The sequence below is a fragment of the Sturnus vulgaris genome, chromosome 5 (genome assembly GCF_052056855.1).
Source record: "Sturnus vulgaris isolate bStuVul1 chromosome 5, bStuVul1.hap1, whole genome shotgun sequence".
NCBI classification, from domain to species: Eukaryota; Metazoa; Chordata; class Aves; order Passeriformes; family Sturnidae; genus Sturnus; species Sturnus vulgaris.
The window spans coordinates 17,635,438-17,779,616 of NC_142247.1; the positions used below are offsets into that span (position 1 = coordinate 17,635,438).

The 144,179-nt window shown below is 39.8% G+C and overlaps 3 protein-coding genes across 4 annotated transcripts in view; 1 reads left to right on the forward strand and 2 right to left on the reverse strand.

Annotated features, from left to right (window-relative positions):
* The first annotated feature begins 500 nt into the window (after positions 1-500).
* On the forward strand, positions 501-66,139 carry ZDHHC17 (zDHHC palmitoyltransferase 17). The gene is made up of 17 exons (XM_014891947.2): positions 501-610; positions 16,678-16,781; positions 25,315-25,437; positions 28,689-28,766; positions 30,109-30,253; positions 36,439-36,503; positions 37,739-37,901; positions 42,453-42,578; positions 43,813-43,955; positions 46,244-46,344; positions 52,868-52,992; positions 54,920-54,982; positions 56,063-56,156; positions 59,462-59,545; positions 59,938-60,095; positions 60,884-60,978; positions 62,992-66,139. Exons 1-17 carry the CDS (start codon positions 548-550, stop codon positions 63,128-63,130), a joined length of 1,869 nt encoding a protein of 622 aa, XP_014747433.1. The 5' UTR covers positions 501-547; the 3' UTR covers positions 63,131-66,139.
* A 1,863-nt stretch (positions 66,140-68,002) lies between these two features.
* Positions 68,003-76,598, reverse strand: CSRP2 (cysteine and glycine rich protein 2). 2 transcript variants are annotated; one of them, XM_014891948.2, is made up of 6 exons: positions 76,529-76,598; positions 72,853-72,971; positions 70,774-70,942; positions 69,661-69,793; positions 68,912-69,005; positions 68,003-68,315 (listed from the first exon to the last, which is right to left on the reverse strand). In XM_014891948.2, the coding sequence occupies exons 2-6, from the start codon at positions 72,962-72,964 to the stop codon at positions 68,239-68,241; spliced, it is 585 nt and encodes a 194-aa protein (XP_014747434.1). In that variant the 5' UTR covers positions 72,965-72,971; positions 76,529-76,598; the 3' UTR covers positions 68,003-68,238. The 2 variants fall into 2 exon arrangements, with proteins under 2 accessions (XP_014747434.1, XP_088021098.1); XM_088164972.1 differs by lacking the exon at positions 76,529-76,598 and adding an exon at positions 75,918-76,006.
* Positions 76,599-127,756: 51,158 nt separating this feature from the next.
* The window catches only part of E2F7 (E2F transcription factor 7), a 19,045-nt gene continuing 2,622 nt past the window's right edge, over positions 127,757-144,179 (reverse strand). Inside the window, exons 3-12 of the mRNA XM_014891954.2 lie at positions 142,411-142,579; positions 139,761-140,042; positions 138,955-139,113; positions 137,778-137,915; positions 136,760-136,954; positions 136,029-136,113; positions 134,886-135,405; positions 133,768-134,038; positions 132,110-132,534; positions 127,757-130,874 (exon numbers count right to left, since the gene is read on the reverse strand). Of these exons, the coding sequence (XP_014747440.2) occupies positions 130,698-130,874; positions 132,110-132,534; positions 133,768-134,038; positions 134,886-135,405; positions 136,029-136,113; positions 136,760-136,954; positions 137,778-137,915; positions 138,955-139,113; positions 139,761-140,042; positions 142,411-142,579 (2,421 nt within the window). The 3' untranslated portion in view covers positions 127,757-130,697. The remainder of the gene's footprint in view (positions 130,875-132,109; positions 132,535-133,767; positions 134,039-134,885; positions 135,406-136,028; positions 136,114-136,759; positions 136,955-137,777; positions 137,916-138,954; positions 139,114-139,760; positions 140,043-142,410; positions 142,580-144,179) is intronic.

A 144,179-nucleotide genomic window follows, 5' to 3' on the forward strand; every position in this document is an offset into this window, starting at 1 on the left:
TGGCTGGAAGGAATTGCTTCCTCGGGAAGTGCTCGGGACTGCTGGGGGGTTTCAAACATTCCTGCAGCTGGTAGCAAAAACCTAATGAAAACCTTATTGCTTTCTTCCTATGCTCTCTTTGCTACCCTAGAAGGCACGAAGATAAATGCAAACGAAAAATGGACAGACATTGCTTACTGTGGAACCAAATGTACATTACAGGTAGAATGTGAAGGGGTCTCTTTTCGCTCACATTCCAACCCGTAATGAACCTTACTCCTTATCAGGAGCATCTCCGCAAACCTCTGCTGTACTGAGTATTGGTTCCAGGAGAACTGATGCTGGTATCTCCGAAAGCATGGGAGGTGTATATATATACATATACGTACCCTGTATAAGATACGGGGTGTGTGTGTGTGTCTATATACGTGTCTATATGCACACATACAAACAATTTACAGCCACACGTCCCTCCCGTGCGCGGGCCCTCACAGGCAGCGGCGGCGCGCAGGGCCGCCGCGGGCACGCGCACTACCCGGCATGCAGCGGGCGCGGGGCTCGCAGGAAGATGGCGGCGCCGCTGGAGGAGTACGAGAAGGAGGCGGGCTGCGTCCCCATCCTTCACCCGGAGGTGCGAGCGGCCCGCCCGCAGGGAGCGAGGCGCGGGAGCGGGGCTCGGAGCGCGGCCGGGACGGCGTCCCTCCGTGGGGCGGTGGGGAGCGGGGCTCGGCGGGCGGGCGGGGTGCACGAAGGGCGGGAGGTGCGCCGCCGCCCCCCGCCGCCGGCCTGGGTGTGCGCGGCGGCGACGGCGGGCCGGGGTGGGCAGGGCCGGGCCGGGGCGGGGAGGCGGGTGCGGGTGGCGGAGACCGGTACAAAGTCCATTGGCGGCCCTCCGTGCGCCCTCGCCGGCGGTCCCGCCCGCCCCCGGGGCGGGGGGCGAAGCGGCGGCGGGGGCAAAGGCGCCCCGGGTGGTGCCGCGTTACCGGCCCCCGAGCGGCAGCGCTCGGCCCCTGCCCCGGCCCGGCTGCCCGGGGGAAAGCGGCTCGGAGGAATAAGTGTTTCCCCTTGGGTTTGGATGGCACTGGTGTGCAGCTCACGCAGGTCGGGGCTGGCCCCATCCAGCCCAGCGTTCCCCTGTGGCGTGAGCAAGCGGTCTGTTTTTTCCAGTGTGTTGACGATAGGAGAAATGCTTACAGGTAACATGTAGAGGTCATTTCGTACCATTTTTTTTACCCTTCTATTGGGCCGCCTACCTTCAGCAGCATGTATGTATTCTTGAGGACTAGTATGATTATTTTGAAGCGTATTTTAACTTGCTTAGAAAAGCTTTTACATATGGACCTGTCACCTGATACGTTAAGGACTGTAAGAATTGATTTTTCAGCCTACAAAACAGATAAGTGCATATGTCAGGCTCCAGTTCTTGCTAAATAGATGGTATCTTTTCCTTAAACAGTATCTTAAAAGACTGTTAGTTTAATTGATGACTGACTGAAAAGGGTCTGTAGGCCTCTATATGCTAGGTCGTGTACCTTACTTACTCTACCTCTCTAAACTGTGCTCAAGACTTAAGAATAGACCAGTCTTTTCTGAAAGGTAATTAGCTAGCAATAAACCCCAAGTAAGTTTCTCGATATTTTTGGGGGGGGGGCGAGTTTGTTTATTTTTATGGGTTTTGGTATTTGTTTGTTTGTTTCTGTTTGGTGTTTTGGGGATATTTTAAGGAATGTGTGTAGGCTGTTGCTGCACGTTTTTTCAGCCTCACTAGAGTAAGACTGAATGCAGTACCCTCAGTGGCAGCGTCTGATGATTTTCAGAGGTGACACAAGTTTTCAGTAGTGATCCAGACTGTAGGATGTTGATGTTCTTTGAAAGAAAGTGTTCTTAACTTGTGGAAACTTTGGATAGGCAATCTAAGACTAGAAAATGGAGCAAAAAGCATTTACAGCTTGTCAGAAATCCATTGTGTTTTAAAGACTGAAGACTAGTGTTTGTTAACTTTGAGTAATTGCTGTATAGCAAACTGAAATCTCTCCATTTAAATTGATAGTCTAGCTAGTTAATCTGATCGAATTTTATACTGCTACTTTGCACAAAGTTAAATGTGTGCATAAAATACGGGAAAGGAATTTAATATATGTTGTGTGCTGTAGCATCAACTGGAATCTTTTAATATGCAGTAAATATCACTGGTTTGGAGAGAGTTTTATTAGATTTTTCCAGAAATGCTGAGTGTCTGACTAGATCTTACTCACAAGATAGTGTCTACATGGATTTCAGTGAGTGTTTCCTTATTCCCTAAAGTCTTTGTACTGATAAGCTTTAAAAGAAAAGGATGTTTTTCATGTTGGTGGTGAGACAGACTGGCTGTTAACAGACACTCCAGACTCTCTTAAAAGCTTAAGGATTATGTGCCATAGCAGGGCTGTATTGTGACAGACCTGCCCGCTGAACAATGCAGTGCATCAGAGCTCAGTTTTTTTTGAGGGTCAGGGACCTTCATACATGGTGATTTCAATTTTTAAGAAAATAGCACCATGTCCTTATGTAAGTACTGATGTTGGAGCATATAATCAGTTTCAACATTTGTGTACATTTAAAACTGATGCTTTTTATAGGGCTGTCAAAATGTTAAGACTTTTTTTGTTTCATGGTGCTGTTGTTTGTTTCGGGTATCCTTTTCAGGTATTTTTCTGTATGCGTTTTTTATGAGACTTTTGCTTCTTACTCTCTTTTTATATTGACTAACTTGGATTACTTTCAAATTACTTGAAGTTTTTGTGGCTTTTTTTTGTTGCTTATTTGTTGTTTTATTTTTAAGGGATGTGTTTGTTTTTATCTGGTCTCTAAGGCTTTGCATTTTGCCATTAAATACTATGAATACTGTAGGAAAGAGGTTCTAAGGAATAGTGAAAAATTACTTAAATACATGTCATGAAAGACTCAGTCTATAGTGATTCAGTAATTTCAGTAAGAAGAGGTGGAAACTGATGGAAATATAAATACTTTAGGAAACTTAAGGAGGGAGTGCTTTTTGTGTGGGATTTGTGTGGTACCTTCCTGACTGAGTTCTTGGGCCTTCCTTGGTCCCTCCCTTATGAATGCAAGCTGAACTTAAGTGATAGACTCTTCTTTCCAAGGATATTTATTCTGCCTTATGACAAGTTCAGTTTACTATGACATTACAGATCCCGCTTTTCTAGCTGTAAGATTGCTAGTGGAGCAACAAAACTTCTGAAGATAATTTTAGTGGTGAAGTACAACAAATAATATTAATTGCATGTGTGATACTTGTAGAGTGATCTTATAGTATGTGATAAATGTTTGGAGAACTGCTGGCTAGCTGACACATCTGACACAGATTATTTCTGAATTTCATTGTTCCTAAAAGTCTTGGAGGATTTAGTCTACTAGACTCGGATTTTTTCTTTAATGATTTGGACATAATATCACAATTGTCAATAATAAAACTTGCAGACAAACAAGATGTATGGGTGCTAAGCAGGGAGGATGGAACTGTCAAAACCATCTAGAATTCATGTGAAGTTGTGCTGGTAAAGCAAGGCACATCTTAATGCAGCTGTATTCAAAGTAGTGCACTGAAGGTAAGGAGCATATGCATGGGATTGTATCCCAAAAGTTATTGACTGACAGCATACAAATATGAGCAAGCAGTTCAGCAGAAGTTCTTAGTATAATGCTTTATTTAAAAATACATAAGAACAAGGAGATGGTTTTTTGCCTGAACATGTGGTAATGCTAATGATGAAGTTTTGTCTTTTTAAAGTTATTTTTAAATAGTGTATGGGAAAGAATTTAAAATTATTTTAATGCTGCCTTATGGTAAAAGGCCTGCAAAAACCTTTTTCACATTATCTGAAAGTGAGAGGTATCTTTATTTTTTCTGCTATGTGAATATTTTCTCACTGAAATTCAATGCTTTATTCAGTTTGTGCTTAACAAGATCCAGTGACTGGAAAGTGAAGTTGAATGGGATCAAGTTGAAAAGCACAAGTGGTAAATGCTGTGGATGAGTAATCATTGTAATGAAGGAAGGAGGGCAGTGGTGGATTATCCAGCTGTTGATGTTTTCAGCTGGAGTTCAGCAATTTTTCTATAGACCAAATGCAAGTTTTTTAATTCCACAAATGGATAACAGAGCGATGTGTCAAATATGTGAATGTAGAGAAGTGTAGACTGTGTTGGAGTGACTGTGATTCATGTACACGAATTCTTCAGCAGGATTGGGAAGTGCATGGTCGACCAAAGGGAGCCCCGTGGGTGTAGGTCTCAGACTTGCAGTGTGATATGGTGGCTCCATGATGAGGGATGCAGAGCACCCTGTGATGGCAGAGTAACACTGGGCTAAGTGGTCCCTGCTGGTTTGTTTCCTTCTCACAGTGTTCAGGTTTCTGAGCGTGACAGAATAGCAAGTTCTGCTTCCTTTTATACAGTGTAGCCCTGGTATAGGAATGTTGCTCATGCTGATGATGTTTGTTATCCTCTGATTAAATTATTTTAATAGGCCAACAGACCTTCTGACTTTAAATTCCTTGGATCTTCTAAATAAGAGTGAATTCCTGGCTCTTCTGTGGTAGGTGATGATAGGTTTGGATGTTTATTCTGAAATTCAAGGGGCGAGGAGGCAGAAGAATTGTAGAAAATAGATTTTGCTTGTAATGCTCCTTTGTATTTGAAAAATATTCTAGATGTGTGCCTAGTATGGCCCTAACTGCCAAAGGTATTGCAGCTGTTGAGAGCTGCATCTCTTCTTAAATGGTAAGAGCTATTACTGGGGAGGAAGATCTGGATTGTTACTTCAGTGTAGTGCATTTAACAGTGTCAGGTGGTGTGGGATATATTTGAGAAAGATGGAAGCTACTGTTTATTACAGATATCTCTTGGCATTTAAAAAATCCTGTCCAAGAACAATCTTCCTGCAAAATTGTAAAGCAATTTTAACAGTTATGGGCTCTGTTTGACAGGAATTTTTCCGGATGGAAGCCATCATTCTTATCTTTGTTTCTCTCCTTGTGGTTCAATTTGTAACTATCTAGGAAGTTAGAAGCATATATTTTGTATTCCTTGTGGGTGATTTGAAGAAAACAAGTAAAGCTACTGTAAATAGCTTTGCTCTAGTTTTTTTCTGTTCAAAATTTCAGTGAAAGGCCTGACTTTACCATCCAGTTCTATTCATGGAGTTCTGTAGATATTGTTGGGATTGTACTGGAGTGCAGATTGCTCTTAATTGTCCTGTACGATACAGGACTTACTGTGTTGTTTAGTCAGGATCATTCTAGAGACTAGTCTTGCATTTGTGATCTCATTCAAAGATCAGGTATCACTTATTATACTGCTTAGAAAGGACAACAGAACCGTGAAGTCTCAGACAAATTAGCATACTTGATATTGAAAGTTGAACCTTGCTTTGTGTATCTTGGGTAGCTTAGAGGTTGAGGATAGAGAGGACTGCAGATCTAATCCAACCTTATATCACAGGCTGAAGTTTTTTAAACTAATTCTTTTTATTGCCAAAGTACTAATTATAAAGTAAAAAAGAAAATAAAATCCTACAGTAATAGGTCATATTGCATAACTGGAAAAGTTGCCCTCAAATTTAATTAGTCTGTTTAAGACTTAAACATGTTTCTAGTCTGAATTTAATTTATTTCTGTTCATTACATCTTGTGAGATATCTATCCAAATATAGGTCTCTCTGTATCTATTTAATATGCTGATGATTATCAGATCCCTGCACTGCTGTTATGGTCTGCAGTCCTCCTGACCCTTTTGAGTCTCTTCTGTTCATTCATTCTTTCTGTTTTGATGGCTTTGCTCTCAGTGCAGTCGCTGTGGTAGGAACTTGGGAGCAGAGCAGTCACAAAGCTGTGGCAGTAAACACCCTCTGGATGACCCGTCCCTGGGAGTCTTCAAGGCCAGGCTGGAAAGGGCTCTGAACTCTTGTGACAGGTGTCCTTGCCCACAGCAGAGGGGTTGGAACTAGATGTGCTTCAAGGTCCCTTCCAACCAAGGCCATCCTATGATTCCTGGTCATCATTCCCCATACGTATACTTGTAGTGGTCTTACTGGGAATGCATCACACTTGTACTCAGATAATGACCATCCCTTCGAGGTAGTTTCTAGGATAGGTCTTTATTTTATATAGGACTTTGCTTTTGTTGATATTTAAAAACCCCTAATTCTGTCCTGTCCCAATATTCCCCAAGTTGTATCAGAGAGTATTAGTTATTCCCCTTTTTCTCTTTCCACACACTCCCTGCCCTCCCTTCCCAGTACGAATTCTCTCTGTTGTTTACTTCTAGGTTGCACACAGTGGTGAAAGAGAGTGAGTCAAAATATAGCCTCTGAAGGATGCTTAGTGTTGTCATATTGGCACTTCTCTGGGGGTTTCAAATGGGAGCTACTGAAAAAATCAAGACAGGGTTTTTTTGGAGCATATTCCTTAACTAGGAGAGTATGTATAATAGTCACAAAGGAAATAATGAGAATAAAGCTTGTTCACCTGTAGTTTCTAATACATGCAAGATAGACCACATTAACTTTCATTCAATTCTAATTTCTTAATCAAAATATCAGACATTACTAACCCAAACACTTTGGACATTAACTGTGTTTGACCATTGCTACTAATTTATCAAATGGAAGTGACAGGTTTAATTTCCTGTGAAGCCATGGTACTAGTCTTCGTTAGTCTGCTATGTTATTAGTATTTGCTTTTTTGTCAGTCTTATATCAAAACCTAGAAAAGCCATCAATAACTTAAAATGGTAACCGTTTATAACCCATATCATCTTGTATCCAGACTGCAGGAGTTTCTTCTGGCTTAATGAATAGCAATTTTCACCCCTTTTGGACTATATGGTTGACCCAAACAACCTGTATTTTACAGTTGTTCTGTAAACTTTTACAGAAGTTTAATAGTAGTTGTTTAATACATTTTATTGGGGCAATTTAAATTTTCTGGCCAGACTTCATTCTGCACTTACCAAATATTTTCAAATTTTGTGAGTTTGTGTTTTTATTGGCAGTTCTATCATTCTTTGTAATCTTGACAACTTGTGTTAATTTCTTTTATTGCTAGGATGGTGCTTGCCCTTCTAGGGATAGGGAGGTATTGTATGCTTTTACTAGCATTTTATTTTTCTAATTTTTCATGATCATTGCCAGTGCTTTACTTGCCATTCTTACAAGATATTTTTTAGTAGTTGTTTTGTTACAATTGCCTTTGAAACAGTGCAGTTTTTCACCATCTGGTCTTTTTCTCAATAGTAAAATTGTGGTTTCTTGGGCATCTGGTAAAAAACTAGTTTTCAACTATTTACAATTTTTGTTCTACATATCTCCTTCTGATTTGGGCAGTAATTGATTTTAAAGCTAAAAATTTGTTTTGAGACATCTCTTAATTTATTAATTTGTCTTTTAATGCATAAGAGATAAATGTCTGGTTTTACCCAAATTTGTGTTGATTCAGTTTGCCGTTACTTATTAAGCAGAGGCCTTATTTCGCTCAGATTTCACAGAAGATTAGTCTTTCAACAGCATGTTTCACTGCTTAGGAAAGTAATGAGACTTTATGAATGTGGAAGAAAATTTACAGAATTAAAGAGGAAAATGTTTGTTTGTTGTTTGCTTGAAAACTGAAAAACATTGCCATTGGTACTGACATGTTTAGATAGGAGCAGTCTCAGTATTTGGTATTTCAGCATGCACACTGTCCTCTGGCTTTTGCAAAGACAGTATGAGATAAAGATTTGACTTTCATGGTATCCTTGTAGCTGAGAGAAACACTGGGGTATACAACAAATGAGACTGTGGAGCAAAATAGAAATATTTTTCTGAAGTCAAAGGGAGTCTGGCTGAGTTGAAGCCTTGGGCCTGTCCCGCCCAATACTTGGTGTAACATTAGACTACAATTTGTCTTGTGCTATTTTGAAATCTAGTAATTTCTTTCTACACTTGTAGGTTGCCCTGAGGTATGTAGAAGTGTTTCCTTGATTATCTCTATAAGGGAGGCGGTACCAAAAGTAGTGGGTAGTAGGCATGCTGTGGTCAGAGCATGGAAAGCTGCTTAAGACCAGGAGAAGATGCTTCAAGGAGGAGGGAGTGCAGTAGCAAGAGAGGGAGGACATCAGAGCGTGCTCTGAGAATATTTGCATTGCTGGCTCTGAAGGATGTAATTTTTACAGTTGAGTTTAAGCTGGTCTCAAGCCATGGTGGAACCCAGACACAGCTCCTCACCCTTCTTGGAGTGAGCTCTTGCAATTGTGTGGCCGGTGGGTGACTTGGGGTGGTATTTGCTTGGTGAGTCTGTGACCTAACCTGACACCTTTACTGTGCTATTGTGAGAATGGCTAAGAGGTAATGGAGAAGGTGCAGCCAGGACCTGGAGTGTGATCACCTGTCTGATTGCAGGTGACTTTTAGCTTGTCTTAAGCTGATTGTGATTTAGGTGCTTCCAGCTACACTCCTATGCCAGTGATGCTTGTCTGCTCCCAGGATGAGCCAGTTCAGGGAAGTAAATCAGTAGAAAATGCATCCAGTAAAAAAACCACTGTGAATAACCTTCTACCAGTTCACTCAGCCTACTCATGGAAAGGTCAAGTGCACTAAAGCACTGACAGAAGGCAGATGGTGAGCTGGCAGTCCTGGTTTGAAAAGTGAGGAGTTGGAGAGAATGGGACCCTTCTCAGTGTTAAACCATGGATTCACTGAGCTGTCTAATTTGCTGCAGAAGATTGTTTTGTTAGCATGACTGGAAACACCTTTCATGCACTTTCTAATTGTGGTGGGTTAACCAGCCTGTGTTTATTAAAAGTGGGAATGGGAGCTTGCTCTGTTGGCTGTTGATGTGAGGCTCCATTGGCTACTAAAAAGTTGAGATGGGAATGGTGAATTGAATTTTTTTTTAAGGATTGAACACAAGTTGTACTAACTTTTTTCTCTGTATCAGCCAAGGAGAAAAGAGCATCTGTAGCTAGGCTGACTCTGTCGTGTGCACTTGCTGGTGATCTAATTCTTGATGGATGGAAAAAACATTTACCTTTGAAAAAGACTTTTAAGAATATCCTTTTCTGTGAATTTTAAAAAGAGGACTTTTTTTCTCCAAGTAGCTAAGTATCAGTATTGTGCTAGACACATATTTGAGTGAATTTTGAAGTTTAGCACTTTAAAAGAGTGGAATATGTAAATAGTTTTACATTAATCTCATGACTGACTCTCTTAATGCTAGGTCTTTCAGGGATTTGTTGTTTAGGCTGATGGCTCTGTAAGCTTGTGAGACCCAGACCTGTGTAAATCACTCAGAAAAAGAATAGTTTTGCTTTTGCCAAAGTCCTCGGAATTTTGGCTGAGAATATAATGCAACACTACTTGAAAAGGAAGCCAAAAAGATAAATGTACATGTTAATGTAAGTTGCTGACTAAACAAAAGCTTTATAGTGAGCTTTACACCATAGCATTTTAAATTTTTAATTTTTTTAACCTTTACAAATGCTAGTAAATATAGCACTTTTAAATAGCACTTGCTTTTGATGCTGTGTTCAAATACAAAGCCTGTTGAAAAGCCTATTTGTGAAGCTATGGCTTCCTAAAGTATTACTGTTCAATTTAGGAGCATCTTCAAGGAAATTACTCGAAAACAGTTGACTGGTTGTGGGTGCTTATTTTGAAGAAACAAAGCTTATTATCAGCTGTGCTTTAAATCACATGACCTCTGACCTCTGCATAGAATGGTTGGATTAAGGGCTCTAGTTGAGCATCTCTAACGTGTTATGTAAAAAATTAGATCTGTGTTGGAGAGTGTGCAGGATTATGCTCTCTGTGCGATGCCTGACTTGCATGTGGGTGGAAATCTGTAGCAGCAAAAGGACTGATTTATGGTGTTTGAGGTGAGGCTTTTCTCAATCTTATTTCACCACTTTTTAAAGAAAACGTTGTTAATTTAAACTATAGATTGATTAAAAAAAGATCGAGTATTAGGCACAGATTTATTTCCATTGTTTATGTATTCTATAATTAGCTTCTGTAGGGATTTTCATAAATGCGTCTTTTCTTCTAGTGTGTCAAGAAACTGTGCAATTAGACCAAACTTGTAGGAGGCAAACTGAACAGACTTCACAAAATGCAGTAAAATATAAAAAGTAATGGAAAACAGTAACAGAAATACCATTGAATGGAAGTTGATTTTATCATGTCATACTCATTTTGTGTCATTTAGTGCTATAATTTTTTTAAATGCATAATTTGATCAGTTAATAAAATAGGTGGTATGGCATGCTTTTTTTTTTTTTGCACAGAGAATGTAGTCTGGTTTTGGTGGAAATTTTCTAGCATGGATTAGCTAAACTGAAGGTGTATATGAATCATCCTGGTCCAGACCATCTAACAGCTCATAGCTGCTGAACACTCTGGCTCCTCAAAGTTATGAACCTATGTAGCCCTAGAGAATTCTTAACTTTCTGGGCTAGGTGTTTGTGTGAGTATGAGAAGTTTCAGACTGTTCCCACTTGATGACAGTCAACAGTTGGATTAACTGTTGCAGGGGTAGATGTTGGGAGAAACTAGTTTCTAGGGAAGAAAAATCTACTCTTACGCCTGTAAAACTAACAAATTTTAGCCTCTGTTTCTGTGACTTTGTGAATTGCAAAGTTAGCTAAAGAGGTAGGGGAAGGAAAGTTACCATAAACTTTAGAAGAGGATCTTTAATTAAAAAAACTAAAATACCAGCAGTATCTCTTCGTCATTGTTGTTTGTGTTTGATCAATTTGCTTGTGTTTATTTTGGGAGCGTTCTGTTAGTTAGCATTAATGTTAGTTCATAAGTGACTAGTCTTTGTGTATATAAATGAATGTGGGTGTTTATAATATGCAAATAACTATATATAAATTTGTTATAGATTCTTGCACCTTTTTAAAAGTAGGAGGAAAACTGGGAGAGCAAACTATAAAGCACTATATTATAGTAAATGAAGAACAGGGAAATTGAACACCCAAATATGGGGGAAGGAGTTCTTTTATACTAACCTCTAGTAGTCCCTGCTAAATGTAATACACATCCATGAGGATTATTATTACTTAGCTTCCCTGAAACAGTTGCAGTCATTTCCAATTTTATGATGATTCTCTGACTGCAGCCAGATATGGAAATAGTGTAGTCATCCATTTAAAAAGAAATTATTTTGTTTCTATTAAGAAACAGGTGCAACAGTATGGAATATTTTATGGAGAGTAATACTTTTATTTCTAAGTTTTTATTTTAAAATCTGTTAGTATTTTCTCTTTAAGTCTCAATGACTTAATGGTGGTCACCATTCAGAATTTGAGTGTCTGATTTTGATCATGGTATCGCTTCCTTGCAGCAACATTGCATAATGTTGAGGGGAGAGCAGACCTAGCCATCTGTTAATGCCTACCAGAGCCATGTGTGGCAGCTGTAAGCAGCAGTTCTTTCCTCCCTTCCTTATGTCCAAGCAGGCGTATTGACCTATTCATATCCTCCTGCTATGTATAATTGTGAATTATGAAATTGCTATCTCAGAATAATTCAGTCTCGGTCATCTTATTCTTTCATGCGTGACTGCTAATTTTTTTCTGTAGAAGCTATTCTAAGAATCCTTCTTAAGCTTGTTTCATTTAGGCTTTTTTATTGGAAAAGATTAAAAGCTTTGAGTACTGAGGGGAAATGAGCATCACTTTATTATGCATTTGGTTGTGAGGAGGACTGATTGGAAATGCCGATATTAGCAGAGATTCCAAGAATAAACACTTTTCTCCTCTCCTCTCTGTTGTGCTTCATGCTTTTTCCTTTGGAGTTACATTTCGTTATTTTGCATTATCTTCTCTCTCCCCATTTTACTGGTCCAGTTTTCCAGAGGAGGTTTGCTTTTTTCTGTGTTGTTTCTTTTACCAAACCATGGGGTTTTTTGTTGCTTTTAAAGCATTATTCTCTTTTGTGTATTTTTTTTTTTTCTACACCGCATTACTTGTGCATCTGTGCAAGCAGTCTGCACATTTTCTGACTAATGAGTAATGACAAAATAGTCGCAGATGCATATGAGTGATTAGGGCCTTGTCAAAGGGTAGTCACTGAAGTGGGAAGCTCATCTAGAAGAAGTGATCCTTGGTAGGAATGGGGGAACCAAGTAACACACAGATGAGCAAAATTTGCTTTTCTTACAACCTTCCATACCAGCCAACTCTAGCAATTTCTGAGCAGAATAATTTTCTTCGACCTATCAGCTCAACTTCTTGGTTATTTAAAAGCTGAAGTGTGTTCTCCATGATTACTTAGTCAAATTAACAATTAGCAGGTGCATAAATGTTCCTGCTACCTTCTGCTGGCTTGCTTTCCCTCTGTCAGCAGCTCTGGTGCCTGTGTTTTCACTGGAGAAACAGATTCAGCTTGCTGTCCTACTAAAAAATTGAGTTTTATCTGTTTCTTGTTGATCCCCCGTCCCCTGTCCTGTAGTGAGAGGAGTGGGTGTGGTGTGACCGCAGCTCCAATTACCAAAGCTGGCTTGGGTTAGGCGGCAGGAGCATGGAACCAGGAGCAGAGGGGAGGAGTGACATTTGTGTTTTAGCAAAGGTAACAATGTTGCCTCAAGTCCTGCTTGAAAATGGCTCCTTGAAACAGGATGAAACACTAGAAATCTAGTGTTTGCAAATTGCCTATTTTAAATCAGTGACATCAGGCCTCTGCCCTACTACCTTCTTACTAGTTTTCCTGACTCAGCTGGGGAAGAGCCATTGTCACTAAAAAATGCACTTGGGTTTCAATTAGCTTTTCATCTTTTAATTGGCTGTTAAGGTTTATAAACAGTGGATCATCATTGAAAAATTAAATTTTTCTGGAGTAAATATTGTCATCAAAAAGGGAAAACATTCTAACACTTGGGAAATGTCGTTGAAGCCATTTGTGAATGCAGTTTATACTCCAGGCTCAAAATGTTATGTTGCTACTTTATTATCAATCTGTCATATCATATGTTTAAAAAGTCATAGTAGTTTCAAGAATTTGAAGTATATTCCTAAAATTTGTGTGAGAGTGTATGAATTTAGGGGAGGTTCACTCTTTTAAGTGGGAACTTAAAAGCTTATACTCACCATTTTCCACTTTTTATGCTTATTTCTGTGCCTTTAATAGTGGAAGGCAGGTAATCTAGATCATTGTAGAACTTAAAAGCTGAGCTTTCTCTTCTGTCCAGCAAGTTGGAGGAAGTAATCTCTATTTTATGTGTTACTATTTTTTGTTAACTCTGAAGAGAAATACTGTGTAAATGTCCTAGGTGTGATTTCTTTCTAGTTCAGCTGCTGATGCAAAATGACCCACACAGGCCAATTCTCCCAGGTGTAGCACCACTGCAGTTGGTCCTGCTGGGGCTGAGCAGGCTGTGTGATGCCTGGGCAGAGGGAGCTTTGTTCAGGCAGCCTGCTGTCCCGTTAGAGAGGTGCCTGGGTGTGTTACAGCAGTATCTGATGGTTGTGCCTGCTGAAAACATTGCCTGTGGTAGCAATGTGTATAGAAAGAGGTTGTGTTTAATATCGACAGGTTTTTAAATGGCAGGCTTTTAAATTGCTATGCTGAAAGTTTAGAAATGGGAAATATGCCTCCTTGAGCAGATACCTGGTTTGTATTCACTCATTGCAAGTCTTCTAAGGGTCTTCTGCTTCAGCCTGTCACTTATTATTGGAAACTTGCCCACTTAGTGACATAAACCTGCGTTGCATTGTCTTAGTATTAGTCTTTGGTTATTTCTTTCTAAATTATTCTTTCTAGAGTAATTAGGAAAAATGATTCTTCTGCATTTATATTCGGGTGCCCTAGCCCTGCATGGGGATTTCAGAACCCTGAAACAATTATTTTCACTTCCTAGTTGCTACCTTGCTTCTTTCATTTTTGCCTTGTCAGCCAAGCGTAGTGTGTAACACCATTATTTGTACTGACTTGGTCCAAATCACGTATCACCAGGTGAATCCAGCATGACTGTGATTCTCAAAATCTAGGTTGTCTTTTCTTGTGATTCCTGATAGCTTTTTGGCTTAGGAGCCCAGCAGTTTCTCTGCAGATTACAGCCATAAACCAGGCACTCATAATGCCAGGTAAGAGTTTCCTCCATAGAATGGCACTTGAAGTAGCCAGCATGCAGCTGTCAAGTTGCATAGATAATAACGAGTAAAAATTTTGAGTCTGAGATTGGGAATCTTTGTCCAGGCTGCAGAGAGTTTACTATATTGGCTGAGAATTCAGATTTCATATGCTTTGCTGTGATTTACTATTAAAAATGTACTTCCAAAATGAGCAGTGTCTGCATATTCTTCTCAGGCACATCTAAAGTCATCTTTTTTTCCACAGTTTACACTGTGGTATAGAGGACTCCATGGTATCATTTTGGGGGCTGTGATGTTCGTAAAACTTTGGGGGATTTTTAGGAATTGTTTCAATTATTTCTAAGTATAAAATATGAACTCAACTCTCTCTATAAATGATCTATCTCTGGCTTATCTAGTAAAAGGGGAAAAAAAAGGTTTGGTTAAGCTGTTGCCTTTTTCAGATACAAAGCAAAGCTATGTTTCTGACTTGTAAGAGGATTGGTTGTAACATACCATTTGGATGACAGCAGATGCCCTGTTACATTTTTAGATTGTCTCTCCTGTAGAGATGGAACAGAGCAGTCTTCCTGTTGGGCTGGCAGTGCTTAATTGGTTCATCTAGGTAATTTTTCAGGCTAGGGAAGGAAAATTAAATGCTGCAGAATAACTTTGTGGTAAAAAAAGAGCTATAATCTGCTGATCACTTAGGTACTGTGTGAAATGGAAAAACTTGGTTTTTTGAAGAAAATGCATGCATAAGTTTGTTTTAAAAATGAAGACTTGCTGCACTAGTCATAAGTGTTAACTGTTCTGGTTTTAAAGCTCTAAGTGCTTCAGTTTCTTGAAAATTTTATTCAGTGTATAAATTTTCATAGTTTTTCTAACTATATAAATTATTATATTAATTTAGTTCAACAAAGTGTACTTAATGCATTAGAAATTCTTACTTGAATTTGTTTTCCTCCTATCTGAAATAGGTATATTGTATGTAATGAATACAAACATGCTCAACTAAGTTACTTAGTTTTTAAGTAAATATTGAGTTTTCAGATTTACTAGAACTAGACTAATTTCTTGATGGTTTACTCTAAAGTTACAAAGAGACAATATATGTAATAATATTCGAGTAATATTTTAAAATAGCAGCCAAGATGAGTAACATCTAAGGGTTAGAGGACAGTTCACTTAAACTCCCATCTGCTCAATGGAGACATTAATGCCCCAGGAAGCAAGAAAAACACTTTGGCTCACTGGCCACAGCTGAGCACAGTAAGAGGTTATTTCTCATTGTGCCCAATATCTGCTTTTGCAGAAATTACTGCCCAGCTGAGAGAACTTGAGAAATAGGAAGGCCTGCTCCTGCTGGCAATTGGAGCTCTCCCTAGCTGTAATACATCTCTTAGTCAGTTGAGCTAACAGGGCAACATACACCTTTAGAGAGAGAGATAGTTGTGGAGATTTGTGGCTATGAATCCTTGTTAACATTAGGTGCACTAGATGATCATTATCTTGACTCATTTATCTTAGAAAAAAATTAAAAATATGTAAAGTATAGTTATGAGCTAGTTGATTTCTCATTTCAGTAACTAAGTGGAAGTTGGAATTGTTTTAATTAAACACCTTTCATGAGGTGTTTAAAAGTTTTTTCAGGTTTAGATTAAAGGTAATAATTCTTCCCATGGCAGTATATGTTGGGGAAAACAGAAAGTAAACAATACATTTTAATGAAATCAACTGAAATGCATTTTCAGAACTTGCAGAGAGCTTGCTCTTTTTTTTCTTTGCTTTTTAATCTATGTTGCAGTTTTCATGCTTTATGTAGCTATGCTGAATTGCATGGCTGGTGCTCAGAGGCAATCAGCTATAGCATTTGTAACACATAGAAAATTGTCCAGAAGATGTATAAAATTAATTGTTCAATTTCAGCTTGCTGAGCTTTCATGTGTTTGTAAATAAAAAATGGTATGTTGCTGCCCTAGTGATGTGTTAATATAGCGTTTGAATATAGATTCCACCAAGAGAAACACTGAGCCTGGAAGTGTTTCCCTTCATCAACAGACATAAGTCAGGGAGCTGTATCTGCCAAAGAACACATCATGGTCATGCCATTTACTTTTGACACCCATAGCTTAAACATCCACAGATAACCTCTGCTATATGAAATGCAGCATTTAATTGTAGTAACAGAGAGAAACTTCGTCAGTTTATGGCAAATAGCTTTTCTACCTATGTTATGTTGCCTTCATAAAAGCAAAGTAAAGCAAACCAAAAAATAAAAACTCAAACCCAATACCACATAAAGAAATTTGTTCTTATTTTTTGTTAACCTTCTGTAAAAATGCAAGTAGGAAAAAAGTGTAGGATTTGTCAGAACCCTGTGATTGCAAGTCATGTTTTCTGTAAAGTGTATGAGAAGTATACTGGGAACTATTGTGGCCTGCTTTCCGAAATGTAGAAATGTATCACTCTTATATTTAGGTGGCTTTACAGTACATTGACCTGTGTAGTGGTATTAGTTTTCCTTATAATTTTTTTTTTTTCAGAAACTTGCTGATTTGGGTGTTCTAAAAGTGGGTTTATCTTTTTTAGGAAATAAAACCTCAAAGCCATTACAACCATGGATACAGTGAATCTCTTGGACGGAAAAGCCACATTGATGATTACAGCACTTGGGACATTGTCAAAGCCACACAGTAAGTTTATTTTTGAATGATAGATTTGCCTGCGTTTGTATCAGTTAGAAACAGTAAAACAAGTTGTGTAAAGTGAAAGACAAACTGTATTTTTCAATCCAATAGTGGAAGATTTCAGAAATAACCTCTACAAAATTACTATTATGACAAATTTATGGTCATGGTATAAAAAATATGGGAGGAATTGTGGTAAGTTGTAAATATAGGTGGTTGCTGGACAGACTGTTGGAAAAGAGAGTGGTACTGTTTGTTTTCCGTGGGGGATGGTAGGTAAACTTACATGCAAACATGAGTTTGATAGAAAGAATGTGTCTCTAACTTCCATTATCTCAGATTCGGCAGTCTCAGTCCTGCTATGAAACTGAGTTTTGTACCGAAGGAGGACTGCTGGAGTAAACTGAGTACAGATTTAATTGCTCTTCTTTATGCAGATGTATTATAAAAATTTGTTTGTTCCACAGTCCTGTAGCAGAGACTAATTTACAAGAGTTTTGAGGAAGTTGTGATGACTCTATTTTTTAGTTTGCTACTGTTTGCCATTCAGAAACCATCACCACCATCACTTTATTTCAATGAGCTGGGATAGTTCTGTGAATTTTTTTAAAAATTATTGTATTGTTAACTTGAATGCTTATACCATTATGTATCTTGCAGAGCTACTTGACTTTTTCTTCTTAAGAGAAGACTTTTCTTCCATTTTTTCCTTGCAAAAAAAAAGCCTGCCTAAACTGAAAGCAGCTTTTCAGCTCTGCATGTGACACAGGCCCAGTTTAGGCATAGGAAGTATGTACTTTCCTTCACTTTTTGTTTTGATCTGTAAGGAGTTTAGCTACCTGAAACAGATATCTGACTCTGCTATTGTTGCTCTAGATACTTAATAATAGCACTGCAACATATAATATTCACATTAGGGTATTTTTAGAAATTAAAATATTGGCATGATATCAAATTAGCCGCTTCTTATAAAAGCATGGAAGCGTGTTTTGCAACAATAGTGGTTTTACAAATTACCTATTTCTATTCTTGTATGCTCATTGCGTGTTTGAAAACCTAAAATATCTTTGTCCCTCTTAACCCTCAGATTCCGGCTGATCTGTGCTTTCAGCTGAGCTGTTACACTTCTTTTCTGGTCTCCTCATACAAGAACCAACCGCTCTGAGTTGACATCTCGCCACAAGGACTGCAGTTTCATATTGTAGCCCTAATGGTTACTATTGCAGGGAAGGGGGACTGTCAACATGACAGGCAGCACTTCCCTGACTAGAAGGACCAATCACAGAATCACAGAATAAAATATGTTGTAAAAGACCTTTGATATCATCAGCTCCAAGCTGTGACCCAACATTACCTTATGAGCTAAACCATGGGACTGAGTGCCTCATCAAGTCTTTTTTAAACACCTCCAGGGATGGTGACTCAACCACCTCCCTATGGAGCCCGTTCTAATGCTGAAGCACTCTTTCTGTAAAGAATTTTTTTCCAATATGTAGCCTAAACTTCCCCTGGCCCAACTTGAGGCTTGTCCTCACACACACACCTTTATTTAAGCATTCACTAGGTCTTGAAGGCCATATTATAAAAAATGTCTGCCACAAAGGGAAAGATCGCTGAACTTTAAGGTAGAAAATAAACCCACCAAATATCATAAGACTTGCAGTAAAATAAATAATGCCGCTGCTGTATTAATTCAGTGTTCTTGTAAAGATACTTTTTCTACTAAAATGATGTAGCTACTTGCATTTATAAAAGCATAACCTATCACATCCATGTAGAAAAATAGGTGATCTTATTGTTTACCTTTTGTTCTCAAATATTAATATTCACTAAGATTAGAGAATCTGCCAATTTTCCCTTACTTTGTAGTTCAGTGCTAGTGTAAGAATGTTGTCACAAATTTTTTTTTTAAAAAGGGCCACTCATCAGTCTCCTAGAAATCTTCCCCCAGGCAGATCAGTAAGTTGAAGCAAGATGTAGCAAAATATAGTAGGAATTCTTTTCAGTCTCTTGGTTTGGGTGGTTTTTTTCCCAAGTCTAGTTTCTTTTTGGAAAAAAATAATTAGTTATGTTATTGTTCCAACATACATGAAAATTGAGAGCATGGTTTCTTAAACCTTAACGATGATGGTGAGAAAAATGTGATGAAAACATTTAAAACTCATCTATATTTCATATATGCTGTTTGAGTTTAGAATTCTATTTTGACATGTTTTTATTGACACTGGCTTGCACAGAAATAAAATAATGTTAGTAAATTACTGTGCTCAATTTTGGTTTTCAGCAAGGAGAGATAAGAGCTTGCAAACTCCTCACATGCTTGCATACATATTTGTATGTTGCTTCATATCTTACGGAACTTTTTCAGTGCTTTATCTTCTTAATCTGTAGATTAGACACAAATTAACATAATCATATGGTACAATCTACAAATATAATAACTTCTTATAATCACATTAAGATTTCGTGTAGAAAACTGGTTTGGCTCATTGAAAAGTATTTATTGGTATTTGTATTTTTTTGTCTCTTATGCTCCTTGTAAGTTCTCAAAAAGACCTAGGGCCCTAGGCATATTTTGTATCAAAAATAGTCAGTCTCTGGTTTTTATTTTGCAGAAACTTCTTCTGGAGTCTTATAGTGTTTGGTTTTAGTACCTATTCATACAAAGAACACTTTTCACTGACTTTGTTGCAAACATGTCCAAGAGCATCTAGATAGCTTTAAAAGTTGTACTGTTTAGGCCCTTCATGTTGCAGATGTTAGAATGTGTGTGTAATTTTTTGCCGTCTTATATTTGGTTATAGCAAAATTGTTTGATTCATAGGAAGTCTCCACTGTGTTTCTGAACGCAGAAGCAGGCCACTCATTTGTATTTGAAAAACTATTTTCAGAGGAATAGTAAAAAAAATTATCCATGCTTACCTTTGGTTTTGTTCCTCTGTGATATTTAGTTCTCACTGAGCTCCAGGGAGAGAATGCAGTGTTGTTTAAAAAAAACCCCACACAACAAAACCATCACAAGTGATTTAAAAATGAAATTTAATGATGGTACGTTGGGTGCATCTATTTGTATTGCCTGGCAGCAGTGGCCCACTGTTATCCAAGGCAGGAGTCTTAACTTTTGATATGATATCTTGGGAAGCATCTGGTGTTAACCTGACAAAGTTACTGACTTTGTTTTGCTTTAAATCTTTTAAGCTGAGAAACTGAGAAGTAGGTGAAGTTGTCAGGTAGAGAAGCATGTGATGAGCTGTCACTGGGATAACAAAATTTGAGACACATTAATGCTCGCATTGTGCTCTTCTGTTGAGAAGTGAATAGACACTTTTGGCTTGTACGAGTTTGATCAAATTCCAGCTTTGTTGAAAGTAAGTTAAATGACCATTATGAAAGCGGGTATTAAACATTAATGGTATTAATAAGTGCCTTTGTGACTCTGGAAGATTGATTCCTTGTGCTCAAGTGTTATGATTTCATTATTACAAGATTAACTTTCCTGTTAAGTTTTATTCAATGAGATAATTCAAAATGAAGTTGTGCACATTGTGAAATAGTGCAGCATAAAATTTGGAATTTATGTTGAATCTCACCAAGGAAAAAAATTGTTGGATACATGTTTTTTTCTCATCAGTCATAGGATAACTGATAAAAAAGGTATGTATGGAATAAATCAAATTGGTGAGGGTTGGCCAAAGGAGCAGTTACTCCTGGCTCTTTTCAGCTACTCACAGAAGAGAGTGGACAGACTGTGACACAGGTACACATCCATTATTCCTGATAATTTGTGCCCATGGGGTTGATTATATTGCTGAAAGTGAAATGTACCTGAACCACATTAGTAATATGGCCACAACTGTCTAGAGAATTTAGGGCTTTGGAACAACATTTAAGAGCTGAATTTCTTTTAACACTGCTGTTAATAGTCTGTTAAGCAGTCTTGAGTTAAACCTTTTCTGTTGGAAACAAAACTGTCTTACTGTTAATACAAAAACCTTGAGAATGTGTAAAAGGCCTTCTTAGCATTTACTACCATTATTCATTGGAATGAGATTTCCAAAGAGAAAAAAAGATCGTTTTTCTGTTAATTGCATTTCCAGTTCAAACAGCTTACAATGATTGCAAGATGAGGGAGTGAGCTCCTGATTTACCTACTCTTTGTTGGCATGGTGATGTGCTCACTGTAGAGAGATTCCTTCCTGTTATTGTGGCCAAATTTAATGTTAATCGTGCTGCAAAGCTGGCAGTGTCTATTTTCAAGAGTCTGTATGTTTGTAGACAGAAGAATAGGAAATGGATTACATATTTATAATGCAGAAGGAAGTAGGGTACTGTTTTTGAAAGTATTAAGGTCAGAATATCTTTAACCTGCGATGACAAATGAAATGTTGCTGGTTAGTTACTGAAATGGCTTAGAGACTGTGGTAGCAAAATGAGCTTGCACAATGGTGGTTTTGTCCTGGACTAATCCCATTTCTTTCAGAACAAGACAGGCTCAATAATATGCTTTAATTATGCTCCATATTGATGTTTACAGCATCACCCTCTAGAGTTCACTCAGATGCTGAATATTTGTTAGATTAATATATCAGTCTCCTGTGAGGATTTCAATCTTACTCTCCATTACTCTTCAAGGGCATAGAGCCCTTTATAACAGCATTACAAGTGTGATTATGCTGAGTGTCTGAAATAGGTGACTTTGTCATTTTCTAACCTAACAGTGCGTCGTGAACCTTTGGAAAGCGCAAGGTGAAGTCAGCTGCAGCACATTGATGGAACAAAACTGTAGGTTGTATGTGAGAGAAGAATGCTGCACTTGTGGGACAGAGCTGAAGAAAGCATAGCTGCAGCAGATTCAGTGTTTTATTTAATTGTAGAGAGCCTGCTGTTTCCTGGAAGAGGAGCAAATTGTTGTAAATTTCTAATGTTTTTGCCAGGCAGATTTTGTCTGTCAAGATCCTTAAGACCTCTTCTGACAATCTAATAAATTGAAGATTCAGAAAATTGTACCTTGTGTGCTGCATCTTTAGTAAATAGTTATGACTGAGTTCGAAATACCAAATTTGCTAGGAACAGACAAACTGAGAGTGACTTAAATTTAAAAATTGCTATATACTTCATTCTCAGTATCACTTTTGGGAGGAGCTTTGTATTCCTGTAAAGGCTGTTCTGATGTATTGCAGAATACCTTGTGACCATGTACTGTGACTTGCAGATTGCTTTCTAGTAGGAAGAATGGGAGGTCTATTATGCTAAGCCCAAAAGAAGGAATCCTTTCCTACTATTCCTTCTTATATCTGAAGCCATGCCAGCAGTCTTTGCCCAGGGCCTCACAGCAGTGTACATGTGAATTCTAGAAGGATGTAAACATCAGCGGAGCATAATTGGAGCGTTCTATGGGAACTGGCAGCAGCATTCTGCCTCAACAGGCAGCAGTCACTTATCACAGCTTTCTTTTGCTTTCATATCTCTTGAGCCAAGTTCTTCAGAAAGTAGCATCTCATTTTCCATAAGACTAGAGTTTTGCTTTTAATTAAATAACCTGACAAATAACCCCTCCAACCTCCTCCCCACAAAACCCCCCAAAGAATAATCACCCCTCTTCCTCCTTCTCCCAAGACTGTCACGGTGCTTCTTGGTTCTTGTCAGCGTGGTCTGACAAAAACTTGGGTAGCAATCAAAGGATACTTTCAAGGAGGTTCATTTTGTGTTGTGTAGTCAGCTTGGTAGGACACTCATCTCAAAGCATATGTGCAGTTTGCCATAGCTGGCCAGTAGTGATGTAGTGGTTTAACTGCTGGGCAGCTGAGCCCTGCACAGGTGCTCTCTTGCTTCCCTATGCTGCGATGGAGAAATTGATCAAAAGGGTAAAGATAAACAAAGTTTAATAGATAAAGAAAAAGCTATACACACAAACAAAGCAAAAAAATTAATTAATGCACTGCTTCCCATGGCCAGGCGAGTGTTCAGCCATGTGCATGTAATGGTTACTTGGCAGGATAAGCACCTTCACTCCAGATGTCCATCCTTTTTCCCCTCAGCTTTTATTGCTGAGCACACTGCCATGCAGTATTGGATATCTCTTTGGTCCATTGGCATCAGCTGTCCCTGCTGTGTCCCCACCCAACTTGTGCTCCCCCAGCCTGCTCACTGGCAGGGCAGCATGAGGAACAGAAAAGGTCTTGACCCTGTGTCAGCACTGCTCAGCAATAGCTAAAATATTGGTGTGTTAATCAATGCTGTTTTGCTCACAAATACTAAACATAGCCTTATAGGAACCACTCTGAAGAAGAGTAACTTAATCCCACCCAAACCAAATACATATAAGTAAAATCCTGATCCATTCCATGAGAGCTTTATGTCATTGCCTCTTGCGTTTTCATAGGGAATTAACATTATTGTATCATTGTGTTCTTTGTATCTTTCCAATAACTTAGAATATTTTATTTTAAAAATTCATACTTACTGTTTTGTACTGCTTACTTAAGCAGGATGAGAGTCACCTAAACTCAGCCTTAGACAGTCCATTTTTTTTAGTTAGTGACTGTTAAACCTGATAGCAGGGCTTAGGTGAATTATTTTTTACATTATGGTTTCAATTTGTAATTTAAGTGAAGGCAGCAGGCTATCTCCAGCAGGAGGGAGTGTCATAACAGCTGACTGGAGTAGAACAGATTGTCAACAAATGGTTGCATTGCCATTCTGTATGAATCACTTTCCAGGCTGCCTTCAGACACTGTAATATGGCAGTGTGATACTGTATTGTAGGAAGATAAGAATTTGCTGTCCTGGTTTCAAAGTATTTCTTTCCCCCATCCTCTCCTGCTTTCTCTTGACTCCTTGTTCTTGCCTGACCTACCTTTTATAGTCCTGTTTCAGTGGCCCTTCCAGCTGACATGAGAAGTCAGGAATGGTATGTATGTGTTAAGTCAGTTGTACAGACACTCATCAGGCCACACTGCTGATGTAAACTAGGACTTGGTAGATGGTGTGCTTCAAGGCTGGTTTGACTTAGAACCTTACCAGTTTTCTTAGCAGTTGTGTTTGTCTGAGTATGTTCTAGCTGTAGGGGACTGTAACCCAAACATCTTCTTCCCACCTGCCCAATGGATTAAAGAAAGCTTTGTTGTCAAAATTGTTCATGGTTGCTGTTCTTTTACTCAGTCTGAAGGACCACATTTTACCAGTGCGTTGCCAGTTGGTATATACTGCATGCAATAGTCTTTGTTCTGATCTCTTGTAATGCTTGGAAAGATAATAAGTATGACAGCAATTTTCATAGTTTCTCATGCAGCGTTCCTAAGAAATTGAAAACAGCGTGATCTAAGTGGGCTGTTATGTCTAGTACTTTTTAAATAGTGTCCAACTAATTCCTGTGCTTCAAATCTGTGATAAGCTTAGAAAGTGTTTGTGAGTTCTGTTGGCTTGAGTCATTTGATCATTCATTATGGGAGCACCATCCAGATTGAGGTTCCATTCAAGTACGTGCAAGAAAAAGTAAGAATGGTGGCTACCCTAGGAAGAGAGTCTGCATCAGTTATGCAAGCTGCTCAAGTGGAACAGAACAGCCTTTTCTAAGGCTGTCTGTTCTGCAGAAAGTAGAACATAGAAGCAGCATACAGAAAACTTAGTTAAGTCACTTTGAGAGGCTTTTAAAATTCTGTTTTAGCAGAAGTCAGATATCACAAGGCATTGACCTTGATTTCAAGGCATTCCCACGTTCTCCTCCTTGAGATTTGAGAAATCCCTATGGGATGTACAGATTTTTGAAATGTAATATTTGCTTGCTCTTCTGCATTGCATTTTTGACAGTAAAAATAGGAGGTAAAACAGTGTAAACATCAAGGCAATATTATTTAATGTTGGAGTTAATCCTACGTTAAATGCTCCAGTGATGTTTATGCTTCCTGATTTGTTTCAACTTTCAAATAGATGCAGAGTTTTTTTCAAATGGCAGTGCATCACATTTAATAGTTCTCTTTAATAAAAGAATAAATTTTGTATTAACGTACAGAATTTCAAAGTGCCCTAAAAAAGAAAGTGATCCTAACTTGTATCAGAAATATTGCTATTTGTTCTCTTGAGAAGAATGGGAAATATTTGAGCTGCTAGTGTCTGTAACTGGCTTGATGATCTTATATTCTGAATTTTAGGAAGATACTGTCAAATCAGCTGACTAAGTTTTATTTGGTCTTCAAGAGCTGGAAAGGAAGGAGAACTGAAGTGGGAGAAACAAATGTTGTGGAGTCCCTGAGAAGTGAACAGTTACTTAAATTTAGCATACCTACTGGTAGATATTTTGCCTTGCTCTGCAGTACAGTTTTATGTGGACAAAAGTTCTCTATAATATCTTGATTTGATTAATGTAACTTTTGTCAATGGATGCTTCTTGTTGAAAGACATTTGTAATCATATAGAAAAGGCAAGTTTCTTCTTTTCTCTTCTGTTGAAGATTTTGCATTGTGACCGAAAGTATGGTGTTTGCTGAATGCATTTTAATCTACGGTAACCATTTTGACAAATGCTTATTTTATTCTTCAAGATATGGAATATACGAACGATGTAGAGAGTTGGTGGAAGCTGGTTATGATGTTCGACAGCCAGACAAAGAAAACGTAACACTTCTCCACTGGGCTGCAATCAACAACAGGATAGACCTGGTGAAGTATGTATTACACTTTAAGTTAAATAAAAATTAATTATGTCCTTAAAAATGTCGATTTCTTTTTTTAAGACAACTGAATATCTTTAAATTTCGTGTGTCTAATTTGTCCTTTTTTCCTTGACAGTATGTCAGAACTATTGTCTATTAATGCATCTCTACCACTATGACATACAGCATTGCATTTTCTTCTATTCTTCTGCTATTTACCAGAGTGCATGTAACTACTGATATGTCTAACTGTATCTGAAATTCCCTTCTCTTGATGCAGTTCTTGCACTTCAGATTCCTCTGTCTTTAGGGGAACTTGATTATTTTTGTTTATATCACTCACTTTATTGTGTGCTCTCTCACTCTTTTTGCAAGGCACTAGTTAATTTTATTTCCTCAGGGTTAAATTATTTAGTGCTTTCTCTTTTTGTTCAAGCCTATCACATCTTTCCTCAAGTGTTCTCAATTTCCCCATTATGTGCAGTGGATAATTTCATTAAATATGTTAGCTATTAAGCTTGGTACTACAGAAATAAAGTTGTCTACTGTTGTGATACTAGATCTCAGTGCCTTGTTTAGTGGGTGTTACTGAGTTCACTGTGTAAGTTCTTTGCAGTGAAGTAGCTTAGCAGCTTGTGTGTCAGGAGTGCAAGCTTGGAATTAAACTTCTCTTATTTTTAGTATTTCTTCATCCCATCTATTTTGAGACTTGAGATAACGGTGAAACCCATTGATAAGGAAAACTACAGAACCTTTTTATATTTATGTAAATCAGGGATAAGAGTCTACAGCACCATTCTGTTTTCATCATGACACTGATCTATTAGTATCTCTTCAACTCAGTTTTCTAAAAACGTACAAAATGGCCTTATGTTTCTGCAGTTACTGTCTTCCTACATTTCCCCATCCCCTGTGTAGGGCTTTCTCCAGACAAGGATTTCTCTTCTACTTTTCCTCCTCCTAATAACAGTGACTGCATGTCCTTTGATTCCTCAAGCACTGAATGCAAGCTGAGGTAGTTTTAAAATGCCTGCCGAAGACTTAATGATCCTAATGTGGAGATCAGTGGAAGTATTTTCTTCTTAAGGCAACCTCTTATGAGATCTGCTTGCTTGGAGTGTAAGTAGTTTGCTTAAATAGGACTTGCATGCCTGGCGTCTTCTAGCAGAAGCTTAGATGACTCACTGAGAGTGGGATTGCCCAGTTCTTTCGTCAGGACCTTCTCACCTAGAACAAATTTCCTTCTGCAAGATCTGCTTAGACAAGGAGATCAATTTCTCAGTCTGGTTTTGCAGAAAAGTCTTACCGTTTTTGTATGCTAAAACCAAAATGCAGCAATAAATCTCAACCAAGTCTAAAAACACCCTTAAAGAAACATAGAATGTTATTTAAATGCACCATCTGGCAAGAGATTGTCGCCTTGTCTTTTCCCAGTTGTCAAACTGCAAGTTCTTCCTTCTAAATAAAACCTACTAACCAGTAAGCAGTTCTGCTGTCAGAATCTGAACGTATTCTGCATTTCTGCAAGGACCAGTGTTTGAACGAAGACAATCTGTTTAGTGTTCACCTCCCCAAGAGTGGCTGTCACATCAGAGAGATGAATCCAAGCTTTGGCTGTGAGTTTCTGTGCTGTCTTTTTATCTAGACAAGATTTCCTTTGGAGCCCCTTCCCGGGGGGAATAAATAACTCCTCAGTTAGTAGCTGATACTTGACTGTAACAAAATTACTTCATTTCTTTACTATATGAAGTGCTTTGCGTTTTCACATAGGTGGGAGATTCACAAAATCTTCGGTTTTTCTCATGGAGAAATAAAAAAAACCTGAACTTGTGCAGAAAGATGTTGAAGTTTTGTTCTTTTAGTGTTGGAGATGAGTGGAGTGGACTGTTGTGCATCAATCAGAGCAGATCTTGTTTGTCTTTCACGCTGTTTTTTTTTACTTTGGCAAATCTGTTGAAGTACTTCATTATGTCTGGTGGCTCTAAAGCAACTGTATAAGGACTTTTTCTTCACATATGTTTAGTCTGACATGCATTTTTCAGTTTCTGTTCCTAAAGGTTCCCTAAAAAGGCTGGTTTTGAAATTTCATTCTCTGAATCAATAAGCACTCTAGAAAATGAAGGTAGTTACTTAAAAGTAATGTTTTTCAAGTTGTTCTGTTTGTTGCTCTTCTTCTTGCCATGTCTTGAAACACTTAACTGAGTTTGAGATGCCAGAAATTCAATGCTGAGGATTTAAAGGACAGCTCGTGTGGGTGGGAGAGCAGTGTTCATATATACCTGACAGGTATTATCAAAGTGAAAAGTCTGTAGGCACAGGTACTTGAAATATGCAAACACAAATCTGTAGCTAGGTGGTACTTTTCACAGGTTAGACAGTAGTGAATGAAAAACTAGAAGCCTTCCGGGAAGGCCTATATTTAGAAACATTAATTTCTTTCTAAAGCATGCATTTTCTTTCACAAAGGAAAAGTAATATTGCCAGTTTAGTGTCCCAGATAAAACAGCAATAAGAACAGTTCACAGAAGCATTACAAATTACTATGAATATGAATTGTTGCAGTTAAAAATAGGTAACTTCTTTTGTTCTTACAGATAGCTCATCTTTTTATAAATGTTCTTGAGGGAAAAATAATCCATCCTATCTATCCCATAATTTAGAAATATTTTTAAAACACTCAGATGTTTTTTGTCCTTTGATTAATAACAATTGAAAAGTATGTAAAAATCTCAGGCCTGCACTAAATGTGTAACTTTAAATGTGATCTCTGGGATCAGAGACTTCAACATGATTATTCCGGTGATGATATAAGCTGCAAGTCTAATGGTATGTAATTTTACTTTTTAGCCAAAATTCTCTAAAACTGATAGTCTTCTAGCATAATCTTTTACCAGTCATTCAGAATTCCATTTAATGCAACAGCCCCGTAATATTTAAGAATAGTTTATTAAATACTTCTGTGGTAGTGCAGTTTGTGCTACTGTATATAGCAATTATTCTGTTTTACCTTAGAATCAAATTAGGAAACAGCATAATGTTTAAAATGCAGCAGAAGGCATCTCTAGTCTCCCAACCCATGTCAGAAATGCAACTAAATTGAAAGTATATGCATGACCTCTAAAAAGGAAGGTTATTTGGAGGCAAGAAAATGTTCTGGTCTTTTGATCTCTAACTGCCTATTTTGCATAGCATGAAACATGCTCACCTGTATCCTTTCTATTTAACTAAAATAAGCAATATTCTTTCTATTTCTGTTATTCCAGATACTATATATCAAAAGGTGCAATTGTTGATCAGCTTGGGGGAGATTTAAATTCTACCCCACTTCACTGGGCAACAAGGTAGGAAAAAGTCTTCTGAAATTTTCTTCTCTGTTTCTTTGCTTAACATGGAGTATGGATAGTTCTATGAAATTGTATTTTATGGGAATACTTTGTACTAGAATTAATTCAGTCTTTGATAACTGGGGGCTCACTGTGACTGTGGTATGTTTGAACTAAAGGAGCTTTCAGCATATGGTTTTTTTCTGATACAGAGGAAGATGATTGCTACAATAAGAAAACACGTAAAGTGTAGGCAGCTTACCTTACCTCTGAGATCTTATTTTTGTCAAGTCATCTGAAGTTCAGTGGCGCTTTTGCAGATGGGTTGTGGGATGATTTTGTGTGCCATTGTCCTTGTAGTGTTCTATTGCATATGTGGATTTTTTTAAAGATGTACTTAAAATCAGGTTTCTTATGTAGAAGATGGTCAGAGAATGATAAATGGCTGGAAAAAAAAGAAGACAGCCTTCAAGCAGTACCTGCTCCTTCAGACAACCACCTAGAAATAGATGGGAAAGACACAGTGTCCATATTAATATTTTTAACTGTAGATGGCAAAAGGAGATTTGGAAAATTATATTTTAGAAGATTTAATGTCTCAAAATAATCTGTTTGCTAAAGGTGAGGACTTGCTTGTTAGTCTCTATTAAAGATTTTAGCTTCTATATTTCTTTTTGTTACAGAATACAGTCTGTGATTCTGTGTTAATAGCACATCATCTTGACTAAATTTCCTGATGTTCACTCATACCTGTAATCAGTTCTGTGAAGCATTGTCTGAAGCGACTTCTGCAAAACTGAAAAGGTCTTTTGCTCATGTCAGAAACTCTACTGGCACTTAGGCTCTGTCTCTAAAAGAAGAATATACCTATGCTCATTATGCTAAGAAGATGCATAAGCTTTTAAGATAGTATGGAGGAAATTTAGACCTTCGGTTTTCCTTTTTTCCCCTTACTTTTGTTTTACTACAGTTTGTAAGCCCCACAAAAAGTGAGAGTATCTAGCCAGTTTGACATGTCTTAAAATAGCAGGTTTCATATGTGGTTTGTAAGAAGTCGCAGTAGACTAGATTTCTCAGCTATAACTTGTTTTTTTTTGTTGGCTGCCTTTTTTTGCTATGCAGTACAGTTAAGCACTGTGAGTGCACTGTATGCATAGAATTTCTCACATGAATGAGTTTGCTTATCCACTTGGAGAATCAGATCATGGCAGTTGCCTTTTTTAAAGTATGAGTTAGTTTGGGAGTTCTCATAGTGTAATTAACTGCTAAACATATTTATTGTACTTCATGATTCAAATTTTAATAGTTTTACTGTATATAGTTATTCAGTTGTTTGTTTTTTGTGTTTTGTTACATTTAGACAGGGTCACTTATCCATGGTTGTACAGCTGATGAAATATGGGGCAGATCCGTCGCTAATTGATGGAGAAGGATGTAGCTGTATTCATTTGGCTGCCCAGTTTGGACATACTTCGATTGTTGCTTACCTGATAGCAAAGGGACAGGTAAATTTTAAGTAATACCATATTTAAATAGATTCTACTAAAATTTAGAGTAGGAACACAATTGAAACTTACACCTGTCATTACGGAAATGCAAAATATTTGCTTGAATAAATATAAAAATAATTCCATGTCTTTTTTTTTTAGACTACAGTGTTGATGTGCCACCTATTAAATTAATTTCCTGCAACAGTTGTCTGAGAACTGTGTGGCTTTAGTTCACACCTGTCTCATGTAGTATATGGAAATTCTAATTCTTTATTTCTAATTAATATAATCTTTAAGTCTAACTTTGGTAATGGTAGCAAGTATTACAGAATTCTTCATAGAACCATCAGTTATACATCGATAAAGAATATAGTGGCACATCAGTCAACAACATTTAATTTATTGCTGTTCCTAATTACTTCCATGTGTAAATAGAAAACAAAACACTTGCAGACCTCCTAGCCCCTTACATTATTGCCCGAGCTGTAAAGTGTGTATATAACGTGTATTCATTACTGTTCCTGTTTCTCCCATGTGTCATTCTGTTTGCTATGGACCCTGCACTATAATGTGTAGATTTACTCACCCATAGGCATGTGCCTGAAGCACAAATTTGATTTGCTGCATAAACCATATAGAAAAGTCAAAGCCTTCCTCTTATATGCCAGTCCTACTAATGCTGTTCACACTTCTGTATTCTGCTTATTCTTTCCAATATAAAGTGAGATATGATCCAATGAGTCATGTAGAATATAAAATCAGTGAGTTTGGTCTATGTAAAACAAATACTAAATTTGCTGCAGGAAATTCCTTATACCTGTACATGTGAAAAAACCCAAGCTATTGCTTCAGGCAGTGTTCAGTTTGTATCTGTTTGGTAAAACAGTACTTAGTGTATGATAAAGAGTAAGCTAGGCAAAAAAAAGAGTCTGATCCTATTTTGTATAATTGCTGTTTTGTAAGAAATAATGATTGGAGAGGAATGTGTATTTATGAGGAGCAAGTTTTGTATTTTCTTCTCAAATTATTTTTAATTGTATGTGGGTTTTATGTTACCAGAGAAAAATCTTGCTGATATTATACAACTGTGGACTTGTTTGAAGCATAGCGTTAATAAAGTACTAATAGCCTTTAAAGTATTCTACTGTGATTATAAAGTCTCCCTGTGTTTGTCTTCATGTTTATATACAGATTTGTCCTGTTTATTTGAACATGTAATGCTTCAATTCAAAAGAAATGTATGTCTTTAAATGAGTACATACATAAAGACAAAAAAAATGCCTTAAGATTTAAAACCTATTACTTTGAAAACAGCTCTTCTTATTAACGGTTTTTCAAATACCGAGTTTCATTAAATCTGTCAAATATTTTCAAATATGGTTTTAGTATTCTGTCCATGATATAAATTTAAATTCATTTTAACAGTCATTTTTTCACAGCACTTCAAAAAGTTCAGCTTGAAAAATGATGTATTGATTTGTATGTTTAAAATCTAGTACTATTGATATCATTATAATAATCCCTAAAGTGATAGTTCTCTAGTTATATTACATACAGAAACTACATTGTTTCTCTAGAAGCTATGGGAGATACATGATTCTATCTTTTTATTTTTCTTTAATTGGTACCGAGGTTATTAACCTCTTCCCTTTATTTCTTTCCCCACCTTCTTTGTGGTGCTGAGATTTGGATTTGGAAACTTGAACTGCTTTTGCTTCTGTGGGCTTACCCTATATACTGCTACTTACTTTCCTTTTGTCTTTACAGAAGCCAGGTTCCCCTTATATGCAAAGAGTAGGCTAGCCCTTATTCTGAACCTAATTCTAGTACCTGTGTGGCAAAGAACAGCTAAATAAATGTCAAGGGTCAGCATAGACTGTTGTGCTGTTAGTTCAGATCCTGATGCCTTTGTGGGCGAGTGTTGTCAAAGAAAAGCCAGTTTTCATAACTGAATAGAAGACTGACAGGTGGATTAAGAAATTGGTCCTACTAGAACCCAGCTTCAGTGTTGCTGTTTCACTTTCTTCTGGGCTGCAGCAGCCAGTGGTAAAATTTGCAATCTGAGGCTGGAGTCCAGCCCTCCAACTTCCAGAGTGGGGTGAAGGGGAAGAACTCTTGGTCAGATGCCCTCTGGCTTTGATTGGAAGTGAAACCACTTTCATGCCAGCAAGTACTACTCAGCCAAGAGGCAGCAGTGGCTGATCTTAATTTTTGTTTAGTCACACCTCTTACTGAATTCTGAAAGACTGATAACGGACTGTATCAGAATTTGAGCATGTTGTTTGTGTCAGTAGGTTGCCTGGCTCAAAATCAAGCCTGGTACAAGTACATGATATAAATATAATCAGAAATCAAATAACAGAATCTGTAGCACACTTCAGGTTTAGGTAAGATCTTTATTAAAAAAAAATGCAAGAAAGCAAAACTGAAAAAGAACTTGAAGGCACTTAAAAATGTTCAATGTACAGTTTGACTGCTTGATATTATGGTTATGCTACTTAAAATGCCAGAGGCGTATCAGGACCTTGCATACACAAACATTCACATGGAATAAATGAAGATACGGATGTGATATACAAATGGTTGAATAATGTGTTCTCATCCTGTGCATGTGTGAGGTAACTTAATCATAGATGAGTGACTGTAAAGTTGCTCGTAGGGTAATATAATGTAAGAAATATTCTAATTCTAAAATTATAGTTTAACTATTCCATGCTCATAGTTCAGCTATCACTTCCATGGTTTAACTAGCCCTTACTCATCAAGTACATTTTTTTTCTATTCTTAGAGTTGCAATTTTGTATGTTAAGTAATGTCTCGAGCTATATAGGGTCACGCTCAGCTATGGCCTAGAAGCAGGTGGCATCTAGGTTGGAAGATGCCAGAATGGTACCAGCAGCCTTGGTTACTTTGGTGCTGTGATCCATGAGCAGTGCTCCTAAGCAGTGTCACCTCACTTGCCACTGAGGCTCCTCTGCACCAATCTCAGGCTAGTGTTAAGACACTGAGCCAACTGTTCTATTTCCTAGGCCAACTCAGAGTACATTTCTTAGAGAATTCTAAGTCCAGTTGTGTTCTTTCTTATGACTCTCAAGACTGACTGTGTGTTTGATGGACTAGGGTATTCAGAACAGAGCTTTTGTTTGAAGTAATGAGGTAGGTTTAATTCTTTGTGTTATCTTCCTTGTTGGCCAATGCTCCATTCTGTGGGAATCTTACGAAATCTCTGCTTCTAGTCAGTAACCAGCACGTCTTTTCTAAATTAAGAAGTATTGTCAGACTTACATCAGCCTTACTGATAAATCTTTTTTACTAAATGCTTTTAAAGCCTTTTTTTCCTTTCCCTGGACAACAGTTCATGCGAAAGGGATCTTTTCCTTATGGGGAATAGGATTCTGAACAACGATGTGATGGGTCTTTTCTGTGAAGGTCTGTGTTTTGTGAAATAAGTGGTAATGGTTCTTAAGAGGATCAAGCTCCTGGTTTCTTTCTGTGTGATTTAATGTAATTCTGAGTGAGATCTCTTGATGCATTGCTGCTTTTGGAAGGCTGTATTGTATCACAATACTGGTTTGATGATTGCTCGTTAAATGCCCTGGTAAGCCTAATTCTTCTCCAATCTCTAGCTGCTCTTCAGAATCCTTCCTTGTCAAGAATTGCTTTCAGAAAGTAGTATTAAGCAGCAGAAGAGTTGCTGCAACTCCTCTTCATGCAGAAAGCTCTTTCTCCCCAGTATTTTTGCCTCTGAAAGCTTTTTGTGCAATCTTGTATTGGTGTCCTAGGATTAAGTCTGGTTATCTTTGCATGTGCAAAGCTTTTTCTCTTTCAGAACCAGAGTTGTTGTACTTTAGAAACAAGAGGAAATTTTGTCAGTTGTTGTCCACAGAATTCATACTTGAACCAGATGCAGAGAGCAGCAGTGTGTGCAATTTTTCATCATTGCATCACTTATTGTTGGAATCTTTGGTTCTTGCAGTGCCTGCGCCCTGTCCTAACAGCACAGGCGCACCCCTCCATGAGCACTGATCTGTCACTGAGAATTAAACAAGAAAATAATGCTAAAGTACCTGTTGGGACATACATTCTTCAGAATGGAAGAACAGTCTCTTAATATGAACCAGCTGCTGATAGTTTACTTTTTTGCCTCTGCCCTCTCTTTGGTAAAAAGCAGGAACAGAGCTTCCTTTCTAAAATGTCTCACTTTTGGAGAATGGAGAAGTGGAGAAATAATATGGAATTTTTGATGAGAGGTTTGTTAGAGCGTGTGTCTGCTGTCCACAGCTACATCTTGGTTACGTTTGTACAACAGTGTGCAAGTCAATCTTAGCTGCTTTGCCTCTCCTTAAAGTTCCTTTGAAAGGAGATTTGCCTCAGCCAACATAGTAGCTAAATATGAGTAGTAGCTATTGCCTGCCTAGGTAACTTATGTGCAGGGAATACTCTGGAGCTCATGGGTTTGGGTTTTTACTTTTAGCTGAATGTCACCTAATGTGCCAAACGTGGTTTGGATTTGTCAGGTGGAATAATTGAAGGAATTGTTCTACTTACATCCAAACACATTCCTACTGTCACAAAGAGGCACTTTTCTATAAGAAATCTAAAGATGAAAGAGCAATTGTTCACGTTGCAGTAATTTGTACAATCCTCCAAGTATGTTTTTCACACAGTGTGAACTGTGAATCAGTCATGCTTCTCAAGGATCAATGAACTTGAGATTGGGCTGTAGTTCTAGTTTCCTTCATGATTTCAGCCACAGGGGATTAAAGACAATGCCAGCAGTTGCATGGTCTTGGTAGGCTCAAAAGGATCTAACCTATACAAGTACTGTGGGTAAACAGAGTTGGATCCTGATCTCAAACCATGTAACTCTTCTGAGCAAACAGTTCAAGCAAGTAAATAAAGTAACTGTTCTCCTTCTCCTCCATGTGTAAAAACACATCAACTTTTAATTTTTAATATTTTTTTAAATTAAGCAACAGAGTAAAAACTCAGAAATATGTAGTTATCTGTAGGATGGAGGTGTTTTAAAAGCAATTATTTGGAGGAACTAAGTTGGATTTTTCTGGGAAACAATTGCCTGGGTCAGGCTATAGCAGCAGCATGAGTGGGGATACCAGGATGCTGGGCATTCGTAGACTGCTGGAGCGTCTGCTGGAGGTTCTGGGCGTAATGGAAAGCAACATCAATCACTTTCTGGGTTTTTGTCAGGAATTTCTCTAGCAGAAGACTTCATTGAAAGACTTTGAATCTAATTTTCCTGGTAAGAACTGAGGGAAGTGGTATAGGAGGAGCTATAATAGCTCTGTTGCCTCTAAGGAAAACTCTTCATATCCTGCATTATGTTAATTTGCAGTGATTTTGTTAGTATTGCTCTGTGAAACCTGCCCAAAATGTGCTAGAGAGTCTAATCTGCCTTGAAGCATGTAGGAATTACCAACTTTCCCTAGGCAGGAAAGAGGAAAAAATGCTTAGATATTGAATCCTTCCTGATGGGTCTAAAGGAATTGTCTGGGTGGTGCTTTTTTGTCATTCTGTGGCTACTTTCTGTTAAATGTAATAATGTTTTTAATTTTTAATTTATTTTTAGGCATTGGTTTAGTCATCACTCAATTGTAGATCAGTTTTCTTTCTGAGCAGGTTATTTTTGTTAATGGCTTTTTTCAGCCTAAAAATTCTCTAGCATCCATTAACTGGATAGCCAGATACATAAATACCTTGGAACTCAGTGAAATAAGGAGCATTGCTTTGCAAGTGGAAAAATAGGTGCAACTAGCATTTAGTAGGATGTAGGATTCAGACAGTAGTATTTCTAGTAATTTATCAAGTATCTTTTCAAATATTGGTGCATTATTTTAATTTTCTTCTGCTTTTTAATGCAATACTATACTATCTATCTATATATATGTGTATCTTTAATGTTGAAGATTAATAGTAAGTTAGAAATTATTGGTCTGACACAGCATGACTGTTTCATAGTTTCCAAAAAAGATTGGAACGGTTATATTTTGGCAATGGTGGCATTAATGTTTATTTTCATTTTTTAAATACTATTTGAGTGCTAAAAGCTTGCCAGTTTTTCTTCCAATTCAGATCATTAGTCTTAGAACACTGTTTCTCATTGCAAATGTTGCTTCTGCTGCATCTTGAGTATGCCTGCTTACCTCACCAATTTTTTTTATTTTCTTTTTTTTTTTTTTTAGGATGTTGATATGATGGATCAAAATGGAATGACACCTTTAATGTGGGCAGCTTACAGAACACATAGGTAATACATGCAGTTTTGACTTTATCTTAGTGTTAACCAAGTGGCATATAGCAGTGACTGGTTTGGGGGTTTTTTAGAAGTTTTTCTTTCCACAGTTGCCATTTGATTTTTCTTCGTTTATGATTTTGTGAATTGGTAGCTCAGCTGCTTCCTCATTCTTGCCAAGTGGGATGAGGAGGAGAATCAGGAGGGTAAAAATGAGAAAACTCATGCGTTGCAATAAGGACAGTTGAATATATAAAGCAAAATAAAGAATTGATTTGTTACTTCCCATCAGTAGGCAGAAGTTCAACCATTTCCAGGTCAGCAGGGCTCTGTCACCTGTAACAGTTACTTGGCAAGGCAGATGCTGTAACTCTCAATGTCCTCTGGCTTCTCTTCCCCAGCTTTTATTCCTGAGCACACTGCCATGCAGTATTGGATATCTCTTTGGTCAGTTGGGGTTGGCTGTCCCAGCTGTCTCCTCTCCCAGCTCCTAGTGCACCCCCAGCCTGCTCACTGGTGGGGCAGCATGAGGAACAGCAGAGGCCTTGACTCCTGTGTAAACAATAGCTAAAACATCCCTATGTTATCAATACTGCTTTGGTCACAAGTCCAAAACACAGCAATATAGGAGCTACTGTGGAGAAGATTAATTTCATTTCAGCCAAACCCACTACAATGACTTTTTCAAGAGAGAAGGTACTATGAAGAAATGCTCACTAATCCTTCCTATGGCAATGATTGGAAAAAATTGATCAAAAATAACACTTCTCTAAAGGACAATCAAGAATTAGATTCTTGTTTGGAAGGGCCTGTCTTCATCAGTTGTTGGGAGGAACACAAACTAGCTCTTACCAATACCTGCCTTTATCAACATTCTCATCCTATTTTATTTTCATCTTCTGGGTTGTGAAGTGGAAACATGTTTTTAACTTCCATTGTTTAAGTATATAATCATGTGCATATTTTTACAAATCTACTAGTAGTGTTAGATTTTGGTAAACACAAACCTAGAGTTGTAGAACAAATGTTTCTTAATATCCCGGAATGAGCTCTCTTAGGGAGATCCTTTAAAGAGTGGTGGTTGGTTTTGATGGGAAGAGATTGAGTCATTCATAATTGGCAGCAAAAAAGTCACTTCGTTATTACGTAGTGTACCTGATCAGTGATCTTCATAAAAATTGAATGCATCAACAAGAAGTTGGGATGTATTTGAGTTTATCTGTAGATCTAACAAGAATTTTCTTTTCTAGTGTGGATCCAACGCGATTACTACTTACATTTAACGTTTCAGTTAATCTGGGAGACAAATACCACAAAAACACAGCATTACACTGGGCTGTGCTAGCAGGAAATACTACAGTTATTAGTCTTCTGTTAGAAGCTGGAGCTAATGTTGATGCTCAAAATATTAAGGTAAATGTTTGGTCTGTTTTAATTGTAAGTGGTTTGAGACAGAAATAACAGAGCCTATGATAAATCTCAAGAATAGGTTATTACTGTGGATATAGTGGGATTGTGAAGATGGAGCACAAGCAGTGCCACTAATGTGTCATTTGGCAATTTTTTCTTAACAATGATGCATAGCCACTAGATTTGGACCATAAAAGATACTCATGTAAATAGTGTAACAATGATTATGTGTAAATATAGGAGAATGGGGTGTGCAATTAGACTGCATGTGTGGAGACCAGTGTATTTGGATACAAAATTGGAAACCTGACTGAGTATCTTGTAGTGAAAGTCTGGGGTGACTGTTTGTTTGTTGGAGTGAGATGTGAGACAGTGCTGTGCAGAGAGCTGACAAATGCTCTGGTTGGTCTCCTGGTGCCAGTAAGCAAGTTGGAGACCTGAAAATGCCAGTCCAAGTAAAATAAGCAAATGGGCTCTTTTTTTGCATGGAACTTAACTTGCCTCATTGCCAGAATTTCTTAACAATGAATCCAGATTCTGTACTAACAGAGCCCATCTCCAGTATATGTTAGACCAGTGAAACAGCTCTTAGAATTTCTGCCGTAGACTTGGAGCTTCTCCAGCCTTGGAAGCCTTGGCAATGTGGTTTTGTCCATTACTTCCAGATACTCTGTATAATCAAATTAGATGCATTTTGCTACCCAAGCTGTTTCATTTGTGGCGTCAGAGAAGAATTCACTTTTAGAAAAAGAATTCTCTTACTGAATTTCTCTTCAAATATTTGTATTTTCCACTTAGAGCGTTACAGTCAGAGTGGTTATGCTTGAAACACAGCTGTAACTTAATTTATTTGTCCTTTCACCTTTTTTCTTACTGATCAAGATGGCCGGGACCTATTTTGTTTGGCCACAAGTGATAGAAATATATATATGTTAAAAAAAAGTACATATCAGGTTTCTTGAAGAGCATATAACAGCCTTTTTAAGGGAGGAGTCAAATTTTGCTGGCAGCTTTTTGGGTCCGCTTCCACTTCAGAATATCAGAAGTGTTAGTACTCATGAATGAAAACTCATTAGAAGAAATTACCTTTATACATATTTAAAACAAATCATCTAGCCTCTTGCATGCACTAAGGTGAATATATATTAATTATTCCTGGTCTGTAAGGTCAGTTGTGTGGAGGAATTATGCTTCTAGTCTCATTTCTTGTGTTGGAAAGCTATTTTCCTATGCTACCTATGGTACAAAATTAAGGTGTTTTTATGGAAAAAAAATCAGTATGTCATAACTTGCTTGTTTTGACAGACTGATTAGTGTGACAAGAGTTCTAAAGTCATCACTTTACGTACTTTACGTTTTTGGACTCTTACGAAATCTGAAACAAAAATTTGTGTTTGGCTATATGAAAAAGTATCTGCTAACCTAAAGTAGTTCATGGTCTTGCCTTCTTTATTGACAGACAGCAGCAGTCAGTAGAAAAATAGGATTTTGAACCTGCTGGATCATGGTATCTTTTCAGTCATGCCAGAAGATGTGTCTGGTTTCACTGACCACTGCCTATCTTCTGCAGTGAAGTCTAGGTTTCTTGCATGCCTTCCCAGGTTTTTAGGATCTTCAGAGGATCAAAATTATTTGAGTAATGGAAGTTTGCCATCTAGCCAGTGACTTTATAACAGATGCTGATTTAAGTGCTAGTAAATATATAGGAAATAAAAAAATTTGGTTGGTTGTTAAAGGTCAGTAGAAACTCAGTTTGGTGCCCCTTCTTTGACTGTTCAGCAAAAAAGTTTTCTTTGTGCCAAAAACTAATTGTTTGGCTCATGTTTCCTCATAAATAAAAGGAATTGTGAAAGGCTTCTTTCTGATGCAGTCAGTTCCAGATTTCTGCAGCACTATCTAGTGAAGTCCTTTTCTCAGTTAGCCCATTGTAATTGACCAAGAATGTGTAAGACAGTTGCGATTAAAGAAATACATTGGCTGAACGCTGTTCATCTTCTTCAGATGATGAAGTGACTGAAATATGAGATGTGAGCTTTGACTTTATCAGCTCTAGTCAGTCTGTGTTAGAAAGGCACGTGCTGCTGGCTGCCTAGGCTTGGGACAAATTGGGAGCAGTCATCTCAGCAAGGTGTTCTTTGCTTTGCATGACAGTTTGTGAAGTATTTGAACAATAGCACTCCTATTCTAGAGCAAAGCTCGATACAAGCAGTGTGTTAGTCCTGTTTTGTTATTTAGCCTCTTTTTATTATGCTGAAACAAGAAATTAGTATTTTTCCTTTTGGTAGTAAGATACTTCTTTTTTTGTTTTTGAGAACTAGATTAATGTTAGAGTTGGAAGCCGCTTTTCAGTAATGAAGGTAGAGTGGTTTTTTTGTTTGATTGGTTTTCTTTCTTAAGGAAATTGTCTTGTCACGCCAGTAGACAGATTGGGCAGATGAGAACAGGATTTCCCAGGGAGACAGGTTATCACTGGAGACTTGGGGAGAACTTGTAAATTTTATTGAAGTATGAGCAGAAACTCCTCTTTTTTTTTAGTAGAGAGATATAGAGACCTAAAAGAGTTCTTATGGTCTAAGAAAGAACTTTTTAAAGCATCTCTAAGTGAATCATTTATTGAACTTTAAACGTAGTTTCTTGATTATGCAGTGTATCTTAGGCTTGTCTGTGGAAGTCTACTTGTGCAGCTCCCTGTCATATTGACACTTCAGATTATTTTTTTCTATCTAAATACTTTAAATATATATTATTGAAGCCTTATTTCTTGCTGACTTTCTTAAGTGTGTTTCTAGATTAAGTTCCCCAATAGATTTTTAAAAAATTTTTAAGCAAGTCAGCCATCCACTATTCCTGTAAAGACAAGGGAAATATTAAAATGGCCAGATGATGAGAAGCATAGTCAAAGACTTCTTTAAAGCTCCCTCAATTTTTTTATCTAGGCAGTTCCTAGGTGTCTCATGGCCCTCTAGTGGAAGGGATGCTCAGCTGGACCCCAAGACAACTTCAGGATTTACTTGGGAGATCAATTCCCAGAGGGGATTGCTTGTCCACAGGTAATCTTTACAGTCTGGATATATAAGGTGATACTGAAACAACAACATCTCTGGAGTTTCCCAGATACTAGCAATTCAAGGTGCCATTAAACCTGTGTTGAAACAGGCAGCAATAGTTTGATTTCAGGCATTTCTATTGAGAATGGGAATCTGTTTTTTTTTTTAAATCTGGCTAAATAACCTTGAAGCCAAGTTAAGTCATAAGGTTATTCTTTTCTAACTGATTTTGCTAGTTAAACTCACCCAGAAGGTGTGAAAGGTCCTGTTAAGTAGAAAAAAGCTTTACCTCTTAATTTATATTCTATGATATTTACTCTTCTAAAGATTTGGAGCAAGATTTCAAAGGCAGAGATGACAGTTAAGTACTCAGTTCCCATTGTCTTTCTGTGGGATATAGGTAGCAAACTGTAGTTTTTAATCTTTGAAATCACTTCTGTCTGTAGTAATTATTGCCCTTTCTGGGTAGTTTCAGTTTCTAGTACCTGTCTCACTTTTTTTTTAGGAGGGGGCCGAGCGATGGAGGATTCAGCCATTTTTCAAGCCTCCATGAATGATTTGTTTAGGAGGGGAGTTAACTCCAGTAGAAGAGAGGAAGAGGCAAATGCAAAACTGAAGCTGGAGGTACCTGCAATTGGTTGTCTCTTGCCTCCTCTATAATTTTAGACCAAGTCAATAACTTTTTCATTTACCTCTCTTCCTAAATGTTTAAAAAGCAATAAAATCAAATCAGTTTGGTAGGCACCTTTGGTCCCTGTATCTTTTGCTCTGTGTTTCTCTTTTGCTTCATCTGTTAGTCCTTTCTGAAATTATGGAAATACAAACGTGAGCCATTGCTGGCTTAGCACCCAAAATACGTGAAACACAAGCTCAGTGTAAAAGCTCAGAGTTTTGAAATAAGTTGGACATGAGCACTCAGTTTGTTCTTTTATGTTTTCTTCCTAGGACTTCCATAACTGAAATGAACTTAAGAACTTGAGACTTGTGGGGGAAAAACAAAAATACCCAGAAGCATTCCATAACATAAGAAACTTCACTCTGCCAAAAGGCAGAGAATTAACTAAGAAGTCAGACTTTAGACTTGGGAGAGTTTCCATGATCCAGTGGGTCACCAGTTCTTATTCTTTGCTTGATTTCTGCTGCCTGTCAATAGCTGAGGGGGAAGCACAGTCTTTCATTTACAGACTAGTAGACTGTGTGTAGAATAGTGGAAAATAGATTTGTTCTCTGCCAAAGGCAACAATTATTACTGTCAGGGCATACATCTTGTCAGGATCATACACTTAATATGCAACTTGTCCACAACTGTATAGTTATGAGAGAGTGAAAAACCAAAAGGAATGAATGATGTTTGGTGTCAAGTAAGGTGCAGAGCAAACAGTATGCCAGAATGTAGTTAAACTGATTTAAAATGTATTGGCTTTAACAGCCAATCTTCTGTTTCAAAAGTGCTCCAAATGCATTTTATTTTTAAATTGGATGTTTCCCACATTTATACTCTTGACAGGGAGAATCACCACTTGATCTTGCAAAACAGAGGAAAAATGTTTGGATGATCAATCATCTACAAGAAGCAAGACAAGCAAAGGGGTATGATAGTCCATCCTTTCTGAGAAAACTAAAAGCAGATAAGGTAAGTAGTAGCATAACACTTGTGTAAATCATTCTTACTGATGCTCTTGGTTTAGGTACCCGTGTGTTTGTTTAAAAGAAGTTCAGGACTGTGGTTTCCCCACATTTCAGCTTTAAGGAGTGTCTTTTTATTATGACTAAAGTAATTGCAAAAGGAAAAAAAGCCTTTTATTTAGGGCAGGAGGAAATAAAACCCTAAGCTTCCAATCACTTCTTTTAGTTAGCCCAAAAACTAAAAGTCAAGAGTTAAGAAAGTATTGTGTGGTCTCATATTGTTGGGGCTGAGATTTCCAAAGCTGACTCTCAGGTAGCTGAGGAAGGAAGCATTTTGGGTATCTTGAACTCTGATCTCCTCTTTAATTATGTATTGTTTATTGTTATTGTCTTGAATGAAAGAAGCAGTCAGTCTTAGCAATATAAAGTAATACATAAATCTCTAATATGGAGGCCTTTTGCTTCTCAGAGTGTTGTTTAATGCTGCATATGGGAAGAGGCCATAAATGAGGGTGTAAGGGTTAATACTGCTCTAGCATGATGAACTATCTTCCTGCCTATTGTTTGATAGTTTAAAAAGAGTTAATGTTTTCTTCTTAGTATCCATTAACAGGCAGAGTGTTGTGCTGGATATTAAATGTTGCTACCACTGATTCGTTATAATTTTTTGAATTAAAGATGTATTGCATCAAGATGCTCATAAGTACTGCTGCACCCTGTGGCACTGTAAGAATGCAGTGATTATTGACCTGAACTGATTTGTACATTTCATGTCACTGTGCTTTAGTTATTTGGAAAGAGTTCAGTGCTCTCATCAGGAGTTGCATCCACACAGTGTAAGACAAAAAAGGTCCAATGTTTATTCATAGATGCTTCAGTATGACTTAAAAGCTACAGTTACATGAGTAATAAAAATTCAGTGACATTATGTGCTGTGCAGCAGTTAAAACACTTATGAATTCTTTAAAAACAGCTAATGTTGCCTTGATTCTGGATTAGCAGGAAAGTCTCTAGAAGACAGTTCTAAAGCCAAGTTACTGATTTGTAATATAATTTTAGGAGGGTTTATGTTCCTTGTAAATTCATTGGAAGTGTGTAAAGACAGGAAATGAGAAAAATTTATGAAGATTTATCCCCCACTGTCAATCTTCCTGAAAATTTAAGTTTTCATGACTGTCCTGTTTATTATACAATCTATTCCTGAAAGTAGAGTTACTTACTGGTGTTTTGTTTCTATATAGGAATTCCGTCAGAAGGTGATGCTGGGAACTCCTTTCCTAGTTATTTGGCTGGTTGGGTTTATAGCAGACCTAGACATTGATTCTTGGCTCATTAAAGGGCTGATGTATGGTGGCGTTTGGGCTATGGTACAGTTTCTTTCCAAGTAAGTGTTTTACCGGGACACCCTCTGTTTAGTGTGCATGCAAGAAGTATTTTGCTGGCATGTTTATTGGATAGATAACTTTCAGTTCCAACAAATGGAAATTTGTCTTTATTTCTGCAAAAGATCTTGTGCAACTATGGGTCCTGTAATGCTCTGTTGTCTTGTGAAATATGGAATTACCTTGGGTGAATAGCACTGAGCTAAAAGAAGCTAACGGCAGAACAGAAATTCAGTCATTATCCAGAGGAGGGTGCTGAGTGTCTGTCTACAAAGAGTTAGCAGCATGAATATTGCAGAAAGCAGGCAATGGAAAGGCTACTATAAAGTAAAAAAGACAGTGTGCAAGTGTACTATTAAAACTGTTTTCTTTTAATAATTTAAATGCACAAAGGCATCTAAAGAGATTTATAGAGAGAAATTAAGTCAGAATCAGATTTTGTAGCTTTTGTTGTTGTGGAAATAAGTGACTAAAGAAAAAGGCTGCTTTCTAATAGTGTCTTTTGTACATCTTGTTACCCGATCATAAAGACTTTTAGTTGTATTTATGTTTACTTTAAATGTCTTTAAATGCACCTACGAATATACATACACACACACACATATACATGTAATCATGCTCCAGTGGATTTTCAGGATATGTAGACTACATCATCTCTCCTTGGCTTTTCATTATCATGTGTGGCCAAGGTAGGAGAACTTGTTGTATCCCCATGCTTAGGAGCTTTCTGCTTTTCTGGGGTTGGATGACATGTTTATTTAGAACCACTTGCTTCTCTTTTCTTTCTATATAGAGAGGAAAATATACCTGCTCCTTAAACCAAGTTCAGAAGATTTCAGTGAACTTAGTAGACCAGGAGGGAAGTGGAAGGTTATCAAGTATTTGCAGGATGTTGGTGATGATCTGTTTAGTCTTTTTGTCACCTCTGAGGCTGTGCAATTTGCTTGCCTCCTCCCACAAAAAAACCTATTTGCCAATGCAAATCCTCAACTGTGCCTCCTACAGAAAGGAAGGACAAGATTTTTTTCCAATCTCGAGATCTGTGGTTTGTTAAGTTTCGTTTTTATGGCCTAACTGACATGAGTTCAGGATTAACATTTTTATTTTCTCTTATCTGTTGCTTAATATTTACTATAAATCCTTTTTGAAGTGTTTTTCACAAAGTCCAGGTTTGAATTAAACTTGTGCTGTTATTCTAATAGTGTTTTCTTTCCCTACAGAATTGTAGCTGATCTTCTTAGCTGTGTTTTCCTCCCTAATCACACACACAGAAAGGCACAAAAGTCATTGAAAGAAAGATTAGTGCAGAGTAACTACTGTGTGTCCAAATGTATATTCGCTTATTATTCATCAAATGAGCTCATGTTCCTTACAGGGTTTTATCCAAAGACCTAAGGAACTTCCACTAGAGAAGAGAGAGAGATACTGTAAGGCATAAAGAAGTGAAATGGAAACTACTCCCTGCACGCATTTGTCTGTGGCAGCCCTGAGGGAATACTAGCAAAAAAAGCAAACTGGATCAATATCAGGATGTTTAGGCAGATGATGCAGAAATTTTATTTCAGGGAGGTTAGTTGTTTAGAGTGTCGCTTTCCATAGGTTTCATAGCAATTTCTCCTTGAATATGGAGTAGCCTAGTCATTCACCTGGTTTGTCTCGCTGGATTCAGCTTTATTCAGAAGTCTTTGAAATGCAAAAGAGTAAGAAAGTGAAAATAATTATGATGTCTTAATTTTTTTAAAAATTAATGTAGCAGCATTTTATCTTAGAACTGGACAAATGTAGTGATATATGGGAAATTAATTAGGCTGGATTTTTTTTCAACTTTCTATTGGCAACTGTAGTAGAAGCAAAATATTGAACAATATGAAATATTTCAAGTGTATAGGCTGATAACACCAAGGTCTCTTAAACTTTTTTCTTAATGAAGCAATTTTAACATGCAGTTTTCACTGAAAGAGTTTCCACAACGTCTTCAGCACTGGTATCTAAAACTTAATATATTTTGCACTATAGTTTGTCCATGTTGCTAAGAATCTCACAGGTTCCTAAGTGCTTTCACAGTGTAGTTTTGTCATAAGTATTTACTCATTCTGCCTGTCTTGGCAGGTTGAAAAAAGGAATTCCTTGTAAACTTTGAACAGAAAAGTGAGGAAAATGTATTTATGGCATTTTTTGCAATATCCCATATAGTACATATTTTAAAAGGAGGTTTTTTCCTGAAGCAGTAGTCCAGGATTTACATTTTAAAAATCAAAACTTACCATGTCACATTGCTCTTACATTACAGGTCATTCTTTGATCACTCCATGCACAGTGCACTGCCTCTTGGAATATATTTGGCAACAAAATTCTGGATGTATGTGACGTGGTTCTTCTGGTTTTGGAATGATATCCTTTTTTATGTACTGTAGTATTTTTTTCTTGTTTATATTATGAGGACTTACACAGTTCTATTCTACATATAGCAATAAATAATCTAATAAAGTTTTTTAAAAGGGGATCGCCACTAAACATTGCTTTTTATATTAATGTTAATTGTTTTATTGCTTTAAAAGTGTGTGCACTATTGCTGTGCTTCGGTAAGTAGAAGATTTTCCTCTAATTTACTTAGAGTAGTCTGCAGGATTTCCTGTGCTTTACCAACTTCATATATGGAGGAAATGTTAGCAGCTTTGTAACATATTCTCTGGCTGTGAGGTGACACAGTGTAATTGACTGCGTTTTTTGGACACTGTTCTGAAGAGCAGTAGGCTCTTCATGGTCTGTATCAATTCCAGTGGAATTCGTTTCATAGATCTTCCTAAAGATTTTGGAAATTCAATTTTTTACATTAAGATACATTTGATAACTATATTTTCAGTTATTTTGAAAATATATGTATTAACAATAGATTATAGAGATTCAGCATATTGCCACATTTTTATGGTTTTGATTGTCTACATACGAATTTCCCTTACTCATGGAGGTAGAAATTGATTCAGAGTTCAGTGGGGAATGTTAGTTTTACATGGCAAGGAAATAGATTTAAATTTTTAAACAACTTTCTTGGATACTTTAATTTCAGTAGCCAGGAAAACAAAGTAGAAATTCAATGTTTAATACAGTTCTTATAGTTGTAAATAATTTTATTATTTAATAATAAAGTGAATTTTATGAGGATATTGGTTTGGCTTTTTTAGATACTGGTTTTCTTTTCATCCTGGATGGAATTGCCATGAAATAGGACAGTAGCAGTGTTTTATTTTGCCATCTTCTTGATACGTTCTGCAAGCCTAACTAAATCAGCCCTGTGTTTTTGGGTTGAGAACAGAGAGGAGACCCGGCTTCCACGCTACCTTTGGCTTTCATTCTGGCAGTGTTTGCAAAGATACTGCTATGAAGAGCAGTCCCATGCAACTGGAAATTACTCTTCTGGCATGTTTAAAAAAAAATAACCCAACAGCTTAAAAATTAAAATCTAGTTGCTATTAAGTTGTTTTTTTTTTAAAAAAAAAAAGAGGAAAAAAAAGGAAAAAAAAAAAGGGTAGTAATATTTGTATAAGTATGTCTTGAAACAATTCTTTAAAAATGCTGCTCCTACTACCAGTCTTTCTGCCTGGCTTGGTTTGTTATGTTTTTGCTCAAATTTAGCAGAAACTGCAGAATGAGAAAAGTGAGTACAAAATGAATATGAGAAAGGTCTTAAAAAACAGTAGTTAGAAATAGAAGCTCATGTTAGTCAATGCCGTTATGTGTTTTGGGTAGCAAATGTTGAGGTACTGTGCAATGCTTTCTTGTGCTAATATAACATCAGTTTGGACCTTATCTAAGAATGTGTCCAACTTGGATTTAAAGTCCTTGACCACAATAAAAAGGCTGCACAACCAATACAACTTGATGATGGCATGTATCTTGGTGTAGAAAGCTGTCCCTTAAAGCTGGCAAATTTTGAGTTTTTTTTCCTGAAGCTCATATGTCATTCATGTATCTACCAACTTGCTTAGATTTTTATTTCTGTTAGTCATTCTGATTAAATAGCTTGAAGTTGGGCTATTTTTTTTTGTCATAGAATAATCTTAGATTTTCACTAGAATTGTAGACAATTACCCAAATAAAACCTGACTTCAGAATGTCAATAAAATACTGTCCTGCTTCTGTCCCAAGCTGATGTCTCACAACCTTTGCAACAGTCTTTCTGTACACAGAAGTAGTGGTCTAAGACCTTCAGTTACTAATTACTTTCATTAGACCTGACACAATTCTCTGACAAGCAGTTTTAGAGACCAAGTGCTTGAGGCCATCTTCCTTTAATTGGTGATTTTTAATTGGAAGTCTTGGTAATAAGATTCCAAATTCATTCTTCTGGAAAACAGCCTTGTAGCTTTATTGCAAAAAAGAAATTGCATGCCTCCTCTATTTTTATAGCATGAGGCACAGCATTGTGGTTGGATAAAGAATTCCTGTATTTTTACAGCTTTATATGATTTCTTACAGCAGACTAGAGTACTACTTTATACTTCGTAGTTTTAATTTAGTTTTATTTTTAAAAGAAAAAATCTAATTTTAAATCACACTTTTAATAATGTGAGACTGGAGTTCCACATTTCATTCTTTTTCATTAGTATTTACAGGTAGAACATTCTCTTGTGTCCTGTAAATGTCCTACCAAGATTATATCTCGATTGTTCATGCAGTCTTTTCAGTTCCAGATGAACAAATACTGCTTGTTATGTCAAAAGGTTCTTACACTGCTCTGTTTTTCTATGATGTCAGGAGTTTACTGTAACCCAGAATACTCACTTTTTTTGTTGTTGTTTCTTCTGCTTCCATTTGGTGCAAATGGGAGTGTGCAGTTTTAATTAAGCAAGCTGCTATGGCAGTCTCATCCTATTTGGAATGCTGATATAATGAAATTCTATAAGGCAATTTGTATTTTTAAAAATAATTTATCATTGACAAATACTGTATTGATTATCTTATCTCAAATATGCTTCACCAGTTGATGGGGTCTAGGTTAAAGAAAACAAACATTGCCCACTTTTTCAATTAGGGATCATTTTAAAACTGGGTGTAAGAGTATTTGTAATGATTTTCATCTTTTCACAAAGCCGATACCATTGTATAGGATTTAAAAAACTGTAACAAGCTAATTGGTACAGTTAAGCAGTTCAGAAAATGTTATTACCAAAATTGCTTTCAGGAAAAGAGCAAAAAGCCTTAATGCAGAAAAAAAGAAGTCAGCAGCCATGTTTCTACAGGAACCAAAGACCCCAAAAATCCAAACTCTGGGCCCAGCTGTCCAGAACTTCTGTTCCCATGTCTAAATACTTTTTCTGAAGTGAAAGGTTTTTAAAAAAAATTCGGAGTGGAGGAGATAACTGAATTTATTTGCAAGCTAAGGGATTCTTTTATGTCAGATAAAAATGGAGGTAGAGGGCTTTTTGAACTTCAGTTACTTACAAACTGATTTTGTCTAATAAATGCATAGTCAAATGAGACTTCTCATGTAGCTATCTGCTGTTACCTGCCTGGGCTCTTGGATCCAGATGTACAGCTGTTACAGCTGGGGATTTGGAGCATCTTTCTTACAAGGAAAGGCTGAGGGAGTTGAGCCTGTGGAGATTCAAGAAGAGATGACTGAGAGGGGACTTCATCAATGTGTATAAGAATCTGAAGGCAGGATGTCAGAGGAGGTTTCCAGGCTCTTCCTAATTGTGCTGAGCAATAGGACAAGAGGCAGTGGGCAGAAACTGTTAAACAGGAAGTTCCAGCTGAATATGAAAAGGAGCTTCATTACTGAGGGTGAGCATGCACTGGAACAGATTGCCCTGGGAGGTTTCTGGAGTCTCCCCTCACTGGAGGTATTCCAGAAGTGTCTGGATGCACTCGTGTGTGGTGTGCTCTGCTGTGGCCCTGCTTGAGCAAGAAGGTTGGACCAGATGGCCCACTGTGGTCTCTTCCAGCCTGACCCATTCTGTGATGCTGTGATTATGTGAATTGGCAGGTTTATTAGCATGTATGTGATCTCTGACAGCTTACACTGACAGCAGATTTTTCTGTGTGGGAGAAAAGGGTTTTTGGTTAGTGAAAGGGCACATCTGGGTCTATAATGTGCATTTTGGCTTGATTTCAGACTTGTATGATGTGTGATAGCTGGAAGCTGCAAGTATTTGGGGCCTTTTAAATAGACTACATAGTTCACAATGAAAAATTAACTTATCCCATGTGTACCTGACTTAAGGGTTGTGTGGTGCTTGTTTGGTTTTAATTTTCTTTTTAATGAAGTTACCTTTTTCATTCCAATTCCTGAATAATTTTCAGCAAACTTCTTCTAGTAATTAAAGGTTATTGATCAAGACTAAAAGTAGGAAGTGTTTCTTGGGTGTTTCTGCTTTGTCTCTCAATAAAAACTGGGGAAACTGCATAAAGGAGTAGCAGATTGGTGGCAAGGCAGGAGGTATGAATGTGTGGTACATTATGCATCTTGCAGCCCTTAATAATATAGTAATGTACTTTTTCCGTGTGTTGATGTAAATGAGGATGTTAACACAAAATGAGACACTCTCTCTAGAGAACCAATTCCCTACTCTGAAGCTATTGCAAACCTACAAGGGTTTCTTGCAAGTGAAGAGTTTTGAGAGATGTCTGTGGTGCAAGTTGCTAAGATCTCTTTCAGCGTAAACTGCAGAGGGGAATTCAGCATGATTTTAGATACCTCTAGAGTGGGCACCTGTATTGAAGTTTAAACACTTCATAGCCAGTGACAAGAAACAGCCACTTGTAAGGGCTCTGCTTCTTTTACATAATTTAAATATCTTGATACTGAAGATAGGTTGGACATGGCTTTTTTTCTTTCCTGATGTCTGTGAAGGCATACTGTGTGATTTCAGGTGGGTGAGATGAATCCTATAGCCGAAGTTGTTTATCTACATACTGGAAATACCCTGGAGAAGAAAGCTTCTAAATTCTCATGTAGTCTCCCAGCTGCAGCACAGAAGTCCCTTATCTGCCACAATCTACATTGTCAGCATTGTACTCATCCAACACCACCTTGATAAAAGGACAGGGAAAACAAGTGGGGCATCTCTTATGTTCTCTCTGTATTTGAGGGAGTAAAATGGGGGAGGAGTAAATTGAGACAATGGACAAATGCTTTGTTATCCAAATTTAAGCTAGAGAAAAAACAATTCGAAAGCATTAAGATTATAAAAACCTCTCTTTAGTCTTTACTCACATCTTCTTTAGAAGTCTAGACATGACATATGGTGTTTGGCAATGGGTCGTAAAATTGATTCCAGTTGTACCTTTATTGTTTGTAATTGTTGTCTGATGAAGGTACATTTAATGGAAAACCAGTTCTCACTGTTGTAAAAACCCCAGTGATTATTTTAGTATTCTAAAGAAAGTGTAATCTCTCTCTAGCCAAACAATTCAGTTGCACCAGCTTATTCTTGGCAGCTGGTAGCTTTAGAAAAAAGAAGTAGGAAGAAGTTGGAATGTGTAAATTTTGAAGTCAGGCCTTTTCATCTCTAATGTATGAAATAGAATCGTGAGTTTCAGTTATAGTATAGCTGATGTTTTTCCCCCTGTTATAAACAGGAAGCATCTTGTTACTGGAATGATTAATTGCCTTTAGTGAGCTGATACTAACATTCTACTATATAAGATACATTATTAAAATTTTAATTTAACTTGCCAGTATTTTTTTATTAGAAATTCGCAGCCAATTCCTCGCCCCAACAGGAGGAAAACAAAAATTATTTGAGATACACTTCACATGAACAATGAGACTTCCTTAAGCATTTCAGAAGTCATAAAAGAGGCCTACTTGTATTTGTTTGCATTTCAGGGTTCTTTTGCATCACAAGCTATTTAGACCTGAATGTATCTAAGTTACACAAAATATAGTGTAATTTGGGTGTGTAATGTTTTCTGCCTGAGTACTAGGTATCCTTTTTGTTTGGATAATGCTGTAGAAGCTTCTGCCACCACAGGTTTGTCAAGTAGGGCATCTTCTTGCAGTTGTAACTGGCAGCTAACAGAAGTGTCTTTAGTCAGTTTTGTCAGGTCTTTTGTAGGTTTATGAGAATAAATAATTATCCATGTGGAAGAGAAACATCTGAAGTATTTGATTTTTCAACATCACTGCTAAAAATGTTTTAATTCTCTGAAGAAATGTCAAGTGCTGTAAGACTAGCATGTTACATGGCAAGACATTGAATGCAGGAAATGTAATTTAAAACAAATGGTTATTTTCTGTCTTTATGGTAAGTGATTTTATAAACACTTCCACAGAATAATAAATCCTGTGGTTTTTTTTAAGTATTAGACATATTAGTATGTTAAAAATAACTTTCAGTGATGCAAAATATGTGTATTGCCTTATTACAGGACCAGACACTACCTTTCTTGGAGATAAGTGTTATTGGGACATGATTGCCATGCAACGGTGGCCATTGCAGCAAAATTCCTTCTATGGCTAGAAACAGCCTGTTCTGTGATATCACAGGAATGTCAATGACTGAAGACATAGGCAGTCAAATGTCTGTCTTAAAAATAGAGCTCCAAAATGTTTATTCTGAAAACAGGAAATAGTTATTAAGAAGATAAATTTCATGGGATTTAATGTAATTAAAAGGGAAAACAGTTACAAAAACTGAACTATTGTTATTCATCCTTTAGAATGATAAATGCTTTAGAAATACCTTATGGAACAGACTGTTCTTAAAAGTAAGTTTTGAAGGTTGAGCAATGAAAATGCTGAGTACTAAGCTAGTTTTTACAGTAGTGCTGAAATTTGTTAACTGAAGACAGTAGTGACTCAAGGGCATTAGTAAAATTTAAATTTAGTTAAATTTTGTTTCAGAATTACCAGTGAGAATGTTCAAGAGGAAATTCAGTTTTACACTTGAGATTCCTTGACTGTAAACACATCTCAATTTTTTCTTTATACATCTTCCGTTCCTTGCTAATAGTGTTGCACTTTTCTACAATTTTGGAAAATCCTGGAAATCTGATCCAGGAATCATCAAAGCCACAGAAGAACAAAAGAAAAAGGTAAAGCCAAGAGATATGAGCTTGTTCTTCAACACCCTTCCACCAGCTGATCAGAGCTGTTTACTTTTTAGTACTTTACATTTCAATAAGTTGTATAACAAAGGTTTAAAATGTTGAAAATTCTCCCAGATTTATTTTTCTAATGTGTGGAATGCATTTCCAGTCTTAACTGGTGCAAAATTGCATATTAGTCATTTTGAGTAGCAAAATAAAATTGTAACTTGAATTTTCCATTTTAAAAGTTTGAAAAGCAGTTAAGTGAAAAAGAAAATGCAAAGTTTCAGACTTTTCCCATAATGGGCTATTTACTTCAGTAAGGCAAAAGTGTTAGTTAATTTTATGAAAACTTTCCAGACTTTTAAGCACTTCTAATTTTCTTTACCTTTGTATCTAAAAATATCAGACTAACAAATATTTTGAGGCTAAAACGGCCAAAAACCCAGGCAGTTTGGGGTGGGTTTTTATTTTGGCATAAATATCAGAGAAAATATGGGTAATCTAATGATATCTAAGAATTGTATCATTATTAGCATTGCATATTTTGATTTTAAATTAAGTGCATTGTTCTCAGCAGCCAAACTGAGCATTGAACAGGCCAAAACTATACAAGCAGCAAAAACATTTTGTTTTGTTTAAATTTCCTAGAAGCCAGCATTCCACCTAAAATGAACTTCAACCTTCTACTTCATGGTTATTTGTATAAAGACCTATGTGGATCAAGATCAGACCACTTGGAATTGTGTCCTTATGTAGGAATGAAAACATAATAGCCATTCAAAGGATGGTGTAGATGAAATGATTTTTGTATTTTGCAGTAACTTATAGCGGAGTTCTTATTCAATGTGCGTATTTGGATTTACTCTAAAAATTCCATTTCTTTTATTGCCAGTGTGCCAAAGTAAATTCCCAACTAAATTCTCTTCCTTCAGCTGGACTAAATTAAGTTGAATAGTCAACTGTGATACTTTAGATTGGATTCAGCATACTTGCTTAGGTGGGCAAGTGTGGTTCCAAAAGCCTTGTTGAAGTGGGTAGGAATTGCAAAATGCAGTTTCTTGAGGCAGATGCATATGACTGTGAATGACATTGCAGCTTACCACAAAGTAAAATGTTCTGTTACTAGGAGTATGAACCACTGTAGGACATGTGTGTTACCTTCATGCAGTGTAGCACTTCCTAACATTTTTATAATTTGTCTTCAAGTATTTAATGCTGAGTTAGCCTTTAGCTTTGAAATAACTAAGTAAGAAAATTCTTTTCATTTCAGATGACCATATTAAGCGTGTGTATAAATGTGTAGTAAGCAACAATTTCAGATGTTTGTTGTTTTAATGTCATGTCCTTTCTTCTATGTTACAAAATAGCCCAAGTCACTCTTAAAGCATGTGAAGGAATAAATAAATAAAATTTTCCTATGGTTCAAAAGCATAGACAAAAGTTTACAAAATGCAGTGATGTGGATCTAACTGAAGTAATGCTGGGCGTGCACAAGACTTATATTTAAAAGCTGTTTATCTGCTCTTGTTCAGTTCTGTTCTCCCGAGATTTGGGATTTTGCTTGTGGAGGATACTGCTCTCCAGTGTTGAGTGTCAGACCGTGCACATTGCTTTATGCATCCTTTCCTTAGTCTGTAGTGCAGTGTTACACTCCCACTGAAATCAGAGAAACTAATTAAGAAATTGTCCAGGGTATCAAAAGTCACACTGCAGCACTGAAAACACAGTAGGTGACTACAAAGAAGTATAAACTAGGATTAATTTAGAAGTAAATATACATTGGTTTAATAAAGTAGATTCAAAATCAGTTTCATCTGAATTGCATCTGTGTGTAGAAAGTACCCGAAATGAAGGGCTCACAGCCACTGGTCTGAAAATGCTTGTCACCATTTCTTTGTATGCTAAATTCTGATTTTTATTTTTCCTGCAGACAATAGTAGAACTTGCAGAGACAGGAAGTCTGGACCTCAGTATATTCTGCAGTACCTGCTTGGTAGTATATTTTTTAATCAATTTCACTATTTATTATTTTTTTCCTTTAATGCTAAGCCAAAATTAGTGTTCCTCTAATGAACACATATTTGACTTTATTATTGCAGTTTCAAAGGCAGAATTTATTTGTATTATTTAGTTTAAGCAGTGTTTTCAATACATAATATGTACACAAAAAAAATTGCAACAGTGAGAGGAAGAAAGTTATCACTGTGGAAATAACTTGCCAACTTGTTGGTTGGTTATACACTTAGCAAGTTATAAAAATCACATGTGACATTCCACTACCTCCATAGCTCGCAGTGAAATTGTTGTGCTTCTAGTAAAATATTTTTTTTTTATATCAAATGTCTTTATCTGTTAGTAGGCAGGAAGGGGGAAAAAATCTTATTTTTTGTAAAGCAAATGTAACATGCTTTTTCTTTGGAAGTTAACTAGCAAATCCAAAATGCTGAGCTCTAATGTCTGTGGAACATGAATGATGTTGCTATCTCCAAATTGAAGCTGGAAAATTATATACAGATGTGGCACCTTAAAAATTATGTGTATGTATATACATATATATATCTCAGACCACTTATTTCAAGACATAACCTTTCAAGAAAAAATTTTGAGAGTAACTTAGCATTTTAAGTTCCATTGGGTTCTCCTTGTTGAGTCATATTTCTGTCTTTAGAAAATAATCTGAAAAGTTTGTTAGAGCTTGGTTATGAATGATACAGAATCATGGAACTCAAACTCATTCTATATTTTCGTTGTTAAAAGCTGAAATGAAGCTGGTTGCTATACAAAGCTCAGTAGCTGGAGGTGATAGAAGAACTTTGAAAAAAATTCCTTGTATAAGAAAAATAATGTGAAAATCATTTCAGTACAGTTGTAAGGATGTTTGTGTTAAACAGTGTGTAGATTAAGCTAAATAGCTAGGATTGCCTTAAGAATTAAGAACTTCAAATTGAAGTTCTCTGAGGAATTAACAATAGCACAATCAATTTACATTTAAATGAAGGGTTTGTGTTTTCTTCTACTTAAAACATATCACGGTGACTTGGCTTTCTTAGCAGATGTTTATTATCCATTACAGATACGGAAGCCCGTGAGGTCCAAACACTGTGGTGTTTGCAATCGATGTATAGCCAAGTTTGATCACCACTGCCCGTGGGTGGGGAACTGTGTAGGTGAGTCATTTGCTAAAATCCTCTGCAAGGTTTTACCTGTTCTCGTTTCACAGTGGAAGTGACTTGGCTTCTTAAGAAAATCTTTTCAATATTGAACTTAATTATTTTTCTACATGTGATTCTCTGCATTATTCTCATTTTTATTTTCTATTATATACCCATCCTCAAAGTTGTTCTGTGTCTAATTCAGTTTGTTACATATGTATTTTTGTTGACATAAAGTTTAGTAATGAAAAGATGCAAAGCTTAACTGCTGAAAAGGCACCTGGCAATTCCACAACTGATTATTATCTGTTACATAAGATGAAAATTTTCATTTTGACCAATTATATTCAGTAGCTTATTGGTAAAGTATGCATATTTAAACTTGTTATGATTATAGACATTAGAATACAGAACGACTTCCTATTGAGGTATTCTCCTCTTTTTGACCATCCAGATTGTCTTTTGTTCTTCCCAGTGATTATGAAATGAATGGATATAGAACAGATATAAAGTCTCTAAATGCTGCCGTTCCCAGTCATACTTTTTGAGAAACTTATTTGGAGACCATTTTTATGCAGGGAGCACTGAAGACCTTTCAGCTAGGAAATGAGTGCAACTTGCTTCACTTTTTTAATTTTTTAGGCCACAAGCAGAGTTAATATTAATCTTGGAGAGGAATTAAGACCTGGATTCACATCACAGACAGTTGACAGTTCATAAAAGCTTCATTGTAGTCCTTTCAAATAAATATAATAATGAATAATCAGAGCAGTTTGGTGTGAAAATCAAGAGTAAAATAGTCGATCCTGGCATTTAAGTTGTAATAGAACATCTCTAAAGTCTCATTGAGATCAACTTATATCAACCCCTTCTGTTTTATGTTTCCTCCAGATGTTACTGTGTGAGATATTTTTGGTCTCTATTTTAGATGTTTTACAATGAAAAACTAAGAAATTTTTCATTCAGACAGGCAGGGGAGCATGGGCTCAGGTTTTGCAAGAGTACTGAAGAGTATGTGTCAATGGGACAGAAAGATCCAGTATTTTAATCAGTAACCAGAAAAAAAAAACGAAAAAACAAGGAGGAGGAAAGATCTTAGTTTGTGTGTATTGGGAATCTGTGAGTGATGGGATTAGGGTAGGTGTAGGAAATGGTTTTTAAGTAACAGTGATAATGGAAAAGTAGAATCTGTCTTTCAGTAGTGGTGTACAGAGTGGGGTAACTGGAGGTAAAAGTAAACACTAGGGCCCTTGAAAGTATGCTGGGAAAAAGCATTAGGAATCATGGTGTGGGAGCTGGAGCTGAACTGGGGGGAGTGATGACCTGAACAGCCTTATATGGCTTTTCTGTCTCAGATTTGGTACGTGGTCACTCTAAACATGGGATTGCAAAACAGAATCCATTCTTAAAACAGCATGTGTGGTATGATTGCCAAAAAGGGAAACATGAATCATGCCTTTCTGGAAAGGTGGAATTTGGATGTGTGTGGAATGTGTTAAAAGGATAAGAATGTTGCTAAAGATAGGACTGAGAAATCTTTTAAGAGTGTTTACAGACACTGTAAAATAAATCCTTTGGGGATAAAACTTGGCAGATAAAGAGACTTAGAATATTTTTACCATTTTGAAGACGTTGACAAAAAGTGGAGACTATTTGAAAAATAAATGAATTGGCAACGAGGGCAAATAGTTTTCCTCAAGATTTTAGTTAAAATACAGTAAAAGCAAGTCTCTAGAAGTGATTATATTTATATTCTAAATGGAGTATCAAAATAGCATTATGGTTTTTTGCAGTTATTTTTCTTTATTTTAACTGCAGAGGATGGTTCTATTCCTGCCAGTCCAGGCGGTGACTGTAGAGCACAGTACTGTGTTTTACCTAATCTTTTTCAAAATACAGTCTTTCCAGTTTCTTTTTCCACTGATTTTTTTTTTTTTTTCTTTTTAAACTGCAGTCAAGATTGTACTATTTCATTTATAGTTTTAAACGCTACAGCCATGTTTTTATCTCACACATACGGATTTCCTGTTAGGTAGAATTTGGTTTAGTATCATTAAAGATGTTGCTGAAAGAAGCATCTCATCAGATGCCTCTCAGATGGACTTGTAGGCCACTGTTTAACTTCTGTGTTCTCTATAGAATGTCTTTTATGAAACTTAACAGTTCTGAAATTTAGAATGCAAATGAAAGTGATACTTTAGGTTATTCCCAACACTTTCTTAATCTTACTTTCTCATTGCCTTAGGTGATTGAAGGCAATATTACAACACAAAGTTTGTGTTTTCAGGAACTTGTTTGATTTTCAAGGAAGTGTCTTATGTTTAGTCTAGCTTGTGTTATATGTATGTTTTTCCTCATTTCTTATTTATACAGTCTTCCAGCTCACTTGCTAAAAGCACTTGATTATTTTCTGCCTCCAGAGGATGCTCTCGTTTTATCAGGGAAAACATTTGACATAATAAAGAAGTAAATGCTGTGCTGGTAAATGATGATAGCCAAATCTTTTGTAGCCCATTATCATCTCTGTGGGTTTAGTTTACAGCCTGGAGCTGTTGGAAGGTTGCAACACTGGACATATTTTACAAACAGAAGGAAGGCTGAGTACTTCAGAATTATGATGTACTCTCATAAGAGGCGTATTTTTAGCACTACTACTGTTAAAAATAGATCAGTCTTTTAGTAACTGAATTTTCTTGCGTTAGAATTCTGTCTAAAGCAGAGTCATTTTTATCCCACTCATTGTTACAGATAGGTTCTTAGGCCTTGTCTGTTCAGTTACAGGAATTTGTTCTACAAGTTTTGCTAGATATTTTATTTTTAACTAGCTTCATCAAGCATTGGAACATAAGATGAGAGTTAGCTTATTATCAAGGAAGGTTGTGTATTTACTCATATTTCTGTTTAAGAAAGTGAACTCTGCAGTTTGATGGTTTTTCAGTGGCTTAAGAAAAATACTTATTGATGTATAATTCTTGGCTGTTAAGGGCTCTGCGACAGCTGTCACCAACATTGCTTTAAATACTGTCTATCAATAATTTTATTAGTTCATGAAAGAGGTTATAAATGAATTAGTGAATTGCAGTTGTAATGTGACAGAAAATTAAAGAAAAGTTGCTTTATTGTCTGAGAAATAAAAGAAAAATCATAAGTAAAACAGTTAGTTTCACTGTCTTGAAATTATAGTGGCTGAATATTGTAGAGTAATGTTTCTATGTACCATAATAAGCAGTACTTCTAAGCAAACAATTAAACTTTCTGGTGTAATGTTGTCTTTCTGCTGCTGAAAGTGTAGTAATTTGGTCCGTGTTGTGCAACTTTAGGAGCAGGGAATCATCGTTATTTTATGGGATACCTGTTCTTCCTGCTTTTTATGATCTGCTGGATGATCTATGGATGTATCTCTTGTGAGTAAATGTGATTTTTTTGGCTTTTTTTTTTAATTGCTTCTAAGTACTTTATCTCCTCAATGTGGATTTTTATAGGTCTTTGCCCTATCAGAGTTTTGCGTATTTTTATCCTGGAATTGAACTGCACATTAATATTTGACTATATTGGGTATTTTAATTTAGAAGATGATATTTTTCTTGTCCTAGATCTTTTTTTCTTCATCACAAACAAGTATGTGCATATGTCATGTATTCAAGGAGTTGGGAAAGGAAGAGAGAGCAAGTAAAGCTCTTCTGGCACTTGCCATTTTCTTACTTAATATAACACATTTTAATGTGGTGTTATATATTGCTGTACTATAAACATACCTTAAGTCTTACATATATTTTTTACTTTTTTTTTCCTCTAGACTGGGGTTTCCACTGTGAGACAAGTTACACAAAGGATGGATTTTGGACCTATGTTACACAGATTGCTACCTGTTCTCCATGGATGTTTTGGATGTTTCTAAACAGTGTGTTTCACTTCATGTGGGTGGCTGTGTTACTCATGTGTCAGATGTATCAGGTAAGGAAGAGCACTTCACTCATAATGCTGTGTCTTGGGAGTGACATAAGAATATCAAATAGTTCTGTCATTTAAATTTTCATGTTCGTTGTGCTAGACTAAGTGTTCAGTTTCTCGCTTCAGGAGGCAAGTATTGCTGTCTCTCAGTATTGGGCATAATTCATTTCTAATTCACATAGCCTGTTTTTTTGTGCAAGAGGTTAAAATACCTGCCTCCTGCTTTCCATTCTCAGAATGACAAAAAGGTAAAACAGACCAGAAAAAGATAATAAAGACTAAGAGAGGATAAGAGCTGTGGGGCCAACCTATAATAATGCTGTATGTTATTAACAGAAAGGGAGTGGTAGCTTGAAAGAGGATGTAATAATTTCTTACACTGCTTCACTGTGAGTTGAGGCCATATTATTGTACTCTAATCTGACCAAACCCAAGTTTTCTTTATCCTTTCTAAGGAAATAAAAGTCATACTGAAAGCCTTGAAGTATGACTTGTCATTAATGAACCATGAGACTTAATCTTTCCAGAAAGACTTCCTGGAAATAGAAATTATCCTGTAAGGGTAAGGTAAAACTTTTCAGTGAGTTTTTACAACATTCATTACTGCAACGTATATCAGTTTCAAAATCTTACGGTTTATGTTTGCTCCTGATAATTTCCCCAGTCAAAAACTCCTTTGTCAAAAGAAGGACTTTAAAGGCAGTAAATTTGGTCTTTTTTCAGTCTGTCTCGTGCAGTACTTGATTGCATGTTTTTATGTGAGCTAAATTACTTATTTTTCTTGTCTTAAGATATCTTGCTTGGGTATCACTACAAATGAAAGGATGAATGCAAGAAGATATAAGCACTTTAAAGTTACAACCACATCTATTGAAAGCCCATTCAAGTAAGTTTTGAAGCATATACAAGTTTCTTGTTTGTGTAGCCTTGCATACATTTGAATCATGTTGTTCGTTGAAACAAAATGCACCTAAATACTTTCAGAGTATTTTCTCTACTTGGAGTGCTCAATCTCGTCAGCTATTTTCACAGTCACACATTTTATCCAGTTAAAGGAAATGATTCATGTTTTGTAGTGTGGGGTGCATAAACACAGAAAAGAATGCTTTCCAGCAGTGGTTGTATTGCACTGCAGAGTTGATAGGGAAATAAATATTCTCTTTATAAAGCAGATTCTCAAACCAGAGGTAGTTCTTCCTGCAGCATGTCTGTGTTGACCTGGACATTCATTTCCACACAGGGCACTTTCTCTTGAGTAATACTTACTGTGCTGTTGAATTTCCTCTGTGCAGTAGCTCCCCTTTCCGTCTACTCTGAGAAAAGAGACTTCACTTTCTTCCTTTTAATGAGGGAGAGCATGGCCAAAGCTATTTGTGGAGAAGGGAGCAGGTTGTCCCACGAACTGAAGTGGGTATTGCATAGGTTAGAGCAAGCTGTTGCATACAGGTTTTGGGCATCAGTATGTAAAAGGGTAGGTTGGGATTCTGGTTTCTGTTGTGTTGAGAGTGCAAGACGAAGGATGGAGGCTCAGGGATGAAATAGCATTGAGATGGGAATACAGGTCATGGAGCAGCCTGTGGAGCCAAAGCAGGACATAAATGAAAGCATGAAGCTGGTGTATTGATGGGTTGAGAGCATGTTACAGAAGGATCTGGAGAAAGAAAAAAACACGTCTCATCCTGCTGCATATGCTGTGTCTCCTGTGGGAGCTGCTGCTCTTTCAGGTGCCACACAGGGAGAAGGGAGATGGGAATTGTGATCAGGAGCAGTCAGCATGGATTCACACAATCCTGTGCAATGTGCTCTTGGATGACCCTGGTTGAGCCAGGGACCCACTGTGGTCCCTTTCAATCTTGCCCATTCTGTGCTTCTGTTATGTATCAGATGGATTTCTGTGCTGAAATTTTTCTGAAATTTATGTGGTCTTTTTTGATATTTCTTCATACAGAAGTGAGAGGCAGACAAGCATCTCTGTAGTTGCAGTGTTCCTACAGATTAGTTTTAACAAAACCAGATAATGACTTTGCCTGGAAAACACAGGGTGGTGCACAGGATAGGAAAAAAGTGCTAGTTTGATCCCAAATTACTGTCACATTTCACAAACCGTTTTAACTAAAATAGCTGCTATTATAAAAATTACACCTGAAAATAACACCAGTCTGAAATACCTGACTTAGCATCATCTGTCACATGAAGCATTGACATCAGTTTCATCTCCTTTTTGCTTAGACCTGCTCTCACACATATCATTACATGAGCTTCTCTTCCAGAAAACTGATCTATTCAGCCCATGTGTAATTAACTTAAAAATCTGTAGCATGTTGGTAGTTTTTATGTAAGTTTCTTAAATATATAACAGTTAATTTATTCAGCCACAGAAAGTGCTTGAATAGTTCATTTAATTCAGATAATGCTTTCTTAATTTTGTGTTGTCAAGGGACCTGGTTGATCCTAGACCTACAGCTGGTGAACCAGTATGTATGCAGAAACAGACATCAGTAAAGATGGAAGTTATTCCAGGAAGACATTCATTTCATGCCATTTTGTTTTGCATCCATCTGTACAATGCAACTGTCCTCTTAGAACAGGATATGAATTACCATGTTGTGCTACATGGTGGTGGACTGCTAAGAGCATGTTTTGGTAGATAGTGGAAGTGTGTTGGTGTCTTGATTATGCCCAGGGATCAAACATTCACCAGTCCAGTGACCACTTCTTATTTCAGAACTTGCTCATCAACTTGCTTATCAAATACAAGAATAATTCCGAACAGAGTTGATTTACTAGTTAGAAACTCTAAGGGTGAAGAATCAAATTTGTAGGTAGGCAAAAGATGATGTACTTTGTTAGATGAGCTATGATATTGCTTGCTAACCTGTTTTTTTTCTCTTGTTTTTAGCCATGGATGTATAAGGAACATTATAGACTTCTTTGAATTCAGATGCTGTGGTCTTTTTCGGCCTGTTATTGTGGACTGGACAAGGCAGTATACAATAGAATATGACCAAACTTCAGGATCAGGCTACCAGCTGGTGTAGCACCACCTTCATCCTGTGAGCATATCATACTGAGTGGTGCCTGAAAAATTTTCTCTGTCTCTCTCTCTCGACTCCGCATCCCTTGAAGAGTAGCATGCTATGTGTAGGGCTGATGATGAATCATAAAGGTACCTTCTCTTCATCAGAATTTTATTAACAAAAGTAAAAATGGACAGAATAAACTGCCAAACCTGATAAGGAAGAGAAGGAAGATCAAAAAGGGATTTTAACAGTTCTTAACATGAGAACTATTCATGACAACATATTCACAGTATTTGTTATTGGGTTTTTTATTTAAGGTCTTTCACAATGGAGCATGAGATTATTGAAGTATTGACATTAGTAGTTATATTGTGCTGAGCAGAAAAATTTGTATCCCAATATCAATAATTCCACTGAAACAAGAATCTAGAATATAAAGCTAAATTTCATCATACAGAGTTCACTGATCGCTATGTTGTAGTTCCTGTAATGTGATTTTTTTAATACAGATTTTCTGTAGTAAGATGTACATTGAAAAATGTGCTTTTCAGTACTGTTAAAAACATCCTATGGTGGGGATCCCCTGTAACATGTTAAGTTATAGCAGTAGGGCACGTCAGAGTACATGTTGAGTAAAAACATGTTGCCCACGTTTTTTGGTGATTGTTTTTGCCACCTGTTAGTGGTACAACTAAATACTTGTAATAACCCTGTTCTGAAATAATGTAGTCTGAAATAAACAACTGCGCCAATAAGGAAAGCTTTTCTGTCAAAGTTAAAGCCCTGCTTAAATGCATGATACACCTGTAAAATTAGTTTACAGTATATAATGTTCAGGGAAAAAAAGTGGGGAAAAATAATTATCTTTGAAGTAATTGTATAAGCAACTTACAAACTAGCAATGTTTTAGTATTAGGTTTGGTCCTCATGCAGTACAGAGTAGTGTATTTGGAGACGCATTGGAAGGGAAATTACATGGGGGATACCACAGATGTAAAAGCAAATGTCTCACTTATAAAAAGGCAAGGTAGTTCTAAATTGAATGCAATTGCAGAAGAACCCAAAGTTGCCTGAAATGCTTATTTCATTTGGATGTGAAATAATGGAACCCAGACTTTAACAAAAACAAAAAATTAAGAATCCCCATAGCAGCACGTGCGCACAGAAAATGCAGAGCAGTGTTCTGAAGAAGGTGGTGTATTGGCACGTGGAAATCGCCCTTAATTTCTGTTTTTAAGTTCTCATGCTACAGATGTGTTTGGAAGGTAAGGAATGATCTGAAATTGCATTCCAAAGGGGCTTTTCTTGAATGTGATGCACTGATTTTTGTTACGGTGTTTTCATATACTCATAGTGAATTGTTCACTGCTTCCTTAACTATTGTTTACAGAGAGACTGAGAATCAGTTTAGTTCTCTTCTAAGTGCTGTAGCAACCCAGTGGTTCGAGGAACCTGTGAGGAGAGTTTGGGGAGCGACCTGAAAGCAGATGTCTGAGACCAGTGTAAAGAATGTGTATCTGTATATAAATAATTTATCAAATAGTTTTCTCTCTGTGAGTGTGTGTTTAGTGTATTTAAAGCTGCTCATTTTCATTTTATTCAACCAAAAAAGTGTAGGAAGATATCTAATGAGCTTTTAGTGATGTTAAATATTGCTGTTAATAGGCATTATGCCCTGCAAATTCACTGCATGTTTGATGCTTGGCAAAATTAGCGTTTTCTGTAATAGTCAGATTACAGGTAATAAAGCAATCTAGTGGTATTCCCGGCCCTTGCCTTAGTAAGAGGAGCAGTGAAACTGTAAATAGTTGATGTTCAGTATTTGCAAGTAAACATTTTTTCTGTAGTTGTTCATTGATCTCAAGACACACACTTAGTTTGCAAGTACCAGATATCAGGATTTACAGAAGTGCAGCATTAGAGTTCTTGAATGTTTAGTACTGGAAAAATCAATGTTATCTTGGACACTTTTAACAGGAAAGGTTTGGGTATAAGGGTGTCAAGAAGTTTTGGCTACTATTGTCAGAAAAAATTTGTAATCCTAACAAAAACATGCTCTATTTCTGTGAAAACAATTTACTTCAGTTATTCAAATTTTTTTTCTAATCAGAAAAGAAGCATGAAAGCTTTACACTATGTTTTAATCACCAATGATTTTCTGCATATTTGTTCATTCATTTCTTTTTTTGCATTTTAGTTGGGGGTCGGTTGACTTGAGAAGCTTCAATACACGTTATTAAATATCACCCAGACACCAAAAGAGCAATTCAGTCATGATGCAAGTTGTGGTCATATTTGCCCAGTAGCATTAACTGCCATGAATTGCATCATGCACTCCATGTCAAAAATGTTTGCAAAAGAAGAGGTGATCCTTGGTAGCACATAGCAAGTTCTGCACTATTTACATGTCAGTAGCTCTCTGGTGACAGATTTGTTGAGACCTGCACAATCTGAGCGATAATAGGTAGTTGTGAAAATTAACATGCATATATGGATTTGGGATGTATGAAGTTTCCAGTGCAAAATGTAACTTGTTTTGAGTAACACTGAATTGTTGATGTGAAATCATAAAGCAAGCAGGGGGGAGCCAACTATGCAGCATTTTTCTGTCAAGTTATCAAACTTAAAATTCACCTGTTGAGCCAAAACTGCATTGCTTCTGAAACTTAAGTTGATCCAGACCAAGAGGAGATCAGACCAACTTAATCTGACATAGGTAGAATAAATAGGAATTTTGTCTTGGCCCTAAACATGTGCTGTTTCTTTGCAGGTTTTTGTATTCTTTGATGTCCACCAGATTTTTTTCAATTAATGTGTAAAACAGCATCACTACATTTTAAGCTGTGGATTTTTTTGTATATTATTTATAACTGTGCCAAGTATTATTTTAATACTGTCGAGATCTTGATGTGTATTACATTGTGAACAAAAAAAAAATCTGTAAAATGTTTAATAAACTAGCTCTCCTTACATAAATTAAATCTGTTAAATTTTGTAAGTTATTAATCAAATAAATATTGACTCTTAGATGCAGTGTTTGTATTGACTTGGGGTGTGATTTCATACAGTGTAGTTTGTGTCCAGTTTCAGAAGCCTTTCTGGAAAGATGTGCAGGTGTGTTACAGATGGCATGCACCCAAATCTGTGCAGATGTGAAATCCTGTGAGTTACTACACTCATAGGATTATTTATTTGTGGTAAATTACACCATTGCACTACCAATTAAAGTTAGCGTTCACTAATTAAATATTCCTCTCTTTTGAGTGAAGCATGTTGGGAAGGTAACAGTTCTTAGAGGAGAACTCCATCTAGGGAATGTTTAATGTGGTCTAATGCACTTACATAATGACATTTGAGGTATTCTAAGGGTCAGCCAGACCTCTACGTCGGGTGAGGATGTTTCACCAAGATGTGTGCTTCTGGGTGGCACTTGCAGGAGACAGATTACTTTGGCTCTTCTGGTCCATGCTAAAGGTTAGAGTTTGAGTTGAAACAAGGTAACAATCCAAGTTCGAATTAACCAGCATATTTATAACCAGCAGTATGTATTAAACTATAAGGCTAGACTTTGGAGCACATCTAAAGGGAAGAAAAAAGTGTTTTCTGCTGAGTTTTGGTTTGGTATCGGCATTGAGAATTGGTGGTGGTGTTCTCCCCTTCCCCAAGTGTTCCTGGTGAGGCTGTGTCCAGGCTGACCACTCTTTGGCTTGTCAGGAAAAGACCAGCGAAGACTTTCAGCCTGTGCTGAAGATCTCCATCCAAGATTTGCAGTGCTCCATCAGAGGAATTGCTGTACTTGGGAGTCCTGATGATTTGAAAGCTGGTTCCTGGGTTTGGGGCTTTTTCTGAGAGAAGCCAGCCCTCTGCATCCTCATTACACCTCGACTAGAGCTCAGTGCCTTGCACCTCCCATTAGTTGCCTTTTAGCAAAATCAGGCTTTCTCCTTAAGAAAGCAGTGTCAGTGGTACGAGTAGCAGGACTGAGGGTTTTTCCCCATGTTTCCTAGGCTGTGCTGTTGCTTTCTGCCTCACTCCCACCTGAAATGTGCTGCTTCAGATTTACTGTTGTCTTTTACAGCTCTAATCTTTCCTGCTCGGTGAACTGGACAAGCTCTTGGGTCACATTTTGAGCTGGCTTGTTTTTCCTCCTAGCCCCATGGTTCCTTTATAACCTGTACAAAATGCTCTTTGTGTATTATTTTGAGTAGTACATGTTTTTCTGATTAGGCTTTTGGCTTGAATTGCTTCACTGCCTTAGACCACGGTCATAGATGTTGCTTGAAACTGTTTTAGACCGTGCTGACTAACTTGCTTAATGTTTTGTTGCAGCATTCCCAGTCTTGAATGTGTTTGCATAAATTCAGTGTTATGAAGAGTTCTTTTATCCCAAAAACTTAACAGCCTGCTTCCCAAACCAGACAAGAGTTTCAGTTCTTTTTTTTTCAACCTAACTTCTTAATCTGTAGCTGTTTTAGTGGAGTATTCATGCACAGCAAGTTCTGTGCATAACATCTCAATACCAAAACACACACAGCCCTCCGGAATATTATGATGACATTGCTTTGGTTTTCATTTACTAGAGATTCTGTGCCAGAGACAGACAGCCATTTAGGCACACAGTTACCTCTTATCTGTCACTTTCAGAGCTGTGTCACTGTACAGTGGATTAGGATTTACTATTTCTGTGCAGCAAGCAGCTCGTTGCCTTTGCACACACATATATGATGGTGTGATACTGGAGGAGAGTCATTCATCTCTGAAGGCCATGACTGTATGTCCAGCTTTCAGCAGAGCTATGCATCAAGTCTATAAAGCATCATTCTTCCACCCCTGAAGTACCCAACAGCACTCCCCTCCCTTTTATTGCTGACAAAATAGGCAACACTCAAATTTAGGGTATACCAACAAGCAAAGCTTTATTGAATTGATACTCAATATTAAAAAGTGTTACAGTGTGATACATAAGGCAAGGAGAAAAAGCAGTGTGTGTGTTTGTTTTTAAAATCATGAGCTGAATGTACACTACAGTAACTAGTATCTGTTTCACAGTAGTTAGTAACATTTAAGAAACTGTCTTGTTCCTTCTAGCAGGATCTCATCAGAGCTGAAAGACGTTTTTAGCTCCCTCACTGGGCATGAACGAGGGCACCTGCACCCTGGCCATACCCAAATCCCTTGGGGCCAAAGTTCTTCGCATAACAACCTGTGAGAAAGATGAACACACTGAGTCATCTGGCACATTAATTAATAACAGCACTGTCTAGGCTAAGCCTCAGCAGCTTCTCTTTAGGCACTAGAATATCCCCCTGGGAGGCAACGCTTAGAAACATTTTGTTAAGCTGCATAGCTAACAGGACTGAACGCAGTAGCCAGAACTCTTGGGTCTGTGTAGCTCTCCACCCACTCTGTGAGAGCAACTCACAGGTCGGTTCTGTGGCTTGGTATCTGTTAAGGCATTTGTTGTCATCAAACCACTGTGTGGATCAAGTTTATATCCACAACCACTCAAGGCAGAGCAGGATGCTAGCTGGCTTGTTTTCTTACTGATCGGGCACAGGACAAGGCTGCTACTGCATTTCCCAGTATGTGATGTTTTACTTGATGCAAATGTCAGCTACAGCAGCAGCTTCAGTAATATCTATTTCATTTTTTACTCTATTCCTATGACTTACAGAGCACTTCCATGTGAACTCTTATATGAGCCTGAAAAGTCTCTTATATCAGCAATATATTGACTATTTGTCCCTGTAAGACATGATCTTGAACCATAAATAAATGGTCTCTGCTTTTTTTTCTCACCTTTACAATAGATTTCTCCCTCTTTTTCGGTTAGGGTTGTAGATTCTAGGCTTTTTCCACACTTGGCACATCGGAAGCAGTTCTTGTGCCATGGCTAGTGAAAAAATAAAAATAAAAAAGATAGTATTAATACACAGGCTGCCCAAGTTGGTAAAAAAACACATTAACTGGAGATTTCTGCATCACTGTTGATTAGAGACTGGTGCAATGAAAACCAGCTAAAGTGCACCAGTAGCAGACAAGAGTATCTGCATTTCTGTGAGCAGCACACCCAGCATGTTGCTCAGAGCAGAATACTGAAAGGTTTGGGCTTGCTGTGATCAATTCAGAGCACACTTTGGTTCTCTGTAGTGAGTGAGTCAGACAGCTGGCAGACTGATGTTCAGTTTTACATGGTATTTTCAGAGACCACCCCCCTTTTGCTGAAATATTCAGCCTCTCTCCTAAGCTGTACACCTCAAGATTGTTTCCTCTTCCAGGTGAGAGGGGCTTCTGTAATCTGCTTCAAGTCTCTAGCATGAGACAATATTAAATCTTCACCTCTGAAATCTAAGGTGATCATTCATCACCCTGCATTTCAAGTGCTGGTTTTTTAAATTAAGTTGATTGATTTGACTATTTCTAGTGCAAAGAAATGCAATTTTAAGGTAACTGCCCTGCAGTTGGTTCCCTGCTGGGACCAACATAATACACTTTGCTCAGTTTAAAGTCCACTTAGCGAGTACAAAACAGCACATGCAGTACCTTACCTTTCCAGCTCCTATTACTTTCTCTGCTGCATAAACAGAATCGCCACACCTAGAGCATTTCTCTGTCCCTCCAAACTTCTGAGCAAACTTGGACGGGTTTGGATTTGTGGTAGGCCGATGAGGAGAAGGTGTGCTGAAAGAAAGAGGACATTCGTTTTCTTTACTCTTTTACTGAATGATCTCTTGCTCTGCTTCCAACATGAACCAGCATCCAGCACATGGTACAGAATAGAATACTGCTGCAAAACTGGAGAAGTAAGTTACCAGCAAGGCTATCCAATTACACTTGGTAGGGGAAAAACCAAAGCCATGACAACAAAAAGAGAAAGGCTGTGCTTTAAAGGATAAAAAGAAGCTTCTGTAAAGGCTGATTTCCTGAGGAGCCTTCCCCTTTTCACTTAACTAGAAGATCTGAACTCCATCAGGACATGTTTTTTTCAGATAGAAAGCTACAAATAATTCTGTTAAGTTCCTGTCCCCTGATTATAATCAAGAACCTGAATGGATCACTGAACTTGGCTGGAAAGCATACATCATATAAACATTAAGCAATAATTTGGGAACTTGCATGAAACAAATTGTGAGACATACCTCAGCTTCTTTCCACATGTTTTGCTTCATAGAAGGAACTTAATCAGACTAGGAATGTTAACTACTTAATGTGACTTTTAGTTTTGGCTACAATTAAGCACAAATAGTTCTTCATTGGCTAGTTGAAAATTCATTCTGCTTGTAGCCCCAGATTCTCAGCTGTCCAAATCCATCGCTGCAAGAACTGGTTGAACATTACCAGCTTATTTTGGAGAGCAATGTGAGACCTCTGTGAGCTCATGCAATGCCAGCAGCAGCTCCATAATCCAATCCCCTATGGCTCATTCATAGGATGAGTGTGTCCTTGCTTACACTAACTCCTGTTTCTACTGTTCTGACTCACACAGTCACCAGTGGGAGCTTTGTGCAATGCAGGTTCAATGCCCTGCCTCCAACTAGACTAGGGTATTTTGCAGCATTTCTATTCCAAATATGAACATAAACAAAATCCAGACTGAAAGACTCCTCTGAAAACAGTACTGAAGGACAAGGGTCATGCACGCCTTAATTCAGTTCACTCACCTCTCAGGCTTGATGCCTAGTCTCTCTCCCCTGTCCATGTTCAGCGTGCCTGCTCCTTGGCCATATCCATAACCTTTTGGGCCATACTTTTTCCCATAGCAAGATTTGCAGTAAACTTCAGCATCATGGATTGCTACAGTTGTGCTGTCCAAGTTTTTCCGGCAGACCACTGGAGGTAAAAAAAATGTTTAACTGCCTTAAGGGACTATTTCTATCAGCACACATAGTAAGCCCAAAATCAAGTGAGAAGTGATGTTATTGGTTTCCCTGTCCAAAATTCTTCCCATTAGGCTGTGGGACCACCAGATAAGTTGCTGTTTAAATTTGTGAATTATGCTTAGCCCCATAAAAGGCTCTATTCCCTCCCATCTCTTAATGACCGTGACATTTAAACCCTGGAAACTTGCCGTGGTTTGATGAACGAGGCTGCTCAGAAACCCAGAGAGGGCAGTCAGCAGTTTCTCTTGACAGATGCCATACAGCATGAAGCAAAAGCCCATCAGGACAGAAGAGCCCCTGTCCTGCCCTTTTGGCCAGCGTGGGACTGGGAAAAAACCCAAACCTTCAAGGTTCTCCCTGCCGCCCCACCTCAAAATTTCAGGGCAGAGCTGGGGCTGGTTCACAGCTGTCACCAGAGGAGCTATGCTTTTCTGGCATTCCTACACGGTCCTTCAGCACAATGCAAGCCCTCTACTCAAGGTTACAATAGAAGGAGAACTATTTCCGTCTTAAACCTTCTGTATGCCGACTGGCACACTCTTTCCATCTGCAACAGCATTATGCCCATGAAAAAGAATTTAAGGAGAAAAAAAGAAACACCCTCATAAATTTTTTGTTTTAAGATTTAAATGTCTTCAAAACACTGGGTGACTTTTGCTTATAGCAATCATTAGCTCCAAGGTTCTTTTTATGACACTAATATCCAATAAGTAAATCAATTAATGTATGTTTGTTAAGTCTACGGACTTTAACCGCAACACAAGTACGCACTAAGGAAAACCGTGTATTCAGACACACTAGAGCCATTGTTTAACTGTAAGTTCCAGGTTTCTTTTAATAGTAACTCCCATAAAAGGCTAAAAATGAGGCAGGGGAGGCCTCATCTAATCTTGGTGTTTTGTGACCACTGTAGAACTCAAGGAAAGGGGCGTAGGTGTGTGGAGGCTCTCAATGCCAGCACAGCACACCAAGGTTAGGCAGCAGATTTAACAGCAAACTTGTTTGAGGGGCCCAGCTGTAACTGCAGCCAGTGAAGGCTAAACCCTAGCTATGCCCATATGGGTTAACCACCAACAAGTAGGGCAAAACAGTACCTCATGTTTGCAATAAGGTAAAATTCTCTGATTCAGACAGAGAGCCTGTCTGCTTGCAAAGTAGGAGCCTCCAGTTCAGAGGGACCCTTTGTTCCCTTCATCTATGCAAAGGTATTTTCAGCAGAGAAAGCGATTTTCAGTGCCTCACTGGGCTCGTTGGTTGGACTGGAAAATAATGCTTTGGACTCCTTTCATCTGAAATAAACCACAGGTCTCTGTGCCAATAAAGTTTAGGCTTTTGGCTGTGCTAAAGCATCAGCAATTCGGCTGCATTCGTGCATGCTGCTGTCCTGGTCTGCACAGGACTCCAGGGCAGCAGTTTGTTAGCTGTTCCTTCAGCTTCTGCCAGCCCCAGGACCATGGGGAGAAGCCCAGCTGAGCTCAGATCAGTGCAAACAAGGCCCTGTCACGGAGCTTCCAGTGCATAAGCAACACTTAAGCCAGGTTTCCAACCTCAAGATCCTTTAGACACCTGAAGAAAAGGCTGGCAAGAGTGCAAATGGATGTTCTCTGCTCTGAGACGTACATCCCACCCCCTGATATGATCAAACCTCTCCAGAAGGTGAGCACTCGGGACTGCCAAGCCCAGGAAGCACATAGGGAAACAGAAATCAACCCCAACACATGGAAGAAGTCACCTCTGGTCACTGCCATCCCCTGTGTGTCACAGGTACCAGCTGAGTCTGGGACACCTCCTGTGGCCCAGCGCCTTGCTGCTGTGACCCCCACAGGCATGCCAGGAGAGATTTTGGAGGAGAATACTTACTGCAGAGGAAGCAGCACCGGTGGAAGCTCCTCCCATCACACTGCACCTCCTCAGCATGGTAGACGGTGCGGCCACAGGCACCGCATTTGTTGCCACCTCCCCAGTTCGGCATGGTGGTTCTGTGTGCCCAACCAGGCAGGAGGAGAGAAGGGGAGACCTTTATTAAACACAGTGTCCTCCACCACCCTGGCCCCAGGACAGCTGGGGTGACAGGCTCCTTTAAACCAGATCTGTGAAATTTGTGTGGCATCAGAGCACAACCCTGCAACTTCATCAACTGTTACAAAATGTGACCTTCCACTGCGTGAGAAGCTTTTGGGACCAGTTCAACTTCCCAGCTCTTCGGATGCCAGACGAGACTTAAAGGCTTAGGCGGGCTCTCTACGGTTATTTGTAAAAGCAGACGAACTGGCAAAGGGAACAGAGACCACTGCTGCTGGAGAGCAAGAAAACAGAGACACAGTCTTCAGGAGCCATGTCCTCTGTCCCTGCCTGGGGATTTTGAAAGTTACATAAATTGGATATGCACAAATTACAGTTTCATGCACAAGAGCTTTACTGTACCTGGAACAAATGTCCTCCCGCATGGACATAATTTCAGTTTCTATGCTTCATTAAAGCTGGGCCTCTTGTCTGGTAGAGGCAAAACAATTGTGGCAACAATGGCATTTTGTTTGCAGGGCCTGTCATTTGGGATGTGGTACAAGCCAAAGTTCACCGGAAAACCGCTTATTAGGGTTGTAGGAACGTTGTGAACTCCTTTGAGATCACACCTGCACTTCAAAGGTTAAGGGGAATTATTTTCCAGGGACTCCACCCCTGTTACATGAACTGCACCTTTACCAGGCAGGTATATCAACCAAACCCAACTGCTCAAGTAGCCACAGCTGATTTAAAAGGAAGTGAAACCCCCTCTCCTGCATTACTTGTAACGGACACTCAAATCTGTGGGGACAGGCATCTCACCCTTTGTGTCAACCTGTAGCCTTGTGAACAGTCTTTTACATTAAGCCAGAAGCAGTGGCTGTCCCATCTCGAGCTGACCTGCTCCCTCCCGACCTGCCCTGTACTCCCAGTCACCAGCACCAGCAGTCCCCCCCCAGCTCGGGAGCAGCTCCTCCAGCTCCTCCCTTTAACGGTCTGGGGTTAAAGTTCCAAAGCGGAGCCCTGACCATGACCTTCGGGATTTCTGAGGCGTTCTTGCCACCACCACCAGGAGCTAACACAGCCGTGTTTGCTGAAGGCTCATCTCGCTGTCAGCCCTGAACTGCCCTTGGCTTGTGACTGCTGCTCAATGCTGGCTTGCTCTCCTGCACCTCTCACCAGCACAGAGGCCAACAGCAGCCAGACAGGGTTACTGCCTCTATGAGCTTAACCCGGCAGAACTGCTCAGCACTCACCACCCCCAGTGCTCTGTACTGACCCTCATTTCACACAGGGTTTTTGAGTGAGGACCATGGTTTGCCCCCTAGAAGTCCAGAGGGCACCTCCTGTCACCCTGCCCCACCACCGAGAGCATTCCCTCCCTGCAGAGTTCCCACAGCAGCACTGTAGTGCAGGTCAGCTATAAGGGAGGGAAGAATTTCTGGGAAGTTTCTGACTTCTGTCTGCAAAACTCACCTTCAGTTACCCTGAGAAACTCGCCTAGGCCTGACAAGGAGAAGATACACACAACAGCATCCCCACACAAAGCCTGCTGCCTTCAGTGAACTTTGCGTGCATCCCCCTGAGCCAGAAGCAGGGCACTACCAATCTCCAGTTGCCTCCCTCGCCAATAGAGAGGAGCTGTAAATGCCACCATAGGGAGCCAGGCAGGAACACTTTGCTTCAAGAGCTCTTTTCTCTAAGGGGCTCTTCTCCCAACATGTGGGACAGGCCTCAGTGCAGAGTAAGCTGCCTCACACCCCAGGCAAGGTAGAGCAGACTCACAAACCACAGCTGAGAGCAGCAGTTTTGGCTAAGCCTGAATTACATGACCCATCTTGCTTGGTTAAACAAGCCTCCTGCCCCACCACATGAGCAGCAGTTCAGCAGTTTTAGGGATTCAAGGCATGATGAGTGGCTCCCAAGTAAGACATGCTGCCAGGTAGCTGCTACAAGACCTTCGTCTAAGACAAGCAGGTAGCCATTCATGGCATGTTGGAAAATAAGATTAGTTTATTAACCTAAACTGGGGCACCTTAGGTACATTCCTAAGCAACAGCTTAGGAAACTTCCTCAGAGTGGCTGAGCAGTGCCTTTTGCACACTGACACCAATTACTGAGATAGCCCTTTGTTTAATACTTCCATGGGATTAGCATCATTACTGCTCCATGGTTTAGCACTAATACCCTGACCTAGCTCATAAAATTAGTTTTATGACATTTCCCACTTTGCTTTTGTCATTCTTGGCACAACTGTATAGTCCAAAAATCAAGATTCCATTTCTTTTATCCAAGTGCTTGGCTGTGCTACTGCACAGCAGCTGACATCAATCACAGCAAAGAGCGTCCTTAGTTAAAGGGAATATAGGCTGCACAACGTTGTGGAAAAGGAATGCATGGACTGAAAAAAAAAAAAGGAAAAAAAAGGAGAAGAGATTCCTTTCCACTCTGTATGCTTTCCAAAATGTAAATGGTATTTGGTACAAGAATTACTTCTGTCTTTTCCTCTCATCACCACCATGCTCATGTTCATTTGTGCATTTACATGAGCCTACATTATTTTAATCATTTTATTAGTAAACAATAATTTAGTTTTCATGCACACTAGAACTGAGGACCTGAATCAGGTTTCCCCAGCTTTGCCCCAGATTTCACATGCAATATTGGGCAACACAGGGTGCAGCTCCACCCTTTCTTCCTGAGGGAGATAAAATACTAGACGACCCTACAACCATCAGCTAACTCAAAACTTCTGATAAGGGCTTTGAGAATTCATTAAATGAAAAAAAAAACCGGAACTCAAATCGGTACCTCAAGGTAACCGTATTCTCTTCCAGAGAAAGTACTTCCATTTATCCTCCCCACGATGTTCCCATGACGGCTTGCGTGGGAAGAACGGCAATATTTCCTCAGTTACTCACCAGCAGGAGCTCTCTCCTGGCAGCGGGGCTCAGGAGGCGCCCGAGGGGCGCGGGGCTGGTGCCGTGCAGCAGCCAGGTGCCCCGGACAGTGCCCGGACAGCGGCCCGCAGCCCCGGGCTCCTGGCACAGACCTCCAGCCCCGCCTCAACCCTGCCTGCGCCCTCGGGACTCTGCCTAGTTCACGCAGGCCTCCGGGGAGCTCAAAAGCAGCAATTAAACATCCCGGTGATTTCACTGCCAGCACCAGCAATTCTGGCTGTCGGCTGCGGCTTACGGTAGCTGCTCGTAACCAGCACGTCACCCACAGGACAGCAGCCACCAAGTCCTTTCCGACCCGTTTATTAACAGCAGCTCTAATTCAAGAGACCTAAGCCAGCCGCAAGACAGACACACAAGAATTCCAGGCTATCCGGTTATCCCAGACGGCTTTTTCAGCGGCCCGTCGGGGAAGCCCGGTGCGTGGCAGCTCCATCACTAGAGCAGCCAAGCAGCAGGAGCGGGTGAGCATCGCCGCCGCCGCCGCCGCCTCCCCAACACCGGCACCAACTCGCGTTGTGCTGCTCGCCACCCCACCCCCGGTCCGGTTCGGTCCATCCTGCCCCGGCACTCACCTCAGCTGGGCTCGGCGCGTCTCAGCGCGGCGCGGCCCCGCGGCGCCTTAAAGAGCCGGGGCGGAGCCATGAGGGGCCGGGCCCAGCCCCCGCGGCCCCGCTGCCCGCGCTGCGCCGCCCGAGGCCAGCGGCGCTGGGCTCGGCCCTGCCGTGGGCTGCCCTGGAGGCCGCAGGCGATGTCCCAGCTGCAGTCACGGACCGCGGGACCCCAGCTTGTGGTTTTACCCGGTTTTAGGATTTTGCTTGACATTCCCGCAGGCTCCGTGACCGTGTTTCCGCAGAGCACGGGGAAGGGATGCAGGGTGGAGGAGCGGGCGAAGGCAGGAGCTCCCTCGGGGGACTCGGCACCTCAGCTCCCGCTGAGCCACTGCTCCAGTGGAGACTGATTAGGAGGGGCCTTAATAGTTTTCACAAAAGGTCAGCAATTAGGGCTGTCTACAGCATGCTGGAGAAAACTGCCCGAGGCTTCAGCTGCTTTTTGTAAGTGTCCCCATCGCCCAGTTTCCCAGGGCTGTTGCGCACTGGCTCTGTCGGTTTCAGGATTATGCACAGCGCTCCCTGTGTCTAGCGGGAGATGTGGGTTTATCCCCTCCCTGCTCGTTATTAATTCAATACCAAATCACCTACCCTTTGTCCACAGGAATGCCAGGCAGCACGGGAACGGCTTTTCACACGCACCAGAGACAGAGCCCAGGAATGAAGCCCAGCGGGCTTGGTGGAGGCAGCACCTACGAACCGTCCTGCACAAGCACTGTGCAGTGAGATGGGCTGTGTGCAGGCTGGGGTGACACATCCCGGGAGCTGTTGGCACAGACAGCCGGGTGACGTGCGGCCTGCGCCCAAACTGCCTGTACTGTGAGATGACTGAGAATGACCTCCACACCAGCTCAGAGAATAAGAAGGGTTACCTGTTCTCTCCCCTTAAAATGTTCTTTCTGTATGCTGCAGCCTGCGTGCTGGCAGCTGCAACTTGCCGAGATTATTTTGCTTTCCAGTTTTTAATTTTCTTTTTTTTTTTTTTTTAATTTGTAATGAATCTTGAATGACCAGACTGCGCATGATTTCTGTGCACCTCGGAGTCCTGCTCTATAAGCAAAGCCAGTATCTGTTCCTGTGGAATAAGTTGGTGTTCCCTGTGAGCAAGACCAAGACTCTGACCTCAAGCATCATAGCAAAAGCCTTAGCCTAGGCTTGGAGGGAAGCGAGCACTAGGAGAAACAGAAGTGTTAGCAACTGTTGTTTCTTGAATTGGAGGTTGCATGAAGGGAGAGGATCTCTCAAAGGCGGGCAAGAGGCTATGAGTCAGAGTAGGCTGACTCCATTTACTGCAAGAAATGCTTGTGCTTTCTTGTCCAACCTGTCCTGCTCCCAGCCCTGCTGGAACCGCGTGTGATGATGCTAAGTTATTTGCCATGTCTCCTCGGGTAGCCTCCAGAGCTGATAGATTTTGTCTTTTGATACATTTCCTACAGACTATAAAAAATAAACAGCAGAGTTCCCAACGGGAAGAGAGAAGCTTTGCAGACCTAGCAAGGTCTGACCATATTCAAAGAAAGGAAATTCTCACTGTGACTAAGGGGCCATGCTGGTATGAAATAAAACACTCTTCAGTGGTGAGGCACTGCTGAGTGAGCTAGAAGGCAGTCTGACATCCAGTATTTCATTTTCTCATGTTTAGTGCTTAGTCAGTTTGTCATAAACAGAGTAACTATGAGGGTCAGACACAAGTATATCAAGTAAGTCCGTTACTATAGGAACAATATTAAGGGATACATTACACTTGGGTGTAATACCTTGGAATGAAGGAAAACAAATGAAACAATGAAAACTTACCACATACTTTATTTTTTATTGATCTGAACTATTCTTATCAATATATTTTATAAACATAAGTATGTATATGTATATTTATTATCTATAAATAATGTATATTTGTTATCTATAAATATAGTTATTTTATTTATAAGCATACTTATTCTATCTCCTCTGAAGTCTCTTTTTCTCTGTTTCTTTCCTGAGAGCATAGTTCAGAATTTAAGATAAAGCCTGAATCCAGCCCTGCTGCATTCCTCCTTGCTGTCCTGCACTCCTTTGACCTGTCACCCTGCATATGCCTGCTGTTGCCCAAGCAGCCCACTGCCCCCTTCACCTTCCTCAGCCTCCTCCTGACCTGATCCTATCCTTCTCTGTGTTCCTGCCTTACACGTGCTGTAAACTACTCTTTCTGACTCACCCAGAGTTTCAGATGATGCCTCTACTCACTGGCCTGGGGAGGAATTCCCACCAACCACCGTGGCAGGCCCCTGTAGGCAGCCTGTCTCCTGCAGTCTGCCAGCTTTTTATCTGGCTTTTGCCATTTTGAGCTCGTCAGATTATAATTAGGACAGTTTATTTCTGAAAAGCAGTGTTCAAGTGTATTAACAGCTCCTGTTCCTTTCCTCTGCTGATTCAGCAGCTCAGGGGTGGGGTGGTGGTGTGTGTGTGCTTCCTCTCTGTTCCTTTGCTTCCTTAGCCACGGGAAAGGCTCTACACAAAACTAGTTCTCCCTTTGCATGTAAAATTCACCTGAAGCACGTTTATCACCTCAGAACAAATTTCTCAGGGTTTTAGCCATGCCATAATTTTATGCAAGAGTTGTTTTCATGTTTTGAAAAGCTGAGTAAATTATCAGCTTGTTTGACCTAGTTACTTCTCAAAAGACTTGGCACACATCAGTGTACTCAGGCCTTTTGCATCCACTAAATACCTTCCACTCACCTGGGATTATCTTATCCTTGTTTGATCTTGTAAGCATGGCCCCATGACAGAGTCAATCTGCTGTGTTGGTAATCTTTGCTATCGTTTTCTGAAAGTTTATTCTAGTTAGTCTAGGTTTTAGTTTGCAGGGGGTATATTCATATTCTGACACTTTTTTTGTCAGAACTAATTTTATCCAAATACTGTTACTACTGACTAACTACCTTAAGTATGTTCTTACAAGAGCATAATTTTAGCTATTTTTCTATTAGGAAAGCTGTTTTGAAGCTAGCATTAGAGTTTATTGTTTACCAGCCTGAGAGGTCAGACACTGTCCAGTGCTTCCCATTGTACCTTGGTTAATTTCTCACTGGCCATCTTCCAAAGTTTTCCCTAGTAAAAGTGATTTTCAAGTGCAATATCATCTAGTGAAAAATTAATTTGCTCCCAACATTACCCAGATTTTTCCTATCACAGAAAGAACTACGTGTTTAGCTAATTTCCTTGTCTAAGCATCCATGCATCTCAAGAGTGTTATACATTTATTCTACTATAAATACAATAACGATAAATTAGTGAAGTTTGCACAAATTAATGAAAATACTACAGACAATTCTAGAGTTTACTGGAGCTGTGATTGTTGGTTTTTAATTGTCTCTTCAAGTCCAATGTGCAGATACAGAAAGCATTCTCAGTATGAGAAGGCCGTGCTTGCTAGGATTATTGATTTCTTTATCATTGGCCTTGTTTTTATTTTATTTTACTTTAGGGGCTCCAAGCAGAAATAGAAGCAGCTGCAGAGCTGCCCACTGTTAGAAGTGTGAGTGCTGGTGGGATTTTAAGGAGATTGAGCAGTGGGTTTTGACTCAAAGGCTCTCAGATTCCTCCCCAGTTCAGCAAAGCTTTTGGGACCCAGTGTGTTCCTGGTCCCCCAGGCAGATAGATCCATTCATTCTGAGGGTCTTGCATGCAACACTTAAGCCTGATGTGAGATTTAACTAAATGAAATACACGGTTTGCATCTAATCCTAAATACATTTAGTGAGGTAAAGCACAGTGTAGGCTGCCAGTGATGAAGTTATCAGATCATAGCACTGTAAAAACCCAACAAAACATTGAAGTTACTATATTGAAATTCTAAGAGTTTGAACAGAGGTTTCTGAAAAGTCTGGGGAAACATGAGCTCTATTTTAGATGCCAGCTCAGCAGAATACGAATACCTGGACTAGTAATGATGTCACCTCCCTGGCAGGAGGCATAATCTAGGCTGAAAGTATGGATTTCTTTAATAAAGCTCGATTTTTTCACTGTACGCTCACAAGGCCAGACTATCCCTTACGTTGTGCCGTGGAAAAACCTGCAGGCAAGAGCTTCAGTAATCTTAACCATGTACAAGTTCTGCTGCTGACTGACAGGATATCATTTGCAGAGGACAAAATCTGAGGACCCACACAGCTTGTTTCAATAATACTGTTACTGATTTTGAGGAGGGCAGGAAAATATGTTTAATATTATTAGATATAAAGCAAAGAGGGGATAGCCAGGTGAAACACTGCTGTTTTCAGAAAGCTTCCCAGCTCCATCAGGCTGCTGAGTTACCCAGATAGCAGTTTCTCCAAATACATAATGTCAAAAAGTACTGGTTGGGCTAAAAAAGAGCCCATATGATCTTGTTTTCCCCCCATTGTCCTCTTTCTTGGTAACTCTTATGACTCCAAACCCTTCCAGCACCTCTGCATGCAGCTTCTTGCCCTGATAAGAAGAGGAAGCTCAAAGGCATGTTATGCCAGGGCGTTACATCACCTGTGAGCAACCTTCCTCAGAGCCACTGACAGTCCTGTGCCAGAGTTCCCTGTTAAGTATTGTGAGAAAGAAGAGGGCGGACAGATTCCAAGTTGCATTGTGTTGCCATTACCTGAAGTTTCCAGCATCCTTACATCAAAGGAAAAGCATTTCAGACTCCACAGAAACAGCTAGGGGGTGGTCAGCAGTAAACCCAGCAACGTGCTGATGCTTGTTGCAAACCATTGCTACAAAAGCTGTCCCTGCCCCTGGCAGCACAACACACTAAGATGCAACGATGCTTAACCTTTCCCAGGCTAGGAACATCAGATGTAGAGAAAGGAAGTGAAAAATTTGGCAGAAAATCTATCCCCCTGAAGAAGAATAAGATATTGAGTGTGATGGGGCTGGTAGTTTCTAGCGTGTCTCCTTTAAAGCAGCCAGCAGTGCTTTAATTACCCTGACTCTCTGCAGAAGGGCTTGGTGGGATTTTGTTCTCATCTGAACAAAACATGAGCATCAGACTCCTTTTTACTGACTGTAATGCCAGCAACAAGCACGTGTCATTTGGGAGTGTATGAGCATGCTGTGAAGCCTGTTTTTCTCCAGCAGTAGAAAAGGAAAGGGTAGGTAGACCTCATCTCACATTGAATCTCCTGGTGGGAGAACGACAGGACTCTCCATAAATATGATTGTGCTTCATTAACAGCCACTGAAGGGGAATAGGTGGCACTGGTCACCACCTTAGTGGTGCTTCTAAGACTGGGTGTGGCAGCAGCAACAAGGGCCAGCCATAAGATACAGTCCCCCTCTGATCCCTTTGCCTGAAAACTAAGCACCTGAAGGAGGCTCTGTCTAAAAGAACAAGGGTATTCTGGCTGCAGGCAGCTTGCCAAGGGAGACCTGTGTTTGAGAACTATTCCCAACCTGAAGAGCTCCTGGTTTGGTGCCTAGCAGCTGTGAGTCTGAGCCTCTGTGGTGAATCAGCAGCAGCACTGCATTTGTGTGATGCTTTTCTCCAGGGGATACCAGATACAGGTGAGCCTGTATTAGCTTCTGCCATGAAAGTGAACTTCCATTAAGCTCTGGATGAACCCATTTCTGTCTCTGACATATCCCTGGTATGCAGGATCCATGGCAGCAGCTGTGTGAATGTCTGGACTTAAAAGACAAATATCTGCCAAGGAAGGTGGAAAACCTCCTGGAATGGAAAGATGCCCCCTCTCTCCAAATTATTGTGACTGTGTGACACAATAGTAATACCTCACATCTGCATTTTGAGGCTGATCTGCTCACCTCAGTGCTATCTGAGGACGAAAGAATACCTTGTCAGTTCAATCAGCTAATCTGATTATTAATTAATTTAGTTATCATCACTGGTAGGAGTATTTTAATTACCTCTTTCACTAAATAATTATTTGAACCAATAAAACCAGGTAATAATAGTACCATAGAAATGCTGATTGTATGCAAGGCTTTCAGCAAGGAGAGGATGTCAGGACTGAGTACTTGGAGATGTGTTTGTGCTTGTATTAAAAGCCATTGTAGTGCACAGTGAGCACCTGATGCAAGCTTCCTAGCAGAAATTGCTCGTTTGGGATGCTGTTTTCCCCAATCAGCAGATATATCCATCAACCTGCACTGACTCTGGAACTCTCCATGTCCCTTGGCCCCAGTGCTCATTCCTACTCCAATTCCTGTCCATGCTTTTACCCCTTATTGGCCACAGCATTAATCTGGGTGCTCAACAGTCCCCAGTTAGAACCAACTGTGCAAAAATCCTACCTAGCGGCAATGCTGCATCATCAGGAATAAATCATTGTAAGGCACTCTGCTTGCCTGTGGTTTCTTTGGATAGCAATTTATGACCCCTTCCACACACAGCGAGTGAAAACAACTGTGCTTAGGAAGAGCACTTTGGCCAACTCTTGCACATCACACAGTGTTGGCAGTGATCCCTTTTTTCTTGGCACAAATACAGAAGCTCTAGGAGGCTGGGGGTGTCAGACTTGGTCTGCATGGCGCCGATGGTCAGTTTTCAGTGCTTGGCTTAGTCATTATTGTTAATGCTGCGTTCAGATTATGACAACCACTGTCATGTAATGCATGGTCTGTGACAGCCACACCGTCCTGCTGTGATACACCAGTGTCTGTAAAGTACAGATCTCTTTTGCTGAGAAATGTGGGCATAAAAAAAAGCAGTGAAAGAACTGTAAGGATTCCTATGGAAATTTTATCACTTGGAAAGAAGATCCAGTATCAACAACAGTGAAATTCCATGGTCAGGAAAAAGCCCAAACAATTTCCAATATTTTCCTTAATTGGATTACAAATGTCACCTTTGGAATACATTTTGAAATCAATTATTCTTTTCTCTTTGTTGTGCTGTCAGTTTGTTTTTTACACTTCATTAAGCAAGGCAATGAAATGAGGCTGTTGTGTTTCTTATTGATTCTGCTTTGTGTTTGAAGTCAGTTTATCTTTCTAGATGTTAGGCCACAGCAAACTGTTTTCTTTTCTAACACATATGAGATAGCTATCTGCACAAACTTTCAAAATAAGGGAATTGTCTGCCACAGAGTAATTTCTGGTCTTCCTTGAAGTGTATATTCTTCCATACCCCTAATTAAAAGACATATTACACCCTGAAAGAGACTGTAGGGAGGTTGGGAAGACAGCCTGCTTAACCCAGCCCCAAGAGGAGATGTACTAACAGAGACTGAAGGGGAGGCGGCTGAGATTTATTATCTAAAGGGTAGGGATTAAAAAAGGATTTTAAAAAGGAATGTTCTGGAGGTTGTTTTGTAGGCCTAAGTGGGGACAGTGGCAGGCAGAAGAGAAAGTGTAAAGTTTGGAGTGAACACAGAAAACAAAGGCAGTAAACACAATAAATGTGTAAATAGGGGAAACGATGAGTGGTACTAAGGGAAACTGGAACGGAGATAAGTAGAAAGATAATATGCAAGATCCTAATGGAAAAGATTCCAGAGGAGGACAATGTAATGCTGTTGGAGACTGGAGACGGACCTAGGGAGACAGTCATAAGCATGAGAGAAGATTTAGTATTAGGTTAAAAAAAAAATTTAAAATTCAGAGGTTTATTAACTCTCAACTTGTCTATGAGATGCAGGAATATGTGTATTTTCTGTATTTCTTGCAAGTTATGTTACTGCTTGTACAGTTAGATTTATTTTATCTTTGATTTTATTTTTTTGTCCAAATATTTTTTTCCTGCAGTAGTCCAGATGTTCAAAAGCTTTAATAAACACGTTAATTGGTATTTAAGGGTGATCTTAACACCAAAAAGCTTGTTCTCATAACTGAAAATAATTTGCACATTTTGTCAGAGACTGAATTTTAAGTCAGAAATGTATATAGCCATATCTATCTGTCTATCTGTCTATCTATCTATCTATCTGTCTATCTGGATACAGATGTGTACCTGTTGGAATGGGTCCAGAGACAGCCAGAACAATGATCAGAGGTCTAGAATGCCTCTTGTATGAAGGCAGGCTGAGCTGGGGCTGTTCAGTGAAGAGAAGAGAAGAGAAGAGAAGAGAAGAGAAGAGAAGAGAAGAGAAGAGAAGAGAAGAGAAGAGAAGAGAAGAGAAGAGAAGAGAACTCCAGGGACACCTTATAGCATTTTCCAGTGCCTAAAGGGGCTGACAAGAAAGCTGGAGAGGGACTTTTTACAAAGGCATGTAGTGCCTTTGTAAAGGGGAATGGCTTCAAACTGAAAGAGGGTTGGTTTAGTTTAGGTATTAGGAAGAGATTCTTTATTGTGGGGTTGGTGAGGCACTGGAAAAAGTTGCAAGAGAAGTTGTGGATGCCCCATTGCTGGAAGTGTTCAAGTCCATGTTGGCTGGGGCTTTGAGCAACCTGTTCTGGTAAGGGATGTCACTGCTCATTGCAGGGGGTGTCGGACTAGATGGCCTTTAAAGGTTCAATCCAGCTGAAACTAATCTATGATTCTATGATACTGATGTCTGTGGGTTTTTGATCCTAGGCTATACACATTATTATTTATTCTCTATCATTTTCTCAGCACAAGTACACACCCACCAGTCCAATGTAAATCACTTGAACATTTCTGCTGTCAGCTGAAAACCTGTAAGTTATCATGGAGTTTAATACTATGCTAATACTGCAGTTTAATACTATGCTTTGTGTGCACATAACAGCCTCAGTGAAATGGTTCAGAGTGGGAGGAGCAGCAGAAGGATTTCAGCATTCCTCTCTCCCAGGGGCTGGTGTAGGCCATGCCAGAGCAGCTCTGGCTGCTGTCTGTTACTGGCTGCAAAACCCTAATAGCAGGCAATCCCCTTGTCTAGCCAAGGCTGAGGCCAAATCAAGACCTCACTAATCATAGAATGGTTTGGACTGGAAAGGAACTTACAAGTTTGCCTAGTTCCAGCCCTCCTCCCTGTCCCCCCACCATGGTAGCTAAAAGAAGCCCATGTATTTCAGTAGGTTTTGGATGGTTTTTCCCTCCTTTTCCTTGGCCATCTTTCCCCTGTCAAGTGAGGATGGCAGCTAACATTGTGATCACTGAGCAGGGGCAGTAAGTTTTAGAGAGCCGGATCCCTATCACAGCTGGTTGCAACTATAATTAAAGGTCACTAATTAAAGGTCACCAGTCTAGTCTGAAGATGAAATGTTAGGCCATACTGTTACGGTGTGGTCATTTAGCAAGCAGGCCTGCTGTCTATCTCTCCTTCACCATACGTTGTTTCAGTCTTATTCCTTCAGTGAGCCACAACTTCCCTTTGTTCAACAGCAAATCTTCAGCACAACTCAGGCCAAACCCTGCAGAAACAGCAGTGGAGAAAAAGTACAACAAACACTGAAAAATTTCGGCAGGTATTGCAACATTAAAAGCTTATTAATTTTTCAATCCAAAACCTAACCGTTTTGTTTGCTTTACAAGAGAAATAAAGGACTTTAGTTTCTAGCCCATGATAATTTGGTGTGAATCAGGCCTTGTAAATGCCCCTTGGCATTGTATGCGTTCTTCCAAACCTGTCTTTTAATGTTCTGAAAGTAATTACGTGGGCCTGAAATTCACAGCTAAAATTTGTTTTGATTTATTTACATGCAATTGTCGTCAGGCAACCAGATACTGTTTTCAGTTAGGCATTATGTTCCCAGCAAGAAGGTTAACAGAAATCAAAAGTAATTAGCTCTCCTAAAAGGCAGGCATTTTATGCCAAATAGAAGAGGATTTTTGTTTTTGCAAAAGATGTAAGGTAAAATAGAACTGCTTTGCAGGTCAGCATGATTTTTACTGTTTGGTGATTCTTTTGATGGTCTTTAATAATCAGAGAAGGAATTGGGGCAATTCCATTGCTTGTGGTGCATTTGGAGTCTGGTGGCAAAACTAGTATGGAAGTCAGCTGAGAGATGAGCATTCAACCATTGGATGAGACTCTTGCTGATAATTTGAGGTAACCAATGTTGGTAATTTCCATCCGCTGTTTTACTTGAGCAGAGGACTCCCCAAATTTAGAGCACACAGCAGAAGCTCTCTCATGTGCATATTGCCTCCTCTCTCAGCCCACCTATCTTGCTCTTACCAGTTTGGTATTTCAGGAAAATGTTCCCTAAGAGCTGGTGTGCTTCTGGAGTACAGCTCTTGTTTGGGGAGATGGCAGGCAGGCTGGTTAGATATTAAATCAATTTTTGATCATAGAGATTTACTGTAGATTTACTGGACACCTTGGAGGCTTGGAGTGCTTGGGGATTTCTATCCATTTCTTGCCTTGCTTCCAGCCCATTGTTTCACAGCCCAGCATTAAGTACAAGGCTAGCATGGCACTCAGCCAGGCATTTTTTAGCCTGTTTGCCCATGTTTTGTTCATTGTGCTGGGATCTGGTTGTATGTGCTCAAGCCTGTGCCAGCTCAGTGAGGCTTTCACTGCTGAGGATGGAGACCCTGCACTTGCCTGTGAATGTTTGTGGGGGTCAGCACATCACTGGGGCCTTGCTTGAAAAGAGTTTTTATAAATAAAGAAACAATGGGCTGCCTGGTCCTGCAAGTGGAGACCATTGACAGCTTGCCTACCATCAGGACACTGCTCTGGTTGCTTTGGACAAAGTCCTTAAATGAGGAAAGTTGGTGATTCTTGGAGTTGTTTATTTTAGCTACTGAAGCTTTGTATGATATTCAAATCTCTGTGAATGTAATCCTTGTGTTTTCTATGCTAATCACCTTAGTAATGTGTATGGAAGTAGTTTCTAGGGGCTGTTCACTAACTTACACAAGCATTTCCTGATACTCATTCTGCTTTCATTGCCTTTTTGCTCCTCCTGCTCTCGCTGTATGGAAAATGCAGGACAAAACATGTTGCTTAATCCTTCATTTTCCCCTAGGGCTGGCAATCTTTTTTTGCCACCTTCACTCCAAAGCCTTAATCTGACATATTTTACTCCTCCTTGCCTTAGAGCAGCCCTCAAGATGGTATGGAATGCACACACATGCACAGACACATGTGCACATGTAAATGTATCTATATACAAACTTCTTATTTTCACGTGGACTAGGAGGACAATGTGGTTTACATCATCTCACATCTATTGCCCTGATCTTTTCCAATAACTCCTGTAAAGTTTCAATGCTATTTTAGTTTGTCTTAGTAGCAGGTTTGCAGTTGATTTTATATAATATTTTATAGTTTGAGTATTTTTTTTCATAGTTCAACTCTACTTCAAGGATAAATGTTGAAAAAAATAAATATATGTGAAATAAAATTATTGTGCAATATACCACTAATATATGAATATATCATTCAATATACTCTAATGTTAGAATTTCACTGTGCTATAAATAATTTCATATATAGATGAGGAACAGACTTTTGATTTACTACTGTCTGTCTGAATTAGTCATATATGGTAAATTTCACTAAAGGGGTCATATTTGACCAAAGGTGTCTGTTATTGTTGGCATTAAGCGATATGATTTCTAGAACTGCTAGACTACTCATGGCACTGGACCAATTTGCTATTTTGGTAGTAGATAAAGTCTTTGTTTAGCCTTCTGGCACTCAGTGTAGCTCTTAAAAATGGTTTTCTTTGTTTAGCTAAGGTTTTCTGTTCCTCTTAAATCTACTCCAGTCTATGGGGTTTTGTCAAAGGAGACAAGAGGCCTGAGTATTAGGTGTTCTCTTTCTTGGATGTCTTCCCAGAAGGCTCAGTTTCAGGTGGGTGGGAGGGGGACCCGAGCAGATAATGTACAATACTGTGCTTGTACATTGCAGTGTCAGCACTCCAGCATTTGTCTAAAACCAGCAGCTGTCACTGTTGCTGACGCTCACTAGATGTCAGATATGATTTTCATACTATACAATAGTACCTGGAGAAGTCGAATCATATTTTTTTCCATGTATAAGTGTTACCTCATTGTGTACAACTTGGAGTCAAATCTGGTAGAGGACTTGGACAGTAGAACTGTGGGGATTTTTACCTGTGGGCAAAACTTCCTCAGTTCCTGATTTTAAGATGGCTGGACCTGCATGTTTACACAGACCCAGAGCTGCCCCAGCTCTGGCACAGATCTTACCTGGGGGTGTGAGGATACCATAGACCAGCTGGGATCCTAAGAAAAATGTTCCTGCCCCGCAGCCATTGCCGTGCTTACTACACAGGCAGGATTGTTCTCGAGAAATGCCATTGCCAGCTTCCCTGAAGGCAGCTTGTGGTGCTATTGTGTGTGACAGCCTTGCAATTAGAGCAGTTAACAAGAGCCTGGGAAACCTGGATTTAGGTCTCTTTCCAGGCAGAAGGGATGCCAGCCATCCCCTTGCCAGGCTCCAGGCTGCCCTGTGGGAGTGGGACTGTCACTGTGGGTGCAGAAGGGACCCTCACTTTGCAATGAGGGCTTATCCACCCTGCTCTTCCTTATGCCTAGGGCTGCTTTAGCTCGTCACTCAGGGACTGCATCCTGTAAGAGCATCCATGGGGTCTGAGCATCTGCACTACTCCCATATCTGTGGGCTTGATCCCAGCTGAGGCTTTCATCCTGTTACACAGTTGAGACAGACTTTTGTGAAGCTCAGGAGGTCAGTGGGCTCCACTGATTTACAATCCAGAGCAGTTTGCTCTGTACTTACTCTATTTTTATTGCAGAAGTTCCCAACAATGCCTTTTGTTTGGTCACGGATGAAGTAAGTAAGCTCCCTGATAAAATGCCCACTTAAGGACATACTTAAGACCTCAACAGCCTGAATGAATCTTAAGTAGGCTCCCCTTAGCTGCTTTGCAGAGCAGAGCTGTGACCCACAGGACCTGATTTCACTGTCCCTGCTCAGGCATTGTAGTTGGTGGGATGAAGGGGGTAGTATTGCCATACTGTGGCTCAGGTCTTGGAGCTGAGTGAGGGTTTCAGGCTTTGATTCTTAGTAGAAGACATGACCACCCTTTTGGATGTGTAGCACAGAATTGGCACTGTGCTGTCTTTCTGTACTCTCCTGCCATGGCATGTTTTCTAGAGAGTTCAACAGAAGTGTTAGACTTAAAATATTTCTTCATTTGAGGCTCATAAAATATCTTTTACTCCCCAGGCCTTTGAACTGAAGCACTTCCATATTTTTCTCAAGGCTTTTATTAAAATGCCAATCAATGAAAATATCTCCAGGAATCCAGTTTTCCATGAGACATTCATCACGAGTTCCAACTTTCACTGCAAAAGGCCCAATTCAGCAAATGTAAATCCCAAAATTTACCTTAAGTACCTAGGGAGCCTTGCTGGGTACATTCTGGCTTGCATTAACATGTGTTTGAAAAGCCTGAACACAGAGACCCAATATTGGAAATAGTTATGATGGTTTGACAGCATTTATTTAGAAATGTCACTCTGGCAGTCTGTGGATCTCACTCCAGCCCTCAGGAAAGCAGCAGGTGGTTGTCACTGATCCCTGTGCTGCAGGTGCTCTGATAAAAAAGTTTAAATTATTTTTAGAGGGATGAAAATATCTTTCAACACTTGGTTAATTTTTATCCAACATGTGTCCAGTCTGTACAATTTAGATGGCTAAACGTCAGCTTGCATTATTGCTTAAAATGTAGGGCTATACTTTGTAGCCTTTTTTAGTGGTTACTTTAGGCTTAGGCATCTGGATCTTCTGAAACTCAGCTGAAGCAGCTGATGTGGACAATCCTTTGTCACAGGTATATGCCGTGCCCCCAACATCCCTGTTTTCCTGAGACCTTGTCTTTTGGCTGTACCCCCACCTTTTGAGGGGCCTGAGAGGAAGGACACACCCCAACACCCTTGTATATAATCCCCTAATTCTGTAATCAAGGCTTTGAAATCTCAGAGATGTCCTCTGGCTTGTTTGTAGCTGATGTGAAGTGAGAGGACAGAGAGTGCTGGATGCAAGGAGGGGAGGCCATCCAAAGAGAGCAGCCCTGAGCTGATGGGGGCAGGCTGGTGAGCAGCACTGAAGAGGGTTTGAAAGGTCCCAGTGTGCTATTGCTATTGACACCCTGAAGTCCTCCTGCTGCTATTGGCTCTAGCAGGCTGTTAGCATCAGATGGTTTGTCTGCATGAGGGGAGGTATATACAGAGCAAGAGCATCGGTATTTGATGTCTTACAGTGAGGGAGGGAACTGTAAAACTACAAATAAAGAATATGCTTCAAAAAACAGTTTGAAGGGCAAAAGTGGGGTGAAGGGTTGGACAGGAAGGCAGGTCTCTTGGCTTATAGTTAGATTGGATTTTAACACAGAAGAGCACAGAAGATTCAGCTGCTTTTTGATTCAGTGTTCTGGCCAACTCATCGCTTTGCTTGTTTTTGGCTGAGTGGCTGTAGTGGCTTGTTTCCATGGTCATTGTTGTCTCATCAGCTTTGCTCAATTCTTTGGCATTTTCAAAGGGACCAATTAAGGCCATTTCCTTAAACTTCATCATTAGAGACAGTGCTCAGTTTGTGCATTTCTGGTTACTAGCCAGATTTGGTGCAGCTGTCCCATGTTTGGGAACTTGTGTGCAGCTTCATTTTGTGGAACTGGGATTTCTCTTGTCAGCAGAAGAAAAGTTTTCTACCTGACTTGAATTTCCCCAGGCCTAGAATGATACCCAAGAGGAAACTGGAACCCATGTTTCTTCTATTTTAAATAGATCTGCACAAACATCTGCCATGAAGGGGGCTTTGAATTACTGGGAGCAGGGGCAAATGGGAGCACTCCATAGGGTATGGGAACATTTTGTAATGCATAGGATTTGGGTCTTAATTTGAGTTTAGTCAAAAGAAAGATGTCAAAATATTGATCTTTCTAAATTCTATGCAGCATGTATTAGAGTTGGCTGCTGAGATTTTACTTCAGTTTGCATGAGGATCATTGATACAAGTCACTAATATAAACATTACTAAAAGGTTCATTTTTCTCCTTTAGCATGGCTTCTTGTGCTCTGAAGTTTTCAATTTCATATTTTTTTTCCTGACTATTACTTACTAAAAATACACATTTAATGGGTAACCTTTTTGGCTAGATAGATATTTAATGGTGTGGTCTGTGATGCTTATTGAACAAAGCTACAGCCTGGGTCAAAAGTGGTGCAAAATTGCAACTGTGCATTCCTAATATCTTTTAACAGGAAAGTAATGTTGAAGAAATATAGTCCTACAGTACCTGGCAGTGGATGCATTCTGCTACTTGAAGATTTCTTAGCATCACATCTCATGTGAGGAAATGAAACATATTAGATTTTTTTAGATGAGAAGTATGCAGACATTTTAATCACAGTTAACCCAGCCAGGAGCCAAGCCCCACACAGCTGCTCATTCATTCCCCCACCAGCAGGATCAGGGAGAAAATTTGAAGGGCAAGAGCCAGAAGACCCATGGGTTGAGATAAAGACAGTTTAATAGGGAAAGCAGAAGCTGTGCACACAAGCAAAGCACAACAAGGAACAAACTCATCACTCCCCATGGGCAGGCAGATGTTCAGCCACCTCCAGGAGAGCCCCAACAGTGACTTGGGATGACAAACACCATCACTCCAAACTCCCCCTTCCTCCTTCTTCCCCCCATTTTATATAACTGAGCATGATGTAATATGATCTGGAATACCTCTTTGGTAAGTTTGGGTGACATGTTCTGGGTGTGTCTCCTCCCAACCTCCCAGGCACCCCCAGTCCCCTCACCAGTGTGGCAGCATGAAAAGCAGCAAAGGCTTTGGCTCTGCATAAGCCCAGCCCAGCAATAACAGAAACATCATTGTTCTATACCTCAACATCAGTTCTTCTATATTATCAACCCTGTGTTCAACATAAATCCAAAACACAGCCCCACACGAGCCACTGTGAAGAAAATTATCTCTACCCCAGGCAAAACCAGCACACTGCTCAGGAAGTTAGGATCAAAGAGCAGAAATTATGCTTCATCTTTTCTTTTTTCTTAATGAATTAAACAAGTTATTTGCTCCTGTCCTGGGCTCTGGTAGCCTGAAATGCACAGATCTGGTAATGGTTGTTCTGCAGTAACAGATTCCTCTCTCTTTTCTCCTTTTCCCAGCTCACCTATTTGTTTCAAATATATCCATCAATTTCTCTAAGTCTTTGTAACTGGGATTAATTGAAAAATTCAGAAGTTATCTGTTTCCAGATACTAATATAGTTAGGAATGAAAATTCAGATTGGTCCAGGTTATGCTGTACAAGCAGTAAATGTACTTCTGCTAGAGAAAATAAATCCATCTGCAATATTTTCAATGAATGAGCAATCAAAGTGATAAATGTCATACTTTTATGTTTTTTTTTCCTCAGAAAGGGCTATTAAACAAAGAATTCATACATTTATTTTCTATTCAGTACTCACCTGAATTCTGTTCTGAGATATGCAGAAGCTGCATCCTACTTGTGTCTCTGGTACCCATTTCAGCAAGTCACCTCAGCTGAAGGCACTGGGGGTTATACCACATGAATATGTTGATTTATGCCCAGGACCACGTGTATATTCCCCATGTACTGTGTAGTGAATAAACACTGGTCCAAGGGTTCCCATCAAATACAGGCATTGACAGAACTGGTGTTGGATGAGGCAATGAGCCTGGGCCTCCCTTTGCATCCATGAAACAATCTTCTGCTTTTTGAAAACTGGCTGAGAAGCCTATTTGCCAGTAGATTTCCATGCTGAACAGATTAATGCAGGAAGTTAAGAGAACTAAGTACAGCAGCAGATGTAGGTAAGGAGTTACTAGCAGGAGTAATGAAAGTTTTAGGATGTGGTGGTTTTTCTCTACTGCAGTGTTACAACTCTCTTATATCGTGAAAGGGAAGATGATTAACCATAGCTGTGTTGCTATAATGTTATAAAATGGATGGGATTGTATCTTTCAAGGAGACTATCTAATGATCCAGTAGCATGGATAACTAACTGCAGATTTCTCTGCATGACAAGACTAAGCTGTAATAACAGCTTGGGAATAATTCTGGTACATTTTTCCATTAAAAAAAGTTTAATTTCTGAAGCTCTGATAGATTTTTAAAGTAATGTAGACATTTCTAACCACTGAAACCCACATCTTTATTACAAAGCCAAACTATTCTCTCTGAAACCACATTATGCATGTTGTAACAGTACTCTCCCACAGATGATGAATACTTAGGACATATTTTTCCATGTGAATCATCCATTCACTTAAAAATAAATTCTCTTATTAAACAAAATACAACCATGTGACGCGTTTTGTAGGTTTGTCTCTCCTTTTCATTAGCTTATCAATGTTTTATTACTGCATCAAATAATTTTCTGATGAGTTCATTATTTTTCCTCTGTACCCCTTCCTCCTCTTCTTTTCAATGTAATATAAAGCAGTTTCCAGCCTCATTTTGTTGCAAGCACAGCTCTGTAAAATCAGTTTCCAAGAACTGATCCTGCAGTGAGCTGAGTGCAAATAGAACTGTAGTGTTTCTTGAAACCAGTGGTCGCACAGCTGTATATGAAATTGCCTGACTGCATTTCTCTGCTGGATAAAGCCCTAAAAGAGAAACCCATCATTGCAGTTCCTGAGCCTGATCCCTGAAGAAAACAGTCTCCACAATTTTTTAAATTTCCTTCAAAACTAGAAAGTTACAAAGGGGCATGAAAAGCATATGTTGTTGTAATGCTGGTGCTCTGGGTGAGCATCCATCACCAGATGCTGAGTCTTGCCACAGGTGATATGGTTTTCATGGTTATTATCTGACTGTTTCACGGCCCCAGATAAAAGATAAACAACATCCTATGTTCCAGGACTGATTAGTTTTGATAATTGTTCTGCTGCTTGCTTTGTGCAATTTACTTCTATAAATACACACTAGGGGAATCATTTGTCTAGTGTACCATGGCACAGTAATTTCCTATATAATTTCATCCAACTGCTGCAGGAACTCATTTGAGCAATTGTTAATTAATCATTAGCAGTCATTAACTTTGGGTAGCAATGATTGCTAATCAAGATTTTCATGCTGCATTTTTTATTTCTGAAGGTTCTTAATTAATCAAATTAGTAACTTTTTTACTATTTGAGAAAAAGAAACAGAATGTTTCTAGCAGAACTGTTCATTGCATCTTTGCCTTTAAAATCCTTGCATGCCTTCTCTTTGGCTGTTTTTTTTTCTGCATAAATTGCTGGAAAATATTTTGCAGTTTAAGTTAACAGTGCTTTCCCATTGTTCATGCTATTGGCAATTATGCTGCTAGGAATAACCATGAAAGTAGTGACACCACTCCAACTATTTCCCTGATGGTTAATTTTCTTTGCCTAATACCTCATGTCTTTGAAAAAAATAAAAAACCCCCAGATATTTATAGTACTTTTAATGTCAGCTTTTTCTCAGTGGTGTAGCTAATAATAATCTATTTTTCTATTAGTGTGCCCTTGTGGCCCATCACCACCGTGATTGTAGATGAGGTAGATGTTGCTACATCAAGATTTTGTGCAGCTCCTCAATAAAGGAACATTTAATTCCAATTTTCTCTTGCACTGAAGTGACTTTGCAGTGTCCCCTTAGAATAGAGTGGCACAACCCATAGATGACAGTGGGATGGAAACTTTCCCTTAGAGAGAAAGGTTGGCCAGGTATCTCTGCTTTCCTTCCTCCACACCTTTGCTTGCTGCCCTGGATAGTGGTGATGGTGATAGATGATGGTGGTGGGAAGAAAGGAGTAAAGGTTGAGCAGAGCTGCAGCTGGGCTGCACCACTTTTCCAGCAAGGACCTTCACCCTCTGTAGCTTGGCCAGGCTGCACCAGACCCACACAGAAATTAGGGTGACCACGTGGGAGAAATTGGACTCAGAGAGTCAAATATTTCCCCTTTGTGAGGCAATGGAGGAGCAGCCCAGAAGATGTCAGGTTAACAGTGGAACCTTTGCAAGAACTGGGAGGACAAGCACAATGGGCTTCCTAAATTGGCAACAGGATCAGCTCCAGCACCCTGGCTTTAGGCAAGCAACTCCCATATATGTGCCTTCACTGGCCAGAGATGTTAATATTTAACTCACGGGGCTGTGAAGTACTTGAACAAGAAAAGAGCAGCTTATTTGAACAGCACCTAAATCCAGCTGAGCCCAGTTCTGTGACACCAGAGCCAGCTTCTGGATGGGGTGTGACCCACCAGCCTCGGGACTGAGATTGGCACTCCTGTCACTGTGGTTACTGAGATAAACTGATCACACACTCACCTCACTGGAAGCTGCAAAGGCTAAGGCTGGCAAGCCCCTTGACAGAGAAATTGCTATTGAATTGCACTTTATCACTGCTGCTTGCTGCACAAATACTTGGTATTACATCTATTATGAAAATACATTTCCTATAGAGCTACAGATTGCAAGGTTATGAAAAGTAAAAGGCTGAAATCAGGGTGATCTTTTTTCAAGGAATTCCAGAGGAATGAATAATAATTTGCCACTAATTGCAAAGAAGCTTTGATAAAAACTCTGAACAGATTCCCAACAGCACATATTTTCCAGAGGCCGCCTGGTAATTTTCAGTAAAATCCAAGAACAATATGACTATTAACTTGCATGTTAAATGTCATCCAGATTTGTTCATATCATTCTCCTCTGCACTGCATCTTTTCTAGGCATATTTTCGTAATTTATGGTGTGTGGCCACATTTGGGCTCGCTCAGTTATACACCCATGGAAAAACATTAGATGAAGGTCAAATGAAGCCCACAGGGATGGTGATTATCTTTCCCATTTAACTCTTTAGAAAGTACCAAAGTTACCTTCTAGCCTGTGACTTCATTTGTAGACAGATTGCATCTGCACAGGTCTCTTCCCACATAGAGGTGCAGTCAATACTTCCTTGAGAGGAGCAAGGTCACGAGCAGTGATGGCATTTGATGGCACGGTGAGCCCTGCAGGGATGGCTTGTGGCACCGTCTGCTGTGTGAGGGCATGTGAAATAACAGGATGGGCTTGTTGAGAAAAATCCCAAACCTGCTTCATGCTTGGCTACTGCTGCTGATACTGTGTGATGGCTGTAAATGTTCAGAAAATTGCTGATATTGTTTGATGGCTGTAAATGTTCAGAAAATTGCCAGCTCTTTGTGAGGCTGTGCTGAAGGCTTCCCAATTCCAGTAATGCTGTTTTGCTCTTGTGAGCATTATATAATGTACAGGTTGGGTCTGCTTAGATTTGTTGCCATTTTAACTTCCAATAGCAGTAATCAATACCAGATGACTTAAGTTACCAGCCAAACAAGACTGATGCATGGTTGAAATAATTTGAAGTACCTCATAGGAAAGTTAATTGTTCAAATTATTCAGCGAATATTGCAAGTTCTCAGACAAATAGAACATTTGAATATTTTGTCATCATGAAAGATCTATGTCTGTGCGCAGAGTATTATTTTAAATTAATATTTCAACTGACTCATGTTTTATTTCTTCTGTGTAGCTGGCCTGGTTTTGTCCTATTGATAGAGGAAGTAAAAAATATATGAATCTGTTCTGATTCCCCAATTCCCTATTTAATAAAACTTATTAAAAAATTAAAAAGAAGCTTTAAGGCATATCCTGCTGTGTGGTTAGTTCTCTTAAGAAGATTAGCAGACAATCCTAGCTGTGCTGTGATCCCAGCTGCCAGTGGCTGAAAGGTTGGGATGCACAAGTCATTAAAAAATATAGTTGTTGATACTTTTAAGTTGCCTAAATTAGAGGTCATGATATTGCCTAAACTGGGAGATGTGCACGATAGTCATTAGTTCAAATTCTTTGCTGACATAAAGCCACAGAAAGAAATGCAACTGACTCTAAAGATCTAGAAAGACTTTTTTAGCACAAGACCTTTTATTTAAAAATAAAAATACCAGCTATTAGAATTTTGTGTTTAAATACTAAGGGTCAGTGCAGATAAGATTCTTTGTATGACACATTGTACTTGCTAAGCATGTAGGTAAGGTTCATTGTTTGTGTCCTGCTTTAAGGTGTCTTCTCCAACTCATGACTTGGGTGTGGCCACCACTCTTTCTGGCTGTTTGTTGGTGTGAAGGTACCAAAGAGAAATTTTGTATGAATCTCTTACAATTTAAATGTACTCTTATTTAAAATGTAAGAACAATGGTAGATGCTGATGTATTTTTTTCCTGAAAAATAACATGCAGTTTGTCATTTAATGAAGCCTTCGTGAGAATTTTTGTATGAAAGAAAATGGCTTGTACCCCAGCAAAACACTGACACTTTTCTGGGACACATTGGTCTAACTTTTTGTGGATGAAAATGAGACCAGGTAGAGCAGCAGGTTGTACCAAGAGAGGAGAGTGTGTTTTTCCTGGGCACAGGAGTTTTCCCTCTGCATTATGTTACAGAAGCTGGTTTGTGGGATAGAGCTGAAGAGCCAGGGTGTCTGTCTGGTTTCTGGAAGCTTTTGCCCAAAAGGATGTGCTGGGTTTAACTGCACTTGGATATTCAATTAAATGATAACTCAAGCTTCCTAAAATACCTGAAAATCTGGTGTGGATGCTTTTCACATACTTGATCAAAGGCTGTATCTTACCCATGGGATCAGCAAAGGTAAGGATTGACTGCTTGAAAACCATTGCAAGTGTTTGCAGCTGCACTTCTGGGGCAGGCACAGAGTAAAGATGCACAGGTAGGACTGTGAGACAAGCCCTGGCAGAGGGCTGAGAGGGTCAGAGCATGGGCATCAGCTTCCCCCGTTCACAGCTCAGCCTCTGAGTAGGTTCTGCTACAAAGGACAATGGTCACTGACATATTCACTGAGCTGGAATAGTCAAAGTGCAATTTGTCAACCTTAGCCTAGCAACAGGGGAAAAAAGCCAAACAATATGCCCTTACAACCCTCACTATTAAACAAAAAAATGGTTTTCATCAAGACAAATTACAGATCTGCACCTCAATTCTCCTATTGTCAGAAAGCACTAAGGTGACAAAATGCTTATCCGTTAAAATATTTATGCAAAAGGACACAGATAGCTCTAGTATCTTCATTTTTGCTGATTTATGTTCTTTCGTATAATAAGATATTTTTAAATTACAGCCTTCTGATAACTTTATAGAACAGCTATAATTTCTTTTCTCCCTTTTTTGCTGTGCTTTGTAAAGTCACATTACACTGCAAAATTTAAAGCATGGACAGAATTTGACAGTAACTTATACTGAATGTACTTTTCAGGAACAAAAATAATAAATGCTCAGGAAATCGCTGTTTTTACTGTTATTGTCCATTAAATCCATGGAAAGGGAGAAAAATACACTGCAAAGTTGGTAAAAGACCCACCAGTTCAATCTGGTTTTTAAACACAGAGCAAACTTCAGTGATGTTTTCTGCAAGCAAGCAAGCAGGAAATTCTTGAACTAAGAAAATTTCGTTTAGAAGACACTAATATAAATTATAAGCTTATTTATGCTTTGGCCTCTATTCTGCAAATAAGTTTTCCATGTTTTTGTCCTTGTATTAGGTGTTCTATTTGAGGCCAGGAAGATTTTGTAAGGCCAAACCTCAGTTGTTATTAGATTTATGAATCAATTTTGCTCGAATAACGAGCTCTAAAAGAAGAGAAGCAATCTGATATTTCTTCTATAGGAAACAAATAGTCTTCCACAAACTCAAAAGCATATTTTTTTTGGTTGCTTGATGATAATATTCTATTCTCTTCCTGATTTACATGTTTTGGCCCTTCCAAATACCCTTTATCTTCCAATTAGTTTCCCCATTACACATATAATTGAAGACAAATCAGATTATGGTGATTAGCATATATTATAAGTCATTTTACTAATTTCTGAGGGCATATTCCTACAAGGGATAACATAGAAATTAGAAGACTAATTAGGCCAAAATTACCTTTGCTAATGAATCTAAGCAGTAGTTAAATCCTTGAACAAAAGAGACATTTTTGCGCTTTGGAGGTTGAAGGTATCATTCTCAGGAATCAACTTTAGGAATAAATCTGTGGAGTTTCAACATCTAGGAAGGGTTCAGCTCCAAAACACCTGAGGTAATGCTCTGAAAATCTGCTGCCACTGGGTCTAAGTGTGGGTGCTGGAGATTTTCATGAAATAGCTCTCTATGAATTTGCTCTTTCCTCTGCTCTTGGGACTCGTGAGGAAAAAGAAGAAGGGTTCAGGAGTGAATGCCAAATTTTATTTGTGATGTGAGGTCATGGTCAGGCAAGAACAACAACACCTCTGTAAAGGCAGGGAGTGTGTCCATGTGCTTGCCCCTGTTTCCAGGCAGAGATGCTGCATGAGCAGCTGATGCAGCGCTGTAGCCAAAGACAGAAACCTGCAGGGGAGGAGATCCTGGTGTCTGTCTGTCCATGTTGTGTGTGCACTAGTCCCACTCCCTTATTGAGCAAGAAAATATTCTGAACTCAGGAACAGTTCTAACAAAACATCTCTAGGTGTTGAAACACAAGCCCAGAGCTCAGAAAACCCATTGAGATTTGAGGCCATGCAGTGGGAACACAGCCTTTGAAGGTTAGTTGGTCCCAAACCTTCACATGCATTTGAGTTGTTGAATCTCCTTGAAATTAGGAACCAAAATACCTTTGAGGGCTAGCATCTTAGTATCCCCAACACAGGGTGCTCTATCTGTAAAGAGGAAAATAAATACTTTCTGCTTCAGATATGCTAAGTATGCTGAAGAGAGAGGAGTGGTTCAGCAATAGAAATGGAAGGCAATAAAAGTACTTAAGATCCACTAACTAAGGATTACCAGAGCTTCTGCTGGCACAGTCCTTCCCCTGGCTTGGACTCACAATGAAGTAGCACTATTCCCTGTTCACTCTCCTTTCCCCCAGTTCTCCACTAGGATAGGTATCTCTGCTCAGCCTGGAACGGAGTGCTTCTTCCCCTCATTCTTAATTGGCATGTATGTTCATTCCTGTCTAACAGCTCTATTTTCAGATGATAATTACCTGCTGAAAATTCGGATTTCTGAGCTTAAGCTTTCCAGACCATGTTTCTACCCCAGATTAATTTCATTTAGATGTGTAGTTAACAAAGAACAGCTATTTTTATAGGCAGGGGAAATCTCCCATCATCTGATGGAAAAAAGAAGAAAGTGATAGATTGTTTTGAACAGCTTTGGTGTTAAAATGGGTGGGAGCAAGTAAAGACTGAAATAGTATAAGAATATAGTCCTTGGAGAGGTGACAAGACTTTCGGAATTCCAGTGAAGCTAGCCAAGGTTTGGGTATGATAGTTTCCATATGTATAACCGGTTTGCATAGCCATTTCCCCACTTTCTGCATAAAATGAAGCATTTCTGCACGTGGTTATGCTGGTTTTTGTACACTCTGGAAAACGTCCCTGACTGGTGAGGTGGGCTGTACCTCCAGTGCTCTGCTGCAGGTGAGGGTGTGAGAGGAGTGAACAGGTAGAAGGGAAAAAGCTTTAACATGCAAAGGTGTCCATTGCAAGTGATGGGGTATGATCTGCCCAACAGCTGGACAGCTTTTTCCTTAAAAAACCAAAAAGGAATAGGAAAAGACCTGCTACTGCAGTCACTGAGCATCTGCATGTGTGTATGTAGGCTGAGCTGACTCCAGACTACGTGCCTCAAGCTGTTAAGATTGAGGCAGCATGCAGTATCAAAAGAAGTGAACTATACATTTCAAGAGGAATATTATGGATTCAGAAACTGAAAGAAGATAAGGGGTGAAAGGGGTAAAAGGCTTTTTGGGGGAATCGAGTCCCATGAGGGGCTTGTAACTATTTTTCAAATCTATCTTAAGTCCAAGGGCAGTTTTCAAAGTGACGCTGGCAAAACATCCTTGACTTTGGAAATTAGTTTAATTTTCAGCACATTAACATAATTTTTTTATTACCAGTTTGGATTTTGAGGAAATGCAGGTGATTAAACAAACAGGAAAACACCTTTCCTCCCCATTCTCCTAACTCAGCTTAAGCCAGATACCTCCCAAGCCTCAGATTCCTTTGTTTCTGCCAGCCCTCACACCCCACCCAGCCCCTTCCAGATCCTGTGGTGATAGGCACCATTCAATGGTGGATCTGTGCATAGGGGTTTCTTTCAACTACTAGTTCCTTCTTACTTTTTTTCATCTGTTCACCAGCTGCAGGAGTGTCCCTGCCCTGATGTGGGTCATGAGTCCTCTGAGGTTCTGCCCCAAGCACAGAGCAGCTTCTCCCAGAAGCCCATCACCAGAGTGCTGCCAAGGAGGGGAGAACAAAGTACCAAGTGTGAGCAGCAGGTGCAGAAGAAATGCAAAGGAGGTCAGAGCTGAATGCCTGAGTTACTTGCAATGGTTTGGAAAGAGGAGGTGACATCCCTGGTGCACAGCAAGCAGTGTGTCTGAGACAGGGGTACACTCCTGGCCAGACAGCAGGCCAGGAAGGGCTTGGGCTGGAAGTCCAGCTCCTGGAGTTTGCAGGAAAACACCCAAGCTTAGGATGAGTGTGATGGAGTTAGGTTATATTACGCCCTTCCTTTAAGCATTTCCTTTTGGCTAGGTCAGGTTTCTGCCTCTTAACCTCCAGTACTGGCATAGTCAAGGACTGTAAATCCCTCTCTGGAAGGCAGCCAGCTGAAAAGCTGGTCACTACTGCAGCAGCTTGTAGTGGTTTCAGGTCTGTTTGCCTGTTCAGAACACAGTACTGGCATCTCTGCTCCATGTACAGTGGTCCCCAAGCCCACTTTTTGTGGAAGAAAGCTAAATCTTAGCCAGAATTAGGTGAATGATGTTATGCACACTATCGCTGGGCAGGGACGAAGAGGCTATATAAAAAGGAAAAGCTGAGAAAATCCTGGGAATGTAAAGCAAAATTCCCTTAGGGAAATTATGGTCTGATATCCTGAGTCATGGATAAATGGGTTCCCTTCCATTTTCCCTGGACATCACTGCCACTCAGCACCTGTGCTTCCTATTCACCACAAAGTCTTCCTTCCTATGGACTTGTACAAGATTTTGTCCTGGTCCCTGTGAGCTTGGTGGCAGCCCTTTGGCAATGACATAAAGCTGCCACAAATCACAGTTTTAGGCTGAGCTCTCCGGCACTGGGAAAGTCTGGCCACCAAAAATTACCATCTTCACTTGGAGGAGACCTGCCTTGAGTGGAGCATCAGTGGAGCAGCTGGAAACCTTCTAAGACATGTAGCTCCCAATTTTTCTTACCCCTGCCTGACTGTGCTGGGGGTTGCTGTTGTTTGATTGACCTGTTTGTCCTTGTCCTCTGAAGTGGGTACCCCTCAGAGGGGTGTACTTGAGCTTTCAAGGTAGCTGGACTTGTTCACGCTGGCTGTCTATAACCATCACTGCAGTAGCTATTTAATCCCTTTGGAACATTTGCTTAGCCTCAGGAAGGTTTTCTGTAAATGCAAGCCCTAGGAGATAGCCTGATTAAGGTTGAGTGAGTGTAATTTTACTGCCTTGGAAAGAAACGGTTTCTGCAACATAACGTGCAACAATTTATAACACTTTTCTTCCCTGTGGCACTTAGACAATATGTCAAGTGCAAAGAATCCCAGCCAAATATAGAATTCAAAACACAAAGAACCTTAATTAATTTTCTGGGAGGATTTATCATGGGGGAATCAGTGGGAGGTGAGAAGCAGAGCTTTTCACTGTATTTCATTTTCCTTAGCTGTATGTGACAGTAGCTGTCTCTCATCATGGCTCTTTCTCGTAAGCATGCTCAGATACAGCTGGTTAGACTGGGACAGATGGTGCCAAACCTCTATTGTTTGGCTGGAGGTGGGTATTTTGGAATTGTTTTGCTTTGAAAACAACACTGCTCCAAACTTTCCATTCTCTCTGAGGTGCAGGAAAGGTTTCCAGTGAGGCAGGAATCCTTGTAGTGATGTAATGAGTGTTAATCTACCATTACTCTGAGCTCATTTCTCTAGGCTGCAAGATGGAAAAGCTCAGCAGCATTCCCGTGCCTGGTTAAGCATTACTGCTGAGGCATTGCTAGAACGCTGTGCTCCAGGACAAAGCTTTCACCGGAGGGCAGACAGACGCTGCCGGTTGTGCACGATTACAGCTGGCAGGCAGCTCCAGCCAGGCTTACCCTGGAAATGTTGGCTGCACTAGGAATGTTGGCTGGGGTAGAGGCATGTGTTTAGTACATGTGAGCAGTGCCAGCAGCAGCCCTAGTGTAGAAGCAGCCATGCTAACACAAGTGCTCTGGCCAGCACAGTGTATACAAAGCATAAGAGCCACAGACTCCCTTCCCAGAGCTTGGCATCCACTTGGGGAATGGAACAGAACCTCCTGTGCAAGTTGCAGAGCTGAGGCTTTGGAGGAGGAATTATTGTCTCTGAACTGGGCATACATAGCACACCTGCCATGGGTTGGTGGCTACTGCTGCTGTCCTGAGCACAGCCCCGGGAACCAGTGGTTCCCACTGCTGGAGCAGGTTGCACTTTCAAATGGGGATAAGCTTCAGGTGCAGAAGGAGCTGGTTCTTCCTGTGCACTGGAGATTGCATGGATGTGCCTGTACTGGTGTCTGGTCTCCTGAGAGCTCAAATCAGGACTAATCCCCATTATTGGTAAGTCCTTACAAAAATTCTGCTCAGAAGGGTAAATCATGGTAAACAGCCGTTCCACTTGGCAAGAGTCATGGCCAGCTGGCTGAAGCAGGCTAAGAGAGCTGGTACTGACTGTTTCTTCAAACTGAGCACCTGCAAGGCCCTTCAAAAAGCACCCCCACTGACATGTTTCCAGAGCCAGCATACTGCAAAAGTCAAAGGGATCTTGGGTAGAAGAGATTTTGTTTATTGCTGGGGAGCTTGACGTCCTGTAAGAGCAGCTTACCTTGTTAGAGGCTAGTGGGTGCCAGTGGGAGGGAATTTGTGTTCACTAGACAAATGTAAATTCCAGTGAGGAGATTAAACATGTAAGAGTCTTATGGAAAATAAACATCCTGGTTAGGGAGGGAGGCTGGAGAACAGTGCTGAGTATAACCATTGAGTGCTTAGCCTCAGCAAAGAGTATTAATGGATAACTTGATATCCAAAGTGCTAAAGAAAACCTCAAAAGCCCATTTGAAAGGAGTTAAAGAAACTCTGTGTGTATAAGATAAGGAAAGAGGCCAACAAACACAGCACTGTTGAAGGTGCTGGGAGTGATTTAAGAGACAGGAAGAAGATCCAAAAAGCTGTTAAGGCTGCAGGAGACCCTACTTGCAAGGGTAATGGGATCCTGATTTTCACAATCTGAGGTGCAGGATACAATCAGGAAAAAAAGATTTTATTCTCAATGAAAACATAACCATTTTAGTAGAAAGGAGCAGAGCCAAAGCCATTACACCCTTACTTCTATTTTAGTTATTAACTGCCATTTTTCTGTCTAAAGCATATGCTTTTGGGAAAGAATAGGGTGATAGGGCAGGGGGTAAGTCCTGCCAGACCTTTATTTGAGAATCTCTCTCACACTCACACACACACACACACATGAAAAGGAAAAAGAAAAGAAAAGAAAAGAAAAGAAAAGAAAAGAAAAGAAAAGAAAAGAAAAGAAAAGAAAAGAAAAGAAAAGAAAAGAAAAATCAGCAAGTATTTTTTGTCTTTACAGATTATGTAAAAATTAAATACTGAACTACCTAGACAGAAGACGTATGTGGTAAACCTGGTAAAACTCTGTGAGCTCCCTGAGGTTTTATCTGTTCTATGATCACACCAAGTGCACACAAGGCCTAGATGATTATGGGCTTCCCCTCACAAGAGAGGATAAGTTCTTGCTCCTTTTTGCACTAGAGAATTTTTTCTCATATGCTTTACAAGTAAATGCATGCGTTCTTATAAGTATCCTTTAAGAATGTGACTTAATATGGGAGGCCTGATTCTGCACTGCTCAGTGCTTGAAAGCAGAGGGGAACAAAAATTAATAAACAACTGCGGTGACTCCTTGGGTTTGCTAGCTTTTTTATTTATTCAATCAGATTTGCACAAGCGTAAATGACTACAAAATATGCAAGGCACCAAAATTTGCAGTGTAATAAGGTGTCAATGTTACATCTTAGTGGGCCATACTTTCTGAGGCAGCATCAGAAGACAGAAGCAAATAACTATAGAGCTGTATTCATCCTATCCATGGAGGTACTATGGGCTTGTTTAGATAAAAAATTATGTTATTAAAAAAGGGAAATGGTTCCATGTGAACATTCAGGATGAAAGCTGATGAACTGCACACAAAAAGGAATACACCAGGTGCTAATAGAAGGGCAGGCAGCAAAGGAGTTGTATGAAACCATTGCTTGAATGTGTACACACCAAATCAGGAAGGTCGAAGTCCTGAAGCTGACCTTAGTGAGGGATCTTAAGGATACCAGGAATCCTACAAGCATGCTCGTTGCAAGAGTGGACGCAGGTCTCTTGGAGGAAAAAAGTTAGATTTGGACGATATGGAAAAAGCTTAGAAACTCAACTTTTTGCTTTGGTTTGCATGAGCAAAACCTGCTCCCATACCACCATGTACATCAGCACAACTTGGTGACTGAAAGGACAGGCAGCAGTGGGGGAACAGCACTGTGGCTGCTGCCTGGAGAACCTGGATGTATCCAGACCTGAGGGGCTGCATGAAATTTTCCTGAGTGCTGAAAGAATTGGCTTATGTGATTTCACAGTTGTTGCCTGGTCTCTGTGACAAATCTGGTGATTGGAAGAGGTCTGTGACAACAGCAAAAAAACTTGTAATAAATCATTAAGGAGTGGAAAAGGGAAGAAATTACCTAGGAAACCTCACTATGTTAAGGCCAGCCAGCTTCACTTTTGTTCCTGAAAAGATTATGGGATATGTCTTCCTGGAATCCATTTACAGACAGGTGAGCAAGAAGGTACTCAGAAACAGTCAACAAGAATTGCCTTCTACAACAGTATGACTGTGTGGAGAAGGAGAGAGCCATGTGGGCAATACACCATGACTTTATTAATGGTCTTGGTACCATCCATCACCCACTGCATTCTCATTTGAACACAGAAGAAATATGGGCTAGAGAAACAAAATGCTTGGTGGACTGAAGAGCAGATGAACCTCTGGACTCAAAGGGTGGCTCATGTCTGATTGGTGATCACTTATGAGAGGAGTACTGAAGATATTGCTTAACATTTTCATCAGCAGCCTGAATGATTACACAGAATGAATCATCAGTGACTTTATACAAGATATTTAATTAAAATAAACATTTGACTAGATGAGTGGCAGAGCTTCATTCCAAAACATTTTTGCTAAATATAAGGACCAAGCCAAGCTAAACAGCTCAAATAGTTTTAACAAGGAGAAATGCAGAATTTTGCACCTGTTGCAGAATAACCCCATGTATCAGCACAGGCTGGGAAGTGCCTGACAAGTAGTCCTGCTCAAAAAGTCCTGAGTGTTTATGGAGGGTGGATGCTGGCAGGGCATTCTCATTGCAGATAAGCCAACCACTATCTCACTTGCAAGTAAGACAAGACCTAGCATAGTCTTCCATTAGGAAGAGTCTTGGGATGGCAACAGTCCTGTTTCGAGCATGAGATTGGGGTAGATGGCGTTTAAAGATATATTCTAACCCACAGATCCATGATCCTATAGCTTCAATATCAACAGAAGCTTAGTTTTTAAATGTTTGTTGGTTGTTTTTTTTTTCCAGCAAATATGTATGAAAGACTCCACTCTCTAGTATACATCAGTGTGGAATTTAGACAGTACTTCAATTTTCCACATAGAGTCATGTCCCTCCCAGGCAAGAACACTTACCATGAAATCATAAGGTAGACAGAAGAATATGAATGTGCTGTGTGAAAGTTGGGAGTTGGGCCAGTTACACTCCTGCCCTGGATATTTCTGGTTGTCTTAAAACTATTTGCTTTATAGCTTAGCTAATTGATGTTGGTTGTTATGAGTCTTGATAGCTGGGAGGGATTGGGTTATAGTCCTTTCTAGTTTTCATTACTGGCCTGTGTAATTACAGTTAATAAAAGCAATGATTTCTTAAAATGCACTTTGTATATTCCAGGTGTCCTCAGACAAGAGAACAGTATGTCTTCTTAAACACTCAACCTTTACAGCAGCAGCATAAAGTCTGATGTTCTCCTCTGAATCATGGGAGAGGATAATGCAGCACATCCCTTGCTGAGAACAGGGTTTTGAAATTATTTTCTCCATCTTACTCTGGTTACCCAAAACCCATTTTGGTATACTCATTCATACGCCCACTCTCTTTCTAAATTGAAAATGGAATGCTTTGTGCTTTGGGGATTAGTGACTTGAGCAGAGCCACTGAGATGAGATCAAAGCTCATGGGAAAATGATGAGCTAGACTTTCTCCAATTAAAAACACAACAGAAACCCTCTCAGAGTCCTGTTGTTGCAGTGGCGTGAACACCTTTGGCCCAAATTCATCACATCATAGGCAGTTAATGAGGCATCTAAATTAAAAATCCAAATGCTTTAAGTTCTCTCATTCCTGTAGTCAAGGGACTCTGGAATGCCATTTATTCCTCTTACAACCTGAATTACTCTTTCAGACTGCCTCTTACTGGATGCTCAGGAAACCTTGGGTGACTCAGGGAGGCCATCCAAAACTTCCATTTTGGTATGAAACTCAGGATCTAGATATTTTTCTATGGAAAGATTACAAGTTGTGGTTAATTTTGTTGGTTATATGATTTGATGCTATGAGCCAGCCCAGGGCTGACACATGGCTGCTGATTTGCTCCATCCCATCTAGAGGATGCTACAGAGGAAACGAGGGAGTCAGTAACCTCAGTGACTCTACTGTGGACAGATGGGCAAGAGATTAGCTGAGGGTAAGATCAGAACTTGAGGAATAGTTCCACAGCTGAGCCTGCACAGCAGCCTAGCACTGTCAACATGCTGCAGCTGTCCTCCCTTCATTTTCTCCTGTTTTTCCTTCTTGGAGGCATCAGACAGGCCATGAGAGCAGTATGGTATGTACTGGGGGAAGAGACTTCCAAGATTTCCATGAGCTTCTTTGTACATACATGTACAATAACTCTGACTTGGTTGCTAGCTGTTTGAGACTCTGAGACATAAATTAGGTGGAAAAAGACCTGCAACAGAGCTCTAGTAGCACTTATCTTCTTGCCTCTCCCCCTCTTTCTTTTACTTATGTCTTCTTTCAGTCTCTGGATGATCCAATTCCAATGGACATGCAAGTGTTAAGGAAACTTCCCAGTCTGACCATTCACACGACTCTCTGCCCATCACACCCCCAATGCCACAGATTTTCACTGCTGGGACTGAAGCCCCTTCACAGGGGGCAGCTCCAGGGTGCCCACAGGTGCCCTGCTTGACTCCTGCACATCCCATTTACACTCACACCAGGTTTCCTGACTGACTCGGCCCCAGGCTTTCCACAGCAGCATCTCAGATGTCTTGTTCCATAAAATCATTTGTTCACAGTGCAGTCACATAGAAACAGCCCAAGCTGGTGTCTTTGAACCCCCAACCAAGGAACCCCATGGTTTTATGCCCTCACATTCTACTTGTACACAAGTCTTGCTCTTCTCCTGAGACCTCCTCTCCTGCTCTCTCCCTCAGTGTCCATCCACCTGAGGGAGATGCCTCTGCTCTTTGTGCATTCTGTTATCCAAAGGGTTGGCAGTTCGTGGCCTCTTGTCTCGGGCTCCCATCTAGACTCAACCTGCACCTCAATCTGCATCTCCACCAGCAGCAAGCTGCCTGCACCACGTGTATTCCCCAACACAAACGTGAACTGACCCTGTGCCCCTGTCAGCTGGGCTCTTTCAGAAGGGTGTGGGATGGTTAGAGTAACATCTTTCCATGCAGCATTTTGCACACTGAGTGTGTTGAGGATAATAACATTTAGCTTTCCTTAAGCTTCGATTGCCCCCTGCTCATGGTTTCTTTACCAGCAGCTTATGTGGACTTCTCTTGGACCTGAGCTGATTCAATCATGTTATTTCTCAGCACCATCTCCAGATAGTTCTGAAGGATGGCACTGTCTTTCTTCTCCCATTCAAAGGAATGCAGTGATGTCTCCCATTTATCACACCCACCAGAATTTTTCTGCACGTGCTAGTTGTGTCATACTTTAAGAAAACTATTTATTGACAGTGTGTGGACAGAAACAGAAAGGGGCACCATATAGACAAGTTTTTGTAATGACATCAGGGAAAAATTTTTAAAAACGGTACTAAAGAGTCCAGTAAACAAAGCTAATTACAAGTGACAGTTGGTATTTTTTAGCTTTCTTCAGGTTCCATCAGAATATGTCCATCTTTCTCTACTGTTCACCTATCCTGAACCAGGCCTGGACTGTGCCATGACTCCTGAAGTGCTAAAGGAGGTTGTCTGCATCCTGGAAATCCTCTTTCCTGCTGTCAGCCTAGAAAATGTATCCCAAGCCTCAAGAGTTGTTTCTATGAAATAATGGTGTTGGTACCCTTAAAAGATGCTGGCTTTCCTGTTCAGATGTCCAAATATACATTTAGCTTTTGTTTCAGGCAGCTACCCACTTGTTTGAAGTTGCAAGCACATGCTGAATGTTAGTTTCCTTCTTTCCTTGTTTCAAAGAGTACACTCCATGTCTGAATAAAAGTATCTCTAAGTGTAGGAAATCCTTCTTCCTTTCATTGTGCATCTATTGGACATGTGATCCATTTGTGTAAACAAAAAGGGAATTTTTGAAAAAGTGGAAGGAAAATCCCAAGCACTTAATTGAATTAACACGTTTTTTGCCTTTCAATAGTTCTTATTTACCTAATTTTCCAGTGTTATACTCCTGAAACTTTCCGCATATTCCTAAGGGACCCAAATTTTCCCTAGAGACTCAAGGTGTTGGATTAATCAGGGATGACTCAGATGGCTGTGTAAGCCTGGCTGCAGACAGAGTGGGCTCCACCTTCCTGGAAATCATCAGGAGGATGTATATTATATAAAAACGATGGAAATTCTTAGTTCATCTAGGCAGAAATAAGTAGTGCAGAGACATGTTGCAGTAGTCAGAAGGGCTCTTCTGCAGGGCACGTTCTCCTGCCATGGGGAGAGCCAGCCAGGCTGGGCAGCCATGGGCAGCTGTGGCTGCAGCATCCAACCTTTCAGCCACACAACACCAGGGACCTGGAGCAGCTGCACAGCCTGCAGTGGCCAGAGCACGGCTGGTCCAGCGCAGGGGACAGCCACTGATGTGTGGCCAAGCGTTTCCATAGGACTTTGAAGTGCATTTTTTCTTTTTCATAAGCAGCTCGCTGTCTTGTTTTCCCAAAGAAGCACAGAACATGTTTTACTTCCCAAGGACACCCATGTGCCCCTGGGCAGGAAGGAAACACCTGTGGAGGTGAGCAGGCGTGCTGAGGGGTTTTTGCTCCGTGCTGGTTTGTGGGAATTTGTTGCAAGCCATTTATTGGAGCCCAGGTGTGTCTGGTCAGACTGAAGAGTGTGCCCAAAGTGATGAGGTGCAGGCTGTTTCCAGGGCACCTGGCAGGACCTGGGAGGCAGCATCTTGGTACCCCCACTCTGTACTCACACATTGTGTGGCACTGCCACACATCATCTGACACAAACAGTGGGGCCAGGGCTGCAGTGCACCCCTGGCTGCTCTGGTCCCCAGGGTGACTTGGCACAGCCTGGGCAAATGAACAGCTGAGAGAAAGAGGCCACAAAGATGGAACACAAAGCTGCTGCTGGAATGCTGGCTGCCCAAGCTGGTTCTGGAGAATGCTTTGGAGATTCTTGGGGCTTTAAGCTGTGGTTATTCAACATTTAAAAACAAATAGGTTTTCCTGCCCTACTTATCCACTAGACGATGATGTTGGTCCAAAATGTTCACAGTGCCAAAGGCCTATTCAAAGTGATAGGGGCTTTGAATCCTGCCTGTCAACACTGGGTCTTAACATATGTCTCCTTGGAAATCAGTGCTACAGGCCTAATCTGGCAGGCAGGGCTTCAGAAGAGCCCAGATTTGTCTGTAAAAGAATGGCAGGGGGGTACACTGTGGTATTTCTAATCCCAGTTGCTTTAAACTTTAATAGGATATGTAATGCTGTAGTTGTTCAGATAGGTGCCTTGGCAATTGTTTTCTTCTCCTGGCATTTTCCCGTTATTTTTTCTTGAAATGCATATATAGAAAATAATACTCTATTTTATGGAATTGGTCAGAAACTGGGAAAAAAAATCAACTAGAGCAGGGGCTGATCCCATTTTGAAGTAACTTCTCCCCATTGCTCTCTCTTCTCCAGGGCTGGCAGCTGTCTTCATTCCCGGGCATTCTCTTCATTCCCAGCTTGTAATGCCTGACATGAAGTGCTATTAAATATAATTAAATACATTTAGGAGACACAATCTACCACCTTGGTGGTATCTATAAGAACAGGTGCTTAAAAGCTGTGTGGAAAAAGAGAAGTCCATTATTCCAAGTGTAGCAAACCTACCTCTCAGTAGCGTTTTCTGTCAAAATGAATCTCCATGCCCTACTGTTAAAACCCAGGAATCTGGTAGAATATTTATTTCCAGAAAACCCTTTTTTTCCCCTACTGTCTGAAAATGGCCTCTTAGTTTTAAATGATGATTTTAAAACACACCAGAAATTTATTTTCCTACATTGGCTATTCATTCTGCCTTAAGAATATATAAAAAACAGATGGGATTCATTTTCTCTTACTTGGTCCAAACATTTCAACAAGTGGGTTATTTTTCTTACCAGCCTTTGGACTCCCTGCTGTTCTTAACAGGATTATTTGGATAAATAAACTGATCTAACTTTGACCCTTTAGTAACCATTCACCTGAGGCAGAGCATGCAATAGTTAAGAGAAAGAAAGGATATCTGTTCTGGTGAGAAGTGAGCTAATATTTCCTTACTGTGAAAAGACATAAAATTATTCTTGTCTGAAACGAAAAATCATGCATTTTTTGGCATAAATATCCTGTTTTATTTCTGATGTAGCTGAACAAACAGAAAGAAGTTAACAGGTTGGAACAGTTTGGAAAGGGAAAAGAAGGAAGGTTTACTCTAACTACCTTATGGTTTACAGATGTTTCAGGTAGGCATATAGACCTCTCCTTTGTTTCAGAGTTATCCCTGTAGGATTTTGTTAGTGTTCAAACTGGTTTTTCCCTTTAAGGCTTTGTCTACCTTAACTACAATTGGAGGAAAGCAGGATGCAGTCTAACATACAGCAAAAGCAAGACAAAAACAAACAGTGAGACAAAACCAGTTTCTACTATAGACAGGAAAGGAAAATTTTCAAAAATTGAAATGATGAATAAAATAGGACAGACATCCTCCTTGTTCTTCAGGGCTGAGTGAATTAGCAGTTCAAAGATGCAATGAGATACCTACATCAGTGGTAGGTTTTAAAGACAATACTGAGGTGGAGATCCTGAACCAAGGAAATTAAAAGCTGAGCAGTGCTGTCAGTATGCAGGTCACAAAAAAGGTGCAGGTTAAATTCATGTATGTCATCCTCCAACTGCTTCCCAAGCTCTGATCACCCAGGAGCTCAAGTTGTAATGAATTGTTCCAGTGGACTGTACCTATCTTTAGGATTAAATATTTTGATGCTGTGAATGACAGCCATGACTGAGATGCTCTGACATGCCACATTGTGTAATCTTTCTGGCTTTCTCCTCATTATCTGGTCTTTCTGTAGAGGGATTATAGGTGCAATGGAAGTGATGCTATGATAGGATGGAAGTAGGAGTGGGACTGAAGCACACTTGTGCCTGGTGACCGAAGGTGTAAGTGTACAGGGAAGCCTGCACTGCAAACAGATGCAGCGGTGGAAGAGGGCGTTACCTGCTCCTTTTTGTTGCTGCTGGGCTGCCAAAAGCTCCTGTTTGCTCAGATGTGCTGGTAGGGCTACACACGAAACTCCCTTCCTCTGTTCAGTCCCCGTGAGCTGAGGTAACCAACACCTCTGAATGGGATTGTTTGGGCTAAGGAGGGGCTGAGGAGATGCTCTCCTGAGGAGCAGGGCAGATGCTGAGGAGTGGTTTGCAGCAAGTTAAGAGCACTTCTCTCTTTGGCTGTCAGTGTTGCATTTGTCCTTGGTGTCAGGCCCTGTGAATTTGGCCCAGTAATTTATTACCCTGTAAACAAGGATCTGGTTCCAACTCTGAGTTCCAAGAGCAGCATATAATTATAATGTTTTAGGACAGTTAACTATGGCAACCAAATACTAGACAGAAAAAAGAAAAAAGAAATTTTTTCTCAAGCAATCCTCTTATTCTATATATAAAATACTAATTAAAAATAATTCAAGTTGTGTAAGAGTGTGTAGGTAATTGCACTGTACTGTATTTTCTCTTTCTATTCTATATTGTGGGAATAAACCGAGGAGACAGAGCAGCATATTTGACAAGAGGTAGAGGAAATGACCCTATACAAGATCATTTTGTTTTCGTCTGGGACATATGTCACAGCTGCAATAGTGTTCTGCTCTGGATGAGAAGGTTGTGCAATGTAATTTTAATGAAATATTTAATTCCAATGTGAATATGGTCTCAATGTGAATATGGTCTAATGAACAGTGTACCACTCTCCATTAATGTTGACTGTGTAGTGACCTTGGATAAATCATTGCATCTCTTTGTGCATAAGCACATCTACAAAATCTCCTCCTCACATATATGTAGTGAAGATTCATTAGCTAATGCTTACAAAGTGCTTTGAAGACAAATAAATACCATTATTACTTTAAGAATGCTGAAGTTTTGAGATCAAGAGGGCATTTTACCCTCTGCATCCCACTGCCATTTGGGGGCTACAGTGACTGTCCAATAAATAAATGCATCTTTCACATTGGTGTTTGCACATAGCTGTTATAAATCTGCATGGTCACTAGCTATCCACTGTCTATGAGTGCACAATCTATTATGGCAAGTAAGGAACAAATTATAATCATTTTTGCAAAAATTGTACACTAGAAATGAAAATCTTTTACATGCACTGGCATGATTTGGCACTCTAAGCAAAAGTACAGGGTGATTTGGTTTCAATCATTCCTTCATTCATCTAATCCACACCACTTCAATTCCCAGGCAAACAGTAGAATCATATCTGGACCTGGGGATGCCATCAAAATGAAACAAGTTTGAAATTAATAAATTTATTTTATGCCAAATCCCTCGAAGACATTGGCATTATTGTGTCTTTTCTGAACTTTCAGATGCATGTACTAAACTGATATACCTACAGTTCTTACGCTGTAATTTAATATGCAATGGGAGATCTCTCTAGCACAGTGAAGCAGTAGTAATCTTGATCAGAACTATTGAAAAAAATATGCATCTCGTAAAATCTGACTAAAAATATATTAGTTGCTGAACATTAGATTTCCAGCAATTAAAGTTAAATTAGACTTTGTCCCAAATTGGTTGTTGATTGGTTGTTTGTACCCAAACATATTTTTTGGGTATTTTTTGCCAAAAGCTACAGCACTGCCATGGAAATAAAGAGGAGCTAAAAACTATTGGAGTCGTTCAACACTGTTTCCATGTTGATAAGCACACAGTTATTATCATGCCTCCATTTCCCTGTGTTCTTCTGTTCTTTTGTACTGGGGCTAAATGGGTTCATTTCCACCAGGGGGACATACATGGAGATATGGGGAAAAACAGCTGTGTGTCTGGAATGGAATGAAACACACCGTGAAATAGTGAACGAGAGTACTTTACCAGGAAGGGTTAATAGGAAGGAAGGAAGGACGACCATGACAAGCATGAGCATCATTCACTGATGACAAAACAAAGCGTGAAGCCACAGGTTTTTTGGCTTTGCTGCCATCTAGCAGAAGATGGACAGCCTGACATCCATCCACCCGCTGGGACAGAGAAGAACATTAGATTGCTGAGGTAGGTGGGGGATAATGTGCATTGTGGTTCGGGTCTGAGCTGGCCATTCTGGCTAGTTGACTCTTAAAGCATGGCTTGTTTCTGGAAGAGCAGATTTAGAAGCAGAACTAGCCGAGACTCACTCCTGTTGTTGGAGGAGTGAAACAAGCTGGTCTCCCCTGTTGGCACTGTTGGATTGAAGGAGATGTGCAGCCAAAAGAACAAGATTAAGGAAAGTTCAGATATGCCCTCTAAAGGCAAACCTTCTGAGCAAGGAAAGAGCCATTTTCCTTGCTGGGGAAATGTGGTCTGTACACACTCTTTTGTACACATTTAAAAAGAATCAGTTAATAGTATCAGTCACCTTGATCAAAGTTTCGTCAAGGCTCATGCTAAAAAACTGTTGCGCTTGTAACACATTTCAAGCAAGTGGTAGCTGATTCTGAATGTGTGCTTCTTTATCATCTGAAGGGTCTTGAACAAAACTTAGTTACATAATGATCATGTTAGACTCCTAAATTAGTTTTCTTTCCTGTAATTATTAATCTTCCAGCTTCTTTCTTTCTTGCAATCTCATTTTCTCCTGCAGTGTATGTTCCTTTTGCAGGGACAGATAACTGTGTCTTGCAGACAGTCATTTACGGTCTGTGTTCATTACTTCACAGGCAAAGGAAGCAAAGCAGACTATACTCCGATTTTCCCTCTGTGCAATGGAAACCAAACATTTATTATGGTTTTGTTGCTGAGGAGAAGTTAAATTGCTAATGTAACACAGTCTGAAAATTTGCAGAAAGAAATGTTTCATGTTCTGGAAAAACTGAACCCACATGTGTTTTCCTGGGAGGGAAAAAACTGGCTAAACCCGGGTCAAGGTGTCCTTGGGAGGCCGAGAAACATTATGATAATGTTATACTTAAGCTCAGACTAAGAATTAACCAAGTCACTCAGCCTGAAGGTTAAGCTTTAAAAGAAACTGAGACAAGTGAAGATAGAGGACTATACACACAAATCATCCAGGTAAATTTGCCCTATAGCTGTGCTCTTGATATGATTGAAAGTAATGTTCCTGCCAGATCCAGTTAGATTGAATTTTTTAAAGATAAAGTAAGAAGTTTTATTCCCATTCTTCTTCTATTGGACATCACAATATGGCAAAAGCCATTTGCCTGTGAAGAGCATATCAGAAACTATGAGGCCCACACTCAGCTGAGTTTCTGTGATGCTGCTTTTTCCTAGGGCTTATAAATACAACAGTAAGTCACATTCTAGGTCTTTAAATTACATTAGATGTCATATGAATGCAAATATATGTTAAGTAGTTGAAGAAGTGCCTTGGGGAGGGGATGCTGGCCACCCTTCCAAGCTGGAAGGGCACAGGGCATGCCATGTCTTCCTCAGAAGAGCTCTCAGCTGGACAACCCTCTTCAGCTGAGCATGGGGAGGCTCCCACGGGCAGAGGGCTGTGCCACACATTCAGCACCTCCAGAGCCACAGCCTCTCTCCAGGTGCTGTGCATCAGGATATCACTTGCCAGGGCCTGTGTCTAGTGTGACACAGATAGACATTATCCTGTGAACATCCAGGTCAGAGTGCTGGGGTGATGGGCTGGAGGGAGGGAGCTGGGGGTGAGGGTGTCCATGAAACCACCATGACCCATCAGGATGCGTGGAGTGCCCAGAGGAAAAGCCTGGGTGCTGTGGGAAACTGCCCTATCCTACACATTACAGGTGCTGGGTGCTCCTCCTCTTAACTTTGCAGAAGGAATACTATAAAGTGATTTTATTTCACGAGCCTTCTTCAACTATTCCTTTTCCCCAGGTCCACAGATGAGCAGGCAGTGGTGTCTCTGCTCAGATATGTCCCAGTACCCAGCCCTGAAGGGCTCACCCCACTCGTGTGGTGTCTGCAGTGCAGTGACATGAACTGCATGGGCTCCTTTTTGGAATCAGCCTGGCACAGCTCCATGGTTAGCCTCTGCTCCTGATTAAGAAGGAAAACATTAATGTATGCTTTTATTATGCTTTTATTTATGTAAAATAAATTTCTTTATCTGAGAGAAAATGAGAGAATGACTTTAGCTTTAAAACAAAATTGTTTTCAAAGCATATTGTCAGTGTCACCAAATAATTGTTTTAAATCCAGTTAAATTAACTCAAATACTCAGTATTTTGTCAAAATGAGAGTGTCTCATGCTGTAGAAATGTGCATTTAAGCCATCTAAACAACACTGTTGTGGCAATACAATTATTATTTAAAGCCAGATTTTTGCATCAACACACTGATGCCTTTACAATCATTTCAGTCTTTCTGAAGTCCACCCCCATGCATATTTCTTTTGGAAACTCCTAAAAACTCTACAGAATTAGAGTGTGTGTGTGCACACACCTTTTTTATGTTCACCAGGTCCAGACTGGTGAAATCTGGGTTGTTTTTGAAAGAGGGTTGTATGTGCTATCCAAACCAACCTCTAAAAGCAAAGGATGTGCCAAGTGCCAGTCAGATTCAAAGAAAGTGGAGTTATGTGCATGTTCCTTATATTATTCTGAGTGATGGCTTTATTAAATCACTCATGGCTGGTAATTGCCTTCTGTGATAATTTACTTGCAGTTGGTCTGGTGATGGGAATGGAGCATGGGTATTTTAGTGCAGCCTCCTTACCTGTAGGATGTTGTTGGTGATGCTCTGAGCATACTTTAACTGGAGTTAAATTTTCAGGGCAGGAATTATGTTTTCAGATGTGATATGGGTTCAGTACAGGATAGCAGCATGATTTTTATGCAACCAATAAATGCAGCTAACTAGAGGAGGCAGAGAGTTGTGTCTTTCTCTTTGTAAAGGATGTAAGGTATTGCCTGGAAAAGGACAGTTTGTCCAACCAATACAGAGCTAGCTAAAATAAATTTACAAAAATCCAGTATTAGATGATGGATTTATGAGTTACTGATAAGTGATTAAAATGAAATATCAAAGGTGCCTAAACCGCCACCATCTCTGTTATGAGTGTGCATTTATGCCTTCTAACATGCCTTGATGATACTCATTCCCTCTTCAGCGTGTTTCATTCATTCCTTTTAACATATTGTCTGGTTTTCCCAGAGGAGGAGAAGCTGGATCTTTTTCTCATGTCCTCTCTATAATGTTTTCACTTCCTCACTCAAACCAACAGCTCTTTGTGTGCAGATAACTGAATGGACAGTTTGGCTTCCAGCAGAGCCTTTCATGTTCAGGAGATGTCATCAGTCATGGAATGATGCTCCAGAAACCACAGTTTTGAAGCATGATGTTACCCACATGGAAAGTGTTTGTTCTCTCATGTGAAGGGTGATAACTTTGTGGAAAAAATGCAAAGGGCTAACAAGGAAAAGGCTTTCTCAAAAGCTCAAGGCTTTTAAAAAATGTTTTTCAGAAAATTTTTTAAAAATTGCAGAAAATGTGAGGAATGACATCTTTCTCTTCAAGATGGAAACCATAAGCAGAAATAGAAATTATTGTCTGTACTCCCCTGTTGTTGAGATATTTCCAGTCTCAGAGAATTTATGGCTGCTTGGGAGAACTCCTACCTGAGTAGAAGAGCAATAAACATAAGGAAAACTGAAAGACATGCCAAGACAATATCATCTATGTTATTTGAACTGGAAAAACCCTACTCTGTTTATATCATGCACAGATTTAATTTCTTGCTTATTAAGGAAAGCTGAAATCACTCACTGGTTTTTGGAATACGAGTGCAATATGATCACTTTGTAATGCTGGGGAAAAGAGTAAGGAGCTCTGCATGATAGAGATGGTCCCTGAAGGCAGGAGCATCCTTTGATCCTTGGCACAGACAGTGTCTGACATCATCTGAGACCAAAGACTGTCAGGTTAGCAGCTATTATCTTTACATAAAGAGGCAACAGTTATGCACCTTAACTGTTGTCTGGAATTCCCATCCAACAGTATAAATGCCCAGTGCACAGGTTATACTTTGCACATATCCTGAGGAAATGAATGTACCTGCTTACAAAGAGAGAAAATGAGGGCAGGCACTGGCAAGCTGGCTGGAGTCCTGTTTTATCCTTGCAATTGAGCTATTGTCAGCAATGCTGCATTTCTAGGGGTAGCTTGTGCATTCATTCCAGCTGGGAATATTGCTAGTGCTTGTCAAAACCCCAGACTAAAGCACTGACTTGCTCAGGGTCCTTTTAAAGCCCCCCTATGCAGGACTGTATGTCACATGCACATGCAAAAAAAAAACACCCCAAGAAACCCCCAAATGACATTTTGGTTACAGTATATTTGGGTTATGAGCATATTTGAGTCTTGAGTGCAGCATTACAGATTTCATTATCAAGGGCTGTCATCAGTTTGAGGTCACTTGGTGAGAGCTTTAGTGGTGTAAAACTGAGTGGCTGTAGTTTTGCTGCTGCTGGGGACTTGGGGTGGTTCAAGTGGAGTTAAGAAAGCTTCTTATTCAACCTCACAGTTGGTATTTGCTTAGAAATCAGCAAACTGTTCATAGGGACAAAGCTTGGTAGAACTTGAACATATCAGCACTTGTGTAGTGAAGGATGCACCCACTTGCTTGTCCTCTGAGATCCCCATTATTGAGGCATCTGTGTCTAGGACTTTCTGGAAATTGTAAGTTTCTTAGGGCCAAAATAACCCTTTGTAATTATTTACCTGGAGAAGGTGTTTGGAAGAGGAACCAGCTGCAAGTGCACTTAGAACTGTGACAAAATGGTGTTGAATAGATGATGAGGAGCACTGCTAGCTGGGCTGTTAGGAGCTCTTGGAGACTATTCCACTTCTATCTCCCCATTCTTACCTTTCTGAAAAAATATCAAGCCCTATATAGCCAAAAAGTAGTTTTATAGGGTAGTAGACTTCATCTATCTATGTTAACTGGAATACCCACAAAGCACTTTTCTCAGCTCTTCAAATACATCATACTTAGCCACAGCAGACTGTGGTTTGGGCATGGTGGTGAAGTGCTCACAGCCATTTGTTGCTAAGTAGAAATTGCTTAGTTTCAAATCAACTGAAATATTTTCATTGTGTACAGCTCTCATTCCAGATGTGCATTTCAGTGGCATAAAATCAGAAGCTATGGACATCTTGTCACACTTTGCTCCAGGGACAGTGTTGATAGGACAGAATTTAATTGAGATAAATGCAGTCAGAAGACAATCTTATGTGATATGACCTTACTGCAGGCATTAAAAAATGTCTTGCAATGAGACACCTTAGCCTAAGTAGCATGCTGCCAAGATATTTTTCTTAGGCATTAGTTTTCTCCACATCTCCAGCTACAGCCATTGTCCTGTAGTCAGAGAAATCAGTCCCACAAGCCTCACAAAAGTGAAAGCCTTAGGAAGCAGAGATCAAAGGAAGATCTCTTGATAGCTTTGTTGTTTATGCAACACTCTCCCTGTAGTATGTCATAATATGAATTCTCACGTGTTTACAATGATATTTAATCCAGGTCCAAAGCAGGATTTTTAAAATCTATGTTACAGCATAAGCAATGTCCCATAGGAGTGGCTCATTCGACCCCAAAATCCCCTGGAACTGGGTCACTATGCAACAGGATAGTCATTGAAAAAATCTACTCCCAAACAAGCCAAAAATGCACAGTTGAATTACACACTGGTAAAAATAGGAGGTGATTGTGGTAAGGCTGAATGCTGACTCCACTAAACTGAGAGTTTAAAAAATACCTTCAATGTTTTATATATAGGCATATATGGATATTTTACTCATGGTTCAACTTTTACTATCTTGAGAAAAAGCACAAAAATATTTGAATCCTCAAAAAGAAACCACAAATGTGATTTATGGATTCAAATTGATCTTTGAGTTTCTGCTGACAGAATTCATTACTTACCTGAATGAGCAAAAGTTTTATTCTGCAATGCCAGTAGAATCAATGACTCAATAATATAGGAAATGAAAAGAAAAGAGAAAAGAAAAGAAAAGAAAAGAAAAGAAAAGAAAAGAAAAGAAAAGAAAAGAAAAGAAAAGAAAAGAAAAGAAAAGAAAAGAGGAAAATTATTTTTACATGTATTTTTATATTTGTGGAAGTTCAACCACAATGCAACAAGGACTCAATTAAAATATAGCAGAAAAGTTCCCGAGAACAGACTGATACACATTCATTTGATTCCTTAAAATGTAATGTGGTGGCATACCAATATTCTGGAGACTGCATAGTGTGGAACAGTCCTCTGTTATCAGGACTAGATTAATTCTCTACTGCTTTTTTCTAGAACTGCTGCAGTGAGGTAAATTCCCTCACCTTACTTCCAGGAGCTTCTCTGTATTTCCTGTGTATTAGAATTGCTGATTTCTAAATGACAGCTTAGACAAGAAATCAGGACTGTCCCTATAGCAGTGGCACAGTTATGTTCCCTTTTCAGTCCCACCTCAAAGGATGTGAGTGCACATCCCTGACATGGAACTCCTCCACTTCCATAAAAGCCAGTACAGGGCAGTCCTAGAGAAAATTACCCCCTGAAGCAAGATGGGTGGGTGAGGGAGGTCATGCCCCAGAGGACTATGCATGAACAATTGTGCCACTTTCCAGGCAGCATATGTATGGATTTACCTCAAGTTGTAGCATCTTCCCTGTTTTACAGAACTTAATTAGGATATGCATCTGGTTTGCAACATGGAGAGTGATGGGACTCATCAGAATATGTCAAAATACAGTGATATAACAGGAATACGTGGGAGAAGATGTTCATATGAGGGGCTATCTTTTGGAAATGCAGGGTGTTTGACTCAAAGGGTTTCACCCTCAGTTAATGCACATCTGTCTCCAGCTGTTGTGCAGGGCTGGATGAACACCAGAGCTGTGCCAGCTAATGCAATCCCATAGAAGATCAGGTGAAGTTTCAGGGGATGAGAAAACTGGCATGAGAAAACATCCCAGTGCAATACTCAGTGACGGATTGCTTGAATTTGCTGACATTTTTCACTCTTTGCAGAACTGTTTTTGAACCTGTGATCGTCTCACAGTTGTTTCACATTTTCCTAGGCTGAAATGGAAATGACCTAACTTCTATTCTGGTTCAGCTCTAGGTCACTGCCTGGCTGCTGTTACCACAAAGATTTCTGAATTTATTTTCTTACTCTCCTCCTCCATAGAATCGGTTTCAGTTCAGCATCTTGTCCTCCGAAGTGTTTTAAATGGATTTTTTGCCCCGCTCACGTACAATTTCAAGCTGCTGTAAACAAGTTGTATTGCTGGTGAGCAGACAGGAAACAATTTGAAAGGATAAGAAGGACATAGAAAAATGAATTCCCTTTAGAAAAGAGCTTGAGTATCATCAGTTGTGGTTAGGCAGGTATTTGCACTTCCAGTGTGGCAATTAGATGCTGCAGTGCTGGGCTGTTGGAGGGATATGCAAATTTTTTATGATACAGCTTTCTAATAACCTGCTAAGAAAAAAAAATCCTTTTTTTTAAAGCATTTTTTTTGCTCTGACTGTTTGCTAGAGGACAGCTTTAGCCAGATATAGTAAGGCAAAATTCCCCTTGTGCCCCCAGGGTGGGTTACTGTTCAGTGAGCAGTCGCTGCTGCTGTCATCCCACAAATGGCTGGGCTCAACTGGTCCTGGTGAGCTCGATGGGGAGAGTGACCACTGATCCTCTGGTTGGAAAGATATTTAATCCATCTCTTCATGCTGCTAGTCATTGATCCAAATGCCCTCTGTTTGAAGTACTGCTGAAGGGGGAAGTTCTTTTTTCTCCCATCTGTTTATGATTAATCTTCTCAGCCAGGCTTCCTTTGGCCAGGGAGGAGCCCAAGACAAGAATGGTCTCTATCTCTCTTAATTACACTAGTTTAACAGAGAAACATAGTAATTAGAGCCCAGAGATGCCAGTAGGTGTATGTGAACGTGGTGTCAGTTTACAAGGTGATATGTTAAAGCTGATTCAAGCCTTTACACAATCTCTTTCTCATTACAGAGGTGTAATTAATCACTTTGTCTCATTAGCACACTATTGGATTAAACAGAGTCATTTTAACCTTCCTCCATATCTCGGAATCTACTCTCACACAACAGAAGCCAATTTCCTTTGGAAAATATGATCAAGCTTTTGCATGTGTGTGAGCGTGGCTCTGCAGAGTCAAGTTAATTTTAGCCTTTTTATTATTAACCTGAACCTGAATGACATACTAAGGTCATTGTCTTGGAGACACCTCTGGTCCAGACATGCCACTGGCTAAGCTGAGGAGCTGGGCTGGCTGAGTGTGAAGAGGGGGTCCTTTGCTGGTAAGAGCTGCTGTGAAGAGAGCTAAAGGTGAGACACTGTCCCTCCTCTCCCTTGGGAGCTGTTTTAAAGCTTTATGGCTGGTCCCACCCGGCTAGCAGCTGTGCCTGGGCTCAGCCTGGTTGCTGAGCTGGGTGATTGCTGGGCTGCATCTGCCCATGGCCACTGTGTCTCTCCCAGATTCTCAGGGCATTCCAGCTCCTGGCTGCTGAGGCTGCTGCCTCCACCAGCCGTGCTACCACCCCTGGCTCCCAGATATCCTCCCCTGCGGGCAGCTAGCCATTGCTGTGCCCTGCCACGAATTTTTAGGATTCACCTGCTGGAGAAGGATCCAGGTCTGTGTCATGCCTCTGACCTTCTTGGTGCCTCATAGCCCCTGTTGGAGTGATATTTCAGGGAGGGATTTATGATACTTGTCTTTGCATCTCATTTTTCTTTTAATATTGGCCAAGCAGAATCCCTCCTTGACAATGAAACAGAGCAAATAAGGATGACCCAGCTTTGCATAGAATTACAAAAATAACATTTTTCTGTGCAAAATCATAATCCAGACGAAGATTTTCTGAGTTTCAACAGACTTAAAAGGTTTATGAACCTTAGAGATTAATTTTGTTCTCTTTAATTAAACTCATGTCTTGAGAAAGCCAAGGGGAGGTTTACAGACATCTTTAACAAATAACAAATGGCAAGGACTTCGCTAGGAAAAAGCTGGTGGTCTGGTACTTTCTTCCTGTCTGCTGTTTTTTTCCCAGAGATAACAATTCACTAGGGTTGTGCAGGACTTTGCAGCTTGCCTTAACTTGAAGAGATGTCCAGAGAGACTCTTAACAGGGCAGGAGGGAGGCTGGCGCCTAAGTGAATCCTTTTATCCCCTACAGAGGCTCCTGGAGCTCAGCCCTAGCGACTCTGGCAGGGCATTGCATAGTTATCTGATTATACCAAAATATATTCCCTGAAACATTTTTTCCTCTTTAATTGAGTATGCTGGGAAGAGCTTTTTCTTTCTCAGCCTCTTAAAATACTCTTTTCTAATGCATTTGAAATGTTTTTGTAAATATCTCATATGCATAAGGGATTCAAACGATGTGATTTCTGCCTCATACTGATGGAGAGGAATCTTATATTAAAAATCAGTGTTCAGACAGCAAGGGAAGGTCATGCCAAGACCATCAGGCTTGTACTGCAGGAGCACAAGGTCAGGTTTTGATGCTGTCCCAACCCAGTAGGCTCTGACATGTCCAAATAATGGGAAGACCCAAGCAAGGCTGAGCAGAAAATTCCTAAATTATTTTCAAAAATATTTTCAAATCGGTGAATATATTGTCTGTTTCTTAACACTTGCTCAGTAGGGCTGGTCCTTGCATTCTTTCCATCTTCCTCCACATCCACAAGCTAGATGCTCAGCTCTTGTGAGGCCAGGTGATATTCCTGGTCGTTTGACATTTCTCTGGCTTTAGAGAAGCCAAAGGCTTCTTTGCTCAGTGATGTGCAGTAGATGATGGGTAGAGTTAAAAACTCCAGAACCAGGAGACTGACCCTCCCCTTCAAGCCAATGTGGATCAGGAGTGAGTCCACTGGAACCACCAGTACTGTTACTAAAAATGCAGAGAAGAACATGAGTATTTGAGTCTTCACCACTTAGGCCTAGAGTGCCTGTAGAGACATTTTTGACCATTGTCATCCAAACATCCTAGTTTCAGTGCAATAAGGATGAAAATCCCAATGTAGATGAGGTGCCCAGTGAGGGCTTTTGTCATTACTCGGGGCAAGCCTCAGAGCAGAGCACCAGTCAACTCCTCCCTAACATCTTCTATCTTCTGTTCATTTAATTCCTGCTGCCTTTCAGGCACAGAACTAATTGTTATTACTTAATCAAGATTTTGAAGAGGTGTAGGGTGATTAAATTACATGCTGGTTGGTTATCAGTGAGACGCAGAGACTAAGAAGAGGCAAAGTGTTTTTCTTAAAGAATTGGCTGCCCAAACAGGGAAGTGTTCCTTCTGGACAATTTATTGTGGAATCTTTATATTAACTTCTTATTTTCTAAGCTTTAAATTGCTTCCCTTTTCTTCCCAAAACATTAAGCCTGGTCCAAACTGGCCCATTTCAGCTGCTGTTACAGGCACTTACCAAGATGCAGTATTTTACATATATTGATGGTTTATTTGGTGTCACTACATCATCTTTGCTGTCACACCACACTGTGGGGATTGGAGTGTGAACTGCTGGGTCACAGTTGTCAGTTTTGAAACAAGAAAGCAGCTGTTGTAAAGTTTCATGCTCCCCTCCCACCCAGATTTAGTATATCATCTATGAAATTACACTGTTGTCACATCCAAGGTGACAAATACCCAGCCAGAGGGAGGAGAAAGGCATACAAGCCTGGCATCTCATATTCGGGGCCAAAATGAGAATTTATTTATTTGGAAAATATAGTAAAATGGAGGAGCTCCAGCTGAGGAAGAAGGTTTTGTCTCCTAGGAGGTCTGGTGATAGCAGACTTGGAGGTCCCAGCATTTTGTGAACAAGCAATGCAGCCTTTTGCCACCCACAAACAAAGTTACCATGGCCTGCAAGGGGAATGGGGGAAGGCTTCATGCTCTCAGAACTTAAGCTGGTGTTGACTGACATGATTAGACTTCACTTAATCGCTCTAGGAGTCCTTGGAGAAAGTGCTTGGAAAAAAATACCCTAAATTCTCATCGCATTTCTGGTGCAATAAATGAATCTGGAAAGAATCTGGACACTAATGCTTCCTGCACACATGGATCTTCTCAGATGCTAACAGTCAGCATGGCTTGAATTTGCCTCAGTTGTGTGTGAAGCCTTTCTTTTCACTCATTTACATCCCAAGCTATTACATTTTAAATTTTTAAGCAGGCCACGGAGCCTTGCTCAAGAGCTCTGTACTGGAAGGAGAAAGCATTGCCATGACCCAAGGCCCTCTAAGGACACCCTCCTTGTTGACCAAGGCAGCTGGTGAAGACCTGTTTCCCTAGTCATGGGGGAGCAGGCTTTGCTTTGCTGCCTGTTGGAGGCTTCCCATTTGCTTGCCTCTGGCTGGGTTTGCTGGCAGTGCTCAACACCTTCCAGCACCAGGGAATGACTCTCCCAGCTGGCTCTGGGCTGCCCAGCCCAGGCTGGGAAGCACTAAGATGTTCATGCACAATAGTACTGCTTGTTAATTTCTCTTTTTCATAGAGAGAACCGAATCAGATGGAGTTTGGTGTACTCCCCTAACTATTTTTTACTTCCAAAAAAGGGAGTTTTAAATGCACCAGTGAGGACAAGAACTGTTGGAAGATACAGTCCTGCTCCTTCTCAAGGAAACAATGGCCATGGTCCCATCAGTGCAGCTGGAGCAGAATTAGGGCTTATTAGTGATTCTTGTATTTAATCCTATTAATCTTGTATTTAATCTTATTAAACTTCTAATTTTTCCTATATCAGTTGAAAGGGAAAGGTATTACTGTTGGAGTAGCAGGTCAGAAAAAGTCCAAAAACAACACTGAGTGAGCTGCTGAGTTTTTCTTTTAGAAATGAGCTTGAGCATCTCAACCATTTGCAACTCACAGTCATTTTGAAGCTGTTGTTGGTGACAGGGGACATTAACTCTCATCTCATTAATCACAGGGAAGGGTAGGGTGGTAATCAATAGTGCACCTGCTGTTGGTTTTATGTGTGTGGTTAGGGAAGGGCAGGAGAAAGGGAAGTGCAAGCCAGTGTGGTGGTGTTGGTGTGTGGCTGTGTTGTCCACTTGTTCTTTCCAAGCAGCTGGTGGCTCTAAGGACGCAGAGCGAGCAGCAGCTCCTCGGGTGTCTGTGCCGCAGTCGGGCAGGCATTGCTGCCATCCTGTGGAGAGCAGGACTGAGGGACAGCTGCAGGGACACGGGGAGGGTCTGGGCAGGCCCTAAGCAGTGCTGGGGTGGGCTCCTATGGTACCCAGCTAAGAATCATCTCACATGGCTTTGGGCCAGGGCCACCCAGTGTTGCCGTGGCCTGCTCCAGGATTTTAAGGGGCCAATTTACACTGCACTGTAACTGTTGTTGTGCCTGCAACAGCTGGGTGGGAACTGTGCCCATGCTGCATGCAATAGCTGGATGCTGGAACCACTGGGACAAGCTGTTACCCTCTGCTAGTCCTCCAGTCCTCACATGTCCTCACCTGGGCATGTGGTGCAGGAATATTTCTTGTCAAGAGTGTCCTTGAAAGCCTTTCATACTGAAATCACAGCCTCAGTTTTAATTTCATTTTTTATTCTGTAAAAGTTTAATATTTTGCTAAAAGATAGTATAAAAAAATATTCAACTCAACAGTGTGATTGGAGTAAAGCTATATGCAGACAGGTAAACATAACTAGAGAGCAGGAAAAGCAGAACATCTAATCACTGAAGAACAGTTATAAACAGCAATAAAATTAATATCTATATTAAACTAGCAGTGCAAAAAAACAAACTGGAAGCAGCTTTACATTAAAAATACAGCTTTTTAAATACAGAAATAGCACCAATTTACAGAAGACAATCAGAAATGTAAACGTGGCAGATAGATTCAAGTATAAGTTACATGCTCAGCCTCCTCACCAGCTAACTTGGGACAGAAAGGTTTCAGAAACCTTGCAGAACTTCCTGGGTATGCACTTCACTCAGTGCAAATACAAATTCTGCTTTTCCAAAGCTACTTTGCTGATGAGTTGTTCCTAGTTTATTTAAATTCTTAGCTTTCAGTGAAGGTAAAGATAGGAAAGGTAAACCCATTCCCTCTTGACAACCAACTGCTCCCCCTCACCAGTCTAGTTCAGCAGCTCAGGTATACAACAGAGCTGCTCAACTGCTTCAGTGATCTCACTCTATTTTAGTGAGAATTTTGCATTGACAAAATAAAGACAGCATATCAACATCCTTTTTCTCCTAAGCTCAAAACCTGCTTTCCCAACCATGACTCACTGAAGAGGGAGTCAATCCTCATTTCCAGACCTGCTGCATTTACAGAAACTCAAAACTGTAAGCAGAAATTGGAAATGGGAAATCCATTTTCAAGTATAGTTAAGTTAGTTATGGCACACAATAACATCACTGACAAAGAAAGGCTATTTTGGTGATGATGCTTCAACTGGAGCAAAGAGCCAATATTAGCTCTAATCCTCCTCCCTGTTCCCAGCTGCCATTTCACTAAAAGGCTGCACCATATTAGAGGGAGAGAGAAGAGACAAGGTTTGGAGAATCAGCATTCACCGTTTTCCCTGAAAACCCAGCAGCCTCTTCCTGCCCTGGCAGCAACACATGCATGCCAGCAGAAGTGCAGGGGCAACACTGCTAGTTGCACACTGCTTTTCAAAGCAAAATTAATCTAAGTTGGTGTATAAGAAGAAATAATTCAGAAGAAAAAAACTGTAAACATAACTGTAGTGTAATTAAAATATAAAAAAATTAGCAGACTGAAGAAGTCTCTTTACCACCCCTGAAATTTCCTATAATAATTCTGATACAGATTTCTTTCAACCAGGGCTAACCAAGCCCTCTTAAAAACCTGTTATTGGTCTATTCTAAGAGAAGGCCGCATTACTCAAACTTCAGCTTCATTAAAATTCTTTCTTAAATTTAATTTTCATTATAAAAATAAGATGACTTCATCAAATCCCCAGTCTCAAAGTCTTAACCTCCCCTTGCCCAACAAGTTAGCACGTCCAAGAGTGCATCTACCCTTGGAAAATCAATACCAGTACCAAAGAGAGAGCTGATCATGCTGGCCTTTCATTTGCTAAGGTGATGTCAACAGCAACACTTTCTGTCTTTTGAACAGAGACTGCACAAATTTAATTGCAGTTTGCTACATTAGTGAAAATATACCCAAACATAAGAGCATTAGCTCTTAAAATAATGTCCTATATTGATAATAGCACCATCCATTATTTGAGGACTCTGAATGTGAACTGTTAAGACTTTTCTTCTTCATTATCTTCTCCTAGGGTATAATGATAACTTTTTATTTTACTTTGAAATTCAAGGCTCTTGCTCTTTTCAACTTCTTTTTCTGGTTTAGATAGATAAGATCTCCCTTGTCTTCCCAACACTCTCAAACAAACTATTACCTAGTCAAAAAATTCCTGTAAATAAAGAGTTAGGCACTTAAGTAGATACCCCTTAAGTACACTTAAGTAAACAGCTAAGTAGGCACTTAGTAGACTCAGGTTAGACTGAATCTAATAATGAGTGAGGTTAATGACTTATCAGTATTCCTTGGTCATAAAGTCTAGACTGGATATTTAAACAGGAGATGAAATCTTAGCACAGTTCTCTCAGTGGTTTGTCACTCTCAAATCACTTTGTCAAATCTGTTTAAGGATTCAGATTTTGTAGTCTTTACATCTAACTTGCATATTTTGCTCAAAGTAAAAAAAACCAAAACCAACCAACCCCAAGGACTAATACAGTTCATTAACACAACTATAAAAATGTTAACATTCACAGTTATTTTGGTCTTAATGTTTTTCACGCATATACATTCAATCATACTGTGTTATTATTAGGTTTTGCTAACCACAAGTGCTGGGCAAATTGTACGACAACCAACTGACATTCAAGTAATCCTACCCTGAGAAAATCTGTTATTCTGAAACTGCAAAAATTTTGTTTTGCACTAATCCCACTCCAAAATACAAAATAAAAAGCAAGAGGCTGCACTGCAGAGGCAGGATTTGACAGATTGGAACCAAGGAAGCAGTTGCTCTCACAATTGCAAAGGTTTATCATTTTCACCACAGATTTACTCAGGGTAAGTAGAGTACATGCAAATGAAATGCTTACCCCAGATAAGTGCTAGACATCTTACTTAAAACCATGAATAAAGAACCCCTGGGGACTCCAAAAGAATCTGTTTGCATCTCCTCACAGAAATAGAGTTTTCCAAATTAAAATCACAATCACTTGATGCCCACAAGGCTGTGTGAGGTACACAATCTGAATTCAAATCAGTACTGAAGGAACAATTCAGTAAAAGGATTTCTGTAGCAAGTGTGATATTGAAGATGGCTAACAGAACCAGTGGGTGAATGGATAGTGGGGCAGCATGCCAAAAGGGGTGACATTTTAACGTGCTCCTCTCTCCAGGTAAGAGCTTATTCTCTTGTAATTGACACAGGGTCCGAGGACAATCTGCCCACCCCTTGCAAAGAATGGAATTAGTCAGGGCTGGTACTAGAGATTTCCAGTCTCCTCTGCACAGAGCTGGCATTTCTGGTCTGGTTGCCTTCATTTTTCTTCCATGCCACAGGGTCTCCAAGACTTCCAGGAGTTTTGAAAAATGCCTCATGATGTGCAGGACGAATACTCTTGGGAGTGAGAGGAGCTGACGAAGGCTATTTGTGAAAAAAACCAAACAAACAAAAAGAAAAACAACCCAGTGATTCAGCAGGCTTCTCTCAAAGCCTACACACAAGCAGGCAAACAGAGGACAGCTGGGAGACATTAATACCCTGCAACTAGAGGTCACACACCCTTTCAGAAGCACCACGTGAAAAGCTATGGGCTTTGTCCCTGCTTTTCATTCTGGAACTGGATGCCAGTACATCACTGCTGCAAGATGAATGCTTTATCTAATTTCCAACTTAAATTTTTTCATGATGAGTTCATAGTAATTTGTTCTTATGCCGATCTTGCCCTTTAGTTTAGATGGCTCTTTCTATTCCATCATGTTTTACTGACTTTTGTTATTTGTTATCATCAAGAGAAATCAAAAATTAGTCTTCTAAACCCTGACCGCTTCTAAGTGCCAATTTACTGTAACCTCCAATGTTACTATCTGTAATCAGATTGGCTGCCAACCAGTATCTTATTACAGCCTTTTACTAAGCTCGAAGATGATAAAGCAATGTTTATCACGCTTCCAAATGTTTGACCTATTTTTACTGCATTAGACGACAGACAAACAAATCACAGATTTACAAATGTAAGCTGAATTAGTGCCAAAATGTCACTGCTAATAGGTGTAAAGACCCAGGTAACACAGTGTGGCATGACTGTTTTCTATCACTCGTATTTCAGATAAATGAGTCCTCCCTCACTTTTGAATTTCTGATTTTTTTAACCAAAAATCTGGTTCAATGTAGGTTTAAAAAAAAAACTTTATACAAAAAGATCAACAGTCCCACAAGAGTAATTGTTTTCACTCAAGCTCTGATGCTGCTATTACTTTTCCATTACATAATGAAGAGAGATCAGAACAGAACTGAGGGGATAACCCAGGACACTACTACCTGAAAAAGTGTTGCAGCCAGCTGACTCCTGAATTCTGACACATAATCCTCTTGTCTCCCTAATGATTTTCTGTAGCCATTGCATGACACTCAGATGGGGGAAAAAACTTTAGATTGCTGGCGGATTTTAGAATTCCTGTAAGTTATAAAACCACTTCACTGCTGAGGACTAAATGTGCTATGCTGGGCTATGACCCAACAGTGTCCCATACCCTGTGCCACCCCCGAGATGGGCACACCAAGTTAAGTGGAAGACACCAGCTCTCAGCATGACAACTGGGCACTGACACAGAGGCACAGCTCTGTCATCACTACCCCCGTTCACCTTTCCCCCTTACCTGCTGCAGCTTCACAAGGGTCACTGGGTGTCCCATACACACAGGGGAGTCCAGCTTAACAGCACTGCAAGATCTTGTAAACACAGGACTCAGGTGCAGAGCGGGGTGAGGCGGCTGCTGTGGATCTGCTGAAGGGGTGGGTGACACCTTGGGGGTGACAACGGCCGTGGTGCTTAGGAACACAGGGGTGGTTGATGCCAGGCTGGACATACTGAAATTCGTGGAGGCAGCAGCTGAGAAGGAGCCATCGGGAACGGGGGAAAGAGGACTGGTGAATGAGGAAGAACAGACGAGAGGGAAGGAAGCCAAGGCTGCTGATGGCACCATGACACAGGGTACGCTTAGAGAAGGCAACTGGTTTGCAGCCAGGCTGATGGCACCAGGGGCTTGGTTTGCAGAGAACAGGAAATTAAAACTGCTTAATCCTAAACCAAAGAGAGAAAAAAACAAAGCATTAATAAACTTGAAAAAGGGAATTAAACTACTGTAACTTCATCTAGAATAAGAGAAAGGTGTGAAGATAGAGAAAAGTCTGCCTAGAAAGTAAACTATGACAAAAATAGCAAAAAATTAGGAAGAAAACTGTCACAAACTCCTGACTCTTCTGTCTAGCTCCCCTTCCTTATCTTCTTCCATTTCTCCCCTACTTGTCTATTCACTGTACCTGCATCCATTTACTTTGGTCATATGAAATGCCAACCACACCCCTTGCTGTTTTCTGCTTCTGACTTCATTTACAATCAACATCCTGGCTAAACAAACTCTTTTTCATCACTAACTGGAATCATCCTCTGCTATATGAAAACAAATACATTACTTTTAATGAGGAAAAAAAACCCAGACAAACCAAACCCAACAAATGGCAGACACCCACAAGGATATATCACAGAGGCATTAATTTTGCTGAGAACATCTGAACTACTGTGTTGAAGCAGAAGCTGCTCTGTCTCCCAGTTTGTCTGACCTTTGAAAACACCAGGATCAGCGTTTTTAAACTGAGCATCTCCAGCCTAAGTGAAATGCCACAGACCCCATTCCGTGTCACGAGTGAATCAAAGACTAAAGCAGTATTCATGGAAATATGCCACACCTGCTGTTCCCACAAAGCAGTCATCCACTGCACACCAAGCACAGGCACAAAATATGGTGGACACGAAATCCCATTTCGGTATTTTCAGCTGCTTCCTCTAGATCCTCACACTGTCATACAAGCAGGGCTGGCTACATTCCTGGTGCCTTGGGTTTCAGGGGTTATACTGATAATGCATGTTACAAGACAGTGCAAAGTTTGAAGGTGATGAAATTCATATACTCAGGGGATGCTGCTGTTCTATATTGGCCAGCTTACTGCCAAATCTAGACTTCCAGCTCCTATGAGTTTTGAATGCTGGATAAGTGGTGTTTTTTGCTGCACATAATTCTCTTGCAAACCCCACACTGTTCAATGCTATTAATGTTTGGGAACCTCAGAAAAATGCCTCTTTTCAGAAGAGCAACAGTTCACATTGAGATAGGAGATTTCAGAGTTACTAAACTACCACAGAGAACTACTGTCAGGGTTCTTTATGTGAAATATTCACCCATTTGTAGGCCTTAATATTTGCTCAGTGAACAGATACAGAGGTTTGGGTGTCTCTAGGTCTCATGGCTGTCCTTACCAGCAGTAGGCTGAACATAAAGATACTGTGGTTGGAAAGGTTGATTGGCATTTTCTTTAGAGATGTGCTCATTTCCTGGAGGGGGGTCATCAGGATCTTTTTTCTGAGATTGTTTTCCTTGCTCCTGACAATCTAAAAGCTTAGTAGACTCCTTGTTTGCCGTCTCTGGAGCAGCAGGACTTGCAAGATGAAGATTATTTGTTTCTAGATGTACAGCAGCTGAACAGCCACTTCCTGGAGAAGATTCTGCCTTGGGTGACTCAGAAGATTTCTAAGCAAAAACAAAAGTGGAAATGAAGAGTCCAAACTGAAATAAAACAGTGCGATACCTCTCATGCACTTTCCTCATGCATCTGTGCAAAGGAGCAGCACAAATCACCAAGTTAAAAATTTTGTTTGAGGGTTTGAAGAACCATATTAGTGAACCTAAACCCTCTGCCCTTTGCTGTAGTTCACATTCAGTACATGGATCCACTACATAAGAAATACCTGACCTCTGGGATTACTTTTCTATTGATAAGGAAAAACCCTTGTTTCAAATGGTTTATATTCAAATGGCTTATATGACATAGTCTTGAGCCTGACCCCTACTTTGAGTATTTAAGAGAATCCTGAGATAACTATGCATCACCTTCATCATCATCATCTTTCTCTCACCAGCCTATTGTGGGCCTCAGAGATAGGGACTCAGGCTGGAGAGTAGGGGGAAAGAAAAAAATCACATTTGCTATAGCTCAGTGGAGTAAGCAAAGCTGCTGCTGTCTGGGAAAGCCTAAGCTAACAGGGGAAGATGAGAAATAATAATCACATTGATTTCTTCCCCTCTAACCCATTGTTTTGCTGAAGAAAATGATCAGGATGCTAATTCCAAAGAATAACTGAGTTTCACATCACTATGCAAAGCAATCCAAGTCCATTTTCCCCTTGTGTGTGAAAACATCTCCCAGTTAATGCTTGTACTTTCTGACACAGACCACTTGCAAGTTTATTAACATGTGGGAGGCAGCATTTTTATCTCTCAAGAGCAATGTATGAATTTTCCCTTCTGAAAACACTGTCTTGGGCAAAAGTCTTTCCTTACTATGAGACAGCCTAAGTGATAATAAAATTCACTTTACCTTGGGTACTACTAGTGAGATGGGCAGATCACTGTGCTCCAATGTCTGCTTTTTAGCAGCTGGCTCCTCATCATCTCCAGGTGCAGAAGGCGATGAGCACTTTTGGGAGCTGCGTTTTTGGCAGACAGTGGGAGGTGCAGCAGCCTGAGCTTCTGCACTCCTGCTTCCCAGGTCTCCTGCAGTGGGCAGGGGCTCACTCAAGTTATTTTCCTGAAGACCACCGCACAACATAAAAAGTGATGAAGATGGGAAGCACAGGAAGGGTTGGCTGGGGACCAGGGTAGGTTTTCCATTTTCTGTTTTGGAGGCTGCTGGCATGGAAGGGTGTGAAGCCTGGCTGCTGATGCCAATTGGTAGTGAGACGCTTGGCACATCGGCCTGAACCACAGGGAAAACTGCCTGAGGCAAAGGGTTAATACAAAAATCAGAGTCCCCAGGAACTGGAAGAAGGGAGACAGGTAAAGTTATGTTGGACTTCTTTGCTGAACTTAGTATTGTTTCGGGGTCACAAGCTTTATTCCTAAAAAACAAAAAAACACACACAGTAATGAAAAGACCAAAAAAATTTATTCCAAAATGAAATCCCTGTTTTATCCTTAGAACACTAGAGACGCATATTTGGACATAAACGTGGAAAAATCCCACCCCCAAGCAATAATTTTTACACAGTTTAGAAGGGTCACTTTTTATCATTTCTAATTACAGGGAAGCAGAGTTTTCAGGTTTTTGCTGGACCAATACTGCTTTTGGCTGCACTTGACTAGTCAATCATTCACAAATGAATTTAAATTGGAAAGGCGTAGAGAAGACATATGAGAGACAGAAACACCCTTCCATGGAATCATAATTTGCTCAACCTACCCAGACAATAGGTCAAAGGATGCAGGAATGACCTCTATAAGCAGATATGACAGAGAAAACTACTGAAGCAAAACACCAACAATGTTTTGGTACAAGTACAGATGAGAGTAAAATGACCATGGAAAAAAAAAAAAAGCTATGCTGACATCTACTAGTATTAAAATTGTAATAACGAGACTTTATGGCATTTTTTTAAATCTCAGTGTCATCAATGGAATCGATCCTTAAACTAAACATGACAAGCACAAAGCTGCAACTGGACAAGAGTTAAGACCAACCTACCCAGTATCTTCCTCTATTTTCTGCCTGCAGACAGACGCTAGATTTATCATTTTGGAACAATTTTCATCTGAATTCACAATACAGGCTGAAACAACAAAGAGGCATTCAATTAATCACAGATAGGTTTACCAAGCATATTTTGATACTGGCCGTATAAAATAATTGCTATAATTTTTCAGTCCTGACACATTTTTATAACATCCACTAATCACCTTGAGTCAGAACCTGCAAGACACTCAGAACTTTCAGTCCCATTGGAGACAATGTTCAACATAATCATTTCCTATAAGAGGAAACCGTGAAAAGCCCTATAATTACATTATCTTTTTTAACAACTATCCATTAGATTGTTACAGTAAATTTCACTGCATTAGGAACCATAAAATAGAGCAAGCATTTTGTGGCTAAAGAATTTTTCTTAATCAAGATTTCACAGAAGAAACTGTAGTATAGTTGCAGTTAGTACAGAACAGAAACATTTACCTGCAGAAAATAAACTGCAGATTCAATTGCAGTATGGCCCAGATCCACCTAATGTAACTTTAGGCATTTAACTGGAGGTTCTAAACCAGAAGTTTCATTATCACATAGACAGTAGAAATGTAGGTACCTCCCAAGAGTAATTCACATATTTAATTTTGGTGATTCACCCAAACAAGTGCCTTAAATTGGTGCATGCCCTCATTTGGGCAGGTCCAGTGGAACAGAAAACATGCTTCATTAGTAGTTACCTTGCCTCTCTTGATGTGGGCTGTTAGGCTCAGAACTGACCTTCCTTCTGGTTGCTTCACAAGGCTGTGCACTGTTAAAGGAAGCGTGACGTGTAAACCTTTGCTTTCCAGTAGCACTGGTCTGGTACTGGGCACAGGCTCCTTTCTGTGTCTCTGGCAGAGGATCTGATGTTGGGCTATGCCCTCTCAGCTCATCTGTAGGGACAAAATTTTGTACAACAGTCCTTCAGGCAACACAACTTTTCATTTAGGCTTCTGCCATATTACCAAACTTGGTGTTAAGGGAAGAGGCAACCTCTATATTATCTCAAACCTCACAACACTGAAACAAACCTAGAACTCAGTAAGCACCAGTAGGCAAGATAAGGGTTTCCTTCCTATCCATTCCATAGCAGCTACATTCTAGTGTGCTAGCCAGGAGGAGAAAAGGCACTAAGACAGTATTTACATTATCCTTCTCTTTTACTTGTTCCTGGCACTGTCCTGATGCAAATATCAAAGGCAAAGGGCTTCCCTTTGCTCTGGCTTCTAGCCAAGGAACATCAGCTTACAGAGATGATCTATCCCACCACTTTGTTCTCACCAGACAAAGTTTTTTGTAAAAAGGGCCACATGCAAGAAACAGCCCTGCTCTACCTTGTTACATCCCCTTACAAAACAAATAATTCACTGTATAATTATTACAGAATTACCAAAATTTTGCAACCCAGAACATCTATGGACCCAGATTTGAAGATGTCAGTGCTATCTGCTTTTGCTCTACAATTCATACAGTTATGTATAGAGTTATCTAAGTCAGTGTTAAAATACCTACAAGACACAGTATCCTTCAACATCCCTCCACAGACCCAGATCTTGGGCATGAAGTCTAACAAGGGCAAATGTTGAGCTGGCAGCAATTAATAATCACAGGGTACCCACTGAATGCTGAGCCATTCTTTGCACACAGACAGCAACCTTTTACCACTTAGGAAGGGACTGTCAAAGCAAAAAAGAAAATGCAAGCTACAAAAGTTACCAGTGTTTTCAGGGAATTCCACAGGCCCAATCCACTTGAAAGCTGGTTTGCGTCCTCGTTCCTCTGTGACATGGACTTTCTTGATCAAGCCTAGGCTGGTGAGAACGTTGGCAATGTCATACAGTCTTCGTACCTTTGCTAACAAGAGAGGGCAGGAGTAGGTAGGAGTCAGGTTTACAATGCATATAGGACATATTTATGTGCTAACTTCATTCCAGACTACCACCACAGCTTTCATAGATGAAGTGGGCAAAATCAAATTGGGATAGACTTAGGCCACCTCCCATGAAGCCTGCCATGCCAGCTCCCACCTGATTGTCACTGCTACTTCACAGCTTAGCTACTCAGGTTTAAACTCATCTACCTCATCTTGAGGGATATAGGTTGTGATTACATCACCAGCTTGCCCAGCAAAGGCAACTACCTCCATGTGGGTAAAGAGAATCTGGGGGAAAGAGGCACAAGAGTGCACAGCTGATCACAAGAGGACACATATTTATAATTTCTAAAAATGTAACACAGAAAAATCTCTGTGACTCTAGTAAATAACATCTCTGAGCTGACTATGATATCCACTTATTTTCCAGCTAAACTCCTCATATTTCTTCTTATATTTGGGGTAGAATTTCAAGACTGAAGTGCAAGTACTTTATTTTAAAAGTACTTTAAAGTTTTAAAAGTCTTTATCTCAGAAGATTTATTTACTAATGCTAAGTTTTCCCATGTTATCCAAACAATTGAAGTAATAATCCTCACTAACTGAAAGCAAACTGCCATCCAGCTGTAAAAGAGTTCTGGGGTAAAAAGGAGAAGGAACATATTTCTGCAGAGAGAAAATCCATTCCATTAAATTAAACAACATGTTTCAGTTCTGAAACATCAACTAGAGCAGTACAGGAAACAGGGTTTAAGTATAAAAAAAAAAAATCAACAACAACAAGAAATTTTCTTCTGAAGCTGAACTTGGGAAATAATTGTCAAAGTGACTCTTCCCCACACCAAGCTCTGTTTTCACAAATACGCATTTGCAATGAAAAAAAACAACCCAGAATATATTCCAGGAAAAGATGCACAAATTGCTTTTGCTGTCACATGTCTGGTGTTTGGTGTCAGTCCAAACAGGCCCCATTTTCTTTATTCACTGACTGATTAATTTGCTTCTCATTAGCCATCTTACTTTTAAATTTGCTGTGGTCCACTGTATCCTGGGTTTCTTCTATCAATATCTTTGCTGCGATGTCCAGAGTGACTATCTTGGTCTTGGAGACAAGGAACAGCATGACAAACTTTTGGCTCATAATCCGCAATGACTTGTCCTTTCTGCTGTTTGCAGATGCTGTGTTACAAATAATACCCAAGCCTCTTAGCATATGTCATCCATCACAGCCAGAAAACTAGTAAGAAGGCTTCTCACACACAAAATAAGTAAAGTAGTTCCTTATCAGAAAGCAGAAATTTCTAGAAAGGCAGCAAATAACTGGTTAATGCAGACAGGAGTCTCTCTCTTCAAAGGGCAATAAAAATTCAAACTTGCAGAAATAGCTTTTAGAAAATGAAATTCCAAAGCCGTTTCTATGTTATGTTACACACTTTTGTGACACTGTAATTTTGTGACTCTAATAGGCTATGTAACTTAAAGCCATTATGTGTTATATGGGCAGCATGCAAAGAGCAGACAAATGAAAATAGTGCTTTCTGTCAGGATAAAGCATTAACTGTCAGATACAGATGAGGAAAGAACTAGATTGTCCAGCAGAACTTCCTGCCAGTCTGCAGGACAGATAGAAAAATCTGTCTTGAGACCTATGTTAGGGACAGAACAGAAGGAAGAATTCTGTACCTTCCATGGTGAATTCAACACCTTTTTGCAAAGGGTAACTTTTTATTATTTAATTTAAAGGCAAAGTAAGGGAAAAAAATAACATAGTAAACTTAAGAAAGAGACTTGTGTCTGTATCATCACACATTTAGTAATCATCTTACCAGAGATGCAATCCGGTTCTGAAAAGTCCAGTAATGGTCTGTCTTGAGAATCTGGAATAATTGCCTTTTTCCGTTCTCCAAATTTGTACTCTAAGTCCAGCTCCTTGTGCTGGGAGGTCATTAACTCTCCATACTGCAGCTCTCCTGCATCCTGAAGCATTTTCAGAGTTTGGCTGAGGTTGTGCCGGCCATGCCAGCAGTATTGATTCTTGGCCACACGGCTGACCAACTGCAATGACTCCAGGACATTCACGATGTCGTAAATTCGTCTCCGCTCAACTCCTGTTTGGGAAGTGGGGAAGAACAGACAAAAAAGACATAGATGCTCATCTTAGTTTAGCAGAAACAAACAGAGAACAGGTTGTTCTCTAACAGACATTTTCAATGTTCATGTGGACACATTCTATTAGATACATCTATATTTGCACACTGAACATCTGACTAATGCATGGCCAGTTTCATGGTGTGCTGCTCTTTGTCCATTTTCTTAACTTCCAGCCCAGACATGGCTTCAGCTTAAAGCACCTACACTGTGTTTAGAATTTATTGCAGTCTGCCAGACCCATTCACTCAGACCTCCCAAACTGCCCCAGAGTCTTCAGAGCACTTTGGCCCTTCCTTCCAGAGAGCTTCAATACTCAGACACATACCTGTACACAAGCCTCTGTGTAACAGAGGGCAGAAAAGGATCTGCCACAGCATAGAGATAAAAGCCCCTCATACAGGAACCAGAGGGAGTGCAGTCCTCCACTTGCATTTACAGTGACACAATTACTTTTACTTGCTAAGCAAATACAAAGTAAAGGGGCATCAAAAGCTTTACAAGGTGCAGAGTGGTGTAGAATGAGACCTACTGCTCCCAAACACAACAGGAACAAATCATCAGTGCTGGCTGGGTCTATATCTATGGGAAATTTATGAAATATGCCCAACTCGAGTTTAGTCTGACTGACAAAGCTGAGGACTGGATATGAACAGGTTGGTGGCATGTTCCCTGTACTAAATGCTTGCGTCCAGTGCTGTTTGTAGCATGGCTGGTATATGTAACACGATGTACTATATGCTGATGGAAGCATCTGCACCAAAAGTCTTCTAACAGTTAACATCAGCTGAGCAGAACAAGTGCTAGTAAGGGTAAAAGGTTTTGAAGACTTCCCTGTGGGAGGCAAGGGCGTAATGTACCTGTTTACCATCTGAAGAACAGGGATAATACTTACCAGCCTCAAACATATATTGGGTGAAACAACTCATGAGCATTTCCAAGTGTGTGAAGAATTTGGAGCGAAACATAATTCAGAAAAACAAGAGTGCTACACATATTCTGGTGTCTGTCAGGCACCAACAGTACAGCCCCCTTCCGTGAAAAAAGTAATATGCGTTTGCAGCAAAAGCTGTATCACAGACATCATTTGTTACACTGAGAGCAGCAACATCAGCAAGGGGTAATTTTGTGGTCACTGAAGCAAGTGGATACAAACAAGGAAGGGAAAAGGGAGAAGGACAACCAAAATCTTCCACTTTCCAAGAGGTGAAATTTCCAACAATAAGTTTTAGAAGAAAGCTTCAGTTATTTAGGAAAGCAAGGTAAAGCCACTCCCACCACAGAATGAAGCACTATTCATATTCAGCTGTAGAAGGTTAGAGCATGGCCATCTCATGTAAACACAAAGGAGTAACTGCAGGATCTAAAAGAATAATTAATTTAAAAAGTAATTTATCTATTTACCTAATCTGTATTCTATGCTATTTCTAATTCACTCTATCAAAGCAAATAAATGGCTATTTCAAGGCCTTTCTTAACAGAGTCACAGAAGACATCATTCTTCTATTCCTTTTCTTCCCAAAACAGAAAAATTTCATTTTTGCTACATCTTTTCTTTTAATTTTAGATGTAAATACAAGATTTATTTACTTTCACTCCAATTTTATTAAGCCCTTCCTAGCTAAGAAACAACCCCTCCAAGGACTCAGATATTTTTGTTAATAATGTGTCCTGGCTGAGTCCTCTCTCCCAAGTTTTATTACTTCTTGCAGATATTTCATTAATCTTTTAACTAAAACCAAACCTAACAGCAGAACCAGCAAATGGGCTACTTAAAACCTTCTTGCCACCTCAAAAAAAGACATTTTCTCATGGTACTCATGCAGTTCTTCAAGTACCTTCCCGTCACAAGGTGATATTTAAAGCTAAGGTAATATTGATGAACCATGAGATCTCAGAAGATATGATGTCAAACGTGTTCAGAAGTCAGAGAGTAAAGCACAACTGATCTCCTACACATACCAGTTAAGCAATCATTACCCCAAATGTTTCATTTTTACAAAATTTTGTCTATAAGTCCTCCTTCAGAGGGTTTAAATCCTAACTCCTTCAGTTTTCAACGAATTGAGTATTTAAGAAAGCAACAGAGTTGGTAACAGCTGCAAGCAAGATCTGTCTAGTAAAAAGTGCAGGAAGTCAGAAAGCAGATTTCAAAATGGTAATGCTACCAAACAACAAAGTCACTGAAGAATATTAGGCAACTCTTGATTAGTATGATTAGAAGAGCATCCAGACCCTGGGAAAGGCAGATCTTGAATGTAGTCTGTTAGAATATGATCTTTGGAAGGCCCACCTGTTAGGTTACCCCAGGTTTGCAGGTATACATACCAAGAATTGAAGCCACTTCATCCAAAGAAATGGTAGTTTTCTCTGTTGACAATGGATAATTTGGATAGCGAGCTAGAAACTTTTGGCACAAGAGTCCTAAGCTTTTCTGTTTTCTGCTGGGCCTCTGCTTTTCAAATTCATCAACCGTGCTGTCATCTACTATATCATACTGTTAAAAAATAAATGTTAACCCTTTAGTGCAGAGCTTTTAAAAGCAAGACATAGTCAAGTGAGGCATATTTCAGATGTTACCAATATTTAAGATAAGATTTTCTAATTAAAAAAACCAACATGGACTCCTTGAAAGCACAGAGCACTTGGATAACACAATTGGAAGCTCTTCTTATTTCATCACACAAGATACCTACAGAAAAATTCTTATCTGTGCAATCATGAAACAGTGGTCATGCATAAGGAAAAAAACCAGTAAGATCAACCCAAGACTAGCAGATGATAAGATTATACTTGGAAAGATTATTTATTTTGGAAAGAAGGAAGAATATGCTCTCAGACACTTCTGGATCTAATAAACCAGGAGATGCAGAAGCCATCAAGAAATTCCTGTAATACCTTTCTTTACTGACCTTTACTGTGATTCTATCACTTTAAGAAACTGGTGATTGGGGAAGGGGTGGGGGCACTTTACTCAGAAACTATAAAAGATGCTACTCAGTCTTTGAACCTTAAACTTAGTCAAGATGTTACCTTAATTAATTCTGTAAGACGGCCTGAATGTGGTCTTTCTGACCCTGCAGTAGGGAAAAAATAGAAACCAACAAAACTGTGGTGGCAAGAATGTAGGAAGAGGTATATTTATTCATCACAAAACAAGAATGATGAAGGATTTTTTTGCACTGGTAACTGTGGGGTTTTCTTCTGTTATAAAAAGGAAAAGAAGTCTTGCCCCCTGGCAAAGAAAAGCTGAAGGTGGTGGTAGCTTGCCTATGGGATTTTAAATTGTCCTTTGCTAATAGTAACTAAGTAACCTTGTGGCAGGCTGGTGCTCTGATAGAATTGAGTTTTATACGGTATGGAAACAGCAGTATTCTTACGCTAAAGCTTCTATTTCTTTTGTATGTTATCTAAGTGGAGAAAATTATTAAATGGAAGTTTTATTAACTAGAAAATATTTGAATTCCTTATAGTAGCCACCCCAAAAATGATGTGTGATCTTAATTGGCTTGGAGTGGTAATGAACTTACCTTAAGTATCAACTATTTTTTAGCAACTGGACACTACGTTAGGAATGATGTTTAAAGAACTGTTTGCTTTGTTATGACTATGAAAACTGCAGAATTTTCTACACTACTGTTGCTACTGCAGTTGCTGTAAAAACTACACTTCTAGAGTGATCTGTACCTATGAAATGATGCTTCTCAGTAGAAGGACCTAGAACTATTGTCCCGTTGCTGAAATCACCAGGGAAGGATATCCTACAAGAAACAAACCAGGAGAGGAAAAGAAAACCATAAGGATGCTTACTACAATCTGATGTCATTCTTTCCAGGGATAGACCTCCCAAAGTGAGAACAGGAGCCAATCCCTTCATTGCCTGAGTTTTGTGAAGTAGAAATCTTAATGCTTGACCTTGCATTCTGACCACTAGTTTGGGGGCTGGGGTGGAAAGTGGCAAAAAAGGGTTTTGGTGGACCACTTGGCAGGACAGCTACAGATGAGGTCTAAGATTTGGAAAGCATGTTCTCTCATTGTCAAATTTATTTTTGACAAGGATGCTTGTTTAAAACAGATGCGCCAATTTTCTTTCTGAT

Bases quoted from the DNA above. Each gene is read 5' to 3' on its own strand.
- ZDHHC17 (XM_014891947.2), top strand. From the start codon at position 548: ATGGCGGCGCCGCTGGAGGAGTACGAGAAGGAGGCGGGCTGCGTCCCC. The intron at 54,983-56,062 runs GTAGTATATTTT...TATCCATTACAG, and splicing joins TATTCTGCAGTACCTGCTTG to ATACGGAAGCCCGTGAGGTC. The intron at 60,096-60,883 runs GTAAGGAAGAGC...TCTTGTCTTAAG, and splicing joins TCATGTGTCAGATGTATCAG to ATATCTTGCTTGGGTATCAC.
- CSRP2 (XM_014891948.2), bottom strand. From the start codon at position 72,964: ATGCCGAACTGGGGAGGTGGCAACAAATGCGGTGCCTGTGGCCGCACC. The intron at 70,943-72,852 runs GTAAGTATTCTC...TTTTACCTCCAG, and splicing joins CCGGTGCTGCTTCCTCTGCA to TGGTCTGCCGGAAAAACTTG. The intron at 69,794-70,773 runs GTGAGTGAACTG...TCTTTCTTTCAG, and splicing joins CTAGGCATCAAGCCTGAGAG to CACACCTTCTCCTCATCGGC.